General features: G+C 39.1%; 4 protein-coding genes and 1 long non-coding RNA gene across 6 annotated transcripts; all 5 read left to right on the forward strand.

Moving 5' to 3' along the window:
- Positions 1 to 14,596: 14,596 nt before the first annotated feature.
- LOC121303543 lies at positions 14,597 to 20,701 on the forward strand. The gene is made up of 3 exons (XR_005947813.1): positions 14,597 to 14,774; positions 15,788 to 15,881; positions 20,562 to 20,701. It is a non-coding gene; the product is annotated as an uncharacterized LOC121303543 (long non-coding RNA).
- Positions 20,702 to 25,772: 5,071 nt separating this feature from the next.
- Positions 25,773 to 37,645, forward strand: LOC121303529. The gene is made up of 7 exons (XM_041234283.1): positions 25,773 to 25,791; positions 26,256 to 26,356; positions 26,830 to 27,017; positions 28,348 to 28,432; positions 29,301 to 30,152; positions 32,745 to 32,884; positions 37,324 to 37,645. The coding sequence occupies exons 1-7, from the start codon at positions 25,773 to 25,775 to the stop codon at positions 37,643 to 37,645; spliced, it is 1,707 nt and encodes a 568-aa protein (XP_041090217.1).
- A 2,643-nt stretch (positions 37,646 to 40,288) lies between these two features.
- On the forward strand, positions 40,289 to 47,755 carry LOC121303519 (centrosome-associated protein 350-like). The gene is made up of 5 exons (XM_041234255.1): positions 40,289 to 41,509; positions 41,725 to 42,012; positions 43,552 to 43,692; positions 45,253 to 45,378; positions 46,663 to 47,755. Exons 1-5 carry the CDS (start codon positions 40,310 to 40,312, stop codon positions 46,852 to 46,854), a joined length of 1,947 nt encoding a protein of 648 aa, XP_041090189.1. The 5' UTR covers positions 40,289 to 40,309; the 3' UTR covers positions 46,855 to 47,755.
- A 1,069-nt stretch (positions 47,756 to 48,824) lies between these two features.
- On the forward strand, positions 48,825 to 75,285 carry LOC121303571 (sulfhydryl oxidase 2-like). Its single transcript, XM_041234360.1, has 12 exons — positions 48,825 to 49,144; positions 57,298 to 57,398; positions 59,233 to 59,281; positions 59,614 to 59,719; positions 61,887 to 61,977; positions 62,071 to 62,216; positions 63,159 to 63,302; positions 65,218 to 65,347; positions 67,134 to 67,256; positions 67,853 to 68,003; positions 70,368 to 70,556; positions 72,322 to 75,285. The coding sequence occupies exons 1-12, from the start codon at positions 48,886 to 48,888 to the stop codon at positions 72,819 to 72,821; spliced, it is 1,989 nt and encodes a 662-aa protein (XP_041090294.1). The 5' UTR covers positions 48,825 to 48,885; the 3' UTR covers positions 72,822 to 75,285.
- Positions 75,286 to 82,905: 7,620 nt separating this feature from the next.
- LOC121303516 (LIM/homeobox protein Lhx3) lies at positions 82,906 to 101,511 on the forward strand. Of its 2 annotated transcripts, none has more exons than XM_041234248.1 (6): positions 82,906 to 83,314; positions 92,359 to 92,528; positions 93,441 to 93,643; positions 97,112 to 97,263; positions 99,442 to 99,613; positions 99,902 to 101,511. In XM_041234248.1, exons 1-6 carry the CDS (start codon positions 83,237 to 83,239, stop codon positions 100,318 to 100,320), a joined length of 1,194 nt encoding a protein of 397 aa, XP_041090182.1. In that variant the 5' UTR covers positions 82,906 to 83,236; the 3' UTR covers positions 100,321 to 101,511. The 2 variants fall into 2 exon arrangements, with proteins under 2 accessions (XP_041090182.1, XP_041090181.1); XM_041234247.1 differs by lacking the exon at positions 82,906 to 83,314 and adding an exon at positions 87,364 to 87,917 and having other exon boundaries at positions 92,357 to 92,528.
- Positions 101,512 to 118,633: the final 17,122 nt, after the last annotated feature.

The following is a 118,633-nucleotide window of genomic DNA, read 5'->3' on the forward strand; positions in this document are numbered from 1 at the left end:
TTTGATATATTTAAAGCTTCTGTTTTCAGTATTTGTGTTTTCAGTAGGTCCCTGTGAAAAGTAGCATGCACAGTGAATATATTCAGCCACTCTACCTGAATCACTGAGGGTTTCTAATGTACTGTGTGACCCGAGTATCTCTGGAACAGTGTGTGGAACCTGTGTGAACGTGTTTGGAATGGCTCGATAGGGCAACGAAAGCAGGCCACCTAGCACTCGTGTCAGCAGAGACACAGGATGTCACACTGTGGTTAGGCCTCATGTCACAGACCCTGCTTTACATAAGAACTACTGAGCCTTCAAACTGCACAGGCACTGAAACACAGTGACAGCAGGACACCCTTCAGAAACAGCTGCAGATAAACTGCAAAGCACGTTTAGCAAACATGTGCACGGTTTATTTAACAGTATTATTAGTAGTAGTAGAAGTAGTAGTAATAATACTAGCACTATTACCAATAATAATAATAATAATAATAATAATAATATACACCCAACTGTGCATAATAAAACTAATTCTATCTAGGGTTTCTGGTGACATATAAATCAAGAGAGTCATCGTGCTAGTGGTTTTCAGTGTCACCACAAATCTGAGATACAATTTCAGCCTTATATGTATAGTTTTGGGATATATTATTTGTTATAACAGAAACTGTAGAACCAGCAGTGTTTACTTTTCACATTGTTTATGTTTTAAATTTCATTGAGAAGAAGGGTTGAGAATAACACTAGATTTTTTTTTTTAATGCAAACAATTACAATATAATATGTGAAAGCATTATAAAACATGTTGCACGAGGAGGTGTTGTGAATTTATAAAGCAACTACAGTGTATTAAAACGTCTCCCTCTGAAATACGATATTTTCACATATCGGAGGGATTCCTAGAGCCAATTAAATAGGATTTTACAGGTTAACTTAATAAAACAACATTATAAAACTTGCAAGAATCCATCTGAATAACGTACCAACTCCTACCAGAAACTCCTAATAAAGTTCTCTCTTGCTCACCTTGGTTTATATAGCTGCTGTTTTTAATTTTTCTGATTCGGAAAAGCTTAACTAACTAGTCCTGTCAGAAAGAAAAGGAAGCAAACTTTTCACTCGTTAAGAAACAGGCTCACAATTTAAATATGGCTACCTGTGCTTATATGCTACAGTGCCTCCGCGTTTAACAAAGAGCTGCACTGTGTATGTATTTTGGATTCTGCCAAGTAAATACATAATAATAATGATAACAGTCTCTTATTGGCAAGTATACAGAAAGGTGTGTCGCTAACAGCGACGTATACTTGCCATTCTTGGCGCTGGTCAAGGCGGGGAACTTCCCGGCGCAGACAGAGAGTTAGCGGGCAGACACCTCACACCTGTGCCGCTGTTTGTTGCCTAATACACCTGAAAAAAAAATGGAGCAGATCGCGCTACTTCAAAGCAGCTGTTAACAAATCAACCCGATCAAGATATTCAGCAAGTATTAAAGGTAAAAAAAAAAAAAAAAGTTTATTCATTAAGGGTGAAGCAATAGGCTATGTTCTCACATTTTTGTTTTGTTGTGACAAGTTACCAGAGTGACAGGTAACATGGCTCTTGTTAGTAGTGCTCAGTTCGTTTTTTAACAGTTTTTAAAACAAATACCGTGAAAATAGTGAGAAAAGGGAAAAAAAATGAAATATTTAGTGCAAAATTGTAAAATGTGTAAATATGTCAAGTTTATATATATAACTGTTACCTCGTAAAAACTCGCTGTGCAAACTACTTATTTGGCATTCATATTTCATACCACTGTAGATGTTCTCGTTTTCCCAAAAACAGCTTTTAATAATTATTAGGTTAAAGTTGCATTTGGGGCTTGTATCAAAGTAATAAAATTAAATACAGCAGTAAATAATCTAGAACTATATTAACTAATAAAGAACTATATTATATTACACCACTGTCGTGCATCTGATTATTGAATCATAAGAACACTGGCTTAAATATGTTTCTGCGCCCAAATGAAACAGTGGGATTTTCTTCACCGATTACGCCAATAAATTAGTATTATTATTATTTGTTGTTGTTGTTGTGTTGTTGTTGTTGTTGTTGTTGTTGTTGTTGTTGGAGAGCCCTTAAAAAAAACTATAAATCCAGAAAGAGCGTACTGTGTGATCAGCCACAGTCTGCTATTGTATTTTCTCTTGACAGGAGTGGAGCTGCAGGTGTGGAGCTTTGAAAGAGTTCTTTTTATTATTATTTTTTTTAATCACCAATGTAATGCCAGTTAATAAAATAAAACAATATTGGTGTTGCCTGTAGTTTACATGAATTTCCCTAATGCAGCTGCTGTAATCATGGGGTATTATTACAGTGTATATTAGTATGCATCACATTGAAGTGTGAATTACAGACAGACGGACAGACAACTTAGTATACACCCAGATTCTGATACGATTAATAACATGTGCTAAAGATAGCCCCAAGTTCCATCACAACTGGATAATTACTTCACTAGTTATATCTAAGAATCCAAGTGTGGCATGCAGACATGCGCCTCCATCTGTATGCATTGTGCCATATTGTTATTAACAGTTAACTGATTGAAGTACTGTTGAGCTGAACTTGTGGACAGTATTACAGATTACTTGTAGAATAAGCACAAAAAGAAATCTTCTAAAAATAATTGCATTTCTTATTTGCAGTTTCTATAGTAAAGAAAAAACAACAAACATACTGACGTCTTAGCACAGTAAGCAGGCTGGAACTTCCTCACTGGAGGGATCGTGTAAACTGGAGGGTGAGTGAAGCATGAGGACAGGCTTACAGTTTTGCAGGCATGTTTGTGATAGCGCTCCATAATGTGTCACCCAGCACCTTTACAATGATCATTCTCAGCTCTCCAGCACTATCACCCAGCACCTTTACAATGATCATTCTCAGCTCTCCAGCACTGTCACCAGGCACCTTTACAATGATCATTCTCAGCTCTCCAGCACTGTCACCCAGCACCTTTACAATGATCATTCTCAGCTCTGCAGCACTGTCACCCAGCACCTTTACAATGATCATTCTCAGCTCTGCAGCACTGTCACCCAGCACCTTTACAATGATCATTCTCAGCGCTCTAGTGCTGTCACCCAGCACCTTTACACTGATCATTCTCAGCTCTCTAGTGCTGTCACCCTGCCTTTTGATTAAGAGCAGTAAAACACGTTTTATTAGCTCTGCAGCACTGTCACTTCTCTTGCAGCAAGCAGGATCATCAGTGTTTACAGGAACCCTGTTACTTTTACCTTTCCTGTATCCCATGTTGCATCCCCACAGTTCTGATTTTTGTGATATACTTATTCACACATGGGTCATAAATCGGACGGGAATACATTTTACTCGTGAGCTTTGCCAGGAGAAAGAAAATGTCTCTTATGAGCTTCTCTTTTCATGGTCATAAAATAAATGCTCCTTTGGATCAGAGCACCAGCATAGGTGCAGGATGGAACATGATCTGGATACACACTGACCGTCATGAAAAAAAAGTTCTTATTCCTGGTGAACACAAGTAAAACTTGAAATTTTACTCCTCCAGAAATGCTATTTCTCTGTGTGATTCCTTGTTAAAACACTACACTGAAAAACTGTATACATATAAAGGTTAAAATAGTTCAAAATTCTCAAATTACTAATGAAATGGCTGGTTTCACAGACCCTCGTTAGCACTAATCTTGGTCTGCACTACCTAAAAGTATATTAGTGCTCATCAGGGTCTATGAAACCAGCATTCCAGTTTATTTTTATTTGAATAAGCTCTGTTGCTGTGAAATTGTTGCTCTCCAGTCCAGAGGTGAGTTAAGGCCCCTTTTCTCCCCTAGATGTGGATTTGGCTTGGGAGAGGCTGAAGGAAGCCAAAGCCATGGTGAGTACCAGAATCCTCTCTTCCTATACAATGGCCCCTTCCATCTACACTGCTTGTCAATGTGCCTTCAAATGAATGAAATATACAATTGGATTCAGTCATGGATTCATGTTACCCATCCTGTGGGTCACCCATCACCACTCCACGCATTTCATTACAGTATATTTCAAAAGATACCCCTTACAAGCACTCTTCAATGCAACTCCTCTGTGCTACTGCACTTCTAGACTATTTACATAACTTAAGGGCAATCCATTGCAGTTCAGTGTTACTAGACCATCTGAAGCAGTACTGCTGTGCAATATGTGTTCCAAATCCATTGCGTTGTCACTGATTTGCAGTCAGGGTAATTGGTGGAGAAGCCTATGTTGGTAGGTACTGCAAGTATGTCCTACATTTTCAATGTATCTTGAGAAGTGTTTGTCCGTGTAATGAAAGATCCTTTTCTTCACGTCTTTCAGATTGTTGGAAAGCATGCTCTTCTCTGCTGTGTCTGTGCTCCTCTGTGTTTCGTTGCTTTCATTGTGATGATTCTGGTCCAATCACAACTAACCTTTCTTTGTCTCTTTTAGCTTCGCTTGGTTGAGGACAGCTTTGGTATCCAGGACAAAATAATAGATCCACCACGGACAGAAGGAACGAGGGTGAAGCAGGACAGAGAGCCAGGTAGGAAAAGGGGGACCAACCTGTTCCTTCTAATTCTAAGTCTGGGGAGCACAGGTTTGTGAAAATAATATACCTTGCTGGGGATTAGAGAGGCAAAATCAACAGGGACTAAGTCACCTTACTGCACTACAGAGGCTCCTACTGGCCAGGCGCCTGGTGCAGGACTGGCCTTACTTCTCCAGGGGGCAGTATCTCACCATCAGTCTCTGTCAATTTCCTGGATGTAAAGGGGCGATTGACTTTGGGTGCTGTAGTTGTGCAGATTATTAGTGGATCTGTACTGTAGTTGTGCAGATTATTAGTGGATCTGTACTGTAGTTGTGTAGATTATTAGTGGATCTGCACTGCAGTTGTGTAGATTATTAGTGGATCTGGTACTGTAGTTGTGTAGATTATTAGTGGATCTGTACTGCAGCTGTGCAAATTATTAGTGGATCTGGTACTGTAGTTGTGTAGATTATTAGCGGATATGTACTGCATTTGCACAGATTATTAGTGGATCTGTACTGCAGTTGTGTAGATTATTAGCTGGTCGTGCTGTTCAAAGGTCTGTTGGCCAGGCTGGTTATCAGAAGACAAATGCATTTCCCTTTTTGCCACATGTTTTTTAATTTTACTGTTACCCTTCTTGTGTATAAATTACTGCTGTTAAATATTTTTGTTTGTTTTTTTTTTAATTGAAGAATGATAGCAAGGCATGTTAACCACACACACTCATCCACTTTTTACACATTTTTTGCTGTCAACATGAGATCTGGTATGACCCCCTTTACAAGAGATTTTACTGTTATCCTTCATGTGAAGAATGTCACTTTACTACTACTACTACTACTACTATTACTAATAATAATAATAATAATAATAATAATAATAATAATAATAATAATGCATGATGATTACAACAATTATATTGTTAACCCTATATGGTCCCTTTCCAGTCCGATGTTGGACCCTGTCCGACATCATCAAAAAGACGTCAAGTACAGGTCTAGTCGTTTTTTCTCTGGAAAAAGCAGAGAAAACCTTTCAATGGCCGAGTGAGACCATGTCTGAGCAATACACATAGCCCCTGCACCACAGAGATAACACAGATTCAAACAAAGGAGGCAGCTGCTTCTGCATCCAGTGCTCAAAGAATATCACTGACATTTGCAGAGCTTTTTGAGATGTTATAGTAATAAAATAATGACTTGGATCGCATTGAGTAGTTTGGTGATAAAACGCGTGATCAGGAGAGGATTTATCAGTATGCATGACTTTGAAGAGACATCTTCAAAATACAAAGAACAAGGGGTGGGGCTTTAAACATCAAATGTAAAATTTAAACAGCGAATGTAAAATAAACAGTGCGTGTGAAAATAAATTGGACCTGATGCACCTGACAAGCTCTGAATAAATGGATCGCCAAGGGTTAATAATAATGTCTATTTTTGTCCACAGCAATAGAGGGAGAGTCAAACCCAGAGACAGACTTTTCGAAGACTATCAGAAGCCTCAGAACACAGAACACTGACTGGACCTCCCTGAGGTTAGGAGTTTCTGTTTCATTTCAACACCAATGTGAGGTGTCAGATTCAGAGACTGACATGTAATATGAAACACATCAAACGGAGTGGTATTCAGTTCAGCATTCCCATTGTCAGTACTAACAGTGTGTCTTTATCCAGCACAAGGGGAAGGAGAACTACATCTTTTCATACCTGTAGATTTAATAGTTATTCTCTCCCATTTGTTTGCCCCTTTAATAACATAGGCCTGACACACAGACTTGAAGTTTTAGCGCTTTTACATCAAAATTTTCTAAATAAACAAAAACTAAGCAAATCCTAACTCCTTTTCAGAGCACTTACTAAATATTTAAAACAAGTCCCTGAACTAACCGAACTGCACGGATACGCTGTTTACCAGTTAACAAAACACAAACACCTATCCTAACCGTCGACAAGGTTTAGACAAAAACACACAGTTTTACACACTGCTCACTACTGACTGCGTGGCAGCTTCCTGCTTCCTTCAACTCAGCAGCCTTCAGTAAATGATCTGTGGGGTTTTTATTTCCCCACAGAACAGGCACAGGCAGCTGGCATCAATTTACAATAATTTGCCAAGTGCCAAAACAAATTGTCAAAACAATTGACACACACATTTGCACATTTGGCAGGGAGGATTTTAACCCCCTCCCTTGTCTTATATGTCTTATATATATATATATATATATATATATATATATATATATCCCTGTCTTACAAATTATATATATATATGCATTATGCAAATGTAAGTTTTAAATACAAACGAAGAACCAAACGATGTTCAACAGAAGAAAATAGAGACTAGTGAGTCGTAGGTAAGAAAGTGGATTGACAAAAATTGGTTAGCCCTCCTTTAACTAAAGGGTTAGCATCTCTGTGTCTTTCCTGCAGGCCACACAGCAGCTTGATCCAGATCTCACCTGAGAGCACTAGAACACTTCCCTACAGTGGGGTCCTGTCTGAGAAGACAAACCTGCCCCAGAGCACTCCTGAGTGGAGCAGAACCCATGAACTCACCGATGACATCATCTGCATCCTCCACAAGCACCAGCCAATGAGCTGCAGTGTTGGAAGCACAGAGAGAAGAGGAACCCAGAGCCCAGCAGGCAGTGCTGCCTCTCCCCCATCTCTCTCTCAGCGCAGGCAGCTCCTGAAATCCGGCTCCCCTCCCAGCAGGACCCTGCAGAGCCTGAGAGAACGGATCCACCAGCAGAGACAGCAGCACCAGGCTGTGCAGGGCAGCACTACTGAGGTCTACCAGCGGGGGGCGATCACCAGGAAGGTCAGGAAGGTCACCTTCGCACCTCCCCCTCCCATCTGTAGAGGTCTGTTTGAGTTTGAATGCTACAGTATTAGTGAGGGGCAAAAAGTGACTGAAATCTGTCTAAAGGCTGTGAAGTATGGATACTTTTTCTGCAACTTTTCAAGTAACCAGATCAATCTGACATTTTCAAACAAGTTTCGCAGGTTTCTGTTGTTGCTTGGACTCATAATGTGGAAAATGTAAAATGCCCCATACAACCAGTCGTTTCAAAGGTGACTGAAAGTGGCTTTGAGCTTATTGTAATGAACCCCAACCCCCTGGTCCCGATAATGGCAGAGAGTCCATCACACTTGAGAGTTTTGTCCTGGATGATAGCCGGCAGGCTGTGAGATAGACAGGATGGTTAGTAGATGAAGAACGTCAGCTGGAGGTACAACTGCAGCAACTTTCTTACTTTTATTAGAGCATACAGTGTAAAGCAGGTTCCAGTGTAAAGAATGTTCCAGAGTAAAACAGGTTCCAGTGTAAAGCAAGTTCTAGTGTAAAGCAGGTTCCAGTGTAAAGCATGTTCCAAAGTAAAACATGTTCCAGTGTAAAGCAGGTTCCAGAGTAAAACAGTTTCCAGTGTAAAGCAGGTTCCAGAGTAAAGCAGGTTCCAGTGTAAAGCAGGTTCCAGTGTAAAGCAGGTTCCAGAGTAAAACAGGTTCCAGTGTAAAGCAAGTTCTAGTGTAAAGCAGGTTCCAGTGTAAATCAGGGTCCACTGTAAAACAGGTTCCAGTGTAAAGCAGGTTCTAGTGTAAAGCAGGTTCTAGTGTAAAGCAGGTTCCAGTTAGCATAATAAATCAGTACTTAGCACATTGGAAAAGGGTCCCACTTCCAGAGCTCATCTCTTACATTATGCACCTCTATGTGTTGAAGCGCTTTCTCTCTCTGAGCATGCTCACTACCTACATCATTCAAAACGACGGAGATGAAACACATACACACTCTTAAAGGGGCCACATCCTTCTACCATAGGTAGAATCATTCCAATAGATACAGGTTTGTTTCACCCCCTGCTACACATTCCTCTTGTCAGGGTTCACCGTTGTGCCTGAGAGAACAGAGAGCCCAGGTGAAGGCAGAGCCAGCCTCCTACCCAGCAGCAAAGGGACAACTCACAGGAGTGACAAGACACAGGGAACTGGGGATCAGTAACAGATGTTAAATATATCAGTTACTGCTGTTACAGGTTTTCTATGAGTTCAAGAACAATAGTAAGGCATGTTAACCGCACACACTCGTACACTTTAGATTTTTACACATTTTTTGCTGTCAACATGATCTTGTAAGTCCTACGCCCATTACAATAGGATTGGATGATAATGACATTTTCATTTACAGTCTAAAAATTGTCATGATAATCACGATCCTCCTTAGTTAGTAGTTCTTCCTCTTTCACAGACTCTTTTTTGTTTCTTTTTGGACAAATTTGTAAAAAAACAGTTATAGTAGTGCTGTCCTTATGAACTTTAGATGACTGTCAATACTAGGACTCATAAGAGAATTATTATTATGAGACATTAATAAAGTGTTTTATAAGCATTGGTTATTAAGCGTCTGTGTGTTTGCAGGTCACTTGAAAAGCCCAAGACTGAAGAAAACAACCTCACCCAGCACTCCTCCCTGCAGAGACATGAGCAGACAGACAAGTAAACCAGCACCCATCTTCTTAAAACCTTGCGGCTGCTTCATTTCACAAGTACACTTTTGGCATGCATTATTTTCCTTTTTCAGCACTATTCAGAGGTACGGTACTGTACATGTGTTTTAAACGAGGTGCTTTTTGAACGCAAGCACTGTTTTGGAATAACAAACTGTTATATTTGGCACTTGTTCTACTGTGCTTGAAAGTTTAATTATTTTGTGCCAGAGGGCTTGGTAATAAAAACACAGATCATAAATATAATTCAGTCCTAAGCTGACATACAAAAATGCCAGGGAGATACTGTAATAAGAAGGAATTAATCACTGCACAATTCTGCAACCCAGGGGGGGCAGTTTGAAGTGGCTGGAATCTATTAAGCTTTCAACAAATTAGAATTAAGGGGGACATGATTGAAGTCTTCAGCATTTTAAAAAGAGCTGACCCTAGTTAATACTTTCAGCACAGCATACAAACCATGCCACAGCTGGAAATTAAGTGGAGATAGACTTAGGCAGAGGGAATAAGACACATGGAGTGTGGTGAGGGTATGGAATGGGTTACCTAGTCGTGTTTTTGAGGCAGAATTTGAGGCACCTTCTTATTTTCATTGAGTTCTGGGTTGGTTTACAATGACTGGGCAATTGTTAACCAGGGGGAATTTAGTTAGTCTGAAGTCTTGTTAGCTGAGTGCTTGTCACATTATTAAATAACATAGGCAGCCTGCACTTGGTGCGCATGTTTGACAAATGAGTGCACTGACCTTGTAAGGCCCAGACAGCTGGAAGGAGCTCATTGGATCGTGTGTAGATGCCCATTATTCATGTACTGCAGGCAGGGTCTGCAGAGGTCAGGGCCAGGGGAGATAAAAAGGTCACCACCACTGCGTCGATGTTCATATGTACAGTTGAATGGCTTCATGTCAATTTAACTCATCACTGAGGGTCTACATAAGTGGTACTGTGTGAGGTGTATTTTCATTAAGTGCATGGAATAGGTGACCTACTGTATTGTAAAGGTGAAGCCCAATATATTCTAGCCTCTTGCGCTAAACAGTTACCTAATTTTACCAGTCACAGTAACGCCACAATACTTGATCAATACTTGTGACTGGCTCCCAGTGAAAATGGTATTTGATACAGATTGGTCTGTAGAATGTATTTGAGAAGCACTGTTATTATCACTGCAGAGATCTGTGGTGGCTCTCAGTATGTCACACTTATATTTTAACCTATAAATGTATTATCGAATTGTGATGAAACTTGGTTCGGACATTCCTTTGAGCTCTAGAGTCAGAGCAGGGTTAGAACAAATATCAACAATTGTGATATCGATAATTTGTTTAGTCTTTATTATTTATTGTACAGAAAATATATTATCGACAATAGTATTATCAGCAATAATCATGTTTCTGACAGCCATATAATGCTTGAAAGGGTCAACGACACAACCACTGAATTGTTTCGTTCCTCTCTCTTCCTGTAGACTATTGATTTGTCATGAAAGAGATGCTGGGGGGAGGGGTTCTACCATGTAATTAAACTGGGCGTAGAAAAAAATATAGATTTATATGTTTACAAATTTAATTGGACAGCAGAAAATTATTTGAACTCAGTCCCTCCTCTCATGTAGGGAAGGCTTAAAAAACCAGCAATCAAAAAGCAGAGAAAGTCACAATCAAATTCTAGTTGATAATTAACAATTAAAAATGTAATTATCATCCAGCCCTTTTGGTCTATGATTGGTTTTCTATAAGACTACATCTAAAAAACGCTTTCCCAATTTTAATAAAATATAGCATAAACATTTGCTACAAAAAGTTATGCCCAAAATACTATAGATCATCTAATTGCATTGAAATGCGACTATCTAATACTTGGCTATAAGTAAACTGTTGTATTGTCCCTTTCATAATGGTCATTGTCCTCCCTGTATTGACGTGCCAGTTTGTGTGTCTCGTGCAGGAGGCCGGTCTCTGGGGGTGTCTGCCTGGCGAGATGGACAACGCCTGGTGAGGATGCTACTGGGGCCCGTCCCCCAACCTAAGAGGGGAGAGAGCGCCACCCAGGGGCCAGGAGGTACTCTCTCTTTTCTAATCATATTGTACTGGAGAAGGTTCAAGGTTTCAAAGGTTAATATTAAATTTGAATGGAATGCCTGAGTGTCGATTTGAACGTTATCAGTCTACCCTTGTGTCAGAAACATGATTATTGACAATAATACTAGTGTTGATAATAATTTTTCTAAACGACCACTGAGTGTCAAGGTCCTGGATAAATGAACAGGTTCATGTTTATTTATTACGTTTATATAGCGCTTTTTATACAAAAGTATTGCACTGTACAGTACATAGCAGAAAAAAAGAACAAACCACAATACATTTCGACAGCCTGTCACACAAACAACTGCTATAATCAGATGTAATTAAGTTTTGATGAGGGACTGCAAGAGTCGAGCTCATGTAATCCCACATTTTCTTTTAGTTGGTTCTGTGAGCCCACTAGCATAACCTCTGTTTTATCTGAATTCAACATTAGAAAATTCTGTAAGGCAAGTAGCTAATAACACCCACTGTTTTAAAAATGTCAAGATCTTCCTGTGTTCTTGTTATGATACAGTAAGACATTTCCATTCAAAAATGCCTTGTATATACACAGATAACATTAAGGATGAAAACTGGGTTTTTAATGTATATTATAAATGAGAACATATGACTTCTGTTATTAAGTTGATGAAACATAACAAAGGGGTTTTGATCTCATGATTTTTGGCTATCTGAAAATAAACTCCTAGCTACCTGTTTTCCTATATTATATTGTTATGATTAATATTATTATTTTTCAGAGTCACAGTTTTCAGAAGAGAAAAATGACATCAAACCTCCTGCAAAGAAGAGACTCTTTCCATCCAATGGAAGCCCTGGCCTTTCCAAAAGAAGCCCGTCCTTGTTAAAGAGAAGTCCCTCCCCCTCTCAAAGAACTACCGCCTTGCCAAAGAGAAGCCCCTCCCCCTCCCAAATAAGCACAGTCTTGTCAAAGAAAAGTTCCTCACCTTCGCATAGCCCCTCCCAGAAAAGCCCAATGCGCTCAACAAGAAGCCCTGTTCCTTCACAAAGCCCCACCCACAGCAAGAGACATCAGGCTCTACAAAGAGGAAACTCCTCCCCTCCTACTTCAAGCTCTGCACCTAAAGGAAGAACAGCTGGATGGGATGGGAAGGAAAACACAGTGCCACAGGAACCACAGCGCACCCCTAAGGCCCGGAGCTACAGTGCAGAGGAGGTGCGTGCCTTTATGGGGTGGCGGGCGAAAGAGAGGACGAGGCGGGCTCTGGAGGAGAGACGTGAGGCCCGCAGGGAAGATGAGAGGAGGAGGGGGCTGCTAGAGGAGGTGCTCAGAAAACAGAGGGATGCCCTGCACAGAGCTCAGGGGAGCCGAAGTCCAGGAGCATATAGCAGGAAGAGGCAGAGAGACACCGACACCAAGGTAAGCAGGAGTATGAGGAGACCTGATTACAAACCTTGTTTTAATTAAGGCATTTTTCTGTAAATATGGAAATAATGAAGGAATCGTACCAAGGCTTTACAATTATTTTTTTAGCATTCATTAGCTTTAGCAACATTATTGCTGGTTTCTGTCTGTCTGTCTATTTGTCTGTCTGTCTGTCTGTCACACTCCACATGGTAAACATAAACTGCCTTGATTTTGCACCAGTATTCAGCAAACTGTTACCATACACTCGTAGCCTCCTTTCGCTTTAAACAGATAAACTCCACATATGTTTTAATCACCACAGATGGTGTGGGACAGGTGGGTGGGTAGGAGGACAAATCACATACTGTGCTAAGAAAGCCTGAGCTGAAACTTTCTTTACTTGGCTTAGTTTTCTCTTACCTTAGTATTCAGATTGTGGGTCTTGAAGTTCTGGATAATTTACCTTACAATGTTCCCCAGAATTCTTACTTGGTTTGGTTCTTTCTTCCCTTTACAGAAGGCGAGGCCTGCTGCAGGGGGGCAGAGTGATAGAGACAACCAGGACCGGCTGCAGTGGAGTGGAGACAGGGTGGGAAGAGTGCAGCAGCAGTGCAGAGGGTAAATGTGTGACCTGGAGGGAGTGTCGGGGATGTTCAGTACACTTACGTGCCATTTACACTGAGATACCACACAGGACAGTCAATGCCTCAGATAAGTAGAATCATACATTTTAATGAGTGTGTGTCAGGAACTGCCAGAACAGAAGTGCTTTTGATGCTAGATTCATGGACTCCGGCAGTCATCTCCTGACATCACAGAATCTTTTGAAGGATGGCACACTGATATTTCACAGAATTAGTGAAAATTAGCAGTAGCCAAGTTCATATCTAACTGTAAAAATTCTCTACCCCCCCCCCCCCCCCCCCCCCCCCCCCCCCCCCCCCCAAAAAAATAAAATAAATAAAATTCAGTGGCCAACAGAGGGCAGTGTTACTTAAGGAATGAAACAGGTTAATACTCTATCAAAATATCATGAAACAGTGTATGTACAAATTTAACACTATGCAAAATGGAGATGGTAATGACAAGGTTTGACCACATAATGACAACGATGGTATTGCTGATAAATGTAATTGACTTTTACATGATTAAGAATAGCAATAGAGAACAAACTAGAGCCCTGCATAGCAAGACTTCCCAACCCTGGTCCTGGGGACCCCCTGAGTCTTCTGGTTTCCATTCCAGCTGAGCTCTCAGTTACTGAACTAGACCCTTCATTTACCTAATCGTGCTTAATTAGACCTTTTTAATTGTTCTCAGCTCCTAAAAAGTTGCAGAGTTGAAGTTACTTGTAAAATGTTATAGCTAACTCAACGTTGCCGGAGCCATTTAAACGTGTGAGAGCTCAGTTGGAATGAAAACCAGAAGACAGATAAGGTAGGATTTTCAAAAAACAGTGTTATTGTATTGAACTCGTGGTATATTAATGAGAGCTTTAGTAGCAAGTGATTTTTAAATTAAATGTGTTAATTAAATCAATCTGTTAATGCTTTGAAATTGAGTCAATGAGGTCGTTAATGAACACATTTCTTGTAAAAAAGCTTAATTGGTTCTACTTCAATGAGAAAAAGCTGAAAACAGAGGATTGGTCTGGTGTTCTGTGAACTTTAGGCCAAATATTTCTCACAATACTGTATGTTGCTTAGTTTAGCTGTGTAACTATATGAGATACGGAGCGTGGTATGAGATACGGAGCGTGGTATGAGATACGAAGGACAGTGGTTGGAAAGCAAATTTTAGTATACTGCATTGAAATACTTGTTATTCATTACATTTTTCCCTCCCTTTTCCCTTTGCTCCCCCTACCCTGTCTCTCCTCCCTCCTTCTCCAGAGCTCCAGTAGAGTTATTGAGTGTGGAAGGCGCACAGAGGGAGGTTTGCAGCTTGAGTCCACTGAGACTAGCTGACCTGGCCCCTGCAGGGAGGCTGGCAGGGGGAGCTGGCACTGCGCCGCTGAGCCGGGCAGAGAGAGTCGAAGCCATCAGACAGGCTGCAGCAGCACTGGGCACCCGTGTTGAGACTGAGATTGCCAGGCTATTTGTCGGTGCAAGAGCCAGGCAGCAGACTATGCCAGGATGCTCCAAGACTGGCCAGTCAGGCACCTCTGCCCTGCCCAGAGACCTGGACTCCACCTCCGTTAGTGAGGAGCTGCCCTGGAGTGAGGATCCTGAACAGCCTGGGGACAGAGGGACACAGCCTGACTCCACAGGTACACTGGGTACACAGCACTGGAAAATAAGCTATTTTACCTTGCCTTGTGGCACTATTCAATCCAGAAACACCCTTGTTACCATGGTGAAGGATTCACATCAATAATGAGTTGTGGCTCATGTCTGGCTTTCAGAACTACATTTCTGGAAAACTGTAAATAATTCTAACAACATGAGAAAATGTATGAATGAAAGAAGGCTATTTGACCCATTAATACTCGTTGAGAGAAAGTCAGTTGAGGGGTGTCGTGGATAACCCTCATTTTGCTTTTTGTTACAATCAAAAAATTTAATAACCCATAAACATTTTCAGGAAATTGTTTTTAGTTGGTAACAGGAATTAAGGATAGGTTCTTACCAGGCAAAGGCACCCCTCAATTCATAGTTGAAAATACACCTTTCACAGCAAATACTAATGTGCTGCGTATCTCCAGCTATTTTCTGTTCCAAATAAAACGTTTTGGTTTTATAACTTTGAGCTGAGATGTCCTACATTAAAAATGCAGATCATTCTGTTTAACATGCAATTGTACACACACTCACAAAAAAACATCAGTGTAATTGAGATCATCTTCAAATCTCAGCTTTTTTTCACTATAGTCTAGCCATTTTCCAATTTCAATACAGCTGTCAAAAACATTGCATTTTTATTTCCTGTAACTATCAATTGACATTTTTCAAACCAGCTGCCAAAAAAAAGGTCTAACTAATACTCTTTTGCAGAAAGGTTTGAATTTTCGTAGCACATTCAAACCGAGGTTACAAAACTCAACTGTTTCTAGTGTGGGAGATGGAAAACATTTTCTTTCAACATGATAAATAATATTGAATTTGTGTATGAGTGTCTGTCATGCTTTTGTCCACGTACGACAGTATGCAAATTTAAAAATCCAGAATCCTTTATTGAAAATAATGATGCTGACTGCAGGGATGGAAACGCTAAGCTTCAGCACACACATCTATATTTTTACTGCTTGAGTTTTGAAATCTCTTAACCAGAGTGTCTTCACAGGGTCGACCCGAGGAGTGTGTAAGGAGAGGAAGCAGAAGGCAGGCAGAGCAGGGACAGCAAAGACTGGAGCATAGAGTGGTAGCCTTCCACCAGGGTAAGTTCACTGACTGATTCTCTTCTTTACCATTCAGCCCATCTATCCTGGCTCCTAGTAGCTGATTGATCTCAAAACTTTGTCAAGCTGGGTCTTAAAGGATTCCAGTGATTCAGCATCAACAACATGGTAATGCATTCCATCCCCTCACCTATCAAGAAAGCAAGGCCTGTAAGCTGATATTTCTTGAACCAGAGGAGCAAATGAAAAAAGTTTGCTAAAATATAAGTTTCAGACCTATATACAGAATGGGTGTGCTTTGTGTGGAAATGTATGTAATAATTATTTTAGCTACTATCAGCTTAATATCGACTTTAGATTGGGGGTCCCCGAGTGGCTCACCTGGTAAAAGCACGGCCGCGTGGTGTTCAGGGTGAGTCACAGTCAGGTGAGCGCTGGTTTGCATCCTGGCTGTGCATGGCATTAGCTCTGTTGGGTTATGGAGTTGCCGGTCTTCACTGAAGATTCCGGAGGGAACATCACATTGTCTCTGGTGCTCCTGCAGGTTAGTGAGACAAAACCGGCAGGGGTTGTTTCTCTTTATCGCGCTACAGAAGACCCTACCTGCCTGGCGCCTACTGAGCTCAATCAGACATCTCCAGAGGCCGGTAGCTCACTCACATCTGATCTCAAATTCCTGGGTGTAAAAGAGGAAACTTGACTTGGTCGTGAGATCAAGGCGGGGTTAAAGGTCTCCGCGCGCAAGCGGAAGAGTAGTTCCCCGACGGTGTAACAGACCTGAGATCAAAGGCAGCCCACTGACTGGACCTTCAGTTGTCGTGAGCTGTGTGGGGAACTGCTGGCCTGAAGGGACAAATAATATAGCGACATTTTAGCTGGTGCGGGATCTGTGTAACGGGCTTATTTTAACTAGACTATATAGATGATATATAAAAAGAAATATATATATATATATATATATATATATATATATATATATATATATATATATATATATATACACACACACACACACTGAGTCAATGCTTGAAAATTCTGGCCTGTGACTGTTTAAAACCTTATCATAGGAGGAAAAATAGATTGAACTATTGACCTAACATTCTTACCCCACTGGGCGATAGTCTCAGTCTGTCACGTGATTGGTTCACATCACTGTCAGTCCCACCCCTTTTCAAAGGAACGCCCTCCACCTCCACTCCTAAACAACAAGATAAAATGGCTGAATGAAAAAACTGAACGACGATTGACGGAAAATGAATGACAAAACATAAAACCTAATTCAAAAGAAAGAAAAAAACTTGCGCTATGCACTTCAAAACATTTTCTGTTATTTATTTATGCTATTGAGTTATTTACTTATGCTGTGTCAGCTTTATTTAAACAAAATACTGTAAAGCCATAAATATTTGCATCCAGAATATTTGGCGAACCACACTCATAAAACCTATTTTGCTCTAGAAATGCTGACGACTTGTTGCACTGGTAGTAATATATTATTTAATTATATGTACAGAACTAAGATATTTGTGCCAAAAATTTGACGTTTTTTTTTTCATACGCGAAAAACGCATAATAAAAGGCTTGCAAATAATTATGGCTTTATAGTATATAAAGACATATTTACTATCCAACCTTGCCTCTCTTATTATTTTGACTGACTCATATATCAAGTATGTACTGCAGACTCAGCTAATAGTTGAAAATGAATGCCCCTCTGAAAGACTATTGTTACCTCCAGGGTGGTAAGCCTGCGGCTTCGGGCATTATAGCCCCCTGTCAGTAATACTAGTTTTCCTTCGGGTCAATAGTTTTCCACTATAGCCCCCCTCTCCAGTTCATATTTACTATATATTGACTTTAAATTGCCAACAACAGCCCTACATTTCTCTGTGTATAAACAGACATGCAGCCAGAGGGCTTCAGTCTTGAACACCGTCACCCCTCTACTGGGAAAAAAACAGCCCTGCAGGATTAGAGTAAACATCCCAGTTAGTGATGCTTCAGCAGTCTGGCCTTTTAGCACCATGGTAATGAAATTAATAAAAAGAGGTAACTGCTTTCCCCCAATCACATTTTCAGAGAGAGGTATTTTTTTTCCTGATAAACAATGATTTAACACAGATGATCCAGTTCTACTCATATGTTTAATGCATAGTAAGCATCCCAAAACGTAATGTTAATGCAAGTGGAAAAGGCTGATTTAAGGAGATTGCTTACCACTTGGTTAGAGTACAATCCACACAGCTGGGCTTCAACCTGTTCGACCTGCAATCCAATTTCAGAGCCATTGTTTCTCAATCCCGGCCTGGTTCAGTGGCTTTGCTGCCTGGCGTTAAGTTACAAGGAAGTCATTACTGAAAGTCTGAAAAGCAGCATTTCGTTTATGAGGTGAAAAGGTTTGCAGCAAGATGGTATTAGAGACTTTTATTAAATCACAAATCTTGAAAATTCCACTTTATTAAAAACGGTCTACTTTAAGCACTCGTGGATTTAGGAGGTATTTGTTGCATTAATGCTCTTTTTCAAAATAGTGTGGCTTAGGGGGATCAGTATGCATCAGCTTTCCAAAGGAATAGGGCTTTCCTTTTCATTTAGTGATGAAGAAAACACATCTATAGGATTCTGAAACAAATTGTTTATTTATTACTTAAGCAATAGAATTCGAAGAAGAGTCTGATAAGGCCCGCCCTGTGCGGTAAAGTGACCCACACCAAAGGCAAGAGCATTTGACCAGACGGTAAAGCCCTCTTATGAGGGTTCAATTACTATTAGAAAATTGATAGTTTAACAGCCTTGTCACGATAGGGTCACCACCAGCAATGGAAATGAACTTCATAAATATACAAAAAATATGATGTCAAGGTATAAATTCTTTTTTTTTCAAAATAAACCCAAAGCACATGCAAATGAATTGCTCCCAGCCTGAACATTGCTTTGTCAGATTTCAGGGTAATTTGGGAGAAAATATTAGTGCTGGGCCTTAACCAGAGCTGCCATTCTACCGAGGTCAAGCTATAGCTGGCTGTATTTATGTGACTGCTTTGTATTTACTATTCAACCTGCAAAATTAAGAAGTGTTTTGTACTTTGCCAGAATTTTTACATGAGCATCAGCACTGATGATGCAAAAAAACAACCGAGGACACGACCTTGGTGTCCTCACCATAGCTGGTTACGACTCCTGTTACAAAAACAATAGCTTCTTGTTACTAACGACTCGTTCCCCCTCCTTACTGTTTCCATAGATATCTTTCCTTAGAGTGAACCAAAAAAACAAAAACAAAACAAAACAGCAAGCTGTTTGTCAGCTGAAACACCACTTTGCTAATCTGTTTGAGGCTGTCACTAGGCAGTGCTGTTGCCGGGGACAAAACAGCTTATTATTTTGCGAAGAAAAATAAGATGAAATGAGATTTATGCAAGCTCATTGGGGATTAAATGCAAATTGACACCCACATTGTTCCATTTGAAAGACATCTGTCACCATTAGCATTAGTTCTTGTTTCTCTACTGGGTTTCTCTCTGCTTCTTTGGTTAATTCTTAGAATAGTGTTGGGCACTAAATATCTGAAGATATGTGCTGTACCTGTGTATGTTTCAGTGCTGCCTTCTGGGCTGTTGAATGCACCTTCCCAAAAGCTGCCCAGAGCTTGTAGCACAGTATAAAAAAACCATGAGCTTTCACACTGACTTCTGTAAATTCCTTTTGAACGGCACTTGGGTACAACTACCAGAAACTATGCAGAGGTGAGATGTTTCTACAGGAAGTAAGGAAGCAGGCACTGGTTGCAGTATATCTACAATGCGTCTGCTCTTGCCTTCACTTACACACTACAATTATTTTTTTTCAGCAATTCAGCATTAAAACGACTTGTTTGCAGGAGTAATGACAAATCAGTATAGTCAAGAAGTTAACTCACTCACTGGTTTACTCTACAGGGAAGGCAAATAGTAGAGTCCTCTTAAGTGCATACTTGCTCTTGTGTTTAAGCCTGTGTGGAAGCAGTATTATTGCATTCCAGTGCAGTAATGAGTTAGCTTGTGGCCGCTTCAGAATTGATATCACTGCAGCATTTTCTCTATCACCCTCAGTGACCAGTTATTGAGTTACAATGCTGTGCTCTGTCTGTGTGTGGAAACAACCACCACGCCGATTCATTTCTAAATGAGCTAAATGCAGCACAATGTAATGACTGCTAGTCATTTTGTGTAGACACAAATGGCTTAAATGTGTTGTTGCTATTTTGAAACTGTAGTGTCCCAAACATGGTCAGTTTTGTACAAATGTTATACTGAAATACAGTTGTTTGCTCCACCCTTCTGTACACTGTTGAATTCAAACCATATTAGTTTATTTGTCTTCCAGCCACTCTGTACAATACAATTATGCTGAATTATCCATATGAGAGCCAATAACAGGTCACAGAATTACTAGCAATGGCAAGGTAATGGATTGGAACACATTGTGGTTCTGATAGATTTGCACACTGGTGCTGCTATAGATCCATGGTTCTGAAGTGGATTAGTGTGTGTTGGTTCATACTATTATAACAACATTTAACCAATGGCTAATACTATTGCTTCTTAATACAGAATCATCGGAATTGTAAAACCATTTGAAAACACTATATGATGTTAGAAATTCAAATCAAATTACTTATGGATTCAAATATTTAAAGTAAATATGAATTAATGAACTATTTGCACTTCCTTTCCTCAGGAGGTTGATAAGAGGGGGTACAGAGAACCGAGTTGAGAAAGACAGACAGCAGGAGACATCACAGGCCGGACAGCGATCCACCTCTCCTGGGACGGTACAGTCCAGGAAACAGCCTTCCTTCAAGAGGAGCGCACAGACAGGCCCTGGTAGCTATCCTATAGGGTTAATGTGACGTTATTGCTGTACATACACACAGAAACGTTGTGTCTCCTTCCTATAATCCTACTGTAAAATAACATCAGGTTGAGATTTCAATTTTTAATACCTTCATAATATAATCTGTATCCCAAACACCAATGGAATATGAGAGAGGGAAGTTAAACTTGAAGAAACCAGTTGGTGACACCATTTTTACCATATGGGATGAGCTGCTATCACACATTTGCCATGGCTCATCCCATTTGGTATAATGTCCTATTGAAAAGCATTGGTAAGCACAGTCCCAACCAAAATATATTAAAAAAATCTCATTCATGAGAACTAGATCATACAACTTAGCTTGGCTACAGTGAGGACCTGCACAACGGCAATCATATATCTATAACGGCTAAAGGCAAGCGTGTATTTCAGGTTTGTTTTCATGTGCGATTTCAAACAGATATACTGTTCTTTCATAATTCATCTTGAAATAAAAACATTGAGAAAAGTAATACCATACATTATATACAGTTATCTGGTATGTTAATAACCAGGGTAAAATACTAAACCCCAACACTGAGGGACATGGTCCCTAATACCCTGACTCTGTTATACACGAGGGGGCAGTGTCCCTAAATCCAGACTCTGCTCAACCTCATTACATTGCCCTGTTCGCTCACGTTGCCATACCTGTCAACATTGAGTTTTCAAAATAAGGGAGCTTTTGTAAACTGACATCTTAGTAGCCTGAATTAAAGTGAACGCCAACATGAGACAGACATACAACTATTCCACTTTATTACTTGGTAGAATGATAGACTGTGATACGGTCTCGTTCTAATTGCTTTTATAAAGGAAAACTATCAAAACAAAAGAACAACCACGAGATGCTTCACCAATCCAATCTTCTCTTAGCCGCTGTGGTTCTTATTGTACTGTGGGATATGAGCTGCCGATAGGCCCCTCCGTGGAGTGACGTCCTCGGTCCCATCTGCCAAGGGAATAAGTAGTCACTCCACGGGGCTCACTTCTTCTTTTGCCATCTCACCTTGGTACAGTAAGCTTCTGTGCCACTAACCAGAGTGTGTTTTTCAAAAAGTGCTCTTCTGAGTCATCTGCAGTTCCCTTGCATTCATGCTGAGAGCTGGCTTGCCGCTCTCATGGAATCAGCAGCTCCATTTTGAGTGTCTTTTTCCTTCTTCGTACGGTCTGCTTCGCTTGTGTCGCAGGCAGTCTTTTCTTGGCTGTCCGTCGTATGAGTGTGTCTGCCAGTGCAGTATTGGTGTGTGCGTGTGTTGTCTTTCAACCTACACCTTCAGGGAGTACACCATTCCTCTGCCTGGGCTCAGCTTGTCGTGACTCTGTCGGCTGTTGTTCGCGTAGCTTGGGAAAAAAAAAAAAGAAAAAAGTCTGTCAGCCATATGTTCCTCCAGCGGGGTTGTGCTTTAGCCTGCCCCACTCTCGAGTAGACATTGTCATTTGTCTTGGCCCACCCACCTCGGTGCTTTGGGCTTTAAAAAAATAAATTACAAAGTGTGTCTCCCCTGGTGTATGCTGCGTGCTGACCAGGTGGCTGACTACACGCTGTCAGGGTAGGCACCGCTACATTAGCTACCCCCGGTGCTTCGGTACCTCGGTGCACGCTCAGCCCTTGGTACTTCGGTGCTCGTGGAGGTCATGACCCCTCTCTGCCCCATGGCAATTATTTTACAGTTTATGCAGATTTACAGATGGTCAAATATGTGAACTTGCCTCACGCACCTGCTGCATGCCTTCCACAGGGCTCCCCTGGGTTCTAAACCCTGCTAGGTACAGACGGCAATTGCAGTAACCACATACTGTACATTACATTTGCATAAATTAAATGTTTTCTGACATAACGGGGTTTAACAGTAGAATTTTGAGCAAAATACAGGTGAAAATCTGCCCTGGGAGTTCTCTGGCAGAAATGTGACAGTCCCAGCAAATAAGGGAGATTTGACAGGTCTGTGTGGCCTTGTCTTAATGCTGGTGTTCTTTTCACCTCTACACTGTACATTACTACATGTGTTTAGTGATGAAAAAAAATTTGCGAAAATCAGACAGGTACAGAAAATATACGACGTGTAAAAGAAAAGCACTTTGCAAAGCTTTTAGCAGGATTTGGCAGACTGGCTTCTGGGTAATAGCCTGGTTTGTAATATTAATGGCTGTGTTGGAGGGTGCAAAGCCTCTGCCCTGAGTCACGGAGATACAGAAATCCCTTTACGTAGTCCACATAGGATCAGGCTTTACAGAAACAAAGAGACAGGCTCCCTAAACCAGAACACGAATCCCTTCCTTTTTTCAGAAATCTTGTTAGATTTTATTTGTGGTTTGTTTGTTTGCTCATTGAGGCTTATCCTGGCCTATTCCGAAGAAGCTGTGATCAGAGAGAGTTTAAAATTAAAACATACCAGTAAAATAACTGTAAACAATAAACCACAGAACATATCTTATTTGTAGGTAAAATTAATGAAGTAAATTGATAATATTTAGGGTACCATTGTACAGTTACTGTCTGTGTATTGTGTTCTACTGTAATGTCATTATTAGTCACCCTTGCTCTTGCTCTTGAGTATATAGGTAGATGCACACTAACTGGTTCTTGTATTTGATTTGCTGCACTGCGCTCTTCCTGGTCTCGCAGTAAGCGAAGAGCAAACCTGAGAGCTTATATATCTAATGGCGTGATGTAACTATTCAACTCGCATGTAAACTACTTTGGTTACTTAAAAAGAACAGTAGAAACACAGCTTCAGTAACATGTGCGCCATTGACATCTCCGAGGCTTACTGTTTCAATTAAAAAAATCACACTAATGACCATTTTGTGCTGAATTCTGGCCAGTTTAACTGCTGCGTAATGCTGTTTTTTTTTTTCTTTTGCAAGCTGCTCAAGGCCTCGTTGGCTTAGCAACGGGATTGTAGAAATGAGGCTCTGTTTCTTGGTATGTTGACAGAGAGTAGAGTAAGTCATGGAAATGAAATAGCCCGGACTGTGGGGCTTACTCTCTCACTAAAGTGCTGCTAAATGACCCCAAAAGAGATTTTGATTTTATACTTGGTCGATTTTCACCTGATGAATGCACACATGTTGTCCTGAAAGCTTGTGTTTACTATTTATGACACCTAAGTTGGTTCAGTAAGAGTATAAAATAAAGCCTGGAAGTCCTGCGAGAGAGAGAGAGAGAGGAGGGATAGTGAACACAGAGCCTTGGCTATGAGGGAAGTTTCATATGAATACCAATTTTGGGCATTTTTTGTAAATGTGAAACTGGTAATAATACACAGCTACCAAAAACAACAACAACTTTTATATTAAAGGAAGGATCAATAGGGAGTACACAATTCTCAACCCTACATACCATTCGTTCTCAATTCCTCTTTTGGTTTTGTTTTTCGTCATTGAAATGTATTGTTAAGAGTCTGCACTCAGCGTGGTTCATAGACATATGTTTCTCTGCTAACTACCATTACAAGATGCTGCTAGTTAGTTCCCCAAGTGATTTTTTCATCTTCAATCTACACCTGTACAAGCTTCCCTGTAATGAAACAAAAGCATCTTGTTAGCAGCAGAAATGAACTCAACTACTGCAGCCTATACCACAAAATTGCCAGACATTCCCACAGACTATTAATTAGTCTTACCTTGTGCTCCAGATAAGGTTTTGGGTCTGGGAGTAACTTACCCTCTAATTTTAACACTGAGAGAGTAAAATGTATTTTCAATGGGGTAAAATGCAACATTGCCTTGAAGTCATGAGTAATATTAATACTGTACAATCTTTAATGGTTATTGGGTAGGCATTAAAAAGAGCCTTCCATTTTAACTGAAGTGTTGCTTTAAACTACTGTACAAAAGCGTAGTATTAAAAAATGACAGCTATTCTTATTCACTGTGTTGACCACAGCCAATATGACTTTGAACATAAGCACAGAAACAGAACAAGGAGGCAGTGTGGTCCAGTGGTTTAAGTCCAGGGCTTGTAATTAGAAGATCACCAGTTCAAATCCCACCTCTGTCATTGACTGACTCATTGTGTGACCCTGAGCAAGTCACTTAACTTTCTTGTGCTCCATGCTGCAGATGAGATGTTAAATCAATGCCCTACTGTAAGTGACTCTGCATATAATGCACAGTTCACAGCCTACCTCTATAAAGTGCTTTGTGATGGTGGTCTGCTATGAAAGGTGCTATATACAGATATTCTTATATATATGAACATAACTTATATTTTAACATTAAATTCTTAAATTTAGTGAGCATTTTAAAACTTGAATATAAAGTCATACAGGTAAATAAAATAAGGAAATGCATTAATAAGTTATAAAACACTTTGTTTAATATTATAGGCACCTTTTTTTAGCTGTTGCCTCTGACAATGGTTCCAGTTGGATTTATAGCTGCACTGGGGTGTTCACGTTTCAACCTGTGTAGCTTAAAATGTTCATATTCTTACTGTTAATGGCTGCAGAGACAACAGGGCCAGACAGAGATTAGATAATGTTTGTTGGGTTGGTTTTTCTTGTGTACCGTTTTCTAGTAACTGAAGACATTGTATTCTGGGTGATGTAGTTGTTTGTGGAAGATTTAGGGGAGGCGCAGAAGCTGTGCATCTAAATTGCTATGCGTATTTTTACTCATTCAATTTCAACTGAGTGCATAAAAACAGCCGGTACACAGCTTATCTGGACCGCTGGTCTTACCCTTCCTCTCTGGGCCTTACAATGCTTACCTATGCTTTTCATGCTTTTACTATGACAAGTCTATGCTCTTACTGTGGTAAACCTGTATAAGATCTCAGTTACTGCAGTTTAACTCCTAGTCGATACAGTATTGGAATCTGTTGCATTATTCTGGTTTTGTTATGTCCGCTGCCTTTTCTATTAGTTGCTGGTTCAGGTCATATCATTAGAGAGTCTGGCTCTGGTGATTTTCTCCATAATGGTTCCATAACACAGAGTACGGCAGTAATCTGTCTATGTCTGATCTGACTGGTGAAACAGCTTTAAGAAACCCATTATAATAATGATTTTAATCCTAGCTAAGGCAATGGAGCGGATTTTCAATGGTAAGATATAAAGCAATGTTCCAATGGCACAAACAAATAAATATTCTTTATCTTCTTTATTATACCTCTCTGGGCTTTACAATGCATAATTACAACAACCATGCTTTCACTATGCTTTATTACACTTTGCTATTCTTTTAGTGTGGTAAACAGTTATAAGAACTAGCAGCTAATTGATCCCAAAACTATCTCAAGTCAAATCTTAAAAGATAGCAATGACTTGGTATCAACGATTTGGCTTGGTAACCCATTCAATATTCTAAAAAGGTGCCTCCTACCCTCTGCCCTAAGTCTGGCTCGACTTAATTTCCAGTTTCTGTTCTGTGCTTAAAATATTGGCTCGGGTGTCTGAAGGCTTCAACACATTAGAGTTAGCATTGGTAAACCCTGTGAGTGCTCAACAGCACCTGATTGAACGGCTCTTATAGAATCTGAACTCATTCATGTGGCGTTCTGTGTTGCAGAGGCGCTGAGTGATGACACAGGGGGACCGGGGGCCGGCGAGGCTCGTCAGGAGGCAGAGGCCAGAAGCAGCAGTGAGGCTGACACAGAGTCCACCAGCAAGGTAGGAGCGGTCTCAGTCCAGGAGGGGGCAGCGTTCTCAATCCTAGGAACACTCTACTTCTATATTAGCCAATTTGTCATGTTCAAATATTCTTTCAGTTCTGAAATGAATATGAGTATCCTTAAATTTCAAATTAACTGGAAAACAAAAGACTAATTCCTACCATATTACTGTAAAACATCTCAGGAGTACTGCAAAATAAATCTAGTACCCCATCAAATGACCTATTAAAGAAGCGAAAAAGCGAAAAACATCTATAAAAGATGTGTGTTATTTCTTTCAGACCTCATTTATACATTGGTTTCATTTTCATGATATTATTTAATACAGTCATTTATAAATTATTTTATATGAAGAAATATACTGTCATTTTGCTGTGTTTTCAGTGGTACAAGGTGAGTCAGTTCTTTGAGTGTTTCTCTCAACCCTGATATATATAAATAATGCGTGCTGTGTGTGTGCTGTGTTTACAGTGGAGCGAGGTGAGTCAGTTCTTTGGCAGGGGTGAGATGCTGAACCGCTTGTCCCTGGAGCTATCCCAGCAGACCCTACGTGACGAGGAGCTGCGTGCCCGGCACCACAGTGCCCTCTTCAGGCTGCGAGAGGAGGCACTGAGTGAGAAGACCCATGCAGAGTTAGCCTGGCTCGAGCACCAGAAAATGTAAGTTAAATTGCTAAGAGGATACAGCAATGGCAGCAGTGTGGAAGGTACTGAGTATGCGTTGCTCAGTGGTTATAGTCCTGGGCTGTAGTGTGGAAGGTACTGGGTATGAGTTGATGAGTGGTTATAGTTCTGGGCTGTAGTGTAGAAGGTACTGGGTATGAGTTGCTCAGTGGTTGTGTGATTACGAAACAGAAGACAGACAACAAAGTTCACAATCCAAACAGAAAACGTTTACTTTTATAACCGCAAAGAATAATCCCAGGCAACAACAGGTTACAGTCCTGAAAGAATAAACATAGTATACACATACAAAGACACACAATCACAAGTCCAGAGTGAGTGCTAAAGTGCAAGTGGTGAAATATAATTTATTTGTGTACAGTTGTGAAGTGTTGTCAGGGTTTGAAAAAAGAACAAACAAGTATAATCAGACACAACAAAACAAACAAGCACTAAACACTGACGGTAAGTTTACAGTTCTCCTTTAGCGGTTTGCTCTTAACCACAACAAAGGAACAGATCACCTAGCCATGTCCCCTTTTGTACCATCAGTCATGTCCCCTTGGTTAGCGAGTGCAGCCATTTCTCCTCCATGTCCATGGTTGCCACATTGCTTCCCTTCTGGGGTGATGACTTGGTGTACCGTAGCTCCGCCCCCTTTCTAGATGGCCGACTTCCACCTTTCCCTTGGAAGGAATTGTCAGACCATCCAGTCTGAGGCACTCTGTTCCCTTTACACAGCACCCTCATAGGTTGGGAGGGAGATTTATAACCAAGATTCATTCTTTCTCTGTCACAGTGAGATATGGTTTTATTTTTTTTACAATGTTGACTGTTAACAACAACTACATCATTATTTGGGTGTAGCTTCTTCGCATGTCTTCTAAGGTCAAGAAAAACATTGAACTCCTGAAATACATGTATGCTAAAACTTCCTCTTTAAATTTTCTGAAGAAAATCTTGTGAAAGTCATTGAACCAACCAGTAAATGTGACTTGAAAACATCTCCCTAACAGAGGGATGGAAATAAGACTTCCATTACATAGCAGTTTCACCTGTTCCAGATTTTAAGGCAAGCTTGGTTAGCCACTGTTTATGTGTACAAGCTTAAGTGTGTCTTATTAAATTCATAGTAGAGCCAGGAATGGATCACACTGCTGTGCAATGAGAGTCTTATTGCCATCTCTGCCCTTACAGCAAGGTGTTACTTTGTGATGCAACTGTCTGTTTTAACCGCTATACTGCAGCTGCACTACTCAGTCCCCACAGCATCAAGTTTAGCGGGAATGTAATGCAGAGCTTGTGCTTGGATTGTTTTTGATGGCAGGTGTCTGAGAGAAGGAGAGGAGGACACTCTGGCTGAGATTGCAAGGCGACAGGAGGATGTCCTTTGCACCCTGCGGCAGGAGAAGGTACTTTAACAGCATCCCCACAAGGGGTCCTCAGAGTACCACTTCATACAGAGACAAGTGCTGGGAGCAAGATGGAGGACAGGGTGTTAAGTAGTAAAAGCGAGCCAGGAACAGATTAAGGGAGTGCGAACCAATATTTTAAAACCCGGTTTCTTATTACATCAGCAGTATCAAAGCTAGTATTTGAACACAAAAAGCGCTCCTTTAAGAATGCTGTCTTGAAGACAAAGAGTATGCAAAATATTTAAGACTATCAATCCCAAAATATGATCAAAGAATTTCAAACATATGTTAAAAGTGTATCAATAATAGTATTGATAAAACACTGTAGACAAAATAATGTATAAAGAAATGGTTCCGTTATAATGCTCATAAATGTTCAGAATGCACGAAGTCACTTTAATAGCAAAGCCAGTATTTGAACACAAATACGCAGTAGGACAAGGTGAGGAAAGATTAAGGCAGAGAAAGTTTTTTCCAGTCCAGCTTTTCATATCCGGAAGCACAGGCATGTTCTTTTTAGCATGATACTAACAGTATTTAATAAAAAAAAGTCTTGAACTCATGTTAGTTGTAATGTATAGAGCTCATTGGCTACAAAGTGTAGGGATTACCTCATTCTCAGGACCCTTAAAATAAATATTGCATTGCAAAGTGTAGTAAAGCACAGTGAAAAGATGGTAAAGCACATTGTAAAGCCCAGGTAAATCATATTAATAACTGGGAAATCATGGTAAGCTATGGCTAATGCATAGTACGGTATAACCATGGGAAAAGCATGAGAAAACTGCACAATTACTATGCACATTTACAGGTGTGAACTTTTATAAGAGAAGCACTACACCTCACTGCCTCTCTGTCTCTACAGACTGAAATCCGGCACCTTCAGACTGTGTACAGAGCTGCTCGGCAACAGAGGAAACTACTTCTGAGACATCAGAGAGAGATCCTGGGCATCCAGAGAGCTGCTGCACTAATAAAGAGTAAACTACTGGGAGACTCTGCACTGAGCCAACAGAATCCGGAGAGTGCAGAGCAGCAGATACAAGGAGGTCTGGAGAATAACACTGCACTGCACCAGTTACAGAGGGATCTGAGGAAACACAGTGCAGTGCATCGTAGCCAGGGAAAACTAAAGAAACGCCGTGCACTACGCCAGTTCCAAGATGATGTAAAGAAAGATGGGGCTGTACATCAATCACATAGGGACCTACGCAAATACTGCGCATTGCAGCTTTCACAGAGAGATCTGCATGAAAACACAGCAGTGCTCCACTTACAAGGCGATCTGAATAAATACAGTGAGGTACAGCAGGAATGCACCAAACTGCATCAATTACAGGGGGGTCCTGAGGAATTCACCACTCTGAACAAATTAAATGGGGACCATGAGGAAGACACCACTTTGCATAATTTAAAGGGGGGTCCTCAGGAAGGCAGTATTCTGCACCACTTAGAGAATGGGCCACAGGAAGACATTCTGGAAGACACCACTCTATATGACTTACAGGGGGAAGAACCAGCAGGAACAGCTCAACAAAAGCTACAAGAAGGTCCTCAGAAAGACATCACTTTGCACAAGGTACCAGGGAGTCCTCTTGAAGACCCTGCTTTGCACAACATTCGGGGGGGTAGCCAGGAAGACACCACTCTGCATCAGTTACACAGTGATGTCCAAAAACACTTCAGTGATGACCATAGGAACGCTACCTGGGAGCAGGTAGGTACAGTCTAGTATGCGTAGGCTTAGGAGTGTTTATAGTTTTCGGCATGCAGTTGAGTAAGCTGGATATATTGCACTGATATAACCTGGTTGTGGACCAATTTAGATCAGAATTGATGGGTTTGCGTCATGGCTTCACTGGGGATTTCAGAAGGGGCATTGCATTGGGTGTGCAGATTAGTGAGGCAAACACGGATGGGACTGTTTCTCCTCACAGCATTACAGCGGACCCTACTAGCCAGGCAACTAGTGAGCTCAAGCAGACACTGACAGGGCTGGCCTTTGTCCTCCATTGGCCAGTAATTCAACAACATCTGCTCTCAAGTTCCTGCATGTAAAGAGGCAAGTGGGATTGGAGAACGCCCACTGACCTTCAGTTGAGTGGGCATTTGCTGCAGCTAAGGAACGCAATAGGACATTTGAAATTGGCGATAAAATCATGAATAAAATAATTGTGTACTCTAAATTTTTTTTTTAAATGTATGGGTTCTCTCCAGGTTAAACCGTTTTTGGGATCATATGAAAACGTGTTTGTAAGTGTTATTATCACAACTTAATATGATGTTGCATCTGAGCAAAGATTTGTATTTTCACATATATAGACATTGGCACATTTGTTAATTTAGGAAAGTAAAGGATTAACTGCATTTGTCTAAGAAGACAGCAAATACCATGTGTGCGTGTTTGCCTGTATTCTAATAATTTAGGTGTGTTTAATGGTAGGCATGGAGTCTTGTAGAATAGGGAAGCCAGGACAGATGATAACATCGAAAATCACCTAATAAAGTATTTAAACTAGGAACTGGGGAAGTGAGGAGATGGAATCTAAAGAGGCATGTCAAATGCAGGTTAAAGTATCCTGCCATTCCCGCTACCCGCTGAGTAACACAGAGACGTGTGCTACAGTAACCTTTGTCAAATTCCTATTATCCCTGCTCAATCACATGCTCTTGATTGGACCAATTTACACCAAGGTTTATTTAATGCCAGGTCTCTGTCTAATAAAGCTCTGTTAATTAGTGATTTTATTCAGGATTATAGCATTGATACTGTACTCTATTCTTTCTTCCAGAAAGCTCACTCTACTGGGTGGGGAGGTGGACTTACTACTCTTTTCCGTAGTGAACTTAGAATCAAACAGGAAATTGTTGAAGGTTATTCATCTTTTGACGTTTTAACCTTGACATTAAACAGTCCATTACCTGTTCATATTGTAATTATTTATCTACCACCTAAGTCAAATCAGCTATTTCTGACTAGATTTGGGGATCTGCTATATATAACTATATGCCAATCTCTACCATTCTTAGATAAGGTTCTAGAGAGAGTTGTTGCAATTCAATTACAAACATTTCTAACTCTTAATGGTATATTCGAGAAGTTTCACTTTGGTTTTCGTGCTGCACATAGCACTGAGACGGCCCTTGTCAGAGTTGTGAATGATCTGCTGATAAGCTCTAACTTGGGCTTTCCATCAGTATTAATTTTTCTTGATCTAAGTGCTGCCTTTGGTACTGTAGATCATTCCATCCTACTGAATCATCTAGAAAGCACAGTGGGACTGTCTGGCCTTGTCCTATCCTTGTTCAAATCTTCTGATAAGTTTCAGTTTCTCTCTATTGTGGAGGTAAAATCGTCATTATCGGAAGTTGTCTGTGGTGTTCCACTGGGCTCCATTCCAGGTCCCTTGCTGTTTTCATTATATATGCTACCGTCAGGTGACATTATCCTCAGACACGAATTGAACTTCCATTGCCATGCTGATGATTCCCAGCTATATTTGTCCCTAAAGCCAGGAATTTCTTCTGCCTGGGTGTTATTCGCTAATTGCCTTTCAGACATCAACCATTGGATGTCACAGAATTTTCTAATGATGGATTCAGATAAAACAGAAGTTATGCTAGTGGGATCACAGAACAAACTATAAGGAAAAGTGGGATTACATGAGCTCAACCCTTGCAGTCTCAGTGCAAACTCAATGTATTCTCTAATTAACCTTTTATTCAGTGTATACCCCTAAATTATACTATATCTAACCATGCAGTGAGCTCAGGCAACTTTCTATACCTCTTAATTAAAAATACACAAAGTTACGTGAGTTCAAATCTTACACAGTTATTTCATGAAATGGCTACACATTGCTGGGGTTTGCAGCCGCTGGCTAACAGCCTCATGTGTATAAACGCAGCATATTAAATGAGTTTGTGACATTGACCTCTGACATCATACTGTAAGACCTTTTTAAACTGAGATATAGAGACAGTACATTTTGACTTACCATCTTAATATTTAGTACACAACTTTATTATATAATTTTCTCAGTCATGTTCCATTACTGGTGTTGTTCAGTAAACATTTCACTGCCACATTGTTTTACCCTAATCTTAACACATCTATTTTACAGTAATATAAACCCTTTTTATACGGTCACCCTTACAGTACATTATGAAATTTTTTATTCACAAAAGAAACTCTTTTGGTGTCTGAGCTCATAAAATCAGTGCTACCAAATATCATGGATTTGTATATGAAACACTGTAATTACTTATCTTACTTATTTTATTATTACTGTTATTTTTGCATGCACAGATTCCAGATCAAAGCAGCTCTTCTGAGAAGCCTGGGAGCTCACCTGGTCCAGAGCCCAGGGAGAGACAGCGCCGGGTGGCGGAGCATAGCCAGAACACGAGCAGTGAGCTGGAAGACAGCCAACAGAGATGGGAGGACAGGTGAGTTAATATCATGCATACAAACAAATAATCTGAATCTGCAGGGACCCTTTAAAAGTTCCTGGCAGCATACTGTAGTTAAAGTATTACAAAGTGTAGCAAAACCCAGTAAAAGCTAAGTGAAAGAATGGTAAATTACAGAGAACAACTATGGTAAGCTATGGTATATGCATAATGGAAGCACTGGACAAATTGACCATGGGAAACATTTTCACTTTTAGGTGATGTGACTTGAGTGTTGGCTGATATCAGACTATTATTTTTACTGTGTAAATCATTGTTAGAACATAAGAAATTCCAGAATGAGAAAAGGCCATTCGGCCCACCCATGCTCACTCGTTTTGGTGCCAGCGTGGTCCGTTAGCACTCAGGAGAGGAAAAAAAAAAAAAAAACCCTAACCAGGTTTACCAGGAGAAATGAAACCTCTGGGAATCTGTGGCTAAATGGACCAGCCTTCTTCCAGGTGGCTAGCGAAAGGTCTTATTGGGGCCACAGAGAGGGTTATACAATCTATTCTTGAAGGATCTGATAGTCTGCTTCAACAATTCGGCAGCCTGTTCAAATGGTTCACCATCCTTTCCGTGAAAAAGCTCCTTCTCCCCTTGGTTCTGAATATGCCCTTCTTCAGCTTCCACCTGTGGCCCCTGGTTCTGTTCTCTGTGACCTGTGAAAAATGATTCTCAACAGTTACTCTGTTAACCCCTTGACATTTTTAAATACCTTTTAAATAATTTTGTTGCTCTCTCTAGTCTCTCCATTGCCTCAATGTCTTTCTTATGATGTGGGGACCAGAACTGGATACAATATTCTAGTTGTGGTCGTGCCAGTGCATTGTATAATTTTAATATAACTTCTCTAGCTTCTTCACACTGTCTAGCTGGTTTAAGAGATTCATCCACTAATACCCCCAAGTCCTTTTCATACATAGCCTCCTCTATTTCATTACTGTTCGTGCTCTACTTTCCTCTGTGTTTGCACCCTATGTGCAAGACTTTGCATTTATTCACTAAATTTAATCTGCCACGTGTCAGCCCAAGCCTGAATCTTGTCTAAATCTCTTTGTATTATTAAGTTGCTGATTGGGAGTTGGCTACCCTTCCCAGTTTTGTGTAGTCTGCAAATTTGAATTACTTACTGATTATGTCTTGATCCAAGTCATTTATATAGATTAAGAATAACAGTGGTCACAATACTGATCCCTGTGGTACCCCACCATTTGATGCCTGGCCTCTAATTTTAACTCTCTGCTTTCTACCTTGTAAACAGTTATGAATCAGTTCTTGATTTCATCTTTTAATCTCAATAGATGATGTCATACGCACTATCCTTGTCTCTCTATGTCACACTTGCACATTGTGTATTTCTTTTTCATTTCTGGATCTGCAGTTATACAGAATAGATCACATTATATTGTGGTGAACCTCAGTTCCCACAAGCAGGGGTTTCACAGGCGGAGGTCGGACACAAACCCAGGACCTCCCACTCTGAAACACGGGCTCCCTTGCATGTATTTAATTGTTAAAACTAAATGGTAGCTTGTAGTGTAGCCCACTCAACATATCTGATGTACTGTACAACACCTGTCCAGTGAAGAGCTAACTTCTGCCTCATGCTCTGCATGTCTGTAATTACTCACATAATAAAGGAAAAAGCTCCCAACTACCATGGGCCTGTTAAAGGTTACTATACATACTGTAAATACAGTTTACAATCTAGTTTTACACCTACCTAGTGCATTTGGTGACAGTGCCCCTATAGCATGGAACAGTCAGATGAATAACCCAGTTCATGTAGAATAATCACTATGATTACATGTTCTTTAATGAGTAGGTTCCGATAGCTATGGAAGTGTAAATGTTTCTGATCCCAGATCAATGTATGATCATGCTTTTAGAATGAGCTTGTGTTAGTGATGTGTAATTACAGCTGCATGTTGCTGGTGATCTTGAGGACCCACTTTATTCCTGGTTAAGAATGAATAAATAAATAAAGACAAACAAACCATGCTGAACTCTGGGTTAGACAGGTTAATTATATAGGATGCTATGCAGAGGGGTCAGATTAAACAGGTTTTACTGTGTCATAAAATAGACTGTACCTAACCTGAGAGCTCTGCCTAACGAGCCTGTCCCAAACTGCACAGCGAGACGGAGAGGCTGATGTGAAGCACCATGCATTGGTGCGTCAGTCAAGGCCTCAGAGAGAGAGAGAGAGAGAGAGAGAGAGAGAGAGAGAGAGAGAGATCTATACTCTCATCTCTCCCATTACAGTCCTACTGCAGGCAGAGAGGTGGGGAGTTCAGTCGGAGAGTGGGAAGTTTTGGGGTATCCTGGATTGGGACATGCTCTTTAAGGATATGAGCTTTATTCTTGATTGCAAACTCAGCAAATATGCCAGTCATGAGCAGATCTGGGTAGGTATTTCTTTTTACCCAATGATTACCTGAACTGCTTTTTTATAAGCAGCATTTGCTTTCAACAATGTCAGAGTTAATAGAGATTCTATAGAGTACATAGCTGACAGCAGCAAGATGTATACTGTAGGAAAGGAACACATAGTATTTCTGCTAGCTTGTGTTTTAGAGGAAGGCCTCTAAAACACAGGCAAAGAAAGTCCACAGCATACTAATAGAGCTGTTTAATTAAGAAAGGGTTAGTTGGATGACTCTCAATTTGGAAACAATTAATGGCAGCATTTAGTTTTTCAAACAGAGCTAATTTGAAGCCTTCATGTGTATGCTCGTACTAGCTGCTGACAATGTAATATGGGTGTGCAAATGATCCTATCTATAATTAAATATACAGGTTTTTTTTTTAGAAACAGCCTAGAGTAAATGTTGATGTTTTTGTCATTGTTATCATAAATGATTCCCTGAGTTCTGGTATGGTACTAGTAGCTTTTAAAACTACAGCAGTCACGCCAGTGCCTAAAAACACAGATGGCCTATTTCAAATCTGCCCTTTCTCGCTAAACTACCAGAACAAGCTGTCGCTCTGCAATTAAATTGTCATTTCACTGCTTTATTAACCTTTTCAATCCGGTTTTCATCTTCACAGCACTGAGACTGCCCTTGTCAAAGTTACTAATGATCTATTAATGGAAGCAGGCTCAGGTGCTTTATCAGTATTAATTCTTTTGCATCTTAGTGCTGCATGTGACACTGTAAATCATGAGATTCTTCTTGACAGATTAGTTTATTTGGTATCTCTGGCACTGCTCTTGAATGGTTTGACTCTTATCTAACAGGGCACCGACAATTCATCCCACTGGGCGGGTTTAGTTCTGAGATTGGGTCAGTAACATCTGGTGTCCCACAAGGCTATATCCTGTGCCCCTGTTAATTAGTATTTATATGTTTCCCCTCGGCCACATAATAAGATCACATGGCCTGAATTATCATCTTTACGCAGATGACACTCAAATCTATGTTCATTCTACACCTGATATTGATGCAGCTAAATCTTTACACCTAAGTTGTAATAAGACCAAGGTTATGCTGTTAGGTACTTCCCATCAGATACGTAAAAGTCAGTTGATGGTACCATGCTTGAGTTCAGACCTAAAATGAAAAATTTGGGTGTGATTTTTGATCCTGGGTTAACCTTTGAACCAAATGTGGTGAATACTGTCAATGTTTCATTTTTTCACATTAGAAATATAGCTAGGCTTCGACCTATGCTTTCTGCATCTGCGGCTGAAAAACTGATTCATGCGTTTGTTTTCACTAGGATTGATTATTGTAGCACCCTGCTCGCTGGTGTCTCTAATAGCATTCTCAACAAATTGCAATATGTTCAAAATTCTGCAGATAGAATTTTGTCTAGGTCAGTCTAGGGATCACATTACACCTGTGCTGGAGGCCTTGCATTTGCTTAAAATCCTTCTCCTGACCTACAAGGCACTCCATGGGCTGGCGCCGTTTTATTTGTCACATCTTTTAACCTTTTACACACCCACTCGCAACCTCCGCTCCACCCATCTTAGACTGTTGTGTGTCCCTTCTGCTCGCCTGCGCTCTGTGGGCAACAGGGCCTTCTGTTGCTATGCCCCCAAACTGTGGAACTCTATTCCATTAGAGATCAGGGATTCAGCAACTTTGAGTGTTTTTAAATCTAGCTTATTTTTATGATTCATTTTCCTTGTTTCTGTTTTTGTTTCAACATGCTATTGTTTTTGTTGAATTTATCTTTGTTCTGTGAAGCACTCTGAGACAATTACTTTAAAGGGCGCTACAAAAAAAAAAAAAAGTTTTGTATTATTATTATTATTATTATATATTATACAAGAATAATATAATCATATAATTAGGTATTATTATTATTATTATTATCAGCAAACTTACATCCTTCCTTTGTTCACATTTAGGCCAAGTGCACTTCACAAAGTTAATAAAATATCAAGTGCATTGTTTCTTTTTCAATGTATTTTGTACTTCCAGATTTGTGATAAAGACAGAAAGAGACACCTCTCCAACAGAGGGGAGCTGGAACTGGGAAAAGAGAAAGAGTGATCCGGAGATCCTGGGCTTGGAAACAGATATTCTTCACTCAGATCCAGAGGACAATGAGCTGGATATCCAGAACCTGGAAACAAAGCAGAGCGAGCTGGATAGTCTCCACTCCGATCAGGAGAACAGTGATACGGATAACCAGGAATGGGATGATAAGGAGTGGGGCTCCGAGGATCACGAGACTGGGAAGATTGAGGAGCGATTAAAGCATGTGGTAGAGGACAGGACACAGACAGGTAAGAAGGACTGAAGGTGTGTTCAAAATCACCAAGCTATCCACTTCTATCCAAGCCAAGTGAGTGGATTTAATAGCAGTGAATTACAACACATATATAATGCATATAATGATCTTAGCTAAGTCTTTCCTTAAATTAGTTAATCGCGTAATTATTCTTTTACTCGGTTTACTTTACTGCGTGAACATCTGGTGGACTGGGGTAAGTAGCAGTATTGAAAAATCCCTGGCAACACTGCTATAGTGGAGACAGTCATACGTGCATACATACCACTGTACACACACTTTTTTCCATATATCTGAAAAACACTTATTGTGGTGAAACTTTGTAAACTATGTCTGTCTGTTTGTTTGGCCAACGCGCTCTTTATTGTCAGTGTTGTGTGTTTTGATTAACTCTTTTTGCTTGTATTATTATTTAATAAATAAACTGAGCACCACCGAGCACAACTCGGTAAGGAGGTACCGAGACAAAATTGGTGAACGGACGGTAAGTGTGATAGGTGACATTGATGACCTCAGGACTCCGTCTCTTAAAGAACCAGACAATCCACGGAGTGGTGACCTACGGTGGGAAAGTGGGTGATGGGGGTAACCAATAGTTTGGACGGGTAGGGAATGGGGAGGTCTGTCAGTCAGAAAAGGGACGGTCTCCAGCTGAGGCAGAGAATACCTTCAACTGTTTATGTCCAGCCTCCCCTCACTTATTATTGGACTGCCGCAGAGAAAATGCAGGTCATCTATTGGTTCGTTTTATTTTAAAATCTGCCCATCCCTTCACTGGTGTCTTTTCTGCCAATAACCAATCAGGTGCTTCCCCTATTAACGCACATGCCTTCAGTCAGTAACATTCTTTGACAAAGAAGAAACTGCTAACGTGAAATGGCCCAGGGAGTTTAAATGCAAACATAACATAACCCAAGAATAAGGCATTGAAACTAAGAGTTTCCTTGAACCAAAAGCAGTAGCAGATAACATGTTTTAAAATTAAAATATAGGGCAGTCCGTTTACAAGAATCACTAATGTAAGAATTAACTGCATGTTGTGATCAAAACCACTGCGACCAAATTATTCCTATACCAACCAATGTAAAAGTTGTTAGCAGTGTATATAGTAACAAGACATTTTCTTTTGTTATAGATGGACAGGTGATTGAAGGAAAGGCATGCAATTTAGAATCTGAGAAAGACGAGCGTTCACAAAAAAACATAGCTGGCTATGAGTCTTCAGAAGAAGAATCATCTTGTTCCAGGTTCAATTTGAAGCTCCACTTGTCTTCTAATTCAAATGATCTTTCGTGGAAGTCACAGAAAAGTTTGGGGTCATATCCCTCACTCCAAGAATTCCAGAAAGCATCTGCCGTTCTTATAAACATGTCTGAGACATCGATCTCCTCTTTGGAAACTGAGGAAGAAATCCCTTTAGACACAGAGAGCAGTAAAGGGGAAGTGCTAGAGAAAGGCAGCCCTCAGGACCTTGATTCACCTGATACTAAGTCAAAGACAGTGTCTAATGAAGCTTCTCCTATTAAGGAAGAATTTCCTGAAGAGGTTAACCAACAACAGATAACCAAAGTACCTAAAGATTCAATGAGGCATAATTCTCAAAATGAATGTCTAACTCAAAGTGGTCTTTTAGTTGACCACAACCCATTCAAAAGCAAGCAGTGCATGTTCCCACAAGTTCCAGGAGCAGTAGGAGGCCAGTTCCATCAGAGCTACACTGTGGTAGAAAAGATTAAGAAAGATCTCCAGGACATTGGTGAGTCCATTTTACCTAGAGTTGCGTTCCCAAAAGGTACATCATCAGCAGAACAAACTACAGAAGGCAAGCCAAACAAGGGAGGCCTATTCCTGGATCTTCAACCCAGAAGCCCTGATAGCTCACTGAAAATATCTGCTTCCAACAGTGACAACTTCTCAGAGAGTGAAGCACCAGAGCCCCAGGAAGAATTCTCCCTGAGCAGCCCAGAACTGGTTTCTTCAAGGGATGAGCAGATTATACTAGAGGGGATAGAATGGCAAGGAAAAGGCACCTCAGATCGTGAAAATAACTTAAAACCATTGGCCCAAAGTAAAACTTCTAGAGAAACTGAATCACAGGTTACAAAGAACAGTACTGGCCAACCATGCCCAGAAACATTCAGCTCCCTGCCACCAAAGCTTAAAAGGGTCTTTGAAAGACATGTAGAACTAAGTTCCTCAGGTAGAGTCTTAGAGAAAGAACAGGCTCCCAAAGATAGCCCATTATCTCCTTCTGCAATGAGAGATTGTGCTACCATTAATTCAAGGCGGCCACTGTTTGACGAGAACTTATCGGAGATAGTGTCACCGGTGGATGAGGTACTGTCCTATGGGAGTGCTGAACTCCCTCCACCTATTGCAAGAGAGTCAGGCTGTGAAGATTTTGATGATTTGCCCCTCCCTCCACCTCTCCCTGCAGGTGAGGTGATTACATGGACAAGTGAGGATGCCTCATTTTAAAGTGAAGACTTCCCCCTACCACCAGAAGAACTGGGAAAGTTTGGGAAGGAGAGACTTCAATTCCCAGCAGATGATGACCCCTCGATCAAGAGCGAGGACTTACCATCCCTATCAGAGGATCTGGCCCCTCCTGTTGAGGAGTGTTACACAGAGGAGCTGAACAGCTCTCTGCAAGAGAAGCAGCTCTTGGATCCTATGGATAAAAGTATGGTAGCAGTAAATCATAAGTGTGAAAAGCAAACTCTTGAGGTTGAAGCTAATGGGTCTCAGTTTCAGCCTTCACAGGAAAATGTGGAACACCAAGAACAGAGCTCCCAGCATTCCAAGAAGGGAAACCCATTTGTAACTCTGACCAGTGCTGATGAAAGCGACTCAGACTCATTGTCAGACCCATTGTTATCCTTCCACATTGGAGACCGAGTGTTGGTGTGCCACACCAAGCCTGGGGTTCTAAAGTTCAAAGGGCTCACCAGTTTTGCAACCGGACATTGGGCTGGGGTTGCCCTAGACAGTCCATCCGGACAACACAATGGCACCTACCGAGGCATCCGGTATTTTGAATGTCCTAAAAACTGTGGTGTCCTGGTCAGAGCCGAGGACATATCTCACCTTCTGGGGGTCCATGAGACTGACTCAGATTTCAAAGCCAATGAAGATCCCTTCTCAGATGGAGACTCACCTGAGAAATTTAGATCCCTAAGAAATAATATAGGGGGCAGGGGATCATCTGAGGGCAGTGGGGAAGGAAGAGAAAAGAGGAGTGGGGAAAAGAGATGGAAGCAGCCTAGTGGGGAAAATGGAGGAAAGCGGTCTACAGCCCCTAAGGTGTGTGAAGCTGGCTCATACAGCCTGGCTCTTGAGGAGATGAATAACAATATACAGAACACAGCTGTGTTTATTCAGGAAGAATGGAACTTGGCACAATCCATTCCCTCTTCCACGGCATCAGAGTTCAGTGCAGGAAAGACAGACCTCCAGCAGATCATCAATGAAGCTGCAAGGGCTGTGGAGCTGCTTGCAAACCCTGAGTCCAAGCAGAATGAACAGGACATCTACTTGAAGCTGGATAGTAGTGTTACAACAAATACAAATAAGAAACTAGGTAGTCAACTACCGGCAGATAGAATGATTCAAGAACTACCTGAAACCATCCAAAGAAAATCTCTGAGCATTTCAGGAGCTCCACTAATTGGGGAACGCCATACACACAAAGAGGAGATGGGTGATTCAAGCACTATTGACAGCTCTGTGCTGGATTGTCTGGTGCACAATGTTGCAGTTGAGTTATTGAGTGAGGTGGTGAGGCAGTTCCAAGGGATCTGGAAGAGAAAGCAGCAGCAGGAGGTTGTGTGGACCAGAGGAAGTCTGACCAACACCCTCAAGAGCCATGAACCTGTAAGTATAGGTTTACATCTAAATCACTTCACTTTGTATGGTTTGAGGGGCATGTAAATCACACTACAGAAAAGATTATAGCTGTAATTTAAATTTTTTAACTTATTTTCCTGCCTATGTGATTTCTATCATTATGCAGCAATAGTTTTTATTTCATTCTTCTTCTTCTTCTTCTCCTCCTCCTCCTCCTCCTCCTCCTCCTCCTCCTCCTCCAGGGTCCTGGTATCCCAGAAAGCCAGACAATTGAGAAGTGTCAGCAGGAGCCCCACTCCCCCAGCACACTATGCTATTTGGACCAGTGGCAGTGCACTACTTCGACAGGACCCTCCCTGGAAGGCAAACACCTCCATGACCCTGCACATGTACGAACCCTGGTGGGGAGCGCAGTGGAACGGCTGTGGATCCAGGCAACAGGTCAGAAGGTTGGGGAATGTGGTGTTCAGGGAAAGAGAGAAGAGGATGACTGTATGGCCGATGAAGAGAGCAGGAAGGCCTATAAACAGGTTGGTATGTTAGAGATGGTCCCTTACAATAATATCATGGCATAACTGTCAAACTTTGAAAGAGATTGAGGCTAGGTAAATAAATCAATAAGATTGTAAATGGCACAAAACAATTCTATTCCCAGGGAACTGCATTCTTGTGTTAGGTTGTGGTTCAATTTCTTAAAATTACAACATTCATTCTGTTATTGTTATTATCAGTGATTATCAATAAAGTATTATTAAGACTCAAATGACTCATAATTAAAACTTAACAAGATTACATTAGTTTGATTCCAAAGTACAAACTTCCGTTTCATTTAGTCATGTAAGACGGTCACTATCATCAAACAACAGATTTTAAGGTAAAGGCCAAGGTTGCCCGTTTCTGCAGGGAGGTGTCAGTATATGGACAGGAGATCCGGAGGTGTCTGAATCTTCTCAGGGTGTCTCATTACTACACTTATATTGATACTGAAAACATATTGCTTTAAATAAGATGGGGCCCTTAACTATTTACTTGTATCTGTTCTTAAGAAACTGGTCATAAACCAATTTCTGTCAAACAGGTCATTATGCTTATCTCCCAGCCATCACCTTACAGCATATACCATGGTTAACTATAATGCATCTGTGTAAACCATGTCTTTGAACTTCACTCCTTTTCCACTTGACATTTTTACTTTCTGTACATTGTTCACTGAGCACATAATTCAGACTCATTCCTAACTATTCTTCACTCAGAACTATAAAAGTTCACTCTAGTTGCTGGTCCACTTGGTATAGATGATCATCACATTTCTTTACACTTGTCTCTTGGGCAAACTGTCCATGTTTATTCATGAGGTGATGCAAAGAACGTTTGTAATGGCTTAATTGGAAACAGCTAACCCGACCATCCTTTTATCCATGGAATGCAATTGCATTTCACATTGATTTGGGCTACAGGTTAATTCCAGTGAGATTCTGTAAACCCAGGTGCATCTTGGGGGTCAGTGTAGTGTACACTGTGGAACTAAGAGAAAGAGATGTCTAAACTGGAATATGACTCTAATCAGTGAATTATAACTAAAGGTACATTTTTATTGATTTCTTTAGCTAGACTTAATCTCTGTAAAATGTTTAGATTTAAAGGAAAAGTCGAATCCGATTTCTTTGCACACCACTAATTCTTAGTGGGATAAATACAAATACATTTGATTTGTGACATTGCATTCTTGAAATTGTATGAATGTTTTTACAACAGCAATGAACACCAAGGCACTATATATAATCCGTATCCAATGATAGTGTTGCACCCCTGTATCTAAATAATTGAAATCGTAAAAATGAAAGATGCTCTTGGTATGTGGCATTTTAAATTCTCACTCCAATGTGGTAGCCCTACTATCGATTACTTTGAAATGATTTCTTGTAGACCAATGCTTTGGGTTCATGTTTCTTATCACCAGCATATTTTTAACTAGGGCAGCCAGTTAAACGACAGTTTGTAAACCCTGAGGAAGGAATAACCAAATACTGTTTGATCTACCATAAATCATGCTTCTCTTTCACTTGCAGGTCATATTTGATCTAACCTCAGATATATTTCATGAAGCTTTTCAAGAGGATCTGAACACCAATACCTCCCCATGGAGGGGGAAGGGTGTCTCCACCATCTCAGCTCTACTGTCCAGCAGGCCCACCCTCAAGGAAGTCAAGGTAATGCTCTGGCAAAACTCATGTATCTTAGACAGGTGTCCATCCCTTTGTACTCTCTGCTCTAACACCATCGCTCACATAATCTAAGGCTGCTGTCCACTCCTACAGCCTCACACTAAGTCTCTCTCCTGTCACGGTATATTTGATGTAGGGATATGTGTCATCTGTGCAGTGTTCAAATTTTGAGCCAAATTCATGTTCTTTCAGAATGGCTTCCATAAAAATAAAAAATGAAATCAGCCTAAAGATATCAACTTGAATTATCAGTTGTTAGAAATATCTGATGAAATATATTACTAACCAACCGTGGCAAAGTGGTCTGCAGTGCGCAGGTGTAGAGGTGATGTGATTACGAAACAGAAGACAGGCAACAAAGTTCACGATACAAACATATGCTTATTTTTATAATTCAGGTATGGTGACATCAAAGAATAATCCCAGGCAATACACAGCAATGTATATTGCACTTTTCCAAAACAAAGGGTTACAGTACAGAAAGAATAAACACAGTATAGCACACACAAAGACACACACAATTACAAGTCCAAAGTGAGTGCTAGTGTACAAGTGGTGAAATGCAGTTTATTCTTATACAGTTGTGAAGTGTTGTCTGGGTTTGTTCTGGCCTTAATCGACAGCTCCCGGTACGTGTTAGCAGTCTAATAAACAAACAAGTATATAATCAGACACAACAAAACAAACAAACACTAAACACTCACGGTACAATTTGGTTTCCTTTAGCAGTTCTCTCTTAACCATAACAAAGGAACAGATCACCTAGCCACCTCCCCTTTTGTGCCATCATGTCACGCCTCCTTGGTAAATGAGTGCAACCATTTCTCCTCCAATCTGCGGTTGCCACATTACTTCCCTTCTGGGGAGATCACCCCTTTCTAGATGGTCGACTTCCAGCTTTCTCTGGAATGAATTGTCAGACCATCCAGTCTGGGGCACTCTGTTCCCTTTACACAGCGCCCTCACAGGTCAGGAAGGAGATTTATAACCAAGATTCATTCTTTCTCTGTCACACCAACAAGTATTGATTCAGCTAGGATTTGTAGAGATTCTTTGATGCACCACTGTTTACTTATAGGACTTGTTAAGAGGCTAACTCTGTCTTGAATTCAGTTTGTAAAGTTTCATTTGATTGACTGAGGAACATTTGATTTTTAATCAGACATTAGATTGAAGACAGTACCACATAGTATTAAATGTTTTACCCCTACACAGATACTTTACTTTTCGATGACTGATGGGGTCTTTCACAAAGGGTTTTACTCATGCCATACACATTTAGGAATGTATCAGTTTTCGGACAGATCTATAGAGTATCCTGGTTTTACAGCTGTTGACCAACTGCATTCGTAGGTGGGGATGGGAGATGGACATCAAGTATAACAAACAAGAGGACGGGGGGCACGGCCCAAAAAGTTTGAGAACCACTAGTCTAATGTACACTTATGAGAAAGCTGCATATCTGTGTTGCCTATAGTTCTTTATCACCTGTAGTGGTGGCGAAATTCACTGATGATGAATGAATGAACGTGGTCTCTGTTCCAGTCTATCATGCAGGCAGAGGTTCTGAGACTGCTCAATCTGGACTGCAGCGACCTGGAGATGAGGAGGATTCTACAGAAGATGTCCAAGTTTGGGAAAGCTCAAAGAGACAGGGTGGACTACATTCTGGTAGGCAATGACTCAAAGATCCAGCTCGCAGCACCACCACAGGGGTTACGTAGTCTTTCTGTAGAATGTGGCTCGCACTTACTGGTTTATGTTTCCAACTTAGATACCGGATGCAGGCAGGCCCAGAATAAAAGTGTACATACACACAGTAGTCTTGTGGTTTTACTATGTTTATGCTATGCAGTAACCACAGTTTACTGTCATTTTTGTAAAAGCTGACTGTAAGTTAACATAGCTATTGCAATATATCCCTCTATCAGTCTTACTGTGCTAGCTTTTCTCTTATCAGCACAATGACGCTTTATTCACGTAGAAGCCATTTTTTTAGGTCTGGAGAAAAGCTTTATAGATGAAATGAGTGGGAAAAAATTAAGGTTTTCTTTAGCTAGCATCCTGCCAAATACTTCAGCATTGATTGATAGGGATATGTGTATTTCAAAGAAGAGCAGGGGAACCCCTACAATCTGTCCTGAGTCCTTGAGAAGCAAGTTGAAACTGTGGATTGATTTAAAAAACAGATACGTAATTGAGGAAACTGAATACTTAGCCTAGTGACTGAGAGCAGGCAGGCAACACTGTGATTCTTGTGTCATCCAGACTGTTAAAATATGCTACACTAGACTACTACTTTAGATAAGCGGATAACGTTTTTTGCATAATATCAGGCAGTGACACTGTTTAACCATGACAACTTCAACAAATTGGGTCAATTCATTGTAGAGATACAAGTTGGCGTTCAGAGCTGTCCTAACTAATGTCGTTTTTGCTGTTGTTTAGATCCACTTTGTTGTATTTTCTGTTTAAGGAATCACATCACGTCACAAACCATTCAGACGTTTAAAAGTACCCCTGCAGCCAATGCTTGGAGGTTACACATGGCTCTGAGAGATCTACAGTACTGAGGCTCTGTAAACTTTAGAGTTTTCAAAAGTCACCAGGATGTGACAACTGAAACAGAACATGATACAGAGAGAACCTAAACAACAGCCGTAAAACCATAGTTAAGAAAGCTCTGATATTTCACACCCAAGCCAAGTTTCTCCTTAATGATTTCTATGTCGTTTAAAACATGATGTATTAGGTTGCCTGTGAATGTGTGTTTTGATTGGCTGAGAGGGACTTATAATGGTTTACATTGAATAGGTCTAATGAAATAACAAGCTACCTTAGGAGCTGAATGGAGGTTTAATTGGTTAAAAAAACAATTGGGAACAGGGCTAGAAGAAAGACCCGGACTTTGTCCTGCGCTGATTTGACACGTGTGACGCATGTGTCCTTGTTCAGATCCAGGAGCTGCATCAGGAGGAGCCGCAGTGGATGGACTACAGCGCCGACGAGCTCAGTGTGAAGATGAGGCTGACAGAGGAGATCTTCGATGCTCTACTGCAGGACACCATCCAGGTCCTCAAACACATTGATGGAGCGCCCCCTAGTGCCAGCCCACGTGCACTGCAACCTGCCTTCAGCACAGGCTGAGCTAGGCCTTTGCAGCACTCAACCTATTGAACCAGGATAATAACTCTGATATGACAGGAACCCCTGTAGACTCACTACAGTGTAAAGTCTCCACCACTTCCTTCTCTGCGAGCATTCCAAAATACTAATTAAGTTTCGATCTGGAGGTTCAAATCTTTTAAATGAGTCATTTTGTGGCTATATGTACTCTTGGCCAATTGAACAAGCTTGCATTTGACAATATCTCAGGGCTCACGTTTACTCTGTACCAAAATAATGTCTGTTTTTAATTAGGCAGATTGATGTCTTGTGTATATTATTTATCATCCATTGAATATAGGGCCGCTGCAACTGAGCTCAGGGCACTCTCCTGACCAATCCAGTTTTGACATGTTACTTGTGAGTACAGTAATGTACATCTCCATCTTCCATCTCAATGTCATCTTGCTCCAGTATCAAACTGGGGTTGGAGTCATCACGTTGTTTGTATAATTGGTATTTATATTGGACCAGCCCGCAGTTTTAACTGGGCTGACAGAGTCCCAATTGAAATCTGTTTTATCTGCTGATAATGGAAAAGAACAAGTCTGATTCCCAGTGATGGATATGTGTCTTAAACAGTATGTAAAAAAAACAAACTCAAGACTCATAACAGCAGATTTAAACTTGGTTTCTTCAATTGCCCGCCTCACTGTTGAGTAGCAAATGGATACTCAGTAATAACTGCCTCCAGCGTGAGCACTGTGCTGTAAAGAAACTACTGATTTTTATTTATGAAATGTATATTTTTATACCATACTCTTTGAGATAATACTGATTTGTTATATTTGCAACTGACCCAAATAAAGTTTGCTGTGTTTTACACAACTGAAGTTAACCTTTTTTTTTGTTTTTTTATTTTCTAAGTGGTCACTGTAACTAGTTGGTAATTATTCCAGCATTACTTGGTAATTTATCAATTTAAATGACTAAGAGCTTAGGAAAGGGGGAAATTTAATTTCTTTAAAATTGTATTTACAGTGATAGTTGAGCTGGCCTACTGTATACAATACAAATAGTTTAAAACAACAATAATATAATAATAATAATAATAATAATAATAATAATAATAAACACATCTTCATTTAATTTACCTTTAAAAATATTTTAATTTGGTGACCCATATTTTGATTTCTGTGTTAAATGTATTATTGAAGTAGTTATATGTGTTATCCTGCAAAGTTTAAGAAAAAAATAGACAATGGGTACTCCTATTTAAGAGGAATGCTATCTGTTGCATACGTGTGATAGCTATATAAGGTGTTTTAGAAGTATTTGGTGTTATCACTGCTATTAGCTTAATAGAAGAAAAACAACAGATTGATAAAAACATTCCTTCTGCAAAAGAGACAAGGGCCAGGGCTCAGTTACTGGGGGCTGGGGGTGGGGTCAGTCCCTTTAAGTTTCTCCATCGTTTTATTTCCAAACGTCATTTTTAACATGTTTTAAGCGGACAGGTATCACTTTAAAAGCGGAAGGAACCTGTTAAAAAAAAGTGTTAATTGTATGATGACATTTCCTGCCTTGTTTATGAAGTTTTTCAGTACCAATCAATGACTATGAGAGAGGCAATCTGAAAACTTCTCTGCGCATTTTACATAGGGCAATGCATATGCGTATATTACAGAAGAATGAGTAGTAAGTTATTCCTTTTGTAAGTAAATTAGTGACAACATTTCATTTGATCAGAAAAGGGATTCTAAAGATTTCTGATCATTAGCATAAATTATATCATTCTATACAAACTGGAATTGAATCTTCATGAAAAGAGAACATACAGTACCCCAATTTTGACATATTTCTCTCGTGAAAAACAACCACGCTTCTCTCGGATGTCACGCACAATACGTGCTAACGTCCCCATTTCTATCACGACAGTTAAGCCAAACCCCTCAACTTAACCCGCCCCGGTTGCTAAGAAGGCGGTTGCTAGGCCCTTTTCCCGGTGACGTTTCCGGAGGTCCACCCTTGATCCGCCTTCCAGCTGGTTCAGTAGCACATCAGAGCCACGACATGGCGACGAGTAGCAGCAATGCTTGTTCTACTACTTTCTTGCTCGGCTTGTACAGTCTATTTTACCTTTTCATTTGCCGGACCCAGGCCGCTCATCTATATTCCAGCGAGGATCCTCTTACCATTCTGCACAGCGGCACAGTGAAGCAGACCCTGCAAAATTCGTCCAGCGCCTGGATTGTCCAGTTCTACTCGTCGTGGTGCGGTCACTGCATCCAGTACTCGCCGACATGGAAAGCATTGGCAGGGGACGTTAAAGGTAGGGATTACCGCTACAGTGTTACGTGGTATAGCTACCCAGATTTCTCTCAATTCCCCCATGAGGACGTGGGACCTAGTTCAGTGTAAACATCTGCAAAGCTCTCCACCAGACTGAACCTCAATGTGAGGTCCTTACCATGCCCAGGCATTGAACATTCAGTGTATATTTCACATACCTGCCATAACTGCAAACGGGTAATTTCATTCCAGAGTTTAAAACACTGCATTCAAGTCGTTTTATACACAACGGTGTACTATTGATATAGTGTATGTTGTTGTGAGTTGTATTGCCGGCTGGCAGTCGATTCAGGCTTTACATTTTGTTGTGTGTGTGGAAATGTTAATTGATCGGGCAAGAGGCAGCAATCGTGTTATCTAGCGCGTTTGTGCATACAAAGATTTTTTCAGCTACCCCCATACTGGGTAAAATACCCGTGGGATGTGTGACAAACTGAGGCAGTTATAATTATCTAATTGTTGAGACGGTGCATTAAAAAGCAAACTCTAGCCAGTATGCCTATCACAGCCTAATTACACACTCTGTCCAATATGTCTATCACAGCCTAATTACACACTGTCCAGTATATCTATCACAGCCTAATTACACACTGTCCAGTATCTCTCACAGCACAATTACACTCTGTCCAGTGTATCTATCGCAGTCCAACTGCACACTCTATCCAATATATCTATTACAGCCTAATTACACACTTGTTGCAAACAGCTGGGTCTCCTAGTTTTCCACCTCCTCTTGTAAAGCAGTGGGCTGTACAACAGTGCCTGTGGGGATTTCGATCATGAATGAAACACAGGTCCAGGTGTACTAGAAGTGGAAGTTTTGTGCAACATGTGGATTTCAAAGCTGTGCACTAGCAGCTAGTCTCAGCTCTGGCAATCTGCACCTGTTTTTTTACAAGCTTCTTTCATAAAAGTATATGTTTTTATTTAAAATGTTACCTGGAGAAGTGTTTTTAGACAGTAACAGTACAGTACATTAGTGGGTGGGATCTTGTCAGAAGGATCCACACACCAGCGTGGGATGGGTACCACATGTGTCATGGCAGGCAGCATTAATAAATGTGTTGTAAACAGCTGAAGCCTGTCCAGTGACACTTTTAGCTGTTCAAGATAAAGGACTCCCAGGCTGTGCTTAATTCCATTGTTTTCTTTAACAGAACAGACATGAACTGGATACATTTTCTAGTCTCATAGCTACTGGACAGCCTGCTTACCTCCCAAACAGAACAATGTGTGGCCAGCAAGGCTGCTACGGCCTCCTTGTCTGGATACATCTCTGGGTACACGTGACGTTTAGAGAGACTCTTATCTGCAAAAACCAAGCCTAGGTCTTGTTACCACTGAAAGCTTTACAGTAAATAATGAGGGCAAAGCAAAGGAAGGGTGTTGCGTATTGTAGAAGGCCTCTGTCAACTTAATCAATTAGAAAACTAAAGATGGAATTTAATTGTCCCCGATTTTGCAGTCAGCCTGTCGAGCCGTGATTTCCTGCAGTGATAGCAATGTTTTGCAAGCTAAGATGAACACAGGCAGAGGGGGCTGTGTAAAACACCCAGTCACACACCTGAGTAAAATACAGTACAGCTGGGGTAGTCAGTTATTATGTAAAGGTCCACAATTCTTGGTTACAGCAAGGTCAAGGTCTGGAGAAATATTATCACTCTGACTCCTATCCCCATATCCACAAACACACATACACACAGATACACAAATATAGTTACACATGTTGCTGTTGGTTTCAGAGTTCTTCACTATATATATTTTTTGTAATTTAACTATCTTTTTCAATAGTTTGCATGTCTTAACTCCTTGAGTTCCTTCCCTGTCAAAACCACAGAACTGTGTAACTGTTCATGTGTTGTATGTTTCTTTAACAGACCCATGTGGTGTTTCTGCATTACAAAAACAAAGCATTTATACGGCCTGGTACTGTGAATTCAACGCTACTGTACAGTATTAACCATGCTTATGTGTGCTGGAAGCTTGTATGCATTTCCGAATCTGCCACAACAACAGTTGCTATATTCTCATAAACCAGGTAAACCCTAACCAGGTGAAATCCCCTTTGACTTTTTGGTACCCGTCCTAATAAAGACCAAAGATATTGGCTTCATACTTGGTACACAATTATGATCAGTGAATATCTGGGTCAAGTTTGATCATGGCTGTCGTACAAGAAAAATTGCATGAATTAAATGTTTGTAATTTCTTGCTCTATAGAGCTGCACCTCCACAGTGTCAAAGCCTCATCTCAGTAGTGGCTTCATGTCAAAGGATATTATGAGCTTTCTAAATGAATTCCTGTAGTCATGACAATGTTTTGGCTTAAGATTAGCACAGACAGAGGCAGATGTGTGAAACTCCCAGCTGCACAATTTAGTCACATATAGTACTATACATTTTCATAATACAACAAGGTCATTGAAGTTGCATTTGATGTTATTCCAAGTTGAAGTTATGTGGCTAGGTTTCTGTTGTAGAGACCATACAGTTTGATTCGCTGCCCTTGTGTTTACACCACTGTTTTCTTAGATTTTTTTTAAGTTCCATTCCAGATGGTGTTCAGTGGAACTGAATACTCTAATATTAAAAGTATCGTATTGGGTATTAAGGCTTTATAGTCAAAAGGACCACTCTTACTAGTGTGGATATTATGAGGCAGAAAAGTATAACAATGTGTTTCATAAAAAAAACAAAAAAAAAACACTTACAGTAGTCATACCTGAAAACGCCACAAAAAGAGTGAGTTTATCCGATTCATTCAATTTAAGTGAGCACACTTAATAAATGACACCAGTAGTGTCAACAAAACTCTTGGTAAAGGTTGAAAAATAATACACATGCATTTAATTTAAAATATGACCCTACATCAAGTCTCAGGTAGGTTGTATTGAGCAACATGATGACCCCCAAGCGTTTGTGTCCTCGCTATACCATTTGAGGTTAAAGCTCTCAATCTCCTCTGTCACAGCACTGCATGTCCAGTTACTTTGACCATAGGGATTCCCCATCTTTTAACAAAGCCTTCTATTGTTTAAGGAGGCATGGATCCCACTGTGTTAGGTCAGTGGCCTTTGATCACACAGCTGTTCTGCTTCGTTGTTTTGTAGTTGGATTCTGGCACTGAAATGATTTTTAGTGCATTGCCATTCCTTGTTTATGACTACAATTCTAGGGCTTGGCACATTGTTTAAAATATGTCTGCTAAACGTCACGCTGTATTTGGAAGCAATATGAGGACAACTGTCTCAATCTTTAAGGTCCGTATCTCGAGTTATTACATTTAAAAAGCTGTTATTTAATAAAAAGATTTATTTTTAAAAAGGCCATAGTTTATGATTTACAGTAAGTGTTGTGAGCATGTATGCCTATAAGTTTATCTTTTAACAACTAGACCCCTGTCTACGTTGTATGCCTTCTGAGCATGGTATTAATGTAGGCTCACTACTACAGTATAACTGTATATCTAAAGCAGCTGTTATGCTCCATACTCTTGAACTGTCTCTAACATTGCCACTCATTATACACAAATGAATATCGGCGTGGTAAGTGTTTCAGGGCTCTCCCAAATGCTTTCCCATTGAGGGTCGAGGACTAGGGTCAACTAGGGTCAACTAAAAAAACTGAAGGTCCCAGATGAGTTCAATCCAGTCAGTTTAATAACCAATCCAGAGAACAACATAACTCATTTACAAAAAATAAACGCTGTCCACAGCAGTTCAGTAAATTGTCCATAGTTTATATTTTACTTGGACACTGTCTTTTGGTAAGTCGTTTGGTAGCCTGGTGCAAGTTTTCTTTTTTCAAAAAAGAAGCAACTGGTAGTACATGTTTAATTTTTATCATTGTCAGAGTTTGGTAGGGTCCCATCTAAATGTAGTCACGCAAAGTAGTTGCGTTACCAGAGTATCCCAGTTGCGTTACTAGAGTATTTTCTTGCTGTCTTCTGTTTTAGAAAGGAATTGCCAAACATTGGAAGGCATTATATCGCAGTCGATATTTGTTAACTTCCCGGAATTTTTTTTAAAGATAAAAACCGAAAACACAGAATACTAAGTGTGATCTGATATCGACGGTTCAGAAGAATTTGCATTGTTAGTGACAGAGATGGAGAGCATTGCAAGAGAGTTGTTGTATCAGTCAGTACGTTAGGAGGCCATATTATAGGAGGCTGTGTGGCCCAGTGGTTAAAGAAACAGGCTTGTAACCAGGAGGTACTCGGTTCAAATCCCAGCTCAGCCACTGATTTCACTGTATGACCCTGAGCAAGTCACTTAACCTCCTTGTGCTCCGTCTTTCAGGTGAGACGTTGTTGTAAGTGACTCTGCAGCTGATGCATAATTCACACACCCTAGTCTCGTATCTTGTAAAGCACTTTGGGGGTCCACTACGAAAGGTGCTATATAAAGATTATTATTATTATTACATTCATCTGCACTGTCACTTTTGGGCTTGTTGTCCATTATGATTTGGATACTGTAGCTGTTCCTTTTCGAAACACTTTAGAAGTACCTGTGTCTTGGATCGTTTTATATAACTTGTGCTTAGCCAAATTCTTAATGCTGTTGTATACTTGTCAGCCTCTACCCCAGCTGTGATTACAGAGCTTCTGGGGGTTGAAGCCCAGCACAACACAAGAAGCCATTCAGTTGGCTGGCCTGGAATTAGTTTTTCACTCATTGTGGGAAACTTGCACATTTGCTAAATAAACTGATAAAAAGAAAAGCACCTGCCCTGATCCCCATAAAAGAGCAACGTATGTATGACATGCAAAGCCTGCAACTCTCAAGGTCATCCTGTTGATGTTGAGTTTGAATTCTAGATTTGAAAACATTTCATTCTTAACTCCTTGACACTGTCTAGCATCCTCTGCCCTCTGACTTTTTTTTTTTTTTAAATCAGTTGCCAAAACCTTCACTGAGTATCACATGATTTATTAACAGTTCTGTGTTGAAGGGGATTTGCAGGTGTTTTAGTTGCACTAGAGACCTCACACTTGAAATCTAATGCCTTCAAAATGCATGCTCTCTAACTCTCTATTTGTTTAATATATTAACTAGGAGAGCTTTAAAGTAATGATGGTGTCTTATTACAATTACTGTCGACCTCTGTGTGGATGATTATATTCGAGGAACTTCAGTCATCTTCCTTGGCCAACACAATCACTGGATCTTCCATTTGTGGAAATTGCATAATCATACAAGTTAATGGGAAAACTGTGCAAATCTATTACACCACTATATAGTGTCCACATGCAAAAATGAATTTTAATATTATTTGATTATAAAAAAAAAAAAGCTTTGCATACTTGATGTGAACAGTATATTTATCCTAGACCCTTCCAAAGTCCTCATTGGTCCATGGGGGAGGTGTGTTACATCTTTTCAGTTGCCAAAGCCTATTCCTCTGTGTGCTCCATAGTGCACATACTTCAGTCATTTTTTGTCAGTCCAAATAGATTCACTCCACGTTTGATCGATCTTAATAGAGTAAGACACACTGTGCTAGTATAACATATATTGTACAACTTTAGGGTGCGCTTTTAAAGTTTTACAATTCTCATGGTCTTAAAGTTACTGAGACTTATTGGGGGGGTTTGGTGTAGTCAAATATAACATCAATTACAGTAATTAAGTAATGTACAGTAATATTTCTAGATTTTATAACCAACAGTATGTATGTGTGTGTGTTTAAAATATTTACTTTTTTTTTTCCCACGGTTATCCCTCCATGCAAATGCTATACCAGCCCATCCCTGATGTGCAGTGCCCTCAGTCGGGTTGCCCTGCTTCAGCATGGTGTTGTGATCTTCACTTGTTTAAGGAGGCAGTGGCGGCTGTTTCCATGCAGGCTCAGGAGCTGCCGCCTCCCATCTGCTCTCATCTCAGTAGGAGGAGGGGTGGGAGGCTGCATTGTTTTGGAGTGCTCCGGCTCACATTACCATGATAGCGTCTCCATTCATTGTTTAAGTTTGGAGAAGGGCAGACAGACAGGTGGGAGCTAGGCGCAGGGTGCAGAATAAATAGCAAATGCCTCAAACAACCCCACCCCTTTTTCTGTCTCGGAGAAGGCCATTCCCTCTTTGTCTTCGCCTGAAGGCTTGTCCATCTGGTCCCCTGGATGGTTGCAGTCAGCACTGGCAGTCTTGGTTTGGAGTATATCCACACATGCTGTGGCTTATCTAACCAATGTAGAGTGTTGATTGTTTCATACTGAACGAGAACAAGCTGTGGCGAGCACAATGCTGCCAATCTAGAGTTTTGAAGTTTTACAGTCAGGATAAATGTACATTTACATTAAATACGTGTACGTTTTATAAATATTTGTATTTCCATGTTTTGCTGGAGTTGTTGGTTATGAGCTATACAACTGTGCCAGGCTGCACTAGTGAGTTAAACAGTAATATTAAAAAAATAATAAAGAGCATATGTGTCTATTGTCCTTCCCTCCAGAAACTCTTGACCTTTCAGCTTGTTTGAAGAACATTATTATGTTATTTGTACACAGAAAGTCAGTGGGTGTCGGGCAAAACTCTGGGACACACACAGAATGGTGTGTAAATACAAAGCGGCATGGCTTTCCTCATATTTAACATGTGTTTTAGAAATAACTTAAACCCTTTCAGATTTTTGTAAAAAAAACAATTAAATGTATAAAATTTTACTCTGAAACTTAAATCTCACTCTGGGACAGGGGTTGGTTATGAGATTCAAAATATGTACAAAAAGATTACAATGTTACCTTTCTAAAAATATATAATTTTCAATGGGAAATTTAATTTGTTTTGAGAAATATGACAGCCGGACACCAAGTTACATAGTTGTTTGAAAATTCCCCATATATCTCAGAAAAATACTTTGTTTATATAAAGTACGGCCATTGCATATTGGTCATGCTAGTCGTTACCTGAACCAAGGGCAATGTAACATTTGACATGACTTGTATAATAATTATAGCCCAGCTATCCATTATTGCAAAACTCACAAACTGTTGTTAGGAATGCAGTGTTCTGCAGGATTGTATACCTGCACCAGGTATGATGCGCTTATGATGTAATTTTGAAATAAAATCAAATGCTACTTAACATTGTTTCCTTTTTAAAATAATCAAAATAATAGCAAAATAATTGTGTCCTGAATAAGTTTCAGAGCATGTGTTTTTGTACTGTGTCTTTGTCTGTTTAATGAACTGCTTCTGCACTCCATCTACAGTGCACTGAAGACCAGCTACAATGTATTTTATTTTACAATATAATGTATAGATTTCAGGAGTTCCCTGTACTTAAATAAATAATAGTAAAAATGCCTTATAATATGCCTTTAGTTGAGGCCGTGTGGTCAAGTGACTGGGAGGCAGTGTGGTCTAGTGCAGTGGTTTTCCACCTGTGGTACGTGTACCTTGACAGGCTAGTTCTTTTATGGCGATATGATTCCTCAAACACAATGCTCCCTCAATGGAGCCATCGTAATTTATCAATCTGTTTGTACCACTGAATTACAGAGAGATGAGAAATTGTGATGCAGGGCTCCAGGCTGCGACTAAAATGGTTACAAATGCAAAAACAAAAAAAACAAAAAAAAAAAACATTTTGAGAGCTGTCTTTCAAGGATTAGGCATAAAAATGCTGCATCTCCCTTTTAAAAGCAAGTGTCAGTATTTACGAATGCGACATGACTTTGGTCTGTAGAAAGCAGAATATGGAACCCCAGTTTCTTACAACAGTTGATGGTGACCAAACATGTGCGAGTACTGCTGTGTAAAATCAAAAAAAGTAGCTTCAAATGAGCAGTTGCATTTAAGAAACGTAGAACAATAACAGCAACAAATACACTTAAGGTTTGAGTATGGCACATAATGCCATTAACAAAATGCCCTGGAAACTTTAAAGTAATTAATGAAGGGCTGTAATGCAGATAAAAAGGTTAAAAACCAGTGGTCTAGTGGATACTCGGCAAAGGGATTCGGGGCCAGTGTTCATCTGGACTTTAGAGCTCACTCAGCGGTTTACTCTTGAAACTGCTTCGTGCCTCTCCATCATCTGTGCGAGTTATATGAAGAAGCTGATCTCACAGTTTCTAAAGTATTTGTATGCAGTCTAGTGCTCTGTGGTATTAATTGTGGGGTTCTTTACAGATTGGGAGCCAGCTATTCAAATAGGCGTGCTGGACTGTGCAGATGAGAAGAACTTTGATGTGTGCAAAGAGTTTGGGATCCACTTCTATCCTACCTTCAGGGTAAGTCAAAATACTAACAGCTGTTTCATTCTTTATTTAATAGATTTATCATCCATACTGTTATACTCAACAGTGTAAAATGTAGATATACCATTTAAAAAAAAAAAAAAAAAAAAACACATTCAATGACATATGTTTGGACTGCAATTTGTTTTTCAATGTAGTTCTTACAAGTAGACAGTTTGGGAACTGAAAAAAAATTGCATGGGAGGGGAGAGAGTATATGGCTTCAAACAAGCCCCGGTCGCACCTGAAACAATTACAATAACAATTATAAAAATTGTTCCAGTTCAAATGAATGGAGGTGGTCACACCACATCGATAACGATCATTGTAAACGATAACTGTAGCTATCGTTTCGATTTCTTTCAGAGCGATTTTGATTTTTTTTTTTCCCTGCTACAACGATAACGATAATTGTCTTTGGCCGATCAGGGCTGTATTAAATAAACCTACCTGGTGTTGTTATATATATCATTTTAAACACACTAAACAGTAAATACAGGAAATGTTAAGATTTACTACAGAGAAGACTGCCCTCCACTGTTCCACTGCACAACATCACGTCGGAAAACTGCTTCTAGTATACATCAAGGAATCCTTTTTTTTAATTTTTTTATTTTAACTATGTTGTACATTATTTGATAAACAGCCATTAATGTATAATTATAGCACAAGCACGATGTATGATCATATATGCTCTATAAAGACATGTTAGTCTGCATATAGTAGTTGCTTTTTTTTTTTTGTTGCTTTAAATAATAATAATAATCATCATTTAGTATAAATATATACATCATTTATTTTCATCTATAGTCATATTAAGTAAGGTGTAATCAACGATACATACCATGTTCTTATTTTATGTTTTATGCGACTGTGCATACTTCCTTGAAGCAGTACTCACGGTGTAATTTTCAGCACTTGACTATACCAACGAGTGTGTGGAATTCCCCCGAACTCTTCCCTACTCTGTAGTATTCTGTGTACCCACACTCGTCTACTCTGACTCCTACGCCTTCTCTTGATCTAATACAACAGGAGTATGTCTTAATGTTCCTCATCACTGTCCCTCATCTTGCTGGAAATCAAAGTGAGCGTGTACTAAAAAGTTGATTGGCATTTGCTGTACAATATATCTGAGCCCTTTTTCGTTCTGGTGTGAGCGGAGCTTTAAAATAGTAAGTTAATTTGTCAAATATCTGCTTGACTTGGAGTAATGCAGTATTGTAACAGGTGTCAATTATACCCTTTTAGGATTAGAGAGATTGCCTGGATGTTGTACACTTCATGCTTTTAAGTCAAACATGCTCCAAAAGCACTTTTTATCAGGCATCAAACTTGATTTCAAGATTATTTATTTATTTATTTATAATAAACATTTTCTAAGGGAGCTACCATCACATTGTTAAGCAAGTCTAAGGAAAGCAATACTCTGAATTCAGCTGTTTTAAACATACTTTCTTTCCCATACTATGTGTATAAGAACAGAGTACTCTGTGAACGTTCATGGAGCGCTGTGGTTATTTAGTTATTGTCATTCTGTATCCTCTGTATCTTATTGGTATACTTATATAAATTCTGGTGAAAACCAGGAGTCATATTTGCCTCTGAATACATTTCAAGCTGTGCTTTCAAATAGTTGTCCCAGCAGTACTGTGCTGCCTCTTACTGTAGTAACGCCAATATTAAGATGTGATAATCTTAACTAGGATGCAATGTACATAATGTAATGTCCCTCCACTGTTGCAATAATTCCAAATCAATAACGAGCCCGGCCACTGCTCCAATACCCTTTTAGGAGCTTTAACTGCCCCACTCTTCTCTTTTGCAGTACTTCAAGGCACGTAACAACAAATTTGATCTTGGGAAACCTTATAGAGGTAATTCTTTATCAAGAATCGTACTTGTACCTTTAAAATAATCTTCCCTCTTATGCTGTTGTGATTTTCATTTCAACACAAAAGTAGTAGTACGTTTGGATAGCCACATTTAAAATAACTGTTCATTGTGTTATAACTGTTAAGTTTTGTATGTTTTTTTAATTTGACCTTAAAATTCATTGGATACTTGCCTTTCAGACTTGCAAGATATAATATCAGTTGTGGCACTATAAGGATGGTGGGATGCCTGTCTGCTTATATCCACATCACTTGGTTCATTGTAACGCACTTATGTTTTGTAATAACTTGCTGCTCTTTTACCCCCCCCTCAGGGGCAAACAGGGAGCTGCCTACAGTCCGGCAGGTGATGGTAAACTTTCTTCAAAACCACAGCCGGGAAGAATGGCCCCCAGCCTGCCCTCCTCTGGAACCCTCTAGGTACTGCAGGGTAAACTTTATTTTACCTGACACGATAGAATTGTAAAGGTGGTTGTAAAGGTGGTTCTACACTGGGGACGAGCGACAGGAGCGGATTCTGTATCTACATCAAAAGCGAATATTTTAGCAGAAACTGTCACGTGACCCTGTCCTTATCTTTTCTATCTTTTCTCCCACACAAGATAGGCGGCCCATTCACACCACCACTCCCGCAGCACATACACCACAGAACGAGCAAATGAAGCCAACACACACCCGAGAGAGAGAGAGAGAGAGAGAGAGAGAGAGAGAGAGAGAGAGAGAGAGAGAGAGAGAGAGAGAGAGAGAGAGAGAGAGAGAGCGAGAGAGAGAGAGAGAGAGAGAGAGAGAGAGAGAGAGAGAGAGAGAGAGAGAGAGAGAGAGAGAGAGAGAGAGAGAGAGAGAGAGAGAGAGAGAGAGAGAGAGAGAGAGAGAGAGAGAGAGAGAGAGAGAGAGAGCCCACTGACAGGGGGAAGAGGTAAAACTCACATAATCACGTTCACAGTAATACAACACAACACAATACCCCCACGGTGCCCAAACAGTACACAGACAGCTATTTCCATAATTTACCTTTCTCGCCCACCCTCTCCCACAGTCCGAACCATCCATACTGCAATAAAGCTGTTGCAGACGGGGCTTATCCTGGAACTGGGGTTGGGGCAGTGATTGGGACTGGCCCTGGGGATGTGTCTGGGTGTTGTTTTGTGAGTGGGTTGGGAACTGGCTTTGCTTCTGATTGGTCCATTTCACTCTAGTCACGACTGGCGGCAAAAATAGAACATTTCTATTCGGAGTTGCCGAATAGAAAGACAGCCGTTTGATTCCGGTCACTTTTAAACGATTCGTTAGCATCGCTCACGTCCAGTGTTGATTCACATTAACTTGAATTGTATTACAGTTTCTACAGCAGGCACTTAACAACCAAGTGACCTTGCACATTGGCATCATAAAGAGCACCACATTCTATTTATTTATTACTGTATTTATTTATTATGTGTAGAGCTTCTGATTTTTGGTTTTAACCAGTAAAAACCGAGAACACCCCCCGATACAAAAAAATGAAGTCGCTGTATAGCTAAAAAACACTGGAAATAGTTACTCAATTCACGTTGACTTCAACCCTTTCACAAACAAAAAAAAAAAACTACTACAAAAAATACTTTAACCCATTCTGAATACTTTAAACCCACCCCAACTACTGAATGGCAGCAAATTCCTATTGGAGACTCAGCTTGCAAGATTTAAAAAGAGATTACAATTAGAGTGCTTGTTTGCAGGATTTAAAGCTATATTACAGTTACAGGGAGAAAATTGCAAATTGTGGTGAAATGTAAAAAAAGTGCCTAGACACACACAACCCCCAGAAGAATGTGTCTGTGACCATAAGAATTTTGTTAGGGAAGACAGCAAAGGAAAGAAGGTACAACTTAAGTGTGCAAGTACTATGGAGTTACTACTATATATTGTAATAGAAAAAAACACCCAAGCGTTTTGGAAAGTAACTGAAACAATTTCATACAGTATATAAAAAGCAAAAGCCCCGAAAAAAAAAAAAAAGATTTAAATTAAACTCGAATAGCTAAAAATAAGCAACGTAAAATTAATTAAAAAAAAGAACACAAGCCCTAATTATATAATATCAGATACAGCTTTTGGGGTCTGTTACGTTTTCATTTTTAAAATGGGTGTGTTCAGTATTGGGTATAACACTATTGTAAAGACTATAGCTTAAATGTATGTAACCCTGAAAAATCCCACCACAATCTTCAATGCTGCAAACTACTGAATTTGCAGAATATCACAAGATTCCAGTAAAGAGCGATATCAAAATAGGACCTTCTGTATTCCATGGAGATCTCACGTGGTGGCGCATTAATGCAGTTTAACATATTGGGGAACTACAAATGTTTAAAGCATATCCAGCACGTAATATCCAACACGTTATAAAGTTGACAAATTAACTTGTGGAGGCAGTTCAGCCTGGAGACAAGAGAACAAGGAGGCAAGTAGAGTGGAGATCCAAACTGAGCTGGTGGAATCAATTACCAAAGTGATGAAAGATATCTGAAAATGGCAGCAGCTGAACATTCTTTTTTGCAATAAAGTTGAGTTTTTTTGTCATGAATTTGTTTTGTGCTTCTCGAAGGTCCAGTGATGTCCTCGCCCTGCTTGGTAAGAAAAGCCAGCCGTACACAGCAGTTATCATTGAGGATGAGAATTCGTTTGTGGGACGGGAGGTAGGATCACTTGTTTTTACTAAACTTTTAATCAACGGCGCACAGTGAGCGCAAAGCAAGAAGTATCTCTGATTCATTCCCCGTGCCCCACAGGTGATTCTGGACCTAATGCAATACGACGGCCTGAATGTGACAAGAGCTCTGGGTTCGGATGCATCCCTCCTGGAGAAGCTGGGAATCCTCTCCCTTCCCGCTGGATACCTCTTTCATCCCGACGGCAAGCATGAGCTCATGAAAGTGTAAGTGTGCACAGAAAATCCTGTTGCTGAGGCCAGTACATTCCCAGTGTTAAAAAATGTTCCTGTTCTGTTGTTAATAATACATGCCTTATTTGCTTATTCTAAAATAGCTTATTCAGCCCTCCTTATTTGAAAAATGCAACTGAGTGATTTTTCACGCTGCAGTGTGATTGCACTGTTAAAATGACAAATGTGCTACATTTATTTTGCACTATATTGATCATGGTGGTTTTATTAGATTTATGAAAGACCAGATTCATAAATCATATACATTTTTATTATAATTTCAGGTTTTCGGTTATTGAGTGAGTTTACTATGCAATTTAAAATGCAAAATTACCTTGAAGTCGCGAGTACTTCCAATAAATATGGTTCATAATGCTAACATGGGATATGCATTAACTACAATCTTACCCTTCAACTGTAATGTTAATTTCAACTACTGAACTAAAGCACAGTCTTATTTGGTCCTTCTTCAGTCCTGCCTTAATAAAGTTATAGTCTGAGAAGTTGCTGCTCTCGATGTAGTTAGCTACTGCGTTCACCTCCTAGGACCCCATAGTTCTAAAGCCCTGTAAATACGGCAGTATAATAAAATTTGTGTTCCTAGTTTTCATTTTTCTTTGTAAAGTGTAAAACATTGTGATTATGTAATCTCTTTACACACTGGGCATTTGAATAAAGATGGGAACGTTAAACCCATGCCTTTTCCTTTGCAGTTTGCAAAGTTAAAAAATGGAACTGTTGCTTGTTTGTCCCATTAGAAATCTGAATAACCCTGTGGGGCTTGTTTTCATGTTTTTAATGAAGTGCTGTTAAGCTTGGATTGTCACAGCTTCTGTACATCCGGACAGAACTCAAGTTTGGGGAGCAGGGTTCTAGAACAAAGCACTTTGTTGTCATGTACTGCTGTGTCATTCCTCCTGCTCTATCCTCTTGCAGCCACAAGACGCTGCGGTTCTTCTTCTCCTCCTTCCTCAAGCTTCTGCCAGGAGTCAGGAGGAAGAAACCTCAGTCTTCCAGGAGCCCAGACCATGCTGTCCAGGAGAATGACACTGCTGCCACAGTCTGGAAGGAGTTTGACAAGTATGTTTGTCAGAACAGCTCACTGAGACCAAACGTGGAAGATACAGAAATGATTTGTTTTAAGTTGTTTCCATTAACCCATATGCATTGTAAATGATTACACTAACCCATCTGGATCTCTTGCTAAGAGGCCACACTATTAATTACTTTGATCTACAAAATTAGAAACATCATTCTATTCTAGTGTGCACTGTATTTTCTACCCAAATAAATAGTCACAATAATTTTTTCGTAAATTCCCTCTTTAAAAAAAGCGCATAAGCCACCTGTAAAAACAATGCATTCCTAAATTAAGTGTATTGCAGGGAAATATGTTGATGTACTGTGCTTTTCTCTTTGTCAAAGTATTCTGAGCCATACATTAATTATGTAGAACCCTGTATATTGTAGATATTGAATAGTAACTAGGAACCCCACCTAAACTTTAATAAAACCTGCTACATTAGTATCTGAATTAGAGTAGCCTTCTCCAAATGATTTTCACTTTTGGGTTCATTTATCACTAATTTAGGGTTTTTCACATAGGGATCTGTCTGAACAGAAAATCCCAGATTTATACCCAAATCAGCCTTTTTGCTTTAATGCCTGGCTAGCGTTTGTGTTGTGGTGCCACCTGGTGTTCACAAGCTGTGTGTTTCTGAATTCTTTAAAGGTCAGGAGTTGCATGTATCAATTTAATAATTGGTTACGTGGTTGTAGCATCTGGACTGGATGTGTTTGAGTTCACAATCCTGTTGCAGCTGTCAAAAAACTGGGAGCCATGCATTCTTAACATTTTTCAATGTTAGTCCCGTTCCTTTAAGAATCCTAGTCTGTAAACTTGCATAGGGAGTACCATATTAGAACACTACCAGACACACTTCTTAATATATAATAATAGTGTAATCATTAGACATACAATATTATTATAATTTGCATTAATTGAGATTAAAGACATTTAGATGCTGTAATCAACATCACAATTTCCATACTAACCATAACCATGTACTAAATTTGTATACTAACTTTATGTACTAAAGTCAAACTGCCTTATTTATTAGAGAATACTTTGGTAAGAGAAATGATCTAAAACTGAAACACTCTTAATAAAGAAGTCCACTTCAATTTGGTTTGTTTATTTCTGTATTTGGTAGTAGTTCCTTCCTCCTTTTATTGCTTTGTCGTACATGTAATTTACCCAAATACCCACCAGGGGTCACTGTTGTCATTTTCAAATTGCTGATTGTGGTTAATACTGGAATCGCTATGACAACCCCAGCAAGTCTTCATATGGAAATCTCCCACAGTGGCTCTCTGGCAGTGTAGCTGGATGTGGTTCTCTAAATTCCCACTAGGAGCATTATACTCTCAAAATCCCCTCTCACAGCACCAGTTAGAATACCAGTCAGTAGGCAGCTTCATCCCCTCCTCTCCAGCCTCAGGTACACACTGCCTAAACTTGTAGACGGCAGATACAGCTTCACAACTTTGATACAGACTGGAGCACCTCCTGATTTCTCAAGCCTTTTTTTTTCAGCTTTGTATTTTTCCCCACAGACCTTTCGTCTTGACTGGAAAGTTCTATTCAAACCTGGCTTGTGAATACTAGTATCAATAGACGACTGGGCTGTATTCCATTATTACTATGTGATTAAAATTCATAAAACAAAGATACATGCTTTTTGTGTTGTGTTAATGTCTTATAATGAGAATGCAAACCCTAGCGTAATGGCATTAAGGGGCATTGCTCTAGCCATACCACCTTCTAACCTGTTCCACAATATCAAGGGCCATCTGATAACAAGGAATCTCTGTAAAAGAATGAACTGTGAAGGGTGGCAGGCTGGCTTTGTCTTCTGTGAAATGAGTGTGGTTTTGTGTTGTGTTTTTTTTTTTCTCCCTGCTCACTGATCTCATTGCCCTGTTTGCATTTCAGATCCAAAGTGTACATGGCAGACCTGGAGTCGGGATTGCATTTCCTGCTGCGGATAGAGCTGGCCAACCACCAGACACTGGAAGGAAAAGAGCTGGAGACTTTCAAGGATTTTGTTACGGTCATCGCCAAGGTAACCACACAGGATTGGGTATCCCTTTCTCAAACTTTCTGAATGTATTCTCACCTCACCCTGTGCCATTCGTGGCTTTTAATCTATCTACAGGCTGATTTATTTATTTTATTTTTTTTAAAGCACTCAGTTATGTTACTATATTTGTACATTGCTTTTATATTGGAGAAAAAATGCACTTATAGGGTTACTCAAAGGATTTAACCTGTAGCCTGAAATGTATATTACTAAAGTCTGTAAATGTGTTTGCTTTCAGTTCAAGTTGAGGAGATCAGGGCTTGACTGTGTTTATTAATTTATTATTATGCCCACTGCTTGGGCAAAATCTTACAGTACCCTTCACTTTGACCTGTGACCTAAGGTGGCTATTATTTCATCACATGACCACAATATGTCAAAGGCTTGCGCTTTTGAGATGTTCGTTTTATACTTGGTGCTCATCTGTATTCTATGGTTCTCTAGGTCAAAGTCATTTGGGGTTATTGGAAGTAATTGTGCAAACCTCCCGCACTGCCAGGGCCTTATATAGCCGTCACTTGAGGAACTAATTGCATCTTTATGCTTTGTATGCTAAATGTGTTGGTGACCACATAACAATAAAGAAAGATTTGAAATAGCTAGCCTAAAAATGTCTTGTATCTTGAGTAGAATTTTATTATATCTTTTTAAACAAAGATTGATTTTCTTAATTGTCAGTCACTGGTTTAAATATCGGGGAGCCAAGCTGGTCACGCAGTGAACCGCAAGTCAAGAAGACAGAACAGTTGGTACCAAAATGAGAATTGGTATAAAAGGGTCTTATCCCTGGAGGCCGAAATCTCTTGCTGGCCTCTTTTCCTTAAGGAAAGTGCCCTGCCTAATCTGGCTGGAGCTTTAGCCTGCAAAGGGCAGTTCAGCAGGGGCGTCTGATCTAATGTTAAGTAATGGCGAGCAGCTACCCCAGTTCTTGGCCGCCTTTGAGACGGGTGAAATGAGGGCACCCGAGTCTAAGGGACAGATTAAGGGCCTCTCGCCCTCAGATTTGGGATTTCACTCGCATGCCAGACACTTAGTGGGATTAAAGGGAAGAGCAAAGCAAGAAGAAACATGTGTGCCAGGGGCTGATCCTTGAAATGCAACGCAGAGCAGCCTACCCATATATCCAGTGTATTGTTCAGCTTTGGGCAGATTATTTTGTTTAAATGTGTTGATCTTTTATTAGGATATGTATATTTTATTCACATTGGTATTTAAAGTGTTTCAGAATCCCTGCAGTGTTTTAGAAGAAAAACATGACTTTACCTTTGTGTGTCCATGTCACTGCAATTGTTTTCCATAGATAACTAACTGAAATATACTTTTTTTTTTTCAGCTTTTACTCTGAAACATTTGCCAGGAGACACCCCCCCCCCCCCAACATCACAGTGTATCGAGTTTGTGCTCCCTCCTGCAACAGTGCTTGAAAGGATTGGCGTATTATGGAAACTAACATTGTTGCACAAGGGAGCATGATCAGGATACACCGAGTGTTTTTCTTCTGGCAAACTAGTAAATATTCAGAAGTGTATTGCCCTGTTGATTTATGGCCCATGATGTATGATTTGCAATTTCAAGAGTTGCCAAGAAGTTAAATATATTGCTGTGATATGGACAACATGGGTCATGGCAAAGGTGTGTAATACTTTTCTTGTGAACTTTGCAGAGTGTTCTGTTACACTTTTATCTGTGGTTTAATGATAGCAGTGGTGTCTTGTTCTTGTTTGCTTGGGGATTGTTGGTCACAGACAGGGTTTGCTTGTCTCTCCAGCTGTTTCCGGGCCAGCAGCCTGTGGTGAAGCTGCTGGAGACTCTTCTGGAGTGGCTGGTCAGCCTCCCTTTAGACCGCATTCCCTACGATGCCATCCTGGACCTGGTGAACAACAAGATGAGGGTAAGCGGCTCACAAGCTCCCTTCAACACAGCCTCTGTTTTAAATGGGGCAGGGATAGGATGTGGGTTTTTTTTGTTGTTTTTTTTTCTTCCTTTTGGTTTTTCTGACAGATTATTTTGGAATAAACTAAAGTCTGTGATAATTTGATGCTGTTCATGCAAGTACAAATTAAACAGGAGCTTTCCCTGAGAAACTGCAGTATTCACAAACAGCAACTGTAAAAACAAAAGAATATTGTGTTGTGACTTCATTATTGAGCATCATGCCTTGTGATTTGCAGTGTATTTGAGTGCAACACAACAGCAACCAAATGTAATCAAGCCATTTATGTTCTGATAATTTGACTGGCAGAGAGACACACACAAACACGCACTTTTTTATGATAGAAGCTAAAGACTGAAGCCCCCCCCCCCCCAGCCTGCAGAGATCCCATGATGATTCCCTTTTGTCCAAATGGTGAAACAGCAATAGTAGCATAATGGGTAGGAATAAATCTGAGACAGTGTCAGAAAAGTCATATTTCTAATGGTTTTGAGATGTGTCCAATGCACTGAATTTCCCAGACACATTCCTTCTGTCCTGGGTTTTGCGTACAGATCTCTGGCATGTACCTGACCAATAAGATTGAGTGGGTAGGCTGCCAGGGTAGCCAGCCGGCTCTGCGAAGGTACCCCTGCTCCCTGTGGACGCTGTTCCACACCCTCACTGTCCAGGCAGCAGAAAGACCAGATGCCCTGGCTAACACAGGTAAGGAAATAATAACATGAAAGAATCTGTTTGTTACATTGTAAAGTTGCTCACCAACACATACATTATATTGTATATGATATCCGCTTTAGCCACAGATATTCTGGTTGTCACACAAGAAGATCTATTAATCTTTGAGTTTAGCTCTAACAGAATGTATCCATAGTAAGGCGAAAAAGGGATCTGAAGCAAGCCAGAAGAACAGAATCATCTGTTTGGCTGTGATATTGCCTGCAAGAAATGTTCTTAGAGCGGAGATTGATGGCTATATCCCTACTGCAAATTGTGATTCTTGTTTCTAGGGGGAAGGGTGGGGATCTGGTTGCACCGGTCCTTGGAGGCAGTTGGGGGAGAATATAGCTCTCAAATCATGTTTAAAAAATGTGGAAAAAGCCAAAGTACTCGAACACATCCTGTAGCTAAAAGGCCTTCTCTGTGCCACAATAGAAGGGTTTCCCAGGAAGTTGACAGCAAGTTTGTGAAAAGCCAATTGGCCTTTCCTAAACCTGGTATGCCCTTGTGCATGCTGGGAAGTCCTAATTTATCAAAGAAATGGACCTGTAACTGGAAATCAAAGAAGAATATCTTTTGAATTACCTTTAAAAAGACATTAGACCTTGCTGTGTTTTCTTAAATGCTTCAAGTGTGTATAAATAAAAAATGTGTTGATTTGTGTTAAATGACTGCACAGCAGGGTTTGGGTATTGTACTTCATTCCTGCTGATCCACCACTACAGCACAGTATTGTTAGCAGAAAAACTGAGCAGAGACTGAATGGACGATGCTAACCGAGGATTGGAGTACCTTCGTCCCGCTGCGGTCACAGGCTGTCTGCCCTGGTGATTAGAGGAGTCAGAGAGGGATTGCTCGTTCTGGTGTTTGAAGAAAGTGTGTCAGGCTCAATGTGCGATTTTGTATTTGGACTTATCACTCCCCCAGCCCTTGCCCCCAATTTTACATTTTTGACCACTTCTTCTTAAACTTTTAAATTGTATTTCCTGCCTGAAGATGGCTTCCCATGGACCTCTCAGAACTACATTTCCTATCATCCTCCTGCTCACTAGGTAAGTCCATCTCAGTTACATATGTGAGCAGGAGGGTGATGGGAAGTGTAGTTCTGAGAGGTCCATGCGGGTACATAGGAAGCCATCGTGAGGCAGGGAATGCAATGTAAAAGTTTAAAAAAGTGGTTAAAATGTACAAAAAAATTATTATTATTATTATTATTATTATTATTATTATTATTATTATATAATAAACACAGCTTATGTAAACAGCTATAGCAACACATGGGAACATGTAACACAATAAAATAAAAAGGCCCTTTAAGCATAATCGGTTTAACGATTGTGTCTATATAAAAATTGTCAAAAGTCTCCTGGATATTGAAGGCATAACTCAAAACAACAAGGTACAGAACCTAGGAAGAAATATTCTGTGCTCAACTGTGAGATTCCAGGTTAAGTTGGTCCAGTAAATGTGGCGATTTAAAATAAAATATTAATATATGCTGGTGTAATGGCTGGTAATAGTGGGGAGCAGCAGTGTATTTCATTACTTTGTTTCCGCAATTGTTTTCTAAATTATTGAATTAACAAATTCTTTGCTAGAACATATCATGACACTGTGATAAATGTAAGCTTTTAAACACCTGACCGTTTTGCCCTTCATGGCAACTGATTTGTCCAGCATATCCAGACATAGCATGATTTAATAAGTAAATGAATTCCAAATAACTTAGAACATTTATATTGGAGCACAGTGATTACATCCATCAGTAAACTGCTTTTGAAATGTTTTATTCTGTATCTTAAGCGGTTGTCCCTGGGAAATTTAGTAAAGCATACAATTACATTTTCTTTGCTTAATAATTATGAACCTATGTAACTTTAAACACCAATTCTAGTGTAGTTTTATTATGATGGTAAAAGTTTATAACTGAAGAAACCCAGTGAAAGATAATGAGAAGGAGAAACATAAATGTTTTGCTCTGCTCATTTGCCAGTCACAAGCAGCATTGTATGTTCAGGTTTAGCATTGTTGTAGCTTTAGGTTAAAAAGTAAGTAGCAGGATTCCAAAAAATAGTCTCTACATGTTGCTACAACTGTTTAAATAACATATCCTGACAACTTCTTACACTTGTAACTTTCAAGTCTGATTCAAAGCTCTTTTTCAAAAAGTCTGCTCTGTTTTACGGGGGTTTGAGATCTGTACTCTAAGTCACTGCAGGAAGAGCGTGTTTTTTTTTTTTTTTTTTTCTCTGTCCCGTAACACATCTTCTGTTGCTATTGCTGTGTTACCTGTTTGACAATGAGGACAATAATCCTTACACTATCAGTGCTTTTTGTTTGTATTCTCCGAAGGTTTGGAGGAGAACGCACAGGCTGTGCTGCAGACCATGAGGCGCTATATTGGCTCTTTCTTTGGATGCCAGGAGTGTGGGCGGCACTTTGAGGAGATGGCGAAAGAGTCAATGGACAAGGTGACGACACACAATGAGGCTGTTCTGTGGCTGTGGAGGAAACATAATACGGTCAACAACAGGCTTGCAGGTATGCTGTGAGGGCATCGCATTGGGCGTCCATCATTCTTCTGCTCTTTATTGCATCCTTATTAATTGCATGAGCAGTACACCTCAGCACTGGTTTTCTGTTTTACCCATGTGGCACACTATATGTAGCATCTTACTAGTGTGCCTTTAATTTTCACTTTGGTTTATCACATCTGCATTCGCCGTCTTATCTAGCTTCACATTCATGTTTTAAGAAATTTCGGCAATAGCTAATGGGTAAATTTTTATCAGTTAATCGTTCCTTTGGAAACAGTCATACACTGCTGGCAAGCTGGACAATAATTTTATTGAAATATGCTTTATCCTCATCAAGAATGATATAAATGATTATTTGTTTTCTTTGCTGGTTTTAGCAACATAAAGATATTTCCTGAATGTAACTTGAAATAAAATGTGGGAATGTTCTTTGTGCCTTGGTTGTTAACTGGCTACCTCTCAGAGATATTGATTGTCTCAGCTTGGCTATCTGGATGAAATAAAATAAAGGGCATTGTTGGTGATGGCCAATTGGAAGCCCTACAAATAACTTGCTAGCATCAGTGAGGTGGACAGTTGTGACTTTCTTTTTTGCTGCATCAGGAGAGACAAACCCTTAAACAAGTGACACATGTTAAGCTGTAAATGTGTCGTATGTGAGTTAAGGTCCTTTTGTGGTGTAGTCCAGTTGTTGCTCCTTGCCATTGTCCCCAGAGTTGTACAACATTAGCATGTGAATATAGTCGTTATTGCTTGACGGAGGGTCCAGCTCCCTTAGAACTGAGAGACGATGCGCAACACTCCTTTGGTTAAGAACTTCCAGCCTTTAGCCCTGAAAGAGCCTGCTGTTCCAGTTAAGGAGTGCTCAGCATTGTGTTTTAGTGTAGCTGTGTAACTCTGAAAAGGACTACCCTAGCAAATTCAGTATTTGGGGGGGGGGGGGTTGTCAAATACAATATTATTTAAGGGCATAGCAAAGCTTGACTGTTTTTACTTCACTGCTCTGGCAGTCTGCCCCTAGTAGACCACTTTACAAGTCTACAGTGTTAAAGAGTTAACCTTGTTAGGTGTCAATTAATGCCTTGTGTATATTCAAGTAAGAGTTCTTTAAAATCGTTTCCTGGGATCACAGATACTCATTTCATACTGAAACTCCCAAACAGCTGATCTGTACTTGAATCAGAAGTAGGGAACCAAAATTGAATGGTTACATATCCCATTGTTGACTAACACAGCCTTATAATTGCCATTGAGTGTGTGTCTTTTGACTGCCATACATTGAATAATCAAGCTAGTGTAATGAGGCGGATAATTGGTGCCCCTTCTCCCAGCACAAGACCAAGCATTAACAGTGATTGATTATGACAGCCACACAATGTGGGTCTAGTATGGAAGGTTTGGGGTGGCCTCCACTTACACAAACTGGCAAAATCTCAGGCAGGCACACAGACACACGGCCAGCCTGGAGTAACAGCTGTTTGTGTTTGTGTGCAGGCTCCTTGCAACTGACACTAAAGCATTACTTGGGGAGAAGTGGATCTAGGCATTAAAAGCAGGTTAACATTTTTCAAGAGAGAGGGGGAGTTGGGTTTCCTTTGGCACTCTAGCCAAACTAGTCACTGTTGCCCTTTATTTTTTTGCTGACTCTGCCAGCCAGCAGATATAGTTGAGGCAGGCTTGCATATTTACTTACATTGAACTATAGAACACTTGTCAGATTGTGATGAAAATTACTTTAGCTGAAGTCATATATTGTATCAATTTTGTAGGAGCTCTCAGTGAGGACCCACAGTTCCCCAAGACCCAGTGGCCGACCCCCGATCTGTGTCCTGCCTGCCACGAGGAGGTTGAGGGTCTGCATGCCTGGAACGAGAAAGAGGTATTGGCCTTCCTTAAGCGGCACTATGGGGCCTCCAACATCTCCCCTAAATACACTGCAGGACCTGAGGAGGGTACAGCAGGGGGCCAGGGAGACAAAGTACCGTCTGAGCAGAAGCCTGGATCGGAAGACCCCAAGTACAGGGCCCACTCCCCCAAATCTCCCTTCCTGGAGAAGCTCCAGGGCAAAGAGAGGCAGGAGGAGGGCATAGGTTTGCACAAGGAGGCAAAGCCAGGGATGTCCTTCATGGGCCTGGGTTTCTCCAACATAGACTTGAGCCTCTGCGTGCTGATGTACGTCTCCTCCTGTCTCTTCCTCATGATCATGTTCTTCTTCTTCCGCATGCGCTCCAAGAGGTGGAAAGTGAGACACAACCGTTTCAGCATATAGCAGATGAGGGTTGAGGACTAGCCACACACAACATCCTGGTTGACTGAAGGAAACTCCTTCTGATTTTAAAGGTGGTAAAGGCGAGATTGTGGTTGCCAACTTAATACAGAAAGGTTTCATCACCATGTGGAATAAAACGCCAGCTGCTGAAGGTGATCTCTTGATTTTTGAGTATTTGAGTGTTGTAACCCCACCACCACCACCACCACCACCACCACCACCACCACCACCACACTTTCTCACATACTGTTCTGTGAGGAAAATATCCCTGAGGTAAGATTCCTAAAAATGCTTTTATAGATCTCCAAGCTATGATATGTTCTGTAATATGCAGTTTGGGCCAGTTAAGGTTTTTGTAATGTCTGACGAAGTTGATATGGTGCCTAATCTAGGTTTCACATTTCACAATAAACAAAAATAACCTTAAATGCTCAATCGAAGCGCTTCAATCCATAGAACTAATTTAGCCCCATATTCCATATCCTTTGCATCTCTGTTGCTGTTCTAAACTCCCTGGATAAAGGGCTGTGATTTCACACTCTCTATTCTTGAGAGGAAGCCAGTTTCATGAATACATCACAGACTAAAATAGGAGGTGGAGTTTCTGGAAAGTCCGGGGGGAGGACACAACTAACAAGTAAACAAGAAACTTCTTGCAGTAGTCAAAGCAGCCAAACATCTCTAGCTCTGGAACAGCAGAATTTATGTTACAGAAAATAAATGAAATGCCATCATGCCATGCTTTGATCATTGGAGAACCCAGAAGCCAACATCCTGAAATAGTAAAGGGAATTATTGAATCTTTAACCATAATATTTCAATATGTACTTACATGCCTGTTTGGAAGTTTAAAAATGTATTTGAGAGGTGAAATATTTTCTTATCTAAAGGAATATGTTTTCTAACATGGAAGGTAGTGTATATGAATATTTTTTATCAGTGATGTACCAAATAATTTTAAGCAGTGATTTAGTGGGAAAATAAAGGGAAAACTATGAACAGGATACAAGAGAAAATCTTGTGTTACATGTGTGCCATGCATGCGTGAGATTCTAATGAAGTATTTTTTAAGTCTTTCGGTAAATTCAAAGGTTGCCAAACTTTTGTTATAGATTGCTGCCTAGCTGCCTCAAATTGTATATCATGCAACTGACTTGTGTGTGTCTTATAGAGAAATATTGTACGTTCAAGATCCTGCTCTGTTTCCAGTATAATGGCTGACCTCACTGTTGGGAATACTGCTTTATTAATCAGGGAGTCCGGGTGACATGGAGAGAGCAGTCCATGTAGTCTTTCAAAACCTGACACTAAAAAATCTTTCATTCCAAATGCTGACAGCTGTTTCTGGATGCATGCTTCAGTGTACTGCCAGTTGTATGGTCTTGGAGCTGTAGAATATGAAGGAGCATTGTATTTGTTGCAGCCATTAACAAGGCTATCGTAGTAGTGATTTTTGGGATATAGAAGAGTAAATATTCCTGGCCAATGCCTTTTATTGCATATAAAAACAGCAGTATTAAAATCTTCCATAAATTTGATGGTATTTCAATGTGAATGAAACACTGTGTTCAGTAACATCTCTGTTGGAGGCTGGGGCAGCATTATTTATTTATTTAATTACTTTTTCAATACAAAGAGGGAATGTCCATACTTGAAATCCAGTTTGTAATGGATGTAAAAAGCTCAGTGGTGGTCCAGGCTTGAGGCCTTCACATCTTGCTGCTGCCACAGTGGCTATGACTGTGAGTCGTGGTATTCAGAGCTTATATCCGGCAGCCAGGGATCTCCAGCTTAGTTATTTGCCTACTGTGCCTCACAGCTGTGAAAGAGGGCATCGAGACAACATGATCAGTAGTGTTATCGTGAACGTTTTGTGCACCTACAGAAATAAATAGTTGTTTTCTTGCCCTGAAAGGGAAGGGTAGTGGTCACATTGGTGTAATGTGCAAATAGCCCTGTAGTCAATTTAAGTTTTTATTTATTTCGTGAAGTGATAGTATTTACAATAAATTAAAATGCATACCATTACAGTTTGACACAAACCTAGCATTGTGTTTTTGTCGCCTCTTTTTTGATGGGGAAAATAACCATTTTGTGTAAAATTGATGTGATACTGTTATGATTTTTGTTTTCAGAATTAAAACTACATGCATTACCTCTGTCTCATACTAATTTTGTTAAAAAGCATTACAAACTGGTTTGATGGCACATGTGTAAACAACACCTAATATATAAAACATATTGCTGAGATTTGTTGGCTTTTAAATTGGTTTTCAATGTAAATAAAATGTGTGCAGATGTAAAATAATAGAATATGCCATTCCTGTAGTAATTCTTTAGTGACCTGGGTTACATTTCAAGCACAGACTTGTTTCAAGGTTTACCTCTGCAAAGATACAACTCTTGTAATGAGCCACGCATCACTGTGGTTTTGAAACAAAAACGGTCCTGAGTCACCATTGTAATCCAGTAGACAAACCAAATAAATGGACTGTGTCTTTGTTGTCATCAATTAATAGTCAACATCTCTCGTTCTAACATCCTTCGTTTTGTGCGACCAGCTGAATGGTCAACATGCCCTTAGCATGCAGTGTCCATGGCAAAGCTTGGGTCAAACTGAGTCTTTTGTGGGTGGAACTCTGTTTCTGGAGCAGCTGTCCTGGTGTTAATGATCATGGTAAGTTTAAACAAATGCAGTGTGTTTTCAAGGCTTGCTTTCAGGTAGTCTTTCCCATCCTTGTTCACCTGGAGTGAAATGTTTACCCCTTTAGTACCTTCTTTCCAATCATAAAGCAACCAGGTGCTTAGCATATTGAATGACGTGTTATGTGACCAGTGTCCTCGAAGTGAATTGACTTAGGAACGGTAACTAGTCTTACTTTCAGGTAATCAACTTGTGATAATCTAGAACACCAGTTGGAATAGCACATAGACTTAAAACATTGTTTTGTTTTGTTTTTTTTTTTTTTCAGCCCTGCTTATGGAACTGTACATTTTGGCTGTGGGTGTACAATGCCACATTTATACACTTTTAATGTTGAAAGGGACAGAACGGTGCAACTAGCATAATCACTAGGTTCAGATATAATTGTTACAAAAATAGCCTGGAATTAAAACCAAAGATGAATCAATTTTGCAGCACGAGTTGCCATGACAGTACCTGATACTGAAGAGGCAATAAACCTGGAATCTGAGTACAAGAACCAGGCTTTTAAGATCCCCATCTTCAAGTTCTCCATGAATTAAACAGCAAAATGATCCTTGAAAGCATTGTTTGCATGCAAGAAGCCAGTAGCCAGGCTGACATAAATATTCATTACCTTTCTTTTCAAAGCCACCCTAAAGAATGGTAAAGGAAAAGCAGGCATGTGTTCTTTTACCATCGTGCCATTGAGATGAATGAACTGTATGAGACCTGAAAGCATACATGCCCTGCTCTCCAGTGGAGTGGAAAAGATGCTCAAGTGCCACTTAGCTGTAAAGAGACATTTGTCAATGTTTTAGCCTTTGCTTCCAAAATCATCTCTAAGAAGCCAGACCCTGGTGTCCCAGGAAGCATATGGGTGTTAATAATGTTGATTTTGTTGCACCTCTTTTAACCTGATTGAAATGGGTCACAAAAGTGTGTCCCAGATGTGTCTCTTCACACATCTCTTGTAGTGGATTCCATTTGGGAAGGAGGAAGAGGGGCTGAGCTGATGTGAGTGTTAGCCAGTGGTTTAAGCTTAGAAGCAAGGACTACATTAAGGGTACATTTCCATTGTATTTACCTTCAGCACACCTCCCATTGCTATTGTTTTTAGTTCAGCTTTTTTTTTTTTTGTTACTTTGTTAGGTTTTCTTAACATCTCCAAAGGTACAAGAGCAGCCCTGTTTCCCATTTCTACTGTATATATTGGAGTCACCCTCTATTCTTTGGGAGGCATAGTGCAGAATAAGTGCAACAAAAAAGTGTATTATCAGAGGTCTACACCAAATGCATCATGTCAGTTTTTATTGGTTACAGTAACTGAAAAGTATTTTACATTTTAAGTAGTATATTTTATTTAAAATACGCTAGTAAGTGAACACTACAAATGAACTCCACTTGAATATCTGCAAGTAAAAGTCTGACCATAGGCATTTTTAAACCACAAAAGCAAGGCGTTCTCGAGGTATGGAGGAAACGCTGGTGACTTGCATCCACTGTTTGCAGAAAGTGTTAACAGGAATGTTGAAATCTGCAGCAATGTCTCTTTCTTATACAGTGGTACATTATCCACCACTTTCAACACCTCCAACTTGGTCTGCAAGGATAGTGCACGTTATTGCATGAGCACTATGGCAAGTCAAAATGCATCATAGGATCTGTAGTCCCCAAACAGCACTAAAATACAGAACAGAGCCACTAATCTCAATGCAAGTTAATACAAAACTTCAAAATAATTTGCATTAATAATCATGTTAAGTGAATTTGTATTATAAGAAGCAATTTACATTAAGCCACTCCAAAAAATTTTGTGACCTTGTGGGAAATTTGTCTAATCAGAGTTCATTTTAATGACAATTTACTTTACCTCAATAAATAATAAGGATTCAAAATAAAGCATTATTGTACTTTGAACAGTGGGAACTCGTTGTAAAAGCATTGGGTGGGGGGCAAGTGTTTAAAGTATAAATCTTTAGACTGCATGCCATTAATAACTGTAACTACCATGTAATAACCTGGTAATTACGCATGGCTCCTAGACCTACACAGTAACTACAATCTTATGGTAGCCAGGTAACAGCATGGGATGGCCCAGTTTCATTTAATTACACTTATCACGCCAGTAGATAACATGTAATAGCAGAAATTGTTGGTAGTTATCTAGTTATTACCATGTTACCTGTTTTATGTTTTGTAAAGTGCCAACAAACTTGTATAAACACAAAGTAAAAAGTAAAGGTCATCTACCATGTAGTGGTTTTAGAAGAAGAGATAATGGGCTCTAAAAAGATTTTTACTTTAAGCCTAGGTGTAGAGCAATGTAGAATGTACATATTTTTGCACCAGTAAATCGAATCAAGATGTATTTTTTATATGGATTTTTTTTTTTTTTTTTTTTTAATTAAGTATCTCAAAACACTGATGGACCAATCTAAAGAAAGTCCAGATAGAATACATTTGTATCGAGAAATAGAGTGAAAAGAAAACAAGATCAAAAATAAAACCCATTCGGTGCAATAGTGTCTGAAAAGAATGAAATTATATTATTGAGGTTATTCTTTGCCGCACTCTCTCCAAGACCCCAATGTCCTTGTCCTCTACACTTCAGCGCAGGCACACAATCGTTATGTTTTGCTTTTGAATTGCTTTCCCACCTGAATTAAATAAATGGCAGTCTGATGATTTCAAATGACTACATTTTCAGTAAGATGCCTGGTAATCCTGTTTAATAAAGAATTTGCTAAAATGAATTAAGTACATCTTTAAAGGGGAGAAAATTAAAAGGGAAATAGAAGAGGGGTGAAGCAGAGGTGAAGCTTGGGATTGTTTTACATCCATTGGCAGATTTTTTTTTTTTTTTTTTGTTAAAGTAACATTAATAGTAAGCATATAAATAATAATCTGATTTACTGTTTACAATATACCATGCACAATGAATAATAATAATATAAATAATAATAATAATAATGCATGATGTAGGTTATCTTGAAGCAATTTCTCCTCTGAGTAGTTGTTTGTGCTCTTAAGCTCCTTTGATGCTGAGCTGGGTTTTGGAATCCTAGTTATCTCATTCCTTCCAGACTCCACAGTTTGTCTTTATAATCTTCCATAAAGAGATCAGACTGGCTTGCTGGTGGAGGATTAAAGCTAACAGCCATGGCTCTGGGACGAGCAGGCCCCTTAAGAAGAATCTATTGTTTGTGTTCTTGTGTCAGGCTGCTGCTTTTTAAAATCTAAAGTGGAGCAGAATGTAGTGATTCATTTGCCAAGACTGCCGACTATTATTGCAACCGGATGGTGAGGAACAGACATGCTAAAATGCACAAATGATTTAAATGTATTCTTATATAAATACAACTTATACAAATGTAACACTTATGATGTTATGAAAAGGTTCTGGAAAGGAACTAAAATTCATCTCAGTTTAGATATACAACTATTATATATATATAATATATATAGATATATATAAATATATTATATAGGTATATAGTTTTCAAAAGTTTCACTACTAGGTCTACTATAATTAAATATGTAGGAGAGACGGGTACAAAATTATATAAACACATACAGAATCACTTATCAAACATAAGAAATAAAAAATGTAAATGAACCAATGGTTCAGCACTTTACAAAGAACAACCATGACATGAATGGCATGATATCTGTAGTTTTATTTAAAAAAAATAGACAATGTACAGTAGAGAAGACTAACAGAAAATTAAATGGATAATTAAACTCTGTATCATGATACCTGTAGGTTTAAATAGAAAGTAACAGCTGATCATTACGTCATCAACTGCAGTATGTGGTGAATGACATCACAATCACATTCATAGATTTAAATAGAAATATGAGTGCTGTTGCCATGACATCCAAAGCCTATAAGTACCTCCACTGTTTGTTTTCAAACACACTTTCCCTTGACAAAGGTATGTAAACATATCAAAACTTTGTAAAGTTGTCTCTTTTGCTCAAAAACTTATATATGAATCAGTCATTTTTTTTTCTAAGTATAAACGAGTCAATAGTTTTAACTAAAGCTTGATTAATTATTGTAATTTATAATGTACTTCAATGTATCACATAAACATAGTCCCCAAATGCTATCAGCACTTTCAATACATCTCTCTCACACACACACCCAGTTCAAAATTACCAGTTGGCTCTCTTTCATGCTTCGCTCAGCTCATACCGAACTGCGATCTGCTGAAAAGAAATGGAAGCAATCCAATCTCCCTGCTGCCTTGGATCTCTATCACTCGCTCCTCTCTTCTTTCTCCTCTACACTAACCTTTGCCAAAGGTTCCCACTTCCACTCCATCATTCAGTCTTCTACTAACAATCCCTGTAAACTTTTTTCTATGTTCTCCCTGCTTAGCCCTCCCTTTTCCTACCTTCCTCTATCTCAGCTGATGACTTTGCCTCCTCCTCTAAAATCACAACATCCACAATTTCTTCAATACCTTGCCTCCTTCCCCACCCACGCCTTGTCCTCTGCTCAGAACTGAGCCTTGGGGGACACTTGTTAACTTTTCTTCTCCTTCCTTCTCCAGACTATACAATTTCTCCCTATACCCCCTCCTGTCCTTCTCCTGATTTTACCCCTCAGTGGTGGAATGACTTACCCACCAATATCAGGACTGTTCAGTCCCTGACCACCTTTCTGCACCTCCTCAAGACACATCTGTTCAAACATCTGATAAACCTCACAACTTTCAACTCTACTGGACTATATGACACCCAGTTGTACCAGTACTTGCATCAGCTTGTACTTGCACTGAATCTCTCTCTCTCTCTTCTCTCTCTCTCTCTCTCTCTCTCTCTCTCTATATCTATCTCTATATATATATATATATATATAGAGAGGAGAGAGAGAGAGAGAGAGATAGATAGATTTTCTATGGGTAAGTATCCGGACTTTCTTCCTATGTATAGGGATGCGGGACTGTCCCTACAAAATAGGAATTGTTGGCATATATAGGGGTATGAAGCATGCTGGGATATACATCAACTCTTTGTTAGAAGTGCGTCTTACTTGTAAAAAAAAAGAAAGAAAGAAAGAAAAAGAAACACAAAAATATATAGATTCTACTCAAACGCATAAGAGCATATAAAGTGGTGGAATGTTTGCAATTGCCTTGCATACGTGAATAAATATATAGGCCTTTACATATAACATACACGTTTAATATATTTTGTTTCCAGCATGTGAAAGTTCGGACAGACGTTCCTTTGTAATGTGACGTTTATATATCATGGGGTAAGTCTTTTAACGTGTTTTTATTCATCTGTAATCCTCTCAGATCAGGGCCTAGCTAAACAGGTTGGTTCCGATTAAAAGGTCTGTTGGTAACTAACATTAATTCTGAAGGATTTCTCTCTTAGCCGGGGATAAACAATTACACAGCGGTGTTGTCCGAACACCCTCAATGTATTCCTACATCAATAAACTACATTAGGACATGTTTTGTGAATTATGTCAGAATCTCCTCCAGGTAAATGCTCTAAACAGCTTTGGTGAAAATCTAACCGAATGATAACTTAAAAGGCATGCATAGAACCATAAACATGCTTGTCTGTAATTCCCAGATTTTTTTTCGTTATGCATTTAAATACAAAATTCCATTAAACAACAGCACAGTACATGTGTGGAACGGCCTCTTATAACGTTTTATTACTTTTTTGTTTGTTTGTTTGACACATTTTATATTTCGTTCAGAATTTAGGAAAACACTACCGACAGAAACTATTCCGAATGAATGGCTTACTACGAAAAAAATCGCACGTTTCTGAACCAGCATGTCATTGAACTATACAGTGTGGTTCTAGTAAAACGTTTCGAACAAATAAAAATAAACGCTCGTGCAATGGTTTATATAAAACACAGTGTGCTACACAGACTGCATAATTTTAACAACAGGAACATCGTATTCCACTGTGTAAGAGCATGTTATTTATTTATTATTATTATTATTATTATTATATTATTAATAATAATAATAATAATAATAATAATAATAATTTCTGTAGGTAACATACTATAAAAGTGGTTTCATTTTGATGTTACTGTCTAATATGATTTTAAGGTTGATCAGATTACTAATTAACATACTTTCGAAACTGATTATAAAAATCATTGCATAGTTTTCTCAATATGGAAAATGGGTAAACTCATCAGAACTAGTGTGACCCAGCGTAGACTTTAACAACAGCTGCTCGGCCGGAACGTACGGGGTCGCTAGCTCTGTCCTGGCCGCTGCCACCAGCACCGACCCTTGCAGCAGCGTCACACATGTAGCTAATCATTACCAAAATGGCGAGTTATATTTGTAAATTACCTGCAGCATTTGCTTCTATGGATAGGTAGGCTATACTGTTGGGTCTAGTTCTCCTTATAGTAAAACTTTGATTAGTGCGCACTTTAAAATTGTTGAAATCCAGCTGTTTAACCGTTGCTGTAAATATACGTAAATTACCCTGCATAAGAATGTTACCTTTAAAAAATAAAATAAATAAACGCACAGGAGCTGCAAGGTGTTTATTTCATGTCATTTAAACTGTGGCTCTGTGGTTTAACCATAACAACGCCCGGTCTCTTATAACAGCGCCCTTGTAAACTGTCATCGCATATATATCTGAATAGGCATCTGAACAGCCTTGTGGAATCATTACATGCTTCAAGTGAAGTAAATGTCACCACACTTTATATAAACTACACAGAGTTATTAATCCTGGGTAAACCTAATACTTTAGGCCTTTTAAGAAACGTGTGTTATTCAAAAGGTAGATATAAAGGCCCACTCTTATTAAAACGAGTTCCCTTGCATACACCTCTATTCCTAAATATTTGCATAGACAAGGCTCTCATGCCAGCAAGGGACAGCCCAAAACCGTCAAACTAGTCTTTAGAGATGTTCCTGTAGACAAGTGAATTAACACGGGGAATGAAGGGATTTGCTGGAATGAAAACTGTGGTCCCTTTACACAAGTTGTTTAAATAGTTTATCCATTGTGTGTTCTGCAACCAGCTTAATGAATAGAGAGGCGTGCCTCTGAAAGAAATAAAATAAAACACAAAAGTGCAGACAACAGAGCGCATAATGAACAATTCACAATTCTGTTATACTACCTCGCACTGGAACAAAGCACTGGCAGGAGCATGAAAAGGGACATTTGCATGATGACAATGTCCGGACGCGGGGCTCCCTCTGCGGCTATTGTGTACACTGAAAGATAGACACGTGTTTGTGTGTGAAATGAATTGGAGGACTCGGCCAGAAGACAAGGAACAAGACAGCACGCGCACGCCTCTGGCTTCGCGTCTAGCGACTCCCCCTTTCAGCCTCCCCTTTCAGCACCTTGGACAAGGCAGAGCTGCAGCAGTGTCGCCGCTCAACTCAATGCCTTTGTTATGCTAAAGAGCAGCACCAGAAGCAACTCGGGGTCAGCTGACACTATTTATAGTAAGAAAGCCCTTACACAGCTAGTTATAGGTCTCAAAGTTAGCTTTAAAGCTCTTTTTTTTATTTATCATTCATATATTTCAAGTATTTATTTATTGACGCATTTATGTAATCTATTGAATGGTTCGTTAGTTTAAGTAGTTTGAGGAGACAGTTTAAATATTGACAAGTCTGCTTGGATACAGCAAGTCGGTTTTTTCTTTACGTTTTTGTTTGTACATATTTAAATTAGAAAGGTATTTTTTTTTTGGTGAACCAAGATGTTGCTAGAGCACCCGGGATCCAGCTGTCAGAACCAAAACAATTTCACCAGATACAGCTCCAATCAAGGTAAGAATGTTGTGTTTCTTTAAAATGTATCTCAGAAGAAAGTGAATCGCTTTCCAAAGAATATGCCATGTTTGCTGTGCTGATGCTCCGTGTGTAGTAGGCTGTGCACACATCCTTTGCTTGCTGCGTTTGCGCCGGGTAACACCCTGATGTTTAGTGGCAGGGCACATAATATGCCATGAAATTGTACCTGTCAGATTCCCACTGCGCCTTCTAAACGGAGCTCCTTAAGAAATTCACACCAACGCCAAACTCCATAGCAGGGAACAAGTGGTTATGACAAATAGCTGTGTTTGTTTGGCCAGATAATACAACATTGTAGAAAACAAAAATGACCAAACATAAAATCATCAGTAAAAGTGATCTAAATATTGATTGCTGCATCTTCCATTTTACTCATGCCTCGTCAGAGATATTCAAATCTGGACACAACATTAGATTTAAACCCGTTTCAAATTTGGTATGACTTAAAACAATTGAATTTATAATCATTGAAATATATTATTTCTATGTGTACAAATAAATATGGACCTACACTCTGATAAAGCATGTGTCACATAATACCAAAGGCAACCCTCTCAGAAGGTGGTTGTGGCGAGTGTCGTGGTATTGGTTAATTTGTTAAAATGAACTTACAGAATACTGAAACAACCACAGTGCTGTGTTTTAAAGACAATGGAATGTGTGTGTAAATAAAACGATTTAACTTAACACTATATTGTTCACATGCATTTTTACATGGTAAATACGAATTTACTTAAAAGTGGTAACTATTTATGTATTCAAGCGATTTTTGTTGACGTCGTAGGCCTATCCCTTTAAGTAACCTTAAGCTGTCATTTTTTCGGTTGCGTTTAGCCCCGCTGGCAGTAGACGGTATGAATATGTAATGGAGTCCATTGTTAGTAAATGATATGAACAGATGTAAAGCGCGTGCTGTCATTCCACACCACCATTACTCATTGCTGTCAGGCAGAGACCACCTAGACACTACAGCCCCGTAAAGACACAACCACGACTTGCCTGTGCGTCCATGCGGCAGCTTGTGTGCCTGGCTTTTGACCTCCCCTTGGGACCTGCACGCTCAACAGGTAGTGTGTCATCACGACAGGTGCACGGCTGTAATGGTCAGGGGGTGCAGGTCTAAAGATTGCACACACCTCTACAAAACGAGGCACCCACAGCTAAACACATAGAAGCAATACGTTTTCCACTTGCAAACTGGAGAAAAAACAATAATACACACAAAGGTAAAGATTATAATCAATATGCAATTCAAAATGTGTGCTTTCAACAAAAAATAAATACATACAAGCATAAATACATACATATATATACACACACACACACACACACAAATATATCGTATTTTACAATCCCCATAGAGAAAGCTTCAAAATAAGTACAATATAAAGTAGATATTAAACGTCAGTAATCTATTTGTGTATGTTGCTCATTTAAAAGTGAAGGATTAACTTCTCTTATAAGTTGTATAAAACTACTGAGATGACTGCATTTTCTAAACTGGACAAAGCACGGGCTCTTCTAAATTACTATCGTGTTTATATTCGTTTTGATCTTATAAAAGCTCAAAAAATATGACGGGGATCTTGTGAAAGTCGCTTTAAATCTATGGTAAACGAATACATGAAACAACAAGAAAGAAAATCAAAGTCACCTTCAATTATATTAACTAAGTAACTGTAAAAAAGCATATATGCAATCCACACACATCAACTCGAATTTATAAGTTATGAAATTATTAATGACTATTAACTTAATAGTAATGCTTTCTTGTAAACATTCTGTCATAATTTAATGTTTTACAATTACTGTTGCTGTATTTATTTATTTATTTATTTATTTAGTATGTATTATGGATGATTTCAAACATAGCGTATAATATTTTATTAAGCCAGAATTTGTGGCGTATAAATGTGCCCGTGGTTTTACACTCAGTCTTTTATTTATCCTCTAAATAACAAACTTGAGATTCCAGAAGAAGAAGAAGAAGACATACATATACATACATACATACATACATACATACATATTATACCGTGTGTCATACGCACATCTCAACTTCCAAAAAACCCAACCACAATAATATACATCTTAAAATACAAACAAACATAAATACAGCACACACGTTATAGCCAGCGGACCAAAAAATGTTAATTTTCGACTTAGAATAGACTGGTGCATATTGCATATTTATAATGATAAACTGCTAAATATCCGGTAGAGTCGATCTAATGGAATACAATGGAAAATGTGTAGTTTCCTCCTAATGTGTCCTTTTTCGTGAAAACCCCATTAAGATCAAATTGCTTTCCCTCGATGGACATAGTTTTATTTTGCCGGTCATAAGTATCGCTCATTTTATTCTATTACTGTCGCCTGTCCCTCCAAAAGAGCACGATCAATAAGATACAAAATATCATTAAAACGTAAAAGTAAGAATGAACATTGAAGCATCCCGCACCTTTCACCAAAATGTGTTTCATATACTCTGGAAATGCAGGCAAACGGGGCATTGATTTTGAATTCATCAGAGGAGACATCAGCGGTGGCACTACGCTTGATTTCCCAAGGCACCTTTCTGCACTAAAGATCACTGTCAATACAATGTATCTGGGTGTTATCTCTCTTAACATGTTATTGAATTGCCGATCCTTTCCAGAGTAAACAGTTGTCTTTGAGAAGTCATTGTGTGGACATGTCCTGTTTTTAAGACATAGCTTTTCCACCAATCTTCTTGCAGTCTGTTAAAAGAAATCCGACTGACACGAAATCGGACGATTTCAACGACATGAAGCGCCTTCCGTTGTTTTTGCAGGCGTTGGTGATAATTACTTGGAAGTCTGGAGGTTTAGAGTTCAAAATGTACCATGCATTGAAACCATATAGTCTGTCAATACCGAATACACGTTATTGTACCTATTCATCAAAGTGTCAGTGTTTAGGCCTCCCTGTTAAGCGTAAATAGTCCAGAATGTAGTTATTCACTGTATTATTCTCCATTGCTGGTATTAACACATGATACAGCAGACGCACAACAAGGTAATCAGATACACACCCGGTTAAGAACTGTGCGCTTGTTAGTATCAACATCGACAGTGCGAAGCGTCCTTATTCTTTTCTGAAAGCAATGATCGCTGCCTTGCCTTTTACTATTGTTGGTGTCAATGCTTGCAGAATACAATCGCTCTTTAGAATGAAGTGACTTAGCATTTGCTAATAACATGAGACTGATGAATTACAATCAGTGGAAAGTGGGAACTGTCCTTAAACAATGTTTAATAGTACTGTTTGGACCGACACGCTGATGAATAAGGGTGTACACTAACAGTACAACACCTGTCAGAACAGCGCTAAACTCACAGTTACCACCCCTTGATATAAGCTTCTCTAATACACTCCTTCTGATAATCTTATATTTGGCGATATACATTTTGATCTGTTGTATTGTTCTGCTCTCCGTTGCTCTACATTGACTCTGAAATATGGACCCTACTCAACTTTAGATTAACGCTCTACCCACGTCTAGCCTTATTTAAGAATCGGCTTTGATAATATCACCGCCCTCCATTCTTAGTGTCTTCTGCTCTCATTTGTAAGTTTAGCTTGATCTTCGACATCTCACTGATAACCCAGCAAACTCCCTATCAACAGTTCCTCGACTCCCAGCTTCGTGAAATTAGAATGGACTTTATTGTACAATGTAGCAGCAAGGAGTTTAATGGACACATATACGTTAATTAAATGTTTCAGGAGAACACATTGTGCCTATTAATCGTCGTTATTTTTTAAATTCCAAAGGCACGCCGTGTCAACACAGAAGTAGACCTATAGACCTGCTAACTTATCCAAGTATGCTGGTATAATAAATTCATTTTAAATATGAAATGAATCGTCTCCATATTGTTTTATTGATGTGTTACTTGCAAGGCACAACTATTAACTGAATTATGTTTTTGACGTCACGGTCAAAATGACTTTATACGTGTGCTACACACAAATACGGTTTAATCAAATCCTGAAATAAAATAAAATATTGAAGCAGAATACACAAAGATGACTGAATTTAGAAACAAATATTATATTAAATATTATATATGTGTAGCGCCACTCTAGAGATAATTAAACAAGATCAATATACTCGGGCATACAACTGAACCCATGTGTTTTGCACCCTGTTGACCTTTGAGTCCTTGAAAGCGCTCCACCTTTCCACTTATTGTCTGTAATGATATTCCATCTCCCGTGCCTCCTCTAAACTCCTCAGTCACTAGGGGTAACCGCGCTGCACGCTCAAGCCTATGTTCTCTCTTGCATTCACGAAGCCAACTCCAGCGCACTGTACAATCCGCGAGAACCTTCGATAACAATACGCCTGTGGGATTTCTGAAGTTGCCTGCTCTTGAAAAAGCCTATACATTTATACTGAACTGAGGAAAATCATCATACCGTGAAGGGAGCCCCTAGTTTTGTTGTACACAGAGGGATAATGCAAGATGGAGTCTCTTATCCAGTGTAACGCATCCAGTGAAGCACCAAGTACGGATATGCTGCTTGCCTTGTTAGCTCAGAACGAAGTGCTACGCAAAGGTATATGCTCTTAAAGATATTGGAAGTCTTCTCGAGTCTTCTCGAGTTTGAAAAAAGCAAACACGTATACATTATTAACAGCATGCTGCTCTCTTTCTGTGAGTCAGAGTCAACTTTCTAAATGACTACGAACACTACATTAAAAGTGACGACATTAAAACGTTGTGTTAGTCATGAACGCAAAGTAAGGATGTTGTTTTTTGGAAGGGAGATATGCATAAGTACATGTGAGGGGTTTCTGTTAGCTTCGGCTGTCGGTTTATATAATATATTTTCAGATTGAAAATAGTTTTATTGAGCGGTGTTTCATCCAAGCGGTTTCAATTCTAAAATACAGGAAACCTAATATTTATTGAACTATGCATCCGACGTAGAAATATCAGGTCAGTGTGATATACAATGAGCCCACTAAAATGAGATTATATATATATATATATATATATATATATATATATATATATATATATATATATATATATATATATATATATATTGCCACTTGCCACAGTTCTAGACATTGGCATGCTAATCCATTTGCATGTGCAACGTCAGGAGAAATGTTCTTGTATTATATTAGGGTGCCTTCATATTGAGCGGAGGATGTTACCTCTAGTCAGAACTATATGTAATACTGTTCGCTCTCTTATCTCTGTAATGCACCGGATTACGGCTAAAACAGGGAGGCCAGGGATTACGGGCAGAGAAGGCAGATCAGCGAGGGGACAGAGGGGGGGGGGGGGGCACATATGTCTCATCTTTTTATTCTTGCACACCACATCACATTTTAAATCACTTTTTCGAATAATAAATTACCTTGATGTATATTAAACCTTTGTTTCATATCTAGTTTATTTATAAACATGTATTTGTTCTTAACAAAATCATACCCTCTTCATTGACAGAAGTTAAATATTTTATTTTTTGTTTCCTTGTTGACGTATAAAACAATTATTGAAAAACATGTATAATATATTATGCATTTTTTTTACAAGTAGGCAAGATAGTGTTAAACACAGTTCACAAATAAAAGCATTTCATTAATGATCGAAACATATAGGCGATGGCAATAATTATGAATAGTAACCATGTTTACCGAAGCTGAATCGGATGTGTCTAACGAATTATGACAAAAAAAAAAAAAAAAGTTGAAAAAAAAAATCGAGAGGACGTTAATTAAGACTTCTTGGCAAGACAAACTACTAAGATGAGCTCGCTGTTGTTTCAATTTATAAAAAATGTAATATTGAAATTGATTGCAAAATCTTTATTTTTTATTTTTTAAGTTATAATATCTCAATTGTCCTGTAGCTTTGCACAGCGTTATAAATTAGCAGTGGGGCTGTGTTCGCGCATCTGTTGCCTGAGTCGTTCCACTCGCAGGTGTGCTGCAGTCATGTCACAAACCTCCTTAATGTTCTCTAAAACCAACAAAAGAAAAGTGATGCTTCCGTCGGGTAGGAGCTACAAGCTTGCGCGCGTAATTAATTATTTAAAAGATAAAACCTGAAATGTAGGCTCCCATCCTGAATGTTAATAAATGAATAAATAAATAAAAAGTGTCTCTTTTTACCCAACGTCCAAAAGTAACGTGTAAAACAAGAAAAGAGAACTGATAATAACACATTTCACGCAGCACGTTAGTAAATTATTATAAAGTAATTTCTGGGAAAGCGCTGCTTGTCATTGTTTAAAATAAAGTTACCATTAAACTCAGTTTGAAAGGATTTGTCCTGTGCTATTGATACAGGTGTATGTGGTATTAATATTATTCTAGCGTTAAAATGTGTTTCCAGATATTTATAAGACGGGCTGTGCTCTTTAAATTAGACTGTCTTATATTTCGCCTCCTGTCCAGTTATTTTGCAAAACGAAAGACTAACAAAACCCTCTCAATTTGTATATGTCGATTAAAAAAATAAATAAATAAAATATACAGTTTAGCGTATATATTTATTTTTGCAAAACAAGGTTTAAATCCTGCGTGTTAAACTCAGCCTAGCTCACCCGGATATACAGGTTCACCCACCCCAAAGACCCGACTGCCAGAGGGCCTGCTGCAAGGAGAAGACTTTCGTGTTCTCAACTTTACAATTAATACACCATGAGGGGCAAGCTGTGTTAAATAACCGTATTTAACCGCTGCTACACACATTTTCCCAGGTTCCACACCTGTCACCTAAAACAACGTGTTCCCAAAATGAACAACTTGCAAATGTGAGTGTACTGACCCACAGACTGACTTCAACTTTATTTCTCGCTACTGCAAATAAATTCTGTTCACAAAACGCAAGCAACTTCAAATAAATTACGAGCTTTGTGAACTGGACCGATTACAAATAAGACTTTAGGAGTATAGTCTGTTTTATAGGTGATTTATTTATTTATTTATTTTTACTGCCAAACAAAATTCAGCATTGCAGCATAATACTGCAATTCATATACAGTGGTATACTGATAACGGTTAACAGACGCATTCTATACATTTCGATATTGCTATACGCCATGAGGCTTCTTCACCGGCACTGGTTGGCTAACGAGTTAATAGCTGTAGCCATTATCTCTGCTTGGTTCCTTAGGGGATTATTTTTTTTCACTGCCTGGTTCAGATACAGAAGGCGCTCAAGATCGGTGTTGTTTATATGACCATCTAGGTTTACAGTCTACAACACACGGGAGTGTATGTAAAGGAGGAACAGCGCTAGCACTTTTAATAAGCTGAAGGGTAGTCTCTGAATGCACAAGTCAAGGAAGACGCAACTTTTCTTTCTTCTGCAAAGGAAACATCAAACCTTGAGCCTGGATTTCGGCATGCAGAGTAAGGGTCTTTCTCCTCAAGTGTCTATTCAAGTGGTCCTTCTCCCTTGAGATTGGGGTGTTTAGTGGGGGAAGAGGGGAGGTCTGTGACATTTCTCAAGAGTCAATGTTCATACTAATTTAAGAGATTATACTTCTTTTTTTTGGGGGGGGGGGGGGTGATCAGATTAGACACAGCCGAGCAGAAGACATGTGTATTTTGTTTTAATAAGACAGTGTCTCTAAGCTGTCCCCTGTACTGTTGAAAAGACGAGGAGCTCGAGTTCTTTGGTGTGATTAGATCGGTGGATGTCGCGTGCCCGGTATTGTTTTTTCCTCCAAAGCTCTTGTTTACGGAAATGGGCTGTGAACCTTGGACTCTTACTTTAGCTGACAAGTCCTGCGTGTTTTTTTACACTTGCTCTGCAGTTTGTGAAGTTGTGTGATTTATACTCCAAAACCACAGCAATAACCTAAACACTATTTCCTCCAATAGAGCTACACCAATTGTTAGAGTCAAATTTGATTTGTTTTTCGACATACAATGCTGAAATGTTTGGATTGCTTTTTTTTATATAGTTGTTAAATAATATCTGCTTTTAGAGCAGGGGTTTTGTTTAAAATGTTTTCATGTTCAATATTTCCTAAGTGGTATACTTCTTTTACATTTTAATATGCTGTGGTTTTTGTTGATAGAATAGTACTTGCATGCAAATTATTTGCAATTAATTTAATATTAATTAATATTTCCTAGTCAATGTTTTGAACTAATAGCATAATTTGTATTTTGTGATAGCGATTTTATTTGTATTTTCTTTTATTTAGATTGTGGGTTTGTGTAAAATACAAATAAAGGCTTTTAAAATATCGAAATATTCGTTTAAAAGTTTGAAATATTGACACACATATACGCGTGCAGTGAGCTAATGATTTTAGTAGCCTATAGTTCAATGTAGAGAATGAATGCCCCTGCATTAGACTAACACGAGCGCACAAAATATATATATTTGTATGGATAGAATGTTTTTGTAAATTGCAAATAACATATCGTTTTTTTAGTTGACAAATTATTTGATAATTGTATCAAATAAAGCAATTATAAATTATTGGAATGTTCCACAAAAGTAATGCAGTTGAATATATCTAACTGTGCAGACCAGGGCATACTGTTAATGCATGTGTGGATTTCTTTGAGATGTGTCGCAATATGTATTGTCTACTATCGTCTTTCAAAAGCAAGGTCTGCGTGTAACAGAACAACAACGGTAAACACGCGCGTAACGGAGCGCTTTGAAAACATGTTTAATACGTATGCTTTCCAATTTACCAACACAGCTCTTTATTATTATTATTATTATTATTATTATTATTATTATTATTATTATTATTATTATTATTATTATTTTGTAGGCTAACCATTCAATATAGAGCTGTATAAATAATATAACAAGAATAGTATGTAAACCTACTACGACTAAAAATGAACTTCACAAACATGTGGTTGATTGAGGAATAAAAAAAAAAAATCAAACATGTAACGTCTATTTGAGCTGAATTCCAACATGCTTTTAATACTACCAATAATAATAATAAAAATACTAATAATAGTAATAATAATAATAAAGAGATGTGTTGGTGTCTTGCAGAGATCCCTATGTGCGCAGGCTGTAACCAGCACATCGTGGACCGGTTCATTCTCAAAGTGCTGGACAGACACTGGCACAGCAAGTGTTTGAAATGCAGCGACTGCCAAACCCTACTGGCAGACAAGTGCTTCAGCAGAGGCGATAGCGTCTATTGCAAGGAGGACTTCTTCAAGTGAGTGATCATGCATTGTACTGTCCTATACTCTGACAAGCCGGTGCCAGCTTCTTAATACCAGTGAACCACATGCGTGCGCTGTAAACCAAATATTCAATATTCAATATTTAATATCTTTAAACTGCAGTGTTGGTGTTTTTTGTGCGTCTGAAGTCAAATAATTAAAATAAACACTTTTGTTTTTAAAATCTGTTGCATAATATGTATTTAATTTTAAACATGAAACAAGGAATGAACGAAATTAAATAAAATGGCTTTGATTAGTTTACTGTACCATATTTATGTGGGATATATTTGTTAAATAATTTTTTACAGTGCAAGTATACTCTAGAGAACTATACAAGTCATTGCAATTGTATGATGAAATTGCTGGATGCAGTTAGACTACTTACAAAAATATCGTACTCCTGGATCTATATACAAGTTTTACATTTTGAAATCTGACATCTTTTAAAATATACAGTGATCTAACAAAAAACAACTAGCCTATATTATCTTCATAACACATGCATTGTAGAAAATGCCATTGTTTACGTTGAAATCCTTCATTTTATAATCCAGAAAAAATATATAGGCTACAAAAGAGGCAAACAAATATTTCCCTTTAGTAAGTATTATTAACATAAAATAAATATACTTCTATAGGTTTTCTATACATCTATACGTTCTATACGTTTAAATAACGTAGCTGATGATTCTGCATTGGTACACCTACTGTATTGTATTGTAAAGGGTATTTTAATTCCTATTTTTGTTTGAATTTTGATTATTTTACCCAAGGCAAGATTTAGCTTTTCTGTGTGTGGTGTATAATATTGCTGTAATTGCGTTAAGATGGTGAGGGGTGTATTTGCTTGTAAGAGGATACACCTTAAGAATCATATAAATCGCTAATTGTATTTCCAAAAGGAGGTTTGGGACTAAATGCGCCGCCTGTCAGCAAGGTATTCCGCCTACACAAGTGGTCAGAAGGGCCCAGGACTTCGTTTACCATCTTCACTGCTTCGCCTGTGTCGTGTGCAAGCGGCAACTAGCAACGGGAGACGAGTATTACCTAATGGAGGACAGTCGTCTCGTGTGCAAGGCTGACTATGAGACCGCCAAACAAAGAGGTGAGTCGGGTGCTGCAGCCGAACCTGTCCCTCCTCATACACTGCTCATGACTGGGGGTATATCAGCCTCTACCAAGGATACCAGGGTACTGTAGAAATACACGTTTAACAATGAAACATACCTCTTGTGGAAGAGATTCTAAACACATGCAAGTGTTTCGTTGACTTGTTTTAGACGATAATTTAAATAACCAAAGAGTTTCCAAAATAAACATTACAAAGTATATAGATACCAAAACGTGTTGTATTACGTTTATTTTTATTAATCCTTAAATGCTTGGTTTACTTTTAGAATCTGGTTGAGCAAATGCACTAATAATAAACCATTTTTAAAAAAGTTAAAATCGAATTAATATGGTGAAGTCAATCTGTAAATCATTCGGTACGTTTCTTTTTTTGAGTAAAGCCTTTATTGTCTTAATAGGGTTCGTACAAAGTATTTATTTTTGATGCAGAAAACGTGTTGGCAAAATATATAGGTCTTATTGCAGTATAAAAACTTTGGAAAAGGCATTCCTAGTTTCAAATTTTCACGCCAAAAAATGTAAACAAAATAAAATAATTTTGAATACAATCTAAGATAAGATATCTAAGATATTACGCTCCCAGATTTAGGAACACTGAAATTATTATTATTATTATTATTATAATAATAATAATAATAATAATAATAATAATAATAATAATAATAATAATAATAATAATAAACACGGTAAACAATCATTTTCGCCAGTCCTTTACTGTCTTATACACGGTGGTTGCGGGAGACCCGTGTAAAATAAGTTAATAGTAAGGTTGGTTGTAAAACCTCAATTTTTAAAAACAAACTCTAGTAGGCGTATGAACACAATAAAACGCCGTTAATACCAAAAAAATAAATAAAATAACGTAACGTAAGTACAACAATACGCAACACATATTTAGTAAGACCTGACCTCAGACAGCCGCATGCCCTTTGTGTGTTAGGCAGTGTAGACGGTTGGCTTTCAGAAAGCAGAGGCTCCTGATGTCATCCAATGCACTGTTAAAAAGCCAGGCACATTTCTACTCGTCCTTTCCGCCCCCATGTTTCTTTACATTTTGATTTGCAATGTTATTCTCAACATTTCTTCAATTATTGGAAAATAAACACTGCTAGTTTTTCAATTTCACAACATACAGTATGTCATCATGCATAATACCTCACTACATATATATATATATATATATATATATATATATATATATATATATATATATATATATATATATATATATATATATATATATATATATATATATATATATATATATATATAAGGCTGTAATTCGAGTCCAAAGACCACTGTAACCATTTGAGAGGACTAAATATAGTGGAGCTTCAATAAGTTATCTTTATAATACGTCTCAAGCTACATATTATAATAATAATATAATTATATCATTAATAATAATATAATAATATAATAATAATAATATAATAATAATACTACTGGAAGAGGAGTTGTGTTTTGGAGACATTCTGCAAATCCATATAGGTCTAGTTAAAATAATGAATATTATAGTTAAATCTCAGAATGCAATCTGCTTAAAACTGGCATCAGTAATACAAATAATTCAATTATACTCCAAAAAAAAACAAAAAACATAAAAATGTTACTGCAGTTAAAATAGTTCTGCATATTTAAAAAAAAAAAATTATAACATTGAACAGGTTCAGTGAATTAGTACTTGTAATAAACCAAGTCAAAGTCTTCTTCCATTTTGTAGAAATGTAGTTAAAAAAAAAACCTTTGTAGTATTTTATACACTTAAAACCAAATGTATAAGAATTAAACACAATCCCTCAACAGATTTGAAAACATCTTCGCTCCTATTGTAATTGTTTGAAAGTATACTGTGTGTTGCACAAGATTAATGTTTAATTCTTTATAAATGATGTTCTGCAGTGTATAGTATCAGATCTGTTTATCAAAAATAATTGAGATAGGCCTCTATTTCAAAATGATATCCAAATTATTTTTCAATAATAGTTCTGGTGTAATTAAGAAATGAAGCATGAAAAATCAATATACAGACGTAACTCTCCTTGAAATTGCGCTGGCCTGAACCCATAGGCATCAACATGGCTGACAACTATTTAAACACAAGCAGAAATGCACCTTTCACATGTCTGTCAAAAGCTGATCTGATAGCGACCTTTTGTTCAGAACTGCGCTCTGCTCGTGCTCCCGTCTAAATGACTAGAAATGAAGGGTTAGCCGAGCCGACGTGTTAGCCAACGCTTTCACGTTGTACCCACTAACCTTTCATTAACAACCGTTTTGAACTGTGAACTTCATCTGTGAGGTCAACAGGTCCTCCATGAAACACTTGACCCACCTGTGCTAATAATCCCTGCAGCCAGCCTTCCAATCAATAGGGCTCTTCATCTGTGCTGCAAATTCAAGTACACTGGAGGAAGAAGAATGGACATTCCACTGTGAACACTTTCCACCACATCTGTTGGGACGACAGTCAGCAAATTATTCAGCCGAAACGCACAAGCATGCCCTTCAGGGCCAGAAAACGTGTTTATTATGGTTTTTTTTTTTTTGTTTGTTTGTTTGTTTTTTTAACTGTCTAAATCAAAAGAGCGTGGCGTTGAAAAGGGGTGCATCCAGTCTGATCACTTTGTCACCCATTTTTCAAATATACATATGACTTATAATAGCATTTAATATTATTTTGCAGTCTAATTCTCGTCTTCCCTCTTTTTGAAAACATTGCTAAAAATTCGAAATACAAAATTAGAAGCTGGATTATACCAATAGCAAAATTAAATGAATATAATATAATTAAATGCTGCATTAACCACAAATGACAATCTTGTAAAGAAGGCTCATGTGAAGGGATTTAACACGTGTTTAATTAAAAACAGAAAGACAAATATCCCCTTAAAACCAACTGATTCGGTGGGTTGTATTACATTGTATTTTGTAACTAACGTTCAGCAACATTTTAAGATTAAGCACAAAGCTTGATCCACATCTCCGTGGCTGTTTATTTATCATATAGGTTATGTATTATAATTGTGAGTAATACAAATGATAAATTAGATTACACCTGATCATTTACACAATAGCAAGATTGCTAGTTAGAAAGCAGACTCAGTCAACCCGAATGGCATTAATGCACAGCAGAAAAGAATTCCATGCAGAACCTATATGGTCCTTTTGGGATTTATGTGCAATCCGTGTAATGTTCTATAAACAAGCATTCTTATATACCATTCTGAAAATGGTGTAATGTGTTACATTTGGAATTAAAACATTGATAAATCTAATCTAAAATGTAAAAAATGCATGTGTGTATTGAACACAGAGTGTGTTTTATTAAAGTTGTTTTCACGTTATATAGTATCCACGCATGTAGCCCAGTTTGTCTTAGTCTCCTTGGAGTTTCCAGTCTGTGAAGCCGGTGACAGCATTACAGTTCCCTGTATTTCAGAGGCAGACTCCACTGCGAAACGACCCCGGACCACCATCACAGCCAAACAGCTAGAAACGCTGAAAACCGCCTACAATAACTCCCCAAAGCCAGCCCGACATGTCAGAGAACAGCTATCTTCGGAGACCGGGCTGGACATGAGAGTAGTGCAGGTATCTTATTTCATCTCAAATTCTATTGGTAAAAAGCAAAGAGATAGCTGGGGGTAAGTGTGGGACTGGAACGAGACAAACAGACGCACAGGAAAATACATTTAAGAAAACCTAACTATAAAGACAGATAGAGATATTATGGTGCATACTTCTTTTTTGCCTGTGTATACACGTTTTTATATGTGTGCTAAGGCTTCGTTTAATGTGTTGTACCTTTTAAAATAAGTAAATATGTTTTGCCTTATAATAGATATTATAGAAATTGGTTTAAGATTCAGAGCATAAAACGGACAGTTATTTTTATTTATTTATTTGTTTGTTTGTTTGTTTATTGTTGTGCTCAGGTGGGGGTCGTCTAACTTGTACAAATACATTTGTAATTCGATTAATACGTACGTGCTAGTTTAAACAATCGCTTTAAACATCATAACATACAAAGACGAGTTGTGATTCAGCACACATTTTCTGAATAGCGACACTGGGCTGAACGATGCGGTCTGACCAAGCCCCCTGCAACCCATGCCTTCAATGCTGTATGGGTACATAACATGATTGATAACCAATGCATGTTATGTACGGGAGCCTAAATTCCACGTCAAAGGTATCGCATTCTGTCGACAGACCAGACTGGTAAAGGCCTAGTGACGTTAAATTGTACTTTAAATAATTACATATTCTAATTTGCCTGCATATTATAGTTATTCTACCGTTAAACTACAGTTACCATGTCAGTAATTTGCAGTCAGGCTACAAGTCATAACTGTATCCCTATAATTTGTTTGTTTCCTCCGTTTTTTATTCATGTTTATTTTATTTAATCGAAAATACAAATTGATTACGGGAAGCATTTGCCTTTACAAGCAAAGGGGTCTAAACGTACATACATACGGTCATCGTATTTAAACACAAGACCTTCCTGAAGAATCGTGACGTATTATGAAACAAGCCTATAAACTATTAAAGTTGACGTGCTCTTGCCCGCACCTGTCAACTCGCCTGGCCCGCGGGAGACGTAGCGTCATAAAACTCTGAAACCGATTGCAGCTTCGAAAATCTTATGAAACTAATGTGAAATAAATATTGCAAATAACACATTTACACCTAATATATTACCTTTATGTTGTTTAAATTTAAAGTTGTGCTATCTCGTCACACGACACATTTGGCATTTCAATAAGGCAACTAATTAATTTCTGAAAACATTACATAATTGTGGCTTGCTCAAATAAAAACTAGGTTGGCTTAAATCTTGTGTCTGCAACACAAAACGACTGTGCTGATTTGAACACATTTGCTTTATTGTTCAGCTGTGTTGGCCTTAAATCAAGAACTACAACAGTCCATGAAACGAAATAAAAAACAACTTTTTTCATGTGATATATTCGGCTAGTTTTTTCCACGTGATAAAAACATCTATTACAAAAGTATTAAGTTTATAATATTGGTTAAAGAACTACAGGGACCAGCTTTTCATAAACAGCACTACAGGTGTGTTTGTAGGGCTTTTAGTACAGGTGTAACACAAGCTAAAAAGCACCACCGATTCTGAAACATTGTGACATGAATTATAAATAGCCCCTCTGAGCCCATTAATTATTTACTGTTCAAGCTACAGCAACAGGCCTTGTTCTAGCACAATGTATATGAATTCATGAATGAATTAATGGTTTCATCAATTAATCTTGGAGCCAGCCTCAATGTGTTAAGCAATGCAAATATTAATACATGTTTAGAAGACCTACAGAATACAAAACACCTACCTAACGTGAGGCTTACAGTTAGTGTACGTGTTAGAAAAGCAATAGCACACATAAGTTAATGCATCAATTTAATAAAAACTACCAAAGAAAATAAGAGTGCTCGCATGTTTTACTGCATATGCAAAATTTATCAGCTCATGAAAGGAAATGTATAAATTAAATCATGAAAAAGCTCTCCTTCTCTATCTCTATAGATATTCAACCCACATTGCATTGGTTCTTTATTATTATGGCTAAATCTATGGGGGGGGAGGGTGGAGGGTGTATCAAATAATTGACAAGTGGACAGATAATCTTTTCAATTTAATACATAATGCAGAACACACTATTCTTGAATCAGCCAGCTAGTGTAGTTAAACGGATCCACGCCCACTCAGGACACAGTGATGATATGCCTCTGATTGTTTCCTCAATGCAGGTTTGGTTCCAGAACAGACGAGCCAAAGAGAAGAGGTTAAAAAAAGATGCAGGCAGGCAGCGGTGGGGCCAGTACTTCCGCAATATGAAGAGGTCCCGGGGGAGCTCCAAGTCAGACAAGGACAGCATTCAGGAGGAGGGGCTGGACAGTGATGCTGAGGTCTCCTTCACAGGTACCACTGGTTTGCCAGCTTTTAAAAGTGGTGGTCTTGAGCCGGACAATTGCCCAGTTGTTATTATTATTATTATTATTAATAATAATAATAATAATAATAATAATAATAATAATAATAATAATAATATGTACACACAAACATACATATCAACTTTACTGTAAAATTTTCTTCAATGTTTCAATATTACATACAATAATACACTCTGGTTATTACACAGCAACCCTAATCTGTACATTAAAAATGAATAAAGCATAAAGTAAAATGACTGTTATATTTATTTTGCAGATGAGCCATCTTTGCCAGAGATAAGCCACTCCAATGGGATATACAGCACCCTGAGTGAGGCCTCCCCAGCCTTGGCCAGACAAGCAGGGAGCCATGGTGCCTTCCCAATGGAGCATGGTGTGATCCCAGCCCAGAACCAGTACCATGACATCCGTTCCAGCAGTCCCTATGGCATGCCCCAGTCCCCCAGCTCGCTGCAGGCAATTCCTGGACACCAGCCACTTATCTCCAGCCTGGCCTACCCAGACTCTGGGCTGGCCATTATGGCCCAGAGTGCCCAGGGAATGACCCAGGCCATGCGAGTGTTGGGCGGAAATGGACCCAGTTCAGATTTGTCCACTGGGAGCAGCGGGGGGTATCCAGATTTCCCCGCCAGCCCTGCCTCGTGGCTGGATGAAGTGGACCACACCCAGTTTTGATGATCTGGTCCTCTTTCATAAACTATATTGAACCCAACAAGTCTTTTAGGATCTTTTTCTCAAGCCCTATAGGACAGGAAATTAAAAAAAAAAAACATTACTGGTTACCAAAAACAAAGTTATTTTTATTTTCAACAGGAACAGATGATCAACAACGTGTCAGACCTTCACTGTAAATGGGGGTTTGAGTCTCTCAAGGGACTGAACACAAGAAGCTGAACAACCAAGGGAAAGAAAAAACAACATAGAATAACCAGGCTTGCCCCCTGACAGGGGGTGTCTCTCTTGCACTGGAACCAAGCTCTTTTAAACTGAAGTCTACACATTGTTGGGAACACCAATGCAAGATTCATCAAAGAGAGAAAAATCTGTAATAGGTAGAGACTTCATTATTTGATAGAAATGGACCTTCTCTGTGAGAAATGGATGTCCATGGTGAAAAAGTACAAGCATCAACAATAGATACTGGACTGTAGTTCCAACTGATGACTGAAGACTCTATCATGATCTTCCTCAGATGGGCAGTGGCCTGGAACAAGCAATGCAGGGTCCTGATGCTTACTAGCTAGTGATGCCCATGCATTTATTTAGATCTAGCTGTCCTATGAATGCCAATACAATCTTTGTCTTTGTTTCAGTGGCTACTATTGGAACTATAATGTGTACCTTCATTGATTTGTAGGGTGTTCTTGTAACTTCCTGTCAGTCAAAATGGGTGTTTTGGTGTCGTCGTCCCCCCCCCCCCCCCCCCCCCCAAAACTCTTCCGAGTGACTCGAGATCCTTACCCTTGCTTTTCTTTCAGTGTTGTAGGTGTGAGATCTGGAGAGGTAACATTCCTTGTCTGTCTTTTGTATTTTCGATCCGAACACCGCAGAGCTTGTTTGTCATGTTTCGATTTTCAGTGTCTGATTGTTGCCAAATGTCAAATGTGACAGCTCATATTTTCTGGTGTTTTTATTTTTACAACAAACCCCCACCAGACAAAAAGTTCAAGGATTTCTAACCAAACTCAAATACTGGACATTGTAGGGAAACAACCCCAGTAAAAGTGGACCCCTGTTTATAAGTGGCTATTCTATGCATTTGCCTGCTGTCTTCAAATGTATCTTGTAAGTCCCATTATACTGATTACATTTGGGTGTGCTGGCCCCAGGGCGGTGTAAGGGTTTGTTTCTGTGGAAATGTTTTATGTCTTTTATTTATTCTCTCTGATGATCAAATTATACAAGTCTTTAATAAATTTGTCAACTAAAGTTTGCAATCTTTACTCTCTCCTAAATAAATGCCTATACATTGTCTTTGACTTCCACATTTCAGAAATCCATTTTATTAGCCCCACCAGCTCTGTTCTACTAACCCTGGTAGTAAAATAGCTTATTTATTCCTTAGTTTTCTTTATTCCAACATTACTTAGACAATAGTCTTTGTTTCTTTACATTCCCCAAAGTTACCATTTTATTACCATTTGAAAATATTTTGCCCCAAAATAACTTTGTCAAATAGGAATACTATTGTGGCAAGGTTACAAATTATGCATTTACAAACCTGCACAGTATTCTACTGAACACTGAGGTGGTAAACATGTCTATAAAAGATAGCAAAGACATATACAAAAGATTTAGAAGTGAGTAGTTTTTTTTAGATTTACGATTATAATGTAAATACAGTATAATCGTAAATCTCAAAAAACTACTCACTTCTAAATCTTTTGTAGTCATGTTTGTATTACTTTAGTATAAATACATGTTAATTTGGATTCATATGTTGTTTTTTTCTGACTTTATGTGAACGAAAAGACACACATTTGCCCGTTTTCCCGTTGGAAATAGTGATATTTTGAAATATCACTGTCCTGGTCACAAAAGCAAAGTTTGTGGGGAATAATAGCCATTTTTTATACTTTTGAGGCATAAGCAATTAGGAAATAACACTTACTACCCAGGAACAAAATTGTTACACAGTGTTATTAGTAGTATTTTTAAAATGTAATAGTCACCAATTATTTTTTTGTTGTTTTCCCCCCAGCTTAGCAGTGTCCAATTATTTGTTTAGCTCAGCTCACTGCTACCACCCCTGCACTGACCGGGGAAGGGTGAAGACAAACACACTCTGTCCTCTGAAGCATGTGCCATTAGCCACCTGCTTTTGTACACACTGCAGACTCACTATGCAGCCGCCCTGAGCTACAGCATCGGAGGACAACACAGCCCTGGGCAGCTTATGGGCAAGCCCGCAGGTGCCTGGCTAGACCAGAGGGGTCGCTGGTGCACTGTGAGCCGAGGACACCCTGGCCAGCCTAACCCTCCCTCCCCCCGAGTGGCGCTTGGCCAATTCTGTGCCACCCCCTGGGAGCTCCCGTCCTCGGTCAGCAAAGGAATAGCCTGGATGAACCGAAGACGTCCAGACTATAGGGCACATCCTGGTGGACCACACTCAACACAGGATGCACCACTCAGGAGCCAAAGTTTATATTTTTAATTAAAATGTTCTTTTCTTTTTACTTGTAGATTGCTAATTTCCTGTAAAATGAATCTGATTAAATCAAATCAAATCAAATCAAACTCGACTCGACTCAAGTCTTACCCCCAGTGACTCAACTCGAGTCCCAACACTGGGCTGTGATTGTATACTTCTGGCTGGGAGTGGGGTGTTTGGTAGACCGGTCAGTTTGTAACTTTGGCGTTCGTACCTCTACTGCAAAACAATTTATAAAAATTTATTTGGAAAGAACCGATAATTTCTCAATTTTACCAAAATGAAGAAAGCAAATGTTTACTGCATTCAGTTCATGCATAGACAAAATTTGGGTACTGAAATGTGAAAATATCCAGTATCCAAATCTATCCATATAGATTACTGAATAATCAGCAAACTGACAGACAACTCTATATGCGCAGAAAGACTATTCCATTGTAGGGACCAAGGTAGATCATCACAGCCTTTCCAGACATTAAAGATAAAATCATCTGATTAAAAGAACATGAGATTTCTCTTACTGTAAGCTCAGGAACAGTGCATAGTTAACCTTGCATGATTGTTGAGTGAGAGTAAGTGAGATTGTGCTCCTGGGGTTCCTGACTTTAGAGTCTCTTTCGCAGGTGTGTATTGATTCACTTGCCTCACTTCATTGGGGTATTTAGTTGTTGGAGAAGCAGTTCTGGCACGCTGTATTGCTGAACACAATGCAGTGTACAGTGCCAATCATTATACAGAGCTGTGTAAAGCTCGATTTAGCGAATCCCATTCATCTGGTCTGAGGCTGCACAGTAATAATAACAAATTAAAAATGTTATCCCAATGGCGATTGGCTACTCTTGTAATTACGCTGCATGACTGTAAAATGGCCTTCCATAGCAGACACATGCACATATATTTTATATACATGTGCAAGTTTTCCTACAGAACAGTAGCTTCAGCAAATCTGATCCTAAGTAGCAACAGTTTAGGTTAATGATACAAAAAAGACACAGTCAAATTTTTTTGTAAAGTACATTTTTAAATATTGGTACTAAATCAGGCTACCCTACTTGCAGCATTTCCTACTACATATAAGAAGAAGAAGAAGAAGAAGAAGAAGAAATACCTGAATCCCAATCCTGCTGTGACAGTGCAAGGCTCTTGCCAGTAGAATGTGGTTATTATATAATAGATTTTGTTCTCATTGTTATTGATTAACCAGCATATCAGTAGATCATGAGTTCAACACATTTTTCAGTGCACTGGGACGTCTGGAATATCATTATGTAGTACATTCATTTTGCAGCAAGCTGCCTTTAAGAACTGTTTTATTAACACATTCCTGGAACCAATTTTCTTTTTCTTTTTCATGCTTTTGAATTTTCAAACAAATCTTGCTCAATGAATTTGCTCAAGCCTAGTGTTGTCAGTAGACAGCAGCAATAATACAAATACACTAATTTAATACATATTTTGGTACAAACCTGACTTTTTAGGTACCCATGGTAGATGGTAATTAAGCTTCTGTATACAATGAATTGCATCTTATTGCTAAGGGGGACAGAATAATCTAGTAATCTAGTTATCAAGCTATCTAGTGACCAATTTCAAAGATAATAAAAGTAAGTGTTTAGAAAGACTTAATTATGTATTTATGTATTTTATTGCAAACGTTTTTTTTAAACCTTGCTTATAAAAACAACTTAACTATAAAGAAGTTTTTATGAGTCAAATGGCAATAATTGGAAACGTTGAATAAATAGTGTCACATAAAAAATGTAAAAAAATAAATACTTAAGAGGTCTTTAAACACCTCCTACAGTATGCCCCCCCCCCCCCAATTTGGTCAAAGAAGCTTGCCAAGAAAGGATTGCTTGGCATGGCCTTCAGTTATAGGAAACAGTCATGTGAGGTTATCACAAAGAGGATTTGCACTGCTGAAGTCACTTCATGCAGTTTTTGGTCAATTGTATGGCTTTTTAGCGTGAGAAGACAATTTACCCACCCCAAGTGGTACAATGTTTCAGACACACACTTCCTATAGCGTGTGGAATGTGCGTGTTACTTCACATAAATAGGGCGCCGTTACCTGGCAGATCAGCTCTAACAACTGTTCTGTGATCCACAATTTTTGATATTTGTGAAATTCCGAGGTGTGGGAAGTCAACAATATATTCCAGGGAGTTGAAGCTGGTCACATGACTTGGACACAGTGTAACAATTCTTACTGCACAGGTTGATTACCTGACAGGTGATATTCACCAACACCTGGATCCTCATCCTCAGCTTGGATAAGAGACAGAGAAGTCTCAGGACCTCTTGGAGACCTTTTTAATGGTCAGATAATGAATTATATTTCATTTTACCATTGTGCTCTTGAAATACCTGGTCCAGAGACTTTACAGTCAGTCTAGTGACTTTCATCAGGTTTACATGCAGTTTAGAAACTCCATGTTCTCTCTCCACTGGCTTGAGATTATGGCAGCGCACATAGGACTACCATATGATATGTATGCTAGGATAGTTTGGGACTATTCAAGCTTTTCAACTCACATCGCAATGCATTCTGGTACATTTTATCTGTCTCAGGTACCTTTCACAGCAGGACTACACTTAACAGAATACATTGGAGTGTGAATTAAAAAGTTTGAACTTTCCTAGTGTGCATGCAGTCTAGTGTACCTGTTCAATAAATGCAATTTGGAAACTATTTTTGAACCTCTTTTCAAAAGCCTTCTGTCTAATAAGATAAGAGAATGTGTAGTAATTTTAATGAATGATCATGCTGGTGATTGGTCTGTTGAAAGTCAAGTTTTTCAAAGAAAACAAATATGTATCATTGGAAACAAGACAAGGAATACTCTTCCACTTACAATTAAAAAGAATCCCTGGGTTGAGCTCACCAGTCCAAAGATCACTGGCTGTGCAATTAAATTAGACACATTGTTACAATGTGTGCAAAGGGCTTTGAGAGTAACACCCAGGAGCAGAATACCTGACCGATGGCTCCATCAAGGACAACACTCCCTGGTTTTCCTGACATGCAATCTTGTCCTAGCTTCTGGGTCTCAGAAAGGGACTTAATTCAGCTATTCCACTCCAGAGAACCAGAACACAGAGAGTCTGTCTCCCACGCTAACAGGTGGGTAACCCGATGCATGTGAACACATGTGGGCAGGGAGAAGCCAAGACTAATTGAATAATGTGTCAAAGGTGCTTCTAATTCCACAGATCCCTCTCTGGTTGACGAGATGGCAATTTCCTGGTGAGTTAATCTCCTGAGATGTAAACAAGGCACGCTGGGATTTCAGCCTAACAACAGCGACTTTTTACTTGGATTATTGTTCCAACTGGTCTTCAGTGAACAATGGAGGCTGTCCTGGCTGTTAGGTGAGGTTTCAGCAGACTGCAGCAAAAACCTTCATGTGAACTCTACTGGTTACAGGGCAGTACAGGGTTACAATTCAAGATATTATATTAAAGGATTATATGGTTTAAAAATGGCACTCCCATAAAGAACAGTATTTCAAGTAGGAAAATTACCTAAAGGACCAAATCTGGGCCTACGTAGGATACAATGCACAAACAATAAGAATCCTATTGTTAGTAATTTCTTCAAATATACCCTACAGTGGTAACATTAAAGGTGAAACAGCTTCCTAAAGATTATATTTTTGGTCATCAAGATTCCCATCTCATAGACCCTTATCTTTTATGAACGAGAGGCTATTTGGCTCATCAATACTTGTCTGGTTCTTAATAGCTGATTGATCTCAAAACTTTTGTTTCATTTCTGGTATAATGAACAGCATCATACTTGTTTCTTAAAATAAAATAATGAATTTGAACTGAAATGAAGAAATATTGGGTCTCATTCTTCATTAAAAACATTTAGGTGTTTTAGTATTTGAAGAAACTATTATTATTATTATTATTATTATTATTATTATTATTATTATTATTATAATAATTTAATATCTTTATATAGCGCCTTTCATAAACAAATATCACAAAGCACTTAACACAGGAGAAAAAAGACAGATAAAATAACAATAATACAGTCATAAAATTTTTTATTTAAAAATGAGATTTAAAAACAGGCAAGGACTCAGTATCTCTGATCTCAGTTGGAAGTGTGTTCCACAGCCGAGGTGCATAACAAGAAAAAGCCCCACTGCCCTCTGTTTGCAATTTAGTCGGAGGAATAGCCAAAAGTCCAGCATCAGAGGACAGCTGAGTGCTACTAGGAGTGTAATTAAACAAGAGGTCAGAGGTATAAAGGGGAGAAATTCCCTTACTTATAAGTCAGGAGCAGGACTTTATAGTCAATACGATATTTGACCGGCAGCTAGTGTAAAGTTTTCAAAACAGGGGTGATGTTTTCACCAGAACGAGTCCTAGTCAACACCCTAGCTACTGAATTTTGAACATACTGCAGTTTTGAACATACTGCATACTGTAGGGTGCTCTTAGACACCCCAGCAAGTAGGACATTGCAGTAGTCAAGTCTGGTTGAAACAAAAGTCTGTACTAGATTTTCTGCAGCACACATAGACAGAGACAGGTAGCAGCCGAGCAAAGATTGAAAAGGGAAAACTTTTTAGTAATGACGGACAAAACTTTCATAAATTCCAAACCTGATTTCATGAATCCAAACATTTTGTGAGTGAAGCCTGTTATCTAGGGCTATGATAATGATCTTGGCAAGATGTATTTTTCTTTTTTGCAATTTTTCTGACACTTATCAAGATCCAGTATTTTCTAGGGTGCTTGCCTGTCCCTTTGCAGCCTACCAAGCTTGTGTCAGCTGGCCAGAGTAAATCAGACTCGACAGCTACACCTCCCCAGGGCCCGTCATATTAGAGCGACAATTTAGGAGGTAATGGAGTGGAAAAGTGTCCCCCTCCCTATAGCAACGGGATAGCTGGTCCTCCCGGGGAAGAAGACGAGTCACAGGGCCTGATTAACACCCAACTCGATCGTTAAAGTGTTCATGAATAACATCCTTGAGTTTTCGACCATTGTTATGCAGGAAGCAGGCAGATGCAGTCATTAGAACAGAGCAACTGGGAGGTAAATTTGTGTGGCCTAGTGGTTAGAGGTAGAGTACTGTGTGCCCAAGTGAGGTCAGCCTCTTAGAATAATAACACCCAAACTCAAGCTGGAGTCTGACTTATCCCACTTAGTACAGTTATTTCTTATTTTTATAAGATGTAGTTAATTTTTGATGGATAGTTTATTATGCTGCACCTACATTAATTGTTTATTAAATATTCCACTTTTTGTTCTGTAACCTAACATACTTGCCCTTTAATCTGCAACTCAACATTCTCAAGATTCAGTTTGTCTAACTAATGCAACCTTCTCCAAATCTGGATTTCATTTCTATAGTATGGATATATTATTTAAAACAATCATACAGTAATAGGAAGGAAGAAGCAGAAATATGCACAGCCAGATATATAACCACCAGTTTCTATTCCAGATTCACACCTGCCACATCACTATTATATTACAACTAATCAACAAACACATTAGCATGTTTTCAGCAATGACTTGAACTCAATCCATCATGGTCAGAGCTTTCGATCATCTGGTCTTAGTGTAATTATCTGTTCATTAAATTATTTGCATGGAATGTAATATCTGCAGGTGTGGGTCATAAATATAAGGAGAGATTTATATAGGTTATAAGTACTCAAGTATAATGTCCTGTGTGTTTAAATATGGATGAGGAAAAAAAGTTACAAGGAATAGATGTCTACAATTATTAATTTCAGCAATTGTTTTGCAAAACTCCAAAAATGCTCATTCAAAATAATTAATACCCTTTGACGCTATGATCGTATTGTCTACAAGGTGTTAGAAATGTCAATATTATAATGCAGAATCTAATTCTAGAAAAGTCTAGGTGAACATTCTTAGAGAGTATAAAAGGGTTAGGATGATTGCTGTCATTACAAGTAAGTCAATATGGGAACAAGTAAAGAGCTATCTGAAGACCTTAGGCAGAAAATGATTTACTGTCATAAAGCTGAAGAAGAATACAAGAAGATATCCAAGCATTTGAGCATCCCAATTTTAACTATTGTTTCTATTATCAAGAAGTACAAGACTCATGGTACTGTCATAACCCTCCCTCGGTCTGGAATAAGAAGGTTATTTCATCAAGAACAATTTGCGAGGAACATTAATAACAATCTGAGATTGACTGCCAAAGATATTCAAAGTGAACTGGCTGCAAGTGGGAATGGGTTTTCATTTCAACCACAGATCGAGTATTGCATGGCGAAGGTCTCAATGGCCGCAGGCCAAGGAAAATATCACTCTTAGGAAAATAACACAAGGACAATCGATTAAAGTTCGCAAAACAGCATTTGAATGATGAATGTGAGTTCTGGTCAAAGGTTTTGTGGCGTGATGAAACAAAAAAAACCAAGCTATTTGGTACGTTGATAAGCGTTACGTTTGGAGAAAGTTTGTCGAGGCATACAAAGAAAAGAACACCATACCTACTGTCAAGCATGGAGGTGGTAATATCTTCAATGGGGCTGTTTTTCCTCAAATGGCATAATGCCAATTCATGGTAAAATGAATTCCAGCATACCAAAAGATATTGGCCAATCATCTGAAACCCTCCACTACAAAACTTGGTTTAGAGTGCAACTGGACGTTCCAACACAACAACGATCCAAAGCACACATCAAAATCTACTTCAGAATGCGTCAAGAAGAATAATATCAAGGTTCTGGAATGGCCTAGTCAAAGTCCCGATCTAAATCCTATTGAGAATCTTCGGTATGAGTTGAAGAAGGCTGTGCACAAGAGAAGTCCTTGGAGTTTGAATGAACTGGAAAAATTTTGCGTTGAAGAATGGTAAAAAAAAAAATAACTAAAGAATCATGCCAAAAGCTTATTGACAAATAGCCTAATTGTTTAAAAGAGGCTATTATTGCCTCCTTTTCCTTGTCAGGGTACGAATATTTTTGAATTAGCATTTTTGGAGTTTTGAAAAAAAACAATTGCTGAAATAAATAAGTTGTTGACATCTATTTGTACCTTTTGCTTGTGTGTATACAGCTAGAGTTGAATATACATTTCTAGCTATTTGTGCATCACAACTATAGGCCTGATTCTTTAAAACCATTTCTATAGAGACCATATATTTTTATAAGTGATCCCTTTATTCTATCATGGTCTACTTGTACAGTTGAATGTTTAATTCACATAAATAATTTATCTACAGTATAATGAATGCCAGCATTAAAAAAGTAAGAAATCTGGATATACTCCTAATATTTGTTCAGGGTTTTAATACCACACTGAAGATTTTTTCACCTGAGCCTGGAATTACCAGTTTAAAAAATACCAGTCGAGCACAGGAAGGTTCCGGTATACAGTTGTGGACAGTTGTCACTGAGAATGTAGAAATGTTCAAGAAATACATTATATAAATGTGTAGCAGTATATGTTTCTATTTGTTGAACACATAATCAATGGCATGTTTTAAGATGCTCACTTATTGCCTTTTGCACTTTACTGCAAATGTCTTTCACGATTCTGTTGATATTTTTACCCAGTTGCCCAGGCCATTCTGAGTCTTTCTCGTTTGTGTTGTCTGAACTTCTTAATGCTTCTGTGTACATATAATGCCCAGCAAGCTGGTTTATTTTCCAGCTTATGCAAACAATATATTGTTAATATGCTGCAAACAAATGACAACTTAAAATACATGATCCCACTTTTACAATATTTGCCACTCACCTATTTATTTCCTCGATATTTCAAAATGTAAATGTATAACAGCATTTTAAGGATTTTAAAGAGTTAAACAGTCAGCCTCTCCCCATTCCTATTTTCTTTCTGTCTCTCCACCCCCCTTGCTTTGTGTCCCAACAGACCCCTGAACTTTATAAAATGCAAACAGCCCCTCTGGGACCCGGAGACAGCCCCCACCCCCGTACCCCTCAGAATCGTTGGTCCCAGATGTCTCTGAGCTGGTGGAGTTGTCATTTAATCTGAGAGGGAGGGCTATTCTTCATGGACTGCAGGGTGTCACTGTGTTCAGAGGACAGAGAAAAAGACACTCAAGTACTTCTTTCTTTTGGTAGTAACACTTTCCAATAAATTACATATGGACTGAAACATTATTTACAAAAATGTATAATGCATGAAATTTTTATTTGACTAATATTTCAACCCAGTTCGTGGACTGTCACAAAGTCTGCTATAGAAGGATTTTTAATCTGGATGTTTCTTGGAAATTCCGATGCTTTTTTGTGGGTGCAATAAAGACTGTGCTTGTGTATCAACTCTTTTTTCCGTGTGATTCTGTGTTTTGTTTTATACTTAATAACAGACCATGAGGCTTGCACATATGTTCAATGTCTTTCTAAATAATGTAGCAGTAGGACGTGATAAATCATTTCCGTTTGTGTCTCCATCCTGAATATGACACATGTATTCCTTGTTCCTAGGGCAGCTGTTGAAAGAGACAGAGAGAAAGCTGTTGCAGGAGAGAGCCGGCACTGCTTATAACCCCATGTGTGGTCATTAGGATTTCATTTAAATATGGGTTTATGGAGCTCAGAGGTGTTACATCTCCTTAAGAGTCATATTTATGTGTCCCAGGATGATTTACGGGTTTGGTTATTTGCAAGTACAAGCTGTTTGGGAATAAACACAATGTAATTCCGAGAGTGGATAATGCTGAAACAGAAGTGTTAGAAGAGCTAAGCTGGCCACGCTGTCTGTTTGATGCGTTTAAATGCGTATTGGGATACATACTGCATGTCTAGCAAAAGCACTTTCTATTGACAAGCAGCAACAAACATAAGAATCACTGGGTAACACAGAAAGCGTGCATTCCTTTGCACTTTTTAAAGGTAAAAATAAAAGCTGTATACCGGTGTGGCAAAGTGGTTTTCAGTGCGCAGGTGTAGAGGTGATGTGATACGTAACAGAAGACCGACAACAAAGTTCACAGTCCAGAGAGGTTTTTTGTAATCTGGGTCGCTGCAAACATTGCAAAGTCCAGAGTGAGTGCTAACGTTCGTAGTGGTAAAATACAGTCCCCTTGGGTTAGAAAATAAGGGATTCTTTAATAAACGTTCTTATAGTCAAGATATATTTTATAGCACTGGCACAAATATTCGAATATTTGAACAAATATTTTTTGATATAACTAATTTCTTATTAATACTATGTAATTCAGCGTGTTTATATATCAAGCTACCGAATTTAAAATTTTTGCACTTATCACCAAATTGGTCTTGTTTCAATCAAAGTTTTTACCTTTACCCTTTTTCGAGACACACTATATATATATAAATAATATATATATATATAAGATAATATATTAGTTATATAATATATATATAATATACTATATCACATATGTGTCTCGATATTAAATTTAATATATAATATATATATATATATATATATCTATATATATATATATATAATATATTATATATATATATATATATATATATATATATAGATATATATATATATATATATATAACTCGCCGGCTCATGGCAGGGTGTTAAGCAAGCGAGCAGCTCAGGGCTAAAAGGGTGTTAATTGCACAGTGAGTGGCGAGCGGCGAGCGGTGAGTGGCAGGGTATGAATTTTTGAAATGTTAACTTCAAAGTATGCCGTTTCCTGCAACTACACATTTTTCCATGTATATCGTTCATTATGTCACACAAAATCTCATTTCTCAACACTGTTATGCTGAAGAGCTTTCCCTGTTTCCTTAACCCTGTAGTCAGTTAAGAAATTTTTACCTGAGTCAACTCTGGCTGTATTCTTCTGAGCAGTACTGGAAGCCGAGCGCCTAGCGTTGAGTGGAATCATTCTAAAATGGACTGTCTGCTGTCTGCCTACATGTGCACAGCAATTGCCATGCCGACGGGATGCTCGCACCCGCATACTATGTATTTCGAAGTCACCTGAAAGACGGAGCACAAGGAGGTTAAGTGATTTGCTCAGGGTCACACAATGAGTCAGTGGCTGAGCTGGGATTTGAACCCGGGACCGTCCTGGTTACAAGCCACTTTCTTTAACCACTTGTGAACAGACTGGCTGTAGGGTGACATCAGGCCAGAATAGAGTACACATGCAGACAAGCAGTACTGGGGAAACATGCTGCGGAGCTCATTGAATTTATTAACAGAAAATAAAAGATTGAACAAAATAACACACGGCACTTGACGCCAAAATAAACAAACAAAACGAATAGACACTAACACACAGGGACGAACACTAAACAAACAAGTACCTCAGGAGAGAATGAAGATAGTAAGGTAGTAAGATAGTAAGCTGGAGAACCAGCACGACGTAGCAATTGATTTTATTTACTTTAACTTAATTTATCTTACTATCCTCACTCTCGCCCGTTCCTTTGCCCTGAGCACACAATCCTGAGAGAGTGAAACGTGCATCTATATATACTGTTGAGCCGGGATTCAATTACTAATTCATTATTCACTTGAATCCCAGCACATGAACTAATTTGTGCACCCCTGTGCTCACATACTATGAAGTGCAATCCCCATTCCTAAATACAACTATATATTTTAAATCACTCATGCTACACAGACCCATTTATATCCCATGCACCAATATCTATACACCAACATTAACACACCACAATCAACATATAACACACAAATACACACAGGGGTGGGGCTCATTGCCACACCACTGGACCACACAGCCTCCTATAGGCTGGGCATTTGCCTTCACTATAAAACTCACTTATAAAACAGTTACAGTTACAATCACCTAACTCCTCTCCCCACAAACAAAGGATTTCTCCCCTTTTATACAGATGCCCATTCCCCTGGACCCTCTAATCCGCCATCCCAATGGGTGTGGAAGACAGAGAGGTCGACCTCACATTGTAAGAGGCTGGGGCTGGATCTTCTGGTGAAACTCCACATCAGCGCTGGCAATGGCCTTCATGAATTGCAGAGCTTCATAGGGGCACATGTCTCGGAGGTGCCCAAACCCCACAAGCTCTGTACCATGGAGCCCCTTCTTCCTCAACTGCTGCTGCTGCTAGTCATGCCAGTTTTCCATTTTTCTTTTCAAAACTCGAGTCCTGTTCTGAGTCTCTAGGGGGTGCTAGAGCTGGCACCAAGTGTGGCAGGACAGCGCTGAGGCCCAAGATGTTATTGGCAGGAATTAGAGACTTAGAGACGGAAAGCTGCAGTTTAACCACTATTGCACACGTTTAATAAACAGAAACACAGAAAAAAAGGCTCAAGGGCCAAAACAAGGTTAACACAAAACAATACAATATAGGTTGTGCATTCGCGTTTACTATAAAGTTCACTAACAACACACAGTTACACTAATCTAACTCCCTTCCCCACAAACAAAGGATTTCTCCCCTTTTATACAGATATCCATTCTACAATAGCACTCTATTACCTTCCATTCCCTCACACACTATTTTCATTTGCCCCCTACCACAATATGAATAACAGATTTAAGATTTGAAGTAAACCTAGTGCAGTCACTTTAACACTTATTGTCTATCCCTGGGAGACATGGGCTACTCCTTCAGTGTTGAGGCAAAAGTTCAAAGTTCAGTTGGATCAGCTGGAAGACAGGATGGCAGAGTCATTCCAGGGAGATAGGATTGCTGCTCGGTGAATGTGGAGGTGGGAAGGTTGTGCAAAACAAAAGACAAGAGACAGGTATGAAGAAAATGACATGAATTGAAGGATGGGGTGTGAAGGCAGGTTGTCACTGTGCTACTCAGAACCACAGCCAAGCTACAAAAAAGATCTGCCACTATAAAGACGTAACTGAAAAAAGTCTGCAAATTAAAAAAAATGGGCTTCAATTAGTTGTTCAAATGCCATGCAAGCCCAGTGGTGTCCAAGAAACATGCTTATACCCAAGAACGAGCAGTGTGGGGGCAGAGAGGAAGGGTGATGGGTGATTAACACCATTTGGTTTTAATCAGGCTGCACTGACTAATCCAGCTGACAAATGCTAAGGCTGGCACAGGCTGTCGCTTTCATGCGACTCCACTGGATTGGCCAGGATCAGTGCTCTGGAAAGAGCCAGAACCACAGCTGGTGTACTGCCTGTGACCAACACCCATCTTATTAATGGTCTTGCAATGGAAGATTAACACAGGCACCTCTGCATGCAATTAAAATGAGACAATGTGTGTGTGTGTGTGTGTGTGTGTGTGTGTGTGTGTGTGTGTGTGTGTGTGTGTGTGTGTGTGTGTGTGTGTGTGTAAAGCTTTCTAGCACTCATAATTCCTAAGAATATCTTTGATAGGAAAAGTTTTTTCCTGCACCATTCTTGTTCAGAATAGGTAACATGCTCATTCCGGCTGTTTATTTTGAGGCATTTTAGTAATGTGTAGTTTAAGAGACAAGCAAATGTCCTGAATAAATATTAGAAAAGTTAACATAGTAAAAATATGCCTAGTCTGTAAAACATCTCATTATACAGGGATGCTTTCATACAATAGGGTCCAAATGAAATCCTGAACAAGGCAGTGCCAGGATTAGTGTTGACTGTGTTCTGAGAAGAGGTGACATGCATCATTTTAGTTGTAATTGCTTTGATTATTATTGTGCTTTACCAAACACAAGAACTGTTAATACATGCTAATAAACTATTCACAATGAAAACCTGAGATTCACATATTTATAAGAGTACCAGCAAAACAGATGTTTAACTGGACAACTACATTTAGATTTTAAAACAGCTGTTAAAGTAGGGCCTGGTGGTTTACATATTTTAACAACATAGAGGGAAGTTTTTGAAGTGCAAAATCAGATTTTTTAAATGGAATAAAATCATTGTAAGACCATTCATGTAGCTAGAAACTACTCGGAACAATAATTGTACTTCTTTCTGCAACACAGTTGTTTTTGCTAGTTTTATACCAGTACAATAACTATATGCATGACTGTGATATAAAGTGTGCTGTTTTGTAGGTGCAGTGCAGTTTTGAATGGACTCCACAGAGCGCTAAGAGGCAGCCTGGATCATGACACTCTGCGTGGTTGTAATCTAGCATCCTGTCATCCTTCGGGATATGGGTTTTACAAGAGAATCTAGGTTGGAACATTTGTCTTCACTTCTATTGTTTTAGATAACTCACGTCAGGAGATCGCCTTATCTGAAGGGATGGGGGCATGCAGTTAATCCCTGGTGAAGATGTATTTATTGAAGATTAATAATATAGCAGCAATCTCATCATGCAGTTTATGAGTTTATAATTCCGTCCGGGGGATCAAAGGGAGATGGCACTCGTGTTTGTTAAAATTGATTTGCAGATTGAAAGGCTAACTCGTTTTTTTTTTAATTTGTATTTATTTTAACCCTGAAGTTGCCCATTTACACAGAACATATAACTGAAATAATAGCATGTGGTTGTTGTATGTGGTGTTTATGTGTATGAAAAACTCTAAGTAACACAGGATAAAATATTTACAATTACAAAACATGACAATGTACTGTACAACTTCGACTGTCCACTGGTTATGTTTATAAAGCTCAGACTCCAGCCTTTTTCTTTTAACACCCCGCACCTGATTTCAAACAGTGTTTGTGCCTGCAATAAATAATGTAAAGTTAATTTACTTCCCTTGCTGGCTTAAAATTGTAATATTTGTTGCTCCCTATCTCCATAAAGAAATTGTATCTGAGGTCATTGCATATGTACAGCTGCTGTTCTCATTGCCCTAATGAAATTGGTGTTCCAGACAGGGGGGACAGATTACTGTGTGCACAGGAGGAGAAAAAAAGATACACTTCACTCAGGGTAAAAGGGCAAAGTTCAAGGTTCAATCCTGATCCAAATTATTTATATCTCCAATAAGTGAGTGGATTGAATAAATTGGGCTCCCTTGACCTTGGTGTTTAGAGAAAGCCCGGTCCCACTATATCAGCCAGCTAGTTGCTGCAGTAGCAGCTCTGCGTGTGAGTGTGAGAGGGGGGTGGGGGGGGCTTGTTTGCATTTTGTATGGAAATGAGACAGGTCCAAGGGTGCTTCAAGGACACTCCAGGGTGGGCTATGGACCAGGGAATGCAAGCTGGTGACTGTTAAGTGTTTACTGTTGTGTGTATTTACAATGCTGAAAACACCTAGTTACTCGTCTGTATCTGAACACCAAACAATGCAATTCCAATCTCAAAGTATACAGTAGGCACAGCATCAGAGACGATGATAGGCAAAGAATCACCTGTGTAACTTGATTGACAGCGAAGAAAAAAGGTTGAGAGGATTTAGCTGCTGGTTAATTGGTTAGTTATCTATGTGTTAAGGCGCATGCTAGTGGGCATTTGGCTAGTTAGAATATCTGTATCCCAGACTGTATATCAACTAGCTCACATGTCTTTTAGGGATCATACCAAAAGACAACTAGTATTGATCTACGTGTGGGCAGAGGAGTCTGTTGACTGATGGGGGAGGCAGTAGACACAACAACACTGGATGTGGGCATTGAGAAAACTATACAGACAAGACCTGTGCACAGGGAGTTGTGTAGGTTAGATCTTCAACAAATATTGAGATGTGGCTACTAGATTAGTATTTAGAAAAGTCAGTGATGATCGTTTCATGAGTAAGATGGTGTAACACATCGCCTAAAGGAACTATAGAGCCTCAAGTGAAGAATGCAGTGTGTTTTATCACACATCAGATATCCGTCATGACTGGGTAAACACATTATTATTGTAAAAATGGCAATAATCATTTTCTTATGGTGGCTAACCAGGACAAGCTACAGTGGCTTGTGAAAGTATTGACCCCCCCTTGGCATTTTTCCTATTTTGTTGCCTTACAACCTGGAATTAAAATTGATTTTTTGGGGGTTTGTATCATTTGATTTACACAACATGCCTACCACTTTGAAGATGCAAAATATTTTTTATTGTGAAACAAACAAGAAATAAGACAAAAAAACAGAAAACTTGAGCGTGCATAACTATTCACCCCCCCAAAGTCAATACTTTGTAGAGCCAATTACAGCTGTAAGTCTCTTGGGGTATGTATCTATAAGCTTGGCACATCTAGCCACTGGGATTTTTGCCCATTCTTCAAGGCAAAACTGCTCCAGCTCCTTCAAGTTGGATGGGTTCCGCTGGTGTACAGCAATCTTTAAGTCATACCACAGATTCTCAATTGGATTGAGGTCTGGGCTTTGACTAGGCCATTCCAAGACATTTAAATGTTTCCCCTTAAACCACTCGAGTGTTACTTTAGCAGTATGCTTAGGGTCATTGTCCTGCTGGAAGGTGAACCTCCGTCCCAGTCTCAAATCTCTGGAAGACTGAAACAGGTTTCCCTCAAGAATTTCCCTGTATTTAGCATCATCCATCATTCCTTCAATTCTAACCAGTTTCCCAGTCCCTGCTGATGAAAAACATCCCCACAGCATGATGCTGCCACCACCATGCTTCACTGTAGGGATGGTGTTCTCGGGGTGATGAGAGGTGTTGGGTTTGTGCGTTTTCCTTGATGGCCAAAAAGCTCAATTTTAGTCTTATCTGACCAGAGTACCTTCTTCCATATGTTTGGGGAGTCTCCCACATGCCTTTTGGCAAACACCAAACGTGTTTGCTTATTTTTTTCTTTAAGCAATGGCTTTTTTTCTGGCCACTCTTCCGTAAGGCCCAGCTCTGTGGAGTGTACGGCTTAAAGTGGTCCTATGGACAGATACTCCAATCTCCGCTGTGGACCTTTGCAGCTCCTTCAGGGTTATCTTTGGTCTCTTTGTTGCCTCTTTGATTAATGCCCTCCTTGCCTGGTCTGTGAGTTTTGGTGGGCGGCCCTCTCTTGCTAGGTTTGTTGTGGTGCCATATTC

Source organism: Polyodon spathula, chromosome 33 (assembly GCF_017654505.1).
Source record: "Polyodon spathula isolate WHYD16114869_AA chromosome 33, ASM1765450v1, whole genome shotgun sequence".
In the NCBI taxonomy this organism is placed as follows: domain Eukaryota; kingdom Metazoa; phylum Chordata; class Actinopteri; order Acipenseriformes; family Polyodontidae; genus Polyodon; species Polyodon spathula.

Bases quoted from the DNA above. Each gene is read 5' to 3' on its own strand.
- LOC121303529 (XM_041234283.1), top strand. The intron at 28,433-29,300 runs GTACTTTAACAG...CTGTCTCTACAG, and splicing joins GCACCCTGCGGCAGGAGAAG to ACTGAAATCCGGCACCTTCA. The intron at 32,885-37,323 runs GTGAGTTAATAT...TTGTACTTCCAG, and splicing joins CAACAGAGATGGGAGGACAG to ATTTGTGATAAAGACAGAAA.
- LOC121303519 (XM_041234255.1), top strand. From the start codon at position 40,310: ATGGATAAAAGTATGGTAGCAGTAAATCATAAGTGTGAAAAGCAAACT. The intron at 41,510-41,724 runs GTAAGTATAGGT...CTCCTCCTCCAG, and splicing joins CCCTCAAGAGCCATGAACCT to GGTCCTGGTATCCCAGAAAG. The intron at 45,379-46,662 runs GTAGGCAATGAC...GTCCTTGTTCAG, and splicing joins ACAGGGTGGACTACATTCTG to ATCCAGGAGCTGCATCAGGA.
- LOC121303571 (XM_041234360.1), top strand. From the start codon at position 48,886: ATGGCGACGAGTAGCAGCAATGCTTGTTCTACTACTTTCTTGCTCGGC. The intron at 49,145-57,297 runs GTAGGGATTACC...GGTTCTTTACAG, and splicing joins ATTGGCAGGGGACGTTAAAG to ATTGGGAGCCAGCTATTCAA. The intron at 59,282-59,613 runs GTAATTCTTTAT...CCCCCCCCTCAG, and splicing joins TCTTGGGAAACCTTATAGAG to GGGCAAACAGGGAGCTGCCT.
- LOC121303516 (XM_041234247.1), top strand. From the start codon at position 87,824: ATGGAGTCTCTTATCCAGTGTAACGCATCCAGTGAAGCACCAAGTACG. The intron at 87,918-92,356 runs GTATATGCTCTT...GGTGTCTTGCAG, and splicing joins GAACGAAGTGCTACGCAAAG to AGATCCCTATGTGCGCAGGC. The intron at 93,644-97,111 runs GTGAGTCGGGTG...CCTGTATTTCAG, and splicing joins TGAGACCGCCAAACAAAGAG to AGGCAGACTCCACTGCGAAA.